Source organism: Medicago sativa, chromosome 2, assembly GCF_051527215.1.
Source record: "Medicago sativa cultivar Bolivia chromosome 2, Bolivia_mono, whole genome shotgun sequence".
NCBI lineage: Eukaryota > Viridiplantae > Streptophyta > Magnoliopsida > Fabales > Fabaceae > Medicago > Medicago sativa.
The window spans coordinates 72,345,013-72,489,191 of NC_140750.1; the positions used below are offsets into that span (position 1 = coordinate 72,345,013).

A 144,179-nucleotide genomic window follows, 5' to 3' on the forward strand; every position below is an offset into this window, starting at 1 on the left:
CATAACGACTATAGTATCCTATAGGAACCGTCTTTAATTTCTACGCGCGCGCTTTACTTTTAAATGCTATTTTGAAAGATGATATTAGACCTAAGAGTTTCTAAGTGAAGAATTTGGAGGGAGAAGAATGTTTTTGGATTTTTATTTTAGTTGAATTGAAGGAATTTTGTTCCTTGCCTACGTACCCGATTAAGGGATCAAATCCACCGTAGTTCTCTCTCAAAAAATGTTTTTGTTTTTGTTGGTTGATTTTAAGTTTGAAAATGGATTTTGAAGAATAGAAAGAGGCCTCGAAGGCATGAGATTTAGGAAAGAGTGGGGTTTGATTAGTTATTTGCAAAAGAAGTCAAAGTATGATTATTTTCATTGGATTTTTGATTAAGAAAATAAAAGGAAAATTCAATGGGGGTTTTGGACCCCAAGGTTTATTAAGAAAATAGTTTGAGTGATATTGTTCAAGTTTTTTTGGAAATTGGCTTTTTCTAAGTATGAGTCCTAGGCGTTCATCTAAACATACAATCCTAAACATACATCTAAACATGCATATTCTAACTATATAGTGATGTGTGTGCATGTGTCGGTGCTTGTGTCGGTGTACATCATTAGAGTCCATTGTCCTTTACATCATACCCTAGATACATTCTATGGCCTCTTTGCCAAGAAATTAAAATGACATGACGGTAAAATATTACAAGAATTCCTAAATCTTTACATTCTAACTTTGGTACAAATTAAGTTGCAAGAAAGAAATAGAGATGAATATGGGATGAGCTTATGGGATACATGACATGAAACAAGAAACAAAAGGGTTAGTAGCACATGACAATATCAAGAAGTAAAATCAAGTAAAAAAATTTCTATAACAAAAGCAAAGAAATTACCACAAAAAAAACATAGCAAAAATGATGCAAAATAGAGCTAAAATCCTACTACAAAATGCAAGGTTCACATGACTTATAATCCTCACATTTTAACACATTTTAAAGACATGAACTCAGATTGTAAAATGGGGATCAAAGGGATGTGATAGACCATGCATTTTAATAGTGAATTTAAGCATATTTTACATTATTTATTCGCAAACGAATCTTGCAAAGCAAGCAACTAGGCACAAGACACAAATTCAACGAAAGACATACCCACAGTAGCAAAAAACCCTCACAACATCATATATCATGAATTACCAACATCTATCAAGCAATGGAATTGAAACTAGGCAAGAAAAACCACAAGTTTTTAGCATAAAATCTTACAATTAAAGCAAGAAAAAAAAAAATCCACACTATTTTCTATCAATTTTCAACACAACACATATCATAACAAGACTACAAAAAAAAAAGAAAGTACATATGAATTAATTTGGAATTTTTTAAAAGGTTTTAGGCAAACAGGGGGTGCAGAAAGCAATTTTTACAGCAAGAGATGCAGAAACAGGGGGTGTAAATAATAGCATACTGCAGAAACACAACACAAGGGAAAGTGGGCCTAAGGAGGGGAATGGATATGGAGCAAAAACGGGTTAGGCTTGGATCCATGGATCATGGTTGGAGCGGGTTATGGACAAGATCCATGGGTCGAAGATTTGGACCCTTTCTTCTTCATCTTTCACGTAAAACACCCCTTTCTTCCCCATTGTTCCATTCATTCCTTTCCAATCCCAACCAAAACAATCTCCTCCTCATAACAACAACACCCAAACAGACTCATGTAAACGCAATCATCCCCCAAATCGTCTTTCTTCTCCCTAAACGTCATTCTCCTAACCTTCATTAATCTTCCCTCATCTAGCGCAACACAGAGCAGGAATGGACGCAGGCACGCAATGAAAAGGACAAACACCAACGATTCCACTAAAAGCTTTAAATCCGACGCAAAAATGGAGAAACAACACGAGATCACACACGAACCAGGAACGAATTGGAACTACGACGTGATTACAGGGGAAGTTCAAAACGTAGAACAAATGAAAAAGGAAAACGGGGATACCTGAGGTATGATCGGAGAATCGAAGGATTTAACACGGAGAACCTCGACAAGATTTCGATCCAGAAAGCATCTTCAATGGTCTGAACGCTTCTTCTTCTTCTTAATCTTGGTGAATTCGACCCCTTTCCTCGAGCTTTGATGCGGTTTTGTTCTTGATTCCGTTTTGAGTCCGAATTGGTTGTGTCTGGACTTGTACAGTCTGAGTTCGTCGCCGATCGTCGAAGATTCTGCGTTTTACTTCTCGACACCGCCGTGATTTGTTGCCGCCGCTGATGATGTTGAACTTTCTTTTACTGTTGTTGTTGTTGATGGATTTGCGTGCAGTTTGCTTTGTACGTGCCATTGCTGAAAAAAAAAACGGTTTGTAATGAAAAATAGTTTGTTATTGTTACTGTGATTTGCGATTGAGAGTGATTGAAGGTTGGTGATGAATTTCGTGGTGGTTTTGCGGCGGTTTTGTGATGAAAACGGTGGTGAATGTGGTGGTTTTGTGATGAAAACGGTGGTGAATGTGGTGGTTTTGTGGAGGTGGAAAGTTGGTTAGGGGAGAGGAAGTGGTGGTTGATGGTGGAGAAAAGTTGTTATGGTGGTTGAAGGTGGAGGAGAAAGTTAGTTAGGGTGGTGGAAAGTTGTTAGAAGAGAGGGAAAATTGAGAGAAAATAAATTATGAAGTTTGTGATTTTTTTGTGGAGTTTTTGTGAAAATGATTGAATTGAAAAATTTTGACTATGGGTTTGACTTATATAGGTGATGAAAGGGATGCTTGGACCAATGAGGAAATGCCACATGGACTTGACTTGTAACAAACTTTTAAGGACCAATAACATTTGGACACATGACACTTGGACTCTAACAAACTTAAAAGGGATTAAAATGTAAATAACAAAAGTGCGCGGACTAAAACGAAAATTAAAACTAAAATTGAATTGAAAAAAGTAAATTGAAAATTAACGTAAAGCGAGACGATTAAAAACAACAAAGCAGATTAAAATGAAACAGAGATATTATGTGAAATGACCAAAATGCCCCTGGAGACTTAAAACGACTAAAAATGACTCAGATGAAATTTTAAAATGGATTTTTAACAAGGGATTAAAGCAAGAGTTTATACAAGCGAATTAAAAGACTCAGAGACAATTTTTAGAATTTAAACAGGGCTTTAACACGTGAAAAGACTAAAATGCCCCTAGGGGCAAAATTGACTCGAAATGACTTTAAATGCAATTTTTGAAATGGATTTTGACATAGAATGAAACAGAGACTCATTCAAATCAAATGAAAAGACTCAAACAATTTTTTAAAGGACTGAAAGAAATTTTAGCATAGGAAATGACTAAAATGCCCCTAAGGGCTAAACTGACTAAAAAATGACTTAACTGATATTTTTGAAGTGAATTTTGACATGAGATTGAAACAAGGACTTATACAAACCAATTTAAAAGACCCAAACAATTTTCAAAGATTAAAATGAGTTGAATGCAGGAAATGACTAAAATACCCTTTTATATGAATTTTGCAAATAATATTGAAATAAAACGCAGAGAAAGATGCAATTGATCAGAGCCATATCAGATGACTTATAATGCAAGAAAAGAAGAATTGGACAAGTATTTTTAGGTCCAAAATTAGGGTATAACATTCATCATTCATGTTATATTGTTTTTTTAAGTTTTAACTTTTTCTTGAATTATTAATAAAAATAAAATAAAAATGTTCGTTTTTTTAATAATTTATAATTAAATTATTTCAATATTTTAAAATTATATACTCCCTCTGTTTCAAAATACATGTCCAAGTCAACCACTTCACATATGCCAATGCACAATTTTGACCGTTAATATATTTAATTATCTAAAGTAAAAAATTATAAAAATTTAATATTTTGAAAATATTTGTCGAGACAAATCAAACAACATCTTACATGCTAATATTTGTATTTGTACATTAGTAAAAAAGTATGGTCAAAGTAAATCAAGTGAATAGTGCACATTGCAAAAATTGGACATGTATTTTGAAACGGAGGGAGTAATTATGAATGAGTATAAAAATTATTGTTAAAATGTAATGATATAGAGTTATTGCTGGGACCCAATTAATAATTATTTTGAGGTGTTGGGTTGGAGAGATTGAATGCTTATTACGTACTCCCTCCGGTCCTTATTATAAGAAAAAGTTGACTTTTTAGGTTCATTGTGTAAGTGATGTATCTAGTCTATATTTATAACAAGATACATTAATTATTCTATGAACCAAAAAAGTCAATTGTTTCTTATAATAAGGACCGGAGGGAGTATTAATTATAAAACGAATGACGTGTACAGTCGGGACCCATTTAAGCACCCAAATAGGGTGATGCATTGTGGATGGTCTAAGAGAGTTAAATCTTAAAAACTAATGTGTTAGATGGGAGAGTCTCATAATTTAAATACTATATTGAACATTTTAATCTACTTAATGCGAGACTCCTAGTAATTATGATGTTATTTTGTTATGTTTGTTTCTAAAAATATATTTGCAAGCACTATACAGTAAAGTATGCTTAAAATACATGTGTAAAAAGTTTTACAATGACATTACATATAAACATACCTCTCAAAAAATAAAAACTTACGCAGCAGTGCATTCTCTCTAATCTCAAATATTTTAAATAAAAAAAAATCGAATTTGATAGTTAAAACTCAAAAGTATAATAAGCAAATCCTAATTGATTCTTTTTATTTTTGGTTTCAAACTTAATTAACTCTCATATATATTCCATTATATCATTTCATTTCTAGAATATCTTTCAATAACTTTAATTAGATTTAATTTTTTAATAGTTAAATTTTTTTTTGTTGCTAAATTAATTTTATTCGTCCTCGTGAGCTTAGCTCAGTTGGTATGGACAATGCATAAAATATGTAAGGTCCGGGGTTCGAACATCGGCCACCACCAAAAAAAATTAATTTTATTCTCGTAAGACCATAAGAAAAGATATAATTAAGAGAATGTAGCTAATTTTTTATTACATAGCTAACTTAATGTGAATGAGTAGTTATTTCCTTATATTATCTTGAGTATAAAAGTACATGGATAAAAAATATGCTACTTTAGAGTATGTTTGGATTAGAGAAGTTTTTAACTTATGATTCTTATTTACACAATAATTCTTATTTATTTTTTAAATATTGCAAATTGAACCATATATTTTTTTAAATTTTGCATTTTATAATTGGTGTGGGGCACTAGCCTTTTATTTTTAACACACCAATTTTTGTGGAGTGCCATTATTTCCTATGCTTCTCAATTTTGTTTTCATGAAAAGGAGCCCGGGATAACAAACATCAAGTCCCACACTCTACCCTGCAGAGCAATAAAGATCGTATAGTCATTGTTAGGGCCTTAGTGGGGGAAATGACGCAACTTATTATATATGTTTCTTCAATCAAATGCCCTAACTTAATGAGAAACCAATTCATTGAAGAACTTTGTATGTCACTTTAGGGTCTGACCTGAAACCCACATGGAGGCACGCAGTTCCTTTTATTTACTCTCTGAGTGTAAGAGAGACAACAATATATATACAAAGATAAAAGTTAAAACTGATTTAGCTTTATTCCTATATAGCCAGTTTTGAATCAGCAAGAGACAATATTGAAAGCTGAAACATATCTACCACCATAAAATAAAATTATAGTATCCACAATATTTGTGTTTCCGCATGACTAATTTGTATTTAATAAGAACTCAATGACTCAAATCTAACATCTAAAAAAATAGTATTAAATAGATCTCACTAATAACTTTGCATATTCACATTTTAAAATTAATTAATTTCCTAACTAAAAATATTACATGTAGGCATAGAAATATTACATGTAGAAAAATAATAATAAATACACTCAATAATTTAAATAATGACTTATATAAGGACACGCTTTTTTCTCTCAAATAATGTTTATAAATAGAGACCTAGGGAGTAAAAAGATACATGTATGATAATATTTACATGTACACACTCCGGTCACGCAAAATTTCATTTTTAGGTTCATTCAATAAATGATGTATGTGGTCTATTTAATGGACCACATACATTATTTATTGAATGAACCTAAAAAGTAGATTTTTGCTTATAATAATGACCGGAGGGTGTATGGTTCATGACCAGTTTACTGGTCAAAGGAACATGCAATTGATTAAGGTTAATTTTCGGTTGTGTAGCCTGTGGGACATGATGTCATTAACATATGTGGAAAAAAGGTAGCATGGAGACTTTCGGATCTTGTCTGACTTGGTTTAAGTCAAGGTGAAAAAAGAATACTAATAATGAGGGCGAGAAAAAAAATTCAGATTGTTGAAATAAAACTATGTGCGTAGTCTAGAAGTCCTAGCTCAACTGTTAAATATCGAAATTATAAGGCAGAACGTTATGACCTGAGTTCAAATCTGGGTCTTCACAGTTGTATGTGAGTTTAATTTTAGTGGATTCTACTTCATCTAAGACTGAAAAAAAAAACTATATGTGTCATTTTGAGACTAAATTTTGAGGCTAAAAGGACCAAGTGACTGCCTTAAGTAATTGCTGATTTTTTTATAATGAATTCTTTAGAAGAATTCGAGTTCTATTCTCCGTAGAAATAATTTTTAATCAAGTTTTACTTATTTTCCAGTGGATTACTACTTCATCTAAGACCAAAAAAAACACTATGTGTGTCATTTTGAGACTAAATTTTGAGGCTAAAAGGACCAAGTGATTGCCTTAAGTAATTGCTGATTTTTTTTAGAATGAATTCTTTAGAAGAATTCGAGTTCTATTCTCAGTAAAAATAATTTTTAATCAAGTTTTACTTATTTTTCAATCGAGCTTTAAATTATTAGAACTCATTTTTCTTAGAGTTTGATTGCCATGTATTTCAAAAAAGGTTTATCGTTTTTTTATTGGAGGAACTTATATTGAATTCAAGACCACCAATAAACTTGAAAGAGATTAATTAATGACATCTCATTTAAATGTTATTGGATTTATTCTTGACAGTATAATTTTTTTTTTTGTTGAAAAAGAATATGATAGAAACTGTCACACAAACAAATATAGATGTGTTATATATTATGCATTGCCTTAAGAAGCTCTTATAAGAATATATCATAATCAATTAGGCATAGAAATACGAGGAAAGTAGGCATATCCTCATTGTGCGTGAGGGATCATTGGCTCTCCCAAAAATGTTTCAAATGTAAATTCTGCATATAATTTAAAATAAACAAAAATGTATTTTGGCCTCTGTCCAACCAATTCGTCTTGCATAGGTCAACCCTTAGGATGTAATAATTCATCTGCTAATTAAGTTGTGAGACAAAAAGATGTGGAACATTGCAAAATGTCCTTTCATATGTTTCATCACTTCCAAACAACTTTAAAGAACGTTCTATTTCTTTGGGGATGCTTCAATCCTACTACTCTCTTTTTTGAGAAGAGCTTACTTTTTTTTACTATACAAAAGTTTTAGCATAGTCCTTTTGCTTTCTTTGTTAGGTGTTACCTTCTTTGACCAAAATTATAGATTCTGTTTCCCTGCTTGCCTTGATTAAAGATAAAGTATAAAGAGAGAGACCCATTATTTGTTTCTCTTTTATTTGAAGACAATTGCTCTTTCTTTTTTTCTCTTTCCCTTTTCTCACGTTCTCTAAATTAAGTATGTATATGATCATCACGATTATGCATCCATAAATTTTGGAGATTGCAGGAAATTAATTAACAAAGAAAAGAGCTTGCACGCTTAAAACCATGAACTTTTTTTAATTTTGGGTGAAGAACAAACTATTAATACTTTAACCAAACAATAAAGCAAATAGTAAAAACAAACACATCTCTAACCGATTTGAGGAATCAACTTTTGCAGTGTGTTAGAACAAAAAACTAGTATAGAAGTATAAAAGAAACGAAAAAATCGTAAAACAATGAGACATGATCTTTGTTCGCGTAATTCAGTCAATGATGTTTAACTATATGACTATAGAACATCTATAGTTCCTTTTTAATTTTGTGATGAATTAGGGTTTACAATGTTACGATTAATATATATAGTTTTGCTGCTAGTTTATAATAATACCCCTGAAGTGTTTCTCGAGGGCTACCACCTCCCACACCCTCATTCGCCTCCAACAACAGCTAACACACGTTTGGGCCAAAGGCAAGGGTAGGGGCGAAGGAAACTTTGCAACACCCAGCTATCTTAGCTCCTTCTTAGCCCCTTGCCCCTCTTTTGCATATATATGAGCCATACTCAACAAGCTGCATGTGAAAAGTATATAAAAAAAAGGTCAAATGCATCTAAATGTCCTTTAAGTTTTTCGTTTTTCTCAAAGTGGTCCTTTAAGTTTCAAAAGTCTCAAACAAGTCCTTTAAGTTTCAAAAGTTCCAAACAAGTCCTTTTAGTTTTTGAATCGTTTCAAACAAGTCCTTTTAGAGGATGATGATGATGATTCACATGATAGCAACAAAGAGCATTATCCACCATTTGACATGCCTAAAAAGATGACTAATTTTAAGTGGGTGTTAGGAGCCAAATTTGGTACCAAAGATGAGTTCAAGGAAGCAATTACCAACTATGCTATCTACAATAGGACTTGTTTGAAATGATTCAAAAACTAAAAGGACTTGTTTGAGACTTTTGAAACTTAAAGGACCACTTTGGGAAAAACGAAAAACTTAAAGGATCTTTAGATACATAGCAACATATATAGTGTGGTAGACAAAGGTGGAGAATCGCATGATGATTTGATGAGTACATGTGCCACGCCATACCTCCCATGCAGATAACAGCATCATTCTATGCTTATGATGTTTGTAATTTGCAGTAGAGGGTGTATACAAGGAAGTGGACCTCTACCTAGCTACATGGGACAAAATAAAACACATACTCCAATAATTTATGTTTTAGTGGAATAAATGTCAGTGTCAATACATATCGTACATGGGATCAAAATAATATGTAGCCATAGATTTGATCTTTTCTTTTTCCCCTTTAGTTTATCACTCATGACTGTACTGAAAAAAAGTTATGGAAGTTCCTGTTGTTTTGTATTCCTTTTCTTTAAGTAGAAAAAGTGTATTTCATGTTTTTCGTTAATCACGGTAAAAGGCAACGTACATGAGCATAAGACACACAAGTGTAGTTCCTTAGAAAGTTCAATTAGAGGCATTGGTAATGTGATTAGTATATCCTAAAACACAAATTGCACCTAATTATTGGGAAAAATCCACCCCGTAAAACATAAAATTAAGGCTCTCGTCTTGGACAACAACACGTTTTGGAGGGCTATGTCTCCGATTTTATTAGTGTAGTATCATGAGATGTACTTTGAACATATATCATATATAGTCCTCACAATTTTTTTTTTTTTTTTCTTTTCTAGATTAGTGTATAGAATACTATTTTCACTTCTCTAAAAAGATTGGTGTTTGCCTCAACTCTCTCTAATTATTTCTCAACTCTCTCATAATCAATTCCGACAAATTTGATAACTAATAGGCTGAATGATGTTCATTCTTGATATATACTCTTTTAATGACTAGGTTTTAGCCAATGTGGGAATTTTATTTTCTCATTACATGCTCTCCACCAAGCATTGTTGAAATGTGGCGTAGATAATATAAGTGGGTGGCACAATAAATGTAGGATAGCAGGGTGTTACATTTGTGGTAATATACCTCAAGAAGTATACTTTTTGCATGAGTTTATTTTAGTCCGAATAACACAACAATTTAAATGGGTTGTTCAGAAGTATTCATTTAGAGGACTCTGGATACGTTTATTTTAGGCCAAATTGCACAAAGGGGATTTTAAGCGAGATATTCGAAAATATACTTTGGAATAAATCCCATTTAGGAGTATAGTTTAGGAGAAGAGTAATTGTGTCCGAAAAAATGGTTTTGAAGAACATTGAGGGTGAGAAAAGAAACTCACTAACTCTTGTACCATCTTATACAGTAGAAACTCTTTAAATTAATACTCGGTAAATTAATAAATTCTCTAAAATAATAAATTTGTCCGGTCCCGACTTGGGCCAATGTAAAAAATTGAAAAACTCGATAAAATAATAAGATAATAATTTTTCGGGAGATCCCTTTATAATTTCCAGTCCCAAGAAAATCATAAATTAATAATTCATAGAAACTGAAAAAAAATATATATTAAGAATACATTAAACACATTTGTTCATCTTGTTTACATTTACTGTACTTCAAAAGTCATTATTGATTTCCAATGCATATGAACATAGTAGTTACTAATTTACGTTGAGTCCCAAGGTTCGCTGCAACGTAATTCTAAGAGGCATAGACTAATTTGCCTTTTTGTTTGGTATGTACAGTATAATTACTTAAAAACTCTTTAAATTAATAATTATTAATTTATCGATAAATTAATAACTCTCTAAATTAATAAATTTCTCCGGTCCGGACATTATTAATTTATAGAGTTTTAACTGTATTTAGGTTCGTGTCAAAAAAAAAATCTTATATTTGGGTCTAGTTAGTTAGAATCGGTATGTATCTTTTGTATACTCTTTATTGTGGCAAGTATGAGGTGAGATAGAAGTTCCACTTTTTTTGAAAAAGTTGGAGGTTGAACAATGCATAAGTGAGAGGACTGATGAACCCAATATCTTAAGGTTTTGGGTAAGGATGTTGTGTCCAACTCATTGATTTCTGCTCTTCACCCTGCACAACCATGCCAAAAATACTCTTACGCAAGTTAATTAACGCAAGTGTAAAATTATGCGTTACTTAACTAACGCAGCGTGACTTAAGTCACGTATGTGTAAAAACCGTTTTTTACACTTGCGTGAGTTAACTCACGCACCCCGCGTGAGTTAACTCACGCTGGGTTTCGTCTGCACAATAAGCTTTGTGCTTTTGTAAAGTAACAGTTTATGTATGTATGTATGTATGGGTCAATGAGAGAGAGGATCATCATGTAAAGTGGAGTAACAGTGAATGCATGTGGCTTACTGTCAACCATAGTTATATATAGAAGCTTAGAAACTTTTTTCTGTCAACAATATTTATATATGCAGTAAGCCACACTTAACTGATCAAACTCATTTCTAAGTAACAACACATTAATAATGCTTTTCTCCACCATATACGTGTACTCTCATACATGTAGAAGCAGCATGCATATATGGCCAAAATAGTGACAATATATAACAGACATGTGTAAACTCACATACATGTACTCTCAAGCATGATAATGCTTTAAAAATTTCTCATGCTTTTGAAATTGTTAACTAGCGTGAGTTAACATGCGCAAGGGCAATTTTGGCATGGATGCAGGGTGCGAGCAAAATGTGCTGGGTGGAGAGCAAAATTCCAACTCATTTGTGTGTTTGCTCTTGGTCTAATAGTGGTGATCTGATCCATCGAGCTCCTCTCGTGATCTAACCCAACATAATATTCTTCTAGCATGGTTGCTCTTACGGCCCCATGTTGCTCAAAACAGACAAAATAGCCTATTGGAATGCACCTTTCAATAGAAACTGAGGGGCTTCAAAGTAACATGGGGGATCTAAAGAGCATTTTCCTCTTCTAGATCTTAGTAATGTGAAACTTACGTTTCTTTTAGTATAGTATCCTATCCAAAAGAAAATGGGCTAGGGATTTGTGTCTGACTTACAAACCCAAAATAAAATATCGACAATTTCTTTTTAGGCCCCTTAAAATTCTGTTTTTACCTCTAATATATATGTCTAGTAGATACATACTAGAGGGTTAGGGAGTAGTGTTTTATATGACAGAATAGTGAGCAAAATTGTCAATTACAACCTATACTACCATTCTCACCTATAAATACCCCTCATACTTCCCTAATTCCTCGCACCATATCACTTTCTCCCCCTCCTCACTCTCTCCCTCAATTTCTCTTCTTTCTTTTTTTTTCAATATTCTCTTTGGGGGCAAAAGTGATCAAATTTCTTCGGGGTAAAATAGTGAGTAGCCGACTTGGGGAAGTGATCGACCCTTGGGATAAGTTTAAATCTGCTTTTTTTAACCCCAGAAACTTTTTACCGTGGGTAAAAAGAATTTCTTGGGGTAAAAAAAGAACCAGATTTAAATTTAGCCCAAGGGTTGATGATGTATTTTCCCCAAGAAGGCTGCTCACTATTTTACCCCAAGAAGGTTGCTCACATTTTTACCCCAAGAAGGAGAAAATAAGTAGTGAATTTGAATAAATTATTGTATGAATTATTGTATTGTATGAATTATTAATAAAATGAGATATTGTTATATGCCTCAATTTTGTTCATTCCTTTTTATTTTATATTTGCTTTTATTTTCTAATGTTGTAAATAAAATATCGAATCAATATTATATTGTATGAATAATATCGAATCAATATTTATTTTAAGTGCATAAATAAATTTGAATATAGTAAATAAAATAATTTAGATTAATGTAAACAAAATAATATAGAATAAAGTTAATAAAATAATTTAGAATAAAGTTAATAAAATAGTTTAGAATAAAGGCCTTAAATGTAACCAAAAAAATAATAAAATAAAGGCCTAATTGAAAATTATTTAGTGCATAGGTTTTATATGCACTGAATGCAGTCAAAAAACAGTAAAAAGAGTGTAAAACTCAATAAAACCATGGTTGAATAACCAACCAAAGTCCAAAAAACGTGTTCTTGAGTTGTGACCATCGGCCAAACTAGCGTGAGTTAACTCACGCTAGTGTCGACCTGGGCGTGAGTTAACTCACGCTAGTGTTAATCCTGGGCTCAAGAACACACGTTTTTTTGACTTTGTTCAATGCATTTTAATTGATTTTACACGTTTTTGTTAAGTTTTTACACGTTTTTTGACCCTATTTATGGTAGATATAACCTATGTTACAATCTCCCCCTATAAATACACCTCTAAACTTCTCCATTTCCTCACACCATCTCCCATTCTCACTCTCCTCCTCACTCTCTCCCCCTATGAATCTTCTTTCTTTCCTTCTTTTTTTCCTTCTTTATTTTGGTGTAAAAAGAGAAAGAATGATAAGTAGTGGGAATGCTGGGGAAAAGATAAGTAGGGAGCAATTTTCTTGGGAAAAGAACCAGATTGGGTAAAACTAAATGTGCAGATTTAGTTTTACCTCAGGAAGGTCGGTTTTCTGGTGGTTTTTATTTATTCGCAGATTTAGTTTTACCCTTGTAAATGTAATAAGAATTATATTAATAAAATGATATTTTATATCTATTATTTTTGTTTCTTTATTTTTGTTAATTGTTGCATTTATTTTACGATTGCATATTGAATAAATTCGAATAAAGGTTACGTTACATTACATAAACAACATGTATGTCAACTATATATGTTCATAAATATGTCATATAATTACATTACATTCGGGAATGCACATTCCAACTACAACAATTGTTTTGCCCCTGAATGGGGCAAATTCAAACTGGCTAAGCAGCAAGACTCCAACATGTGATCAGCATTTTAAATGATGGTATTCAAGTGTCAAAAGAATGAGGTCCATTCCTTGACACTTGAATACCATCATTCAGAGTAAGACAATTGTTGTAGTTGGAATGTGCATTCCAACTACAACAATTGTCTTACCTTTGAATGGGGTAAATTCAAACTCGCCAAACAACAGGTCATCAGCATTCGCCCGACATTCATGTTTTTCCTTTGAAAAGAATAAATTTTTGTTAGGCTTGCTTCAGATGATGGTATTCAAGTGCCAACGAAATGAGGTTCATTCCTTGACACTTCAATACCTTCATCTAAACCAGCCTAACAACAATTTAATCTTTTCAAAGGAAAAACATGAATGATGGGCGAATGCTGAGGACCTGGCGTTTGGCGAGTTTGAATTACCCCATTCAAAGGTAAGACAGTTGTTGTAGTTGGAAGGTGCATTCCCTACCCAATCACGGTCTTCTGGCGGAATCAGACTCTTGATAATATCTTCAGTTGATCTCAGCAACGTCACCCGCATATCGATCCACTGGAACATGCTGTGCTCCCAAAACATGCTCGTCACGTTTTCGTCGTTCTTTAACTCCACCCAAGTGAATGATACCCTCCCCTCGTCGAGCGTTGGACGTTTATACCGGACGTATTCCACCCTCCTTGTGTTTCTAGGGTTGAGTGCTTGGTTGAATTCATTCAGTTGATCCTTGAGACCTCTTAACGTTACATCAAGGTACCGAACCTTCAATCTCTGAGGTTCTCCGCCGTTAAATTCTGCATGAACGTCGATCCACCCGGCCATTGCTTCAAATCTACACAATTAGAAATTAAACACAATCAATGAAAAACTCATTCAAACATTTCATCAAACACTTGGAGTGCAAATTATACATAAACCCTAAAAATGATAACTACAACATAAACATGCAAACATCTCAATAATTAAGCAATATTACTCATTTGCATATAACATTGTATCATATCTTCCACACAAAAAAAAAAAATTAATCAAACCCTATATCTAAAAAAATCTAATCCAAGTGTAAAAAATCTAACATAATCATGCAAACATCTAAACATCATAACAATTAAGCATTATAAGTCATTTGCATGTAACATTTTATCATTTCTTGCAAAAAAAATTTTTTTAACAAAACACTAAACCTAAAAAATTCTAGATTAAGTGAAAAAATCTATCATACCAACATAATTTAAGTGAAAGCTTACTTGTTCTTGTTGTTAGAGTGTTGTTTGATTTGAAGTTGAAGGAATTTTGGAGTTGGGTAATTTGAGAGAGAATTGAGATTTGAGTGTATGTTGTTTGAAAATGAGGCAGAATGAGGTTCTGCCTGGACTAATAACAGCACGCAGCGTGAGTTAACCCACGTTGCATGATTTAAGTCACGCTACTATTATAACTGGCGTAAATTAACTTACGCTACGTATGCGTAAGGGCATTTTAGACTTTTACTTTGGGAATGAGGGAAACCATTTGGGTAAAGAGCAGCACTCTAAACAAAAAACAGAAACGTAATCTAAATTTGAGGTTGATGGTTGTGATTGGCTAAAGAATTTGTGGCACCTACATGGCCTTAGCGCCTTATCCATGACAATTGTGGTGGTCGTTTTAAGATTTTAAAAAAACCAAACATAATCATCTTATTATTACATTCACCTTTCATTCTCAAGCCAACCAAAATCTTCCTCATCAACCATGTCTTCCACCACTCTATCTCCTGCAACCCCTTCTCAGGTATCATTGCAAAAACAACAAAGATTTTATCTTTTGTAATATCTAATCTAAAGGGTCATTTTTATTTATTTATTTATTTTTGGTTTCAGCTATGTTCTGGAAAGAGTGGAATTTCATGTCCTTCAATAGGACTACTTGTGAAGCCAACAAGAACTCAGATGATTGGTAAAGGTAAGGGGATGAGCATCACTTGCCAGGCTACAGGCATTCCTGCTGATCGTGTACCTGACATGAGTAAGAGAGAGACCTTGAATCTTCTTCTTCTTGGTGCTCTTTCACTTCCTACTGCTGGAATGCTTGTTCCTTATGGATCCTTCCTTGTTCCACCAGGGTTAGTTATTTTATTTATTATTTATTATTTGTTTTTGTATTCTTTTCAATAATTGAATGGGTAATGTTATTGTTATTAGTAGTACTGACATGTTTTTAGCTCAAATTAAGGTTTTATTCTATATTTGGTGTGAATTGTTGATGTTGCATTGAGTTGTACAATTGTGTGAATTTGTGTTTAGTTTTAATTAAATCAAGTGTATGTTTAGGATTTATCAGTTAACTATTGTATTTCTAGTTCATGTATGTAATGTTGTGTAGTATAGGAAGCACTAACACTGACATAGACAATATACATGCACCGATACTGACATGTAAACACAAGAAATAATTTAAGAAAGTGAAAATGATTGTATGTAACCACATGTATCGAAGTTATGTCGATGTTAGACATCAACACCTATCGAGCCCTTGAACACGATTTCAAATTGAAGAATCCATACTAGTCTGCTAGATAATGTATACTAACATTTTAAATAGCAAGTGTATAGCAAATAACCATCATCTTTCGATTGTACTATACCTTGCACCTAATTCATGTAGTCATGTATCTTCACTTCGCTATCTTGTCTCATTAGCATCAAAGGCTGTAATAAAGAAGAAAACTATTAATAGTCTTACCATATTGCTAATTATATGTTGCATTTGCTATCCAAAAGTTTTATGATGCTTTAAACTCAGTTTCTTCGCCTATCAAATCATTAACCAGTCTCGGAAAACAATTACAGCTCAGGTTCTTCCACTGGTGGTACTGTAGCAAAGGATGCCGTTGGCAATGATGTAGTTGCAGCGGAATGGCTAAAGTCACATGGACCCGGTGACCGTACTCTTACACAAGGATTAAAGGCAAGTGTACAATTGCAAACTGGTTAGAGCGTCTCCATTATAAGTCGTTTTCATAAGCTATTCTAAAGAGTTTAAGAAAATGACTTATAGATAGACACTTATATGATAAGCTTTTATGCTATAAGCACTTAAGATACTGTTTGGAAGAGTGAAATAAATTCCTTCTCAAGCTTCCACCATAATAACTACTTTGATAAATTCAATAACAGGGTGATCCTACCTACCTTGTGGTAGAGAGTGACAGAACACTTGCAACATTTGCAATTAATGCCGTATGCACTCACCTCGGGTGTGTCGTGCCATTTAATCAAGCTGAGAAGAAGTTCATCTGCCCCTGCCATGGATCTCAGTACAATGACCAAGGAAGAGTTGTGAGAGGACCTGCTCCTTTGGTAAGCAAATTGGAAAACCTTATCACTTGACAAACTAGTTTAGCTGCAGGTTTTTTGACTAAGAAGCATAATCATCATTCATGCTTTTTATGATTTGTTTCTTGGGCCTGTTTGGATTGAACTTATATACGCTTATCTACTTACATAGACACACTGTTTGAGGAAGTTTATGAAAATAATATCTCATGACATGTCCATAAACTATTTTCATCTTATTTCTATATGCTCTCTAGGACAGCTTATAGCTTATGGAAACAAGCTCGACATTATTTAATATTTTATTATAAAAATAGCTTATAAATAAGAACTTATATGATAAACATTTACGCTATAAGTGCTTAATTAAATTGTTTAGTGATAGGTCCCCTTGAGCCTAACTCAGTTGGTAGGGACGTTGCATAATATATGCAGGGCCCCGCACACCCCACTTATTCACCTTAAGAGGTTAATTTATAGCTACTAGGTTACTTGACCAGAAAAATAAATAAATTTGTTTAGTGATAGGATAGCTTAGGGTTGTTCAATTTTATCTTTGATTATCTATGCATCATGTAGTTGTTCCTGGAATATTAATGAACATTATTGGTCTTTATGTTGGACAGTCTCTTGCGTTGGCACATTGTGATGTTAGTGTGGATGATGGGAAGGTTGTGTTTGTTCCATGGGTTGAAACAGATTTCAGAACAGGTGATGCTCCATGGTGGTCTTAGACTTCTTAAAGCTGTCTCTATATTGTAATATATATTCAAACCTGAAATTCAAACATTTCTGTTTTGTATTAATGCATAAACACATTTTGTAATCAAATTAATATGATGTCAATTGAAGCTGGTATAAGGTGAAAAGGAACATGGACATTACTTACTTTTCCCCATAAATTTGCACTTTTTGCGTGAATCGACTCACATTTGTTGATATATGACTTGAACAAGTGTTTATAACTGAAAGACATTTTTCACCTTATAAGTTGGTTTTGAAAGGTTTATTTTCCTTTTCAATCTCTGCTCTTTTTTTTCTTTTTTCTTTTTTTAAAGCAAATCATAGTTTTCTCTCCTTATATTTGTAATGCTGAAGGTATTTTATACTTGCTATAGTGTGGTAATTGTAAGTTAAAATAGGAATTCTGTTAAATATAAAATATGTAAATTTCGTTTATTTTTACCATACTAAATCAAAGTCTGCTTTTACAAGCGGTTGTTGTGGATTATGCATTATAGCAAACAAAATAAATTTCATTAAAAAACTGAACCAAAAATTGCATTTAAACAATAACCAAAAAATGAACTACAACTATTACATTATATTCATGGCTCAAAATTGCATCTAAACACATTAAAAAGAGTACTACATCAACCTAGAACTGAATGCTTCGGGACCATCAAGTTTTTATGACAACAGTTGTTTTTATTTTTAAGTTTAAATGTAGTTTTGGCCCCCCAATTTATAATTACGCAATTTTGATTCCAATTTTAGAAATTTGATCAACAAATTATTTTAACTACTCAGTTTGAGGACGTTGCAATATATTAGATGACCTAGCGTGAAAATGAATGTCCTAATTGCTATGAGTCTTAAAAAATAGGCAAATTTTATGCTACACTTAAAAATTTGAGTGTACTGGTACACCAAACTGTTAAATTAATAATTAAATGAGTTGTTTTTTTTTTGAAGAAAAATCATTATTATTTTCTATCATTGATAATTATAATAACTAAATCCTTTTTACCAAAAGTTTTGACGAAATAAAATTTACTTTTTTTTGAATTTTTATTACTCAATAAAGAATATTGCTAATTTTTTATGAGAAAATGTTGAAAATTTAATATGAATCTTATAAACAATGAAATTATGTTTTTTCTAATGAAACGATGTTTTCTAAAATATAAATATTGACAAATAGTAGCTTTTTATTTCATAAAATGATTGTTAATTATAAATTTATGGAGGAAGAGTACCGGTACATCTCAATTTGTGAGGTGTACCGTAGAAGTTCCCTAAAAAATATGGCATTAAATTAAGTTGCAATCAAGCAAATAAATTCAAAAGAATATCAACATAATAATTGGTGGTTTTTGGATTTCCAAGTTATTTCTTTCGGATTTTCGAAGTATATTTTGAAAAGGAATTTTTATCTATCGAAGTTATTACAGCTGTCATTTGAGTAAGAACGAATTATAAGATGAAAAGACATATGATTTTTTAGTGGAGAGTATCACCTTCATCCCTCCGTTCACATTTCTCTCTTATAAGAACCTTCTTTGCACATTATCGTTCCTTCCTACTTTATCTCCCATCCTCGCCCTATCTCTCAGCAACGGACTGATGATGACCCTCCCTCTTATATCGCTTTCTTATTCCTCTTTTGCTTTTTGCCCCCCCCCCCCCCCCCTCCCCTCCCTCCCCTCCCTCCCTTCCCCTATGATTTTTTTTCTCATGTTTCCATTTGCTTGAGTAAACTTTTATTTTCCTTTTTCTATTTTACCATCAATTGTCTTTTTTTATGTGAATTAGCATAAACCTTTATCTCATATTAAATCGTTGAATCAACTTCATGACAAACAAACTAACCATTCTGACTCATGCTAACCATTATATTGTTTGTCCCTTTTTCATTTGCGCTAATATATGTTAAAAAAAATCATGGTAAAGTATACTTTAATACAATAGAAAAATGTGAGAGCGTCCGTTTACATGCTAGTACACAAAATGAATGTTTTAATGTCTCTTTTGTGCAACACAACACACTGAATCAACAAAATGTAAATTGTACATCTCCTACTTTCAATTAAAGTCATGGATGATCGTATTATAACAAAATGATAAATATAGTCTACTAAAATGGAAGTATCTTTTGCATGATCAACATATGATAGCACAATTGTTTTTTTTTTTACCAAAGGAACTACACATTTCTCAAATTATATATGCTTTGTGAAATACCCATATGTCCACGTATGATTGAGAAGCCAATATAGAGTTAGAATATATGTGATGAAGTGATGTAATTGTATAAGTCACATATATTGATTATTTTTTCGTATGAAAATAAAAAACAAAAACAAAAGGTTGCAATGCATACATGAGACACAACATTTATTTTATAAACTCAAGTGATGAGAATTGACAAATCGTATAATGTCTAGCATAAGAACCATACTTTTTTCTCTGAACCATGAAATGCTAAGAAATAATCTTTTAATATCCACTACCTTCAACACCTTTCTCAAAAGCTTGTTAATTAACCCAAATAACTTGTGTCACCAATGATACACAACAAAAATTACTCTTTCTCTAATAAACATGAAAACCCATCATCTCTCTATCATTCTTGTCTTCTCATGTTTCTTCTCTCTCTCTCTATGTCTCTCTTTCCGATGGATGGTTTCCTGATTTCCGCCATGGTAGTCGCGTTATTGCACGGAAGTGGTAGTCGAACTATTTCTGAAATTAATTTAAAAAACAGATAGAAGGAATGAACGTAGTGGTGAAAGTAAATGTTGTATCATGAATATTATTCATGAATGAATTTTGGAAGAGAAAGATATTAAAATTAAAATTTAGAAAGAAAGAAATAACAGGCTTTTTAATGACAAAGAATGCTCGATAAGTCAGATGGTCGATAAGATTAAGTCGCTCGCTTTTAGATGGTTGAAGGTGAAATTTGCTACTCCTCCCTTCAACTACCATGGTTGGTGGCTTAATCTGTTCACCATGTTGGACATAGGCTGATAGTTATTTCTTTTTGTTGTTTCTTGTACTGTTTTTCCTCTTGTAAATATTGTTTCGACATTGTTTGTCTTTCCTATGTACACCTTGTGCTAGGAAAGACTTTCTGATTTCGTAATATAATTCATTTTAGCCTTTTCAAAAAAAATTTTTAGAAATATACTTGGCAATGTCTTCTTTCCTCTTAAGTGATTTAACTTTTGTTCAATTGACCTATGTTTCCGTTAGATGACTTTTGTCCCTTCAATTAGAAATTGGCAAATGTAAACCATCAATGTTGAAGGTGTATCACCAACACATAATAGTGAAAGTGAAAATTCTTTATTGAAAGAAACCGGAAGGAAGTGGTCTTAAAAACCACAAAAAAGTTTGAGCAATCTTTCTCTCTTGTGAGACATCACAAGAACCCTAGGTTCTTCTCCTTCATCCACCAAAGAGGGGTGATTTAGGGTCAATTTTTGACCCAAAATCACCCCTCTAACTCGTTTTTCTATTTCCGTTTTATTGAAATAAGTGATTTACACATCTATTTCGTTTTATTTTGTGATTTTCTCGTCTTCGTGCGACGTTGGTTGTTCGTCGTCTTTGTGCGACGTTGTTTGTTTTTCTTGTTTCTCTCAGGTATTTGATCGCTTCAGATTTTCAGATCAGCTTCGATCCAGTGCAGATCCAATCAATGACTTTGGCGTCATCCACGTTGCAGATTCGGAACATGGTTATTCCGGAGATTTAAATATAGTCATATGTGTAGGCATTTGTACTTTGCCGTTTTATGCTATTAACATGGATGTTGTGAGCCTGTTCACAGATTCATCCTTTTTGTTTTTAGCGAATTTGCATTATATCGATGTACTCTTTCAATTTGAATGAATGAATATCTTTTATTTTGTCAAAAAAAAAGAAACCAGAAGGAAGTTAATATATATAGGGAACCAAAATTTATACTCATGAATGATGAATCTCTATTCCCTCTCCGATATCTCTATCAATAGTGCGGTTGTTTAATATCAAAGAGCAGTTACATTTTGATTTTAAATTTTGACAGCTTATTTCCTTTTTTATCCGTTGATTTTTTTTTTGGAATAATTGAGGGGTAAAATGGGAAAGAAAATAGGCTACACAAAAACCATGTTTTGCCTTTATTAATAGTTATAAGAAGAAAAAAAACACAAAAAAAAAGACTACACCCTTGGGAAATAGGTTCCCATGGCGTGGTTCCTTAACAACCCAAAGAGATCAGTTGGATGAGAGGAGTGAATGACAATGACCTCATTTGAAGCAGCCCCTAACTTTGCCATAAAATCCGGACATTGATTACCTTCTTTGAGAGTGTGATGAATTAAGTAATTATTGGTGGCCAGAAGATCTTTTATATCTTGAACGAGAACAGCATACACATGGTAATGCAAAGAAACACTATTTTTAAAGGGATAGTTATAGATTCACATGAATTTAAAAAAAAAAACATAAATACAAAGAAACACTATTTTTAGAGGAATAGTGATATTTGTACATCCATTTAAGTGTTCATTTAACTTTGATTTATGTACTACACACTCCATGTTAAGGAGTGTTTGATGTTTGATGTATGCAGTTATCTGACAAATGTAGGTCATATATACGATTACTTTCATTCAGTTTTATTTTGTTAAGAGAAAAGATTGATAGACACTCATCAACTTAATCTACGCATCTTATCTCTTTTGATTTATTGTTTTTTTGTGGGTTTATCTAAGGTGTAAAATTGACTCTCATTGTTTTGTGATTTATTTTAAGATAATGTTAATATGTACTGGATAATAGTTAAAGTATTAAAATAAGTAAGTTTACTTTAAAAAGTGGTTTAATTGTTACTAAATAAAGTTCCTATTAATTTTTTGTTCCTTAGTAAAATTCTTTATTTAAAGTGTAAAATTGATGGATAAGGTGTTTAAATATCACATTTTTCTTAAAAGGAAAATGTTAACGCGTGTCCAGAGCACTCTTTAAGAACTTTTAATAGTAAATTTTATGAAGATATGTATATTTAATGCATTTGGAGTTTGTAATATTTTACTTTTTACAAAAATAATTTTAAAATTTAAGATTCTTAAAGAGTGTTTCGAGCCACTATTGCTAATTAGTGCTTCCAAAGCTTGGTAAAAAAAAATTCAAAATTAGTAGAACTTTTATCTTTTTTTCTTTTGAAGGAAATAGAACTTTTATCTTAAAAACATAATAAAATTTTACTTTTAATTAAATAATTACACAACTTTTAATAAAGGGTCATGTTAACTTGTGCTCTAAGGGAATATGTTAAGAACCCAAAATGAGCAATTTTGCATTGGAAAACATGATAATTTAACTTTTAAGAAGTTGACTGCACGACTTTTGATACGTATACTTCTATAATAAGTTTCTTAACATGTCTTGAGGGCACAAGTTAACATTTGCCTTTAATAAAAACTTACCTCTTTAGTTGTTTATCTAATGCCATGTGTTATTGTCGATCTCCATGTGTTTAACATTCTCTTTTTTCTTAATTATCGTTGTCCATGTGTTTTTGTCCGTATTCCGACTTCTATGTGTAAATACCAATATTTAATTGTCTGTAATTATTTCATTGATTCCCTAAAAATATTCATTGTTGGCCGTGAGTCAACTTTGAACATGGAGTTGCTTAATCATAATTTTGATAAAGATAAAATACAGCGCGCCCAGCATTCCATTGCTTGCAGAGTTGCGCTGGTGCTATGCCCCTGAAATGTTACTAATATTGGTAAAAACAACATTTAATTTTGCATTAAACTTTAAAAATGACAATTAAAAAGGAACAAAAAATTTCTCCAAAAAAGACATTTAAAAAGGAAAGGAACAAAGAGAAAAAAAAAAACCTTATTTTTTTTGGTGGTGGCCAAGGTATGAACCCCAGACCTTGCATATATTATGCATTGTCCTTACCAACTGAGCTAAGCTCACGAGGACAAAAAAAAAAACTTATGAATATATGTATTTAATGCATTGAAAACTAAAATATTCAACTATTTAAATAATTCTATTATTGATGTGTGGTCCTCTACGAGTTTTACAAATGTCCTAATCATCTCAGGGAGGGTCATTCTTACTGGTGAAGAGGTTGTTATTATTAATGTATATGCGACTTGTGATTTTTTGGCTAAAAGAAGTTTGTGGGAGCGGCTTACCTCCTTTGTTGTTAGTAAGGCCGAGCTGCGTACATGCCTCTGTGGGGATTTTACTTCTGTTCGTTGTATGGAGGAGCGGAAGGGGAGGGGCACAATCTTCAGACAGACGGATGCAGACATGTTTAATACCTTTATTGTAGATACTTCTTTGATTAGGGATGACAATTGGACCCAAGCCCAATGGGTACCCGCAAAAATACCCACGATGGACGGGTAAATACCCACATTGTTGGGTATGGGTCTGGGCACGGGTAATTACCCGCAAATTTGAACGGGTATGAGTACGGGTACGGGCACTCTAGTGTCCACCCCGCCTCATGCCCACATGATGACATGCTGTCATTACGTAATTTTTAGGACTTATTTTGACATTTTGATAGAGTTCTAAGCAACATTAAGTGTCCAGGAGCAGTTAAAAGCATCAAATATGGAAGAACTGGAAGAAGCCAATCGTACTGCGATTTGCTAATCGCAATACGATTTCTTGAAGTCAGAGAGCATGTTTTTTGAGGAGTTGGATCGCAATACGATCCATACCATCGTGATACGATTTCAAGAAGGGCTTTAAAGGAAATTAGGGTTCAAAGAGGCCATCGTGGTACGATTTCTAAATCGTGGTGCGATTTTGGGCGATCCAGAAGTTGCCTATTTAAGCTGAAGTCACTCTCAAACATAGGGATTACGATTTTGGAGAGCTAAAGTGCGATTTTAACACCCAGAAGGCTGCAACGGAGAGGATTTCATCATCTCTAACCCAGTTTATGTATGTTTTAATTCTTTCATTGATTATGCTATTTGTAAACTCAATTATGAGTAGCTAAATCTCTTAGAGATTAGGTCGGAGATGAACCTATGTAACCCTAATTGATATTATGTTGCTGTGAAACTCTATTGTTTATTAATGAATTTCTAGTCTTTATTCAATTCAATTGTTCTTAATGCTTTTTATATCCTGATCAAATATAAACATGATTTTGTGAGATCGAATGACTACTGACCATAGCTTTCGACTTAGACCTAATTGAATTGTTCTAATAAACATGGTTAGTCTAGGAATGGATAATCGTTTGTTAGTGATATTAGGTTAACGTTCATAAAACCTTCAAGGATTATTAGACCACCTAAGGAATTAGGGGCTGTAGTTTAAGAAGAGGGTCCTAACTCAAGGGATTGATTAGGGCTAATTTGTTAACTATCGTGAAACTAGAAAATCATTAGTAACAATAGGTGCAGTAACCAATTAGGGGAAACATAGAGGATTCGAAGACCTGATCTCATCTCTCTCCATAATTTCTTAATCAAATCTTATTCTTTTATTTGATTTCATAAAATCAAACCCAATCTGCTGCCTAGTGGCAAACAAAAATAAACTTTTATACATCCTATTTTTATAACGCGATTGAATTATTGAAGTTAAAAACAGTCCTCGTGGGATCGATATTTTTACTACTTCGATAGTATTTGGTGCACTTGCCAGAGATCTATCAAGTTTTTGGCGCCGTTGCCAGGGACTGTTGAATTATTTCAACAAGGCAATTACGTTATAATTTAGGTTTTTTTTTGCAATTTAATTTTCTGTTTTTAATTTTTATTTTTCTGTTTTCATATTCACTTGATTACTTTGCGTTGTGCAGTGCTACTAAGGTATTTTGCTGTTTATGCGAGGTAAACAGAGCTCAGACGACTTAGAGTACGATCCGGAAATTGAAAGGACTGCTAGAGCACTTCGGAAAGCTGTCCGGTCACAAAGGTTAGCTCAGTCCGTTCCACCGGGTGTTCGAGAACAAATACCGGAACAACTCTCAAGTGAATCTGAAACAGTCTCTTCTCCTAAATCTGCAACTATGGAAGGAGAAGGAGTTGTACCACCGAGACCTAAGCTAGGAGACTACGGGTTAGCCACTCATCGCGGTCAACTGACCCACACTTTTCAACCAGCTAATCCCGTAGCTTTCGACATCAAGACAACTGTCCTCAACGGTTTGAGGGACAAGCAATTCGATGGGACTGAAGCTATGAGTCCTCATGAACACTTGAGCCGTTTTGCTGAAACCTGCGAGTTTTGTGTGCAACCAGCCACCGTGACTGAAGCACAAAAGAAGCTAAGGCTATTTCCTTTCACCTTGACGGGAAGAGCAAAAGATTGGTTGCTAACAATACCAAACGGGACTGTCCAAACATGGGAAGAGTTAGAGCTGAAGTTCTTGGAGAAATATTTCCCTATGTCTAAATATTGGGAAAAGAAGATGGAGATCTCTAACTTCAAGCAAGGAGAAGGTGAATCATTGTATGATGCTTGGGAGCGATTCAATTTGCTTCTTAAGAGGTGCCCTAATCATGAGTTCACCGAGAAACAATACCTCCAAATCTTCACTGAGGGGGTAACACCAAACACAAGAATGTTCTTAGATGCTTCCGCGGGAGGTAGTCTCAAGAGCAAAACTGATCATGAAGTTCAAGCTCTAATTGAAAACATGGCTGGCAATGAGTATCGTGATCAAGCTAAAAAGAAAGAAAGAGGAGTGTTTGGGGTGAGTGAACAAACTGCTATCCTTGCTAACCAAGCAGCTATGAACAAACAAATCGAAGCTCTAACCAAGGAGTTTCAAGGCTTCACTTTGGCTCATAAGCAACAACAAGTAGCTGCAATCAAGTGTGACTTATGTGGTGAAGAACATCCCAATGGTGAATGTGTTCCAGAAGGGTCAAATGAAGAAGCTAACTTCATGGGGGGTTATCAAAGGCAAAATCAATACTACAATTCAGGCATTAATAAGCATCCAAATCTAAGCTACTCAAATAACAATGCTTTGAACTCTCAGATGCTCACTCCTCCTCAACAACAACAAAGGAAGCCATCAGCTCTTGAGGAAACCATGATGAACTTCGTGAAGATGACTCAAGGCAACTTTGAAGAGATGAAGAAGAGTCAAGAAGCTGAAAGAAAGAACAATGAAGCTTCTAGGAAGATGCTTGAAACTCAACTGGGGCAATTAGCTAAGCAATTGGCTGAACAAAGTAAAGGCGGATTCTCAGGTAACACTAAAGATAACCCTAAGAATGAGTCTTGTAATGCTATTGAATTGAGGAGCAAAAAGGTTTTGACACCTTTAGTTCCAAAAGCTCCAAAGAAGGTTGATGCAGTAGTTGAGGTAGAGGAGGATGATGTAGTTGAAAAAAGTGATGAGGGCGTAGTTGAAAAAGAAAATGATCAGGGAGTAGTTGAAAATGAAAGGAAGAAAAAAATAGAGGGAGAAAAAAGTGAGAAGTTAATTGATGAAGATTCGATCTTGAGGAAGTCGAAGAGTCAAATATTGAAGGATGGAGACAAACCACAAGTTATTCCATCATATGTGAAGCTTCCATACCCTCACCTTTCAAAGAAGAAAGAAAAGGATGAAGGGCAATTCAAGAAGTTCATGCAACTTTTCTCACAACTACAGGTGAACATTCCTTTCGGTGAAGCTCTTGATCAAATGCCGTTGTATGCTAAGTTCATGAAAGACTTGTTAACCAAACGAAGGAAGCCTAAGGATGATGAGAACATAGCACTTTCTGAAAATTGTAGTGCTATTCTTCAAAAGAAGCTGCCACCTAAGCTGAAGGATCCTGGTGCTTTTACTATCCCTTGTTCAATTGGACCTGTAGACATTGGAAGAGCTTTATGTGACTTGGGAGCAAGTATAAATCTGATGCCTCTTTCAATGATGAAGAAGCTTAAGTGTGGGGAACCAAAACCAACGAGAATGACCATTACTTTAGCTGATCGGTCAATCTCTTATCCCTTCGGTATACTTGAAGATGTGCTAGTCAAGGTTAATGACTTGGTGTTCCCAGCAGATTTTGTGATCTTAGATATGGCTGAAGATGAAGATATGCCACTCATTCTAGGAAGACCTTTCCTTGCAACTGGGCGTGCTTTGATTGATATTGAGAAAGGAGAGCTAATGTTGAGATTCCATAAGGAGCAAGTAGTGTTTAATATATTTGAGGCCATGAAGCACAAAGATGAAAATCCCAAGTGTTACCGGATTGACATTGTTGAAGAAATAGTTAAAGATGACTCTTGTGAACATCAACCAACACACCCTCTTGAACGTGCAATTGTGAATTCTATAGCAAAAGGTGAAGATGATGAAGATCTTAAAGTATGTGATTGTGTGAAGCAACTAGCAGCAAGCAAGCAAGAGTTGGGTCCGGTAAAAATAGAAGAATTAATGGGTAAGCACTCTATGGATGCTCCTGTTTTGAATGGAGAAGGAGAGAAAAATCCAGAATTAAAAGAACTCCCTTCTCACTTGAAATATGTTTTTCTCACTAAGGATGCCTCTAAACCAGTAATCATCAGCAATACCTTGACACCTTTGGAAGAAGAAAAATTAATGAGGGTGTTAAGAGACAATCAAGGAGCTTTGGGGTGGAACATTTCTGATTTAAAGGGTATTAGTCCAGCTTATTGCATGCATAAAATACACATGGAGGCTGAATACAAACCGGTGGTTCAACCTCAAAGGAGACTTAACCCAACAATGAAGGAAGTGGTAAAGAAAGAGGTGCTGAAGTTACTAGATGCAGGTATGATCTACCCTATCTCAGATAGCTCATGGGTAAGTCCAGTTCATGTGGTACCCAAGAAAGGAGGAATGACGGTGGTAGCAAATGAAAAAAATGAATTGATACCTACCCGCACCGTCACTGGTTGGAGAATGTGTATAGACTACCGGAGGTTGAATACCGCAACAAGAAAGGACTACTTTCCATTACCATTCATGGATCAAATGATTGAGAGATTGGCTGGCCAAGCTTTCTATTGCTTCTTGGATGGGTATTCAGGGTATAATCAAATTGCAGTAGCTCCGGAGGATCAAGAAAAGACTGCCTTCACTTGTCCATTTGGAGTGTTTGCTTATCGAAGGATGCCCTTTGGGCTGTGTAATGCGCCGGCAACCTTTCAAAGGTGTATGCTTTCCATCTTCTCTGATATGATAGAGAAGAACATTGAGGTATTTATGGACGACTTTTCTGTTTTTGGTAAGTCTTTTGATCAATGCTTGTTCCATTTAAATGATGTACTTAAAAGATGCACCGAAACTAACCTTGTTTTGAATTGGGAAAAATGTCACTTTATGGTAACTGAAGGTATAGTTTTGGGACATAAAATAAGTGCTAAAGGCATTGAGGTGGACCAAGCCAAGATAGAGGTTATAGAGAAACTTCCTCCACCCGTCAACGTTAAAGGAGTGAGGAGTTTCTTGGGACATGCCGGTTTCTATCAGCGGTTCATAAAAGACTTTTCTAAAATTTTAAAACCCCTCTGTAACCTCTTGATCAAAGAACACGAGTTTAATTTTGATTCTGAATGTCTAAATGCTTTTTCTTTGATTAAAAACAAGTTGGTAACTGCACCAATAATCATTGCACCCGATTGGGATTTACCTTTTGAACTTATGTGTGATGCAAGTGATTATGCTGTTGGTGCAGTCCTAGGCCAACGCAAGAAAAAAAATTTTCATGCAATTTACTATGCAAGCAAGGTTTTAAATGAAAATCAAGTTAACTATTCCACAACTGAAAAGGAATTGCTTGCGGTAATCTTTGCATTGGAAAAATTTCGTTCTTATCTAATAGGCTCCAAAGTCATCGTTTTTACAGATCATGCAGCTCTCAAATATCTCTTAACTAAAGGGGATTCAAAGCCTCGACTGTTGAGGTGGATCCTATTATTGCAAGAATTTGATCTTGAAATTCGTGACAGGAAGGGAGTCGAGAACGTGGTAGCTGACCACCTCTCAAGGCTGGAAAATGATGAGGTAACAAAGAAGGAGAAAGCCATCAAGGCCGAGTTCCCTGATGAACAGCTGTTTGCTATTGGAGAAAGACCTTGGTTTGCTGACATGGCAAACTTTAAGGCCGGCAACATAGTTCCTGATGATCTGACCTACCCTCAGAGGAAAAAGTTCTTCAAAGATGCAAACCACTACTTGTGGGATGACCCATATCTGTTTAAGGTAGGTACTGACGGTTTGATTAGACGTTGTGTTGCAGGTGAGGAAGCACATAGTATCATGTGGCACTGCCATAGCTCAGCTTATGGAGGCCACCACAGTGGAGAAAGAACAGCTGCAAAAATTTTGCAAAGTGGATTCTGGTGGCCCACCCTTTTCAAAGATTGCCACGACTTTGTCACAAGATGTGACAGATGCCAAAGGACAGGTAACATATCAAAGAGGAATGAAATGCCCCTAAAAGGAACCATTGAAGTTGAACCATTTGATTGTTGGGGTATTGATTTTATGGGACCATTCCCTTCCTCTTACTCTTATCTCCATATTCTAGTCTGTGTTGATTATGTCACCAAGTGGGTTGAAGCGATACCATGTGTTGCTAATGATGCCAAAACGGTTGTCAACTTCCTTCAAAAGAATATTTTCACTAGGTTTGGAACCCCTAGAGTATTGATTAGTGATGGGGGGAAGCATTTTTGCAATAATTTTCTTGAAAATGTGCTCAAAAAGTATAACATTAAGCACAAAGTTGCAACTCCCTATCACCCACAAACTAGTGGTCAAGCAGAGGTTTCAAACCGACAGCTGAAACAGATTCTGGAGAAGACAGTTGCGTCAAATAGGAAAGATTGGTCTAGGAAGTTAGATGACGCACTGTGGGCATATAGGACAGCCTTTAAGACCCATCTTGGGTTCTCACCCTATCAGTTAGTATATGGGAAGGCATGTCATCTTCCAGTCGAGCTAGAACATAAAGCTTATTGGGCCATTAAGGCCTTAAATTTTGATCAAGTAGCCGCTGGTAAGAAAAGAATTTTGAAACTTAATGAACTTGAGGAGATGAGGCTTAGAGCATATGAAAATGCACTCATCTATAAAGCCAGGACAAAAAGGTATCATGACAAAAACTTAGTGCCTAGGGATATTAACTGTGGACAACTAGTTTTGTTGTATAATTCCAGGTTGAAGTTGTTTCCTGGGAAGCTCAAGTCAAAATGGTCTGGACCATTCTTGGTCAAAAGTGTGTCACCATATGGAGCTGTTGAACTAGTGACACCTGAAGGAGATCGAAGTTTCAAAGTAAATGGACAAAGAGTTAAACCATACCTAGGTGGCGACCTACCTAAAGGAAGGGTGGCACTCATTTTGAAGGACCTCTGAGGATCCTTAGCAGTCAAGCTAGTGACGATAAAGAAGCGCTGGGTGGGAGGCAACCCACTAGATTTACTTTGTTTTTTTCAATACATTCAGTTTTTATTTTCTTGTATTGTCAAAAGTCCGTTGAACTAATTTCCCCTTTTGTGATAAATTTGCACTTGTTTATTATTAACGAATTTGTTTGTTATGTGACCTATTCCAGTTTAGTAACAGTTGTTTGATGAAACGGTATTCCAAAAGTTCTAAAGGAGGGGTGACTTGATTCAAAGGCGAAGTGTACGGCGTTGCTAGATAGTCACATACTCCCAGAAATCTCAGCCATAAGGTTCATTGCCAAATTTGTTTTTCAATTTACTTATATTTAGATTAGTTTTCCATGCAACTACATTTCTAGAACTTGCATTGTTTCTCTATTATTGATTGGTCTTTGTCATATACACACTGAGGCAAAAGTGCTTGGTCCTGTGAGCCTTTTTGAAGCCTACCCTGTTTTAATTTGTTGAATTTATCCTTTCTTAACCAATTGTGAGCCGGTAGGATTAGAACTTTTTGTTCGGTGACAAACTACATTACAAGCCTAGAGACTTTTAGGACTTGTCCCTTAATGTATTTTCTGAGTTAAGGCATTGTAGAATGTTGCTAAAGATTAAGTTTGGGGTTGCTATTTGAATTTGCAACCAACTAAGTTTGGGGTGGGGGTACTAGAGAATAAGAGAACAAAAATGAAAGAAATATGAAATTGTCATGCAAAATACACACAAAAATGGTGTATCAAAAAAAAAAAAAAGAAATTGAATGATGAAAAAGGGACAAAACATTGAAAATCCGAGTAACTTCAAACTCGAGTGTCCCTAAATGTTGAAAACATTCTCTAGTACCTTTGCATTGATTGTTATTCCACAAGGTGAATGAAGGAAGGATTGAATTTTGTACTTTAACTTTCGTAGGAATGCCTAACTCAAATTTTGTGTAGCCTACTTATCCAAATATATCCCACCTTTCACCTAAGCCCCGTTATAACCCTAAAGACCTCAAAAGTGTGTAATGATATTGACTTTGATTGATATTTAGAAACTTTTCAAGCGTATGGTAATATGTAGACCTGCATGTCGACTGGTAGAACCCTATTTCATATTGATGCGTGGAGTTGTGAATTGGTGGATGCGAACAAGTCAAACTAGCTCATCTTTAGCTAGAAGGAGAATGAACTTTTGGGTACTATCGTTTTGTTAGGTAACTGTTATTTTACTGTCGTTTGTCACTGTTGCAAGCAAATTCCTTGAGGACAAGGAATGGTTTAAGTTTGGGGTTGTGATGACATGCTGTCATTACGTAATTTTTAGGACTTATTTTGACATTTTGATAGAGTTCTAAGCAACATTAAGTGTCCAGGAGCAGTTAAAAGCATCAAATATGGAAGAACTGGAAGAAGCCAATCGTACTGCGATTTGCTAATTGCAATACGATTTCTTGAAGTCAGAGAGCATGTTTTTTGAGGAGTTGGAACGCAATACGATCCATACCATCGTGATACGATTTCAAGAAGGGCTTTAAAGGAAATTAGGGTTCAAAGAGGCCATCGTGGTACGATTTCTAAATCGTGGTGCGATTTTGGGCGATCCAGAAGTTGCCTATTTAAGCTGAAGTCACTCTCAAACATAGGGATTACGATTTTGGAGAGCTAAAGTGCGATTTTAACACCCAGAAGGCTGCAGCGGAGAGGATTTCATCATCTCTAACCCAGTTTATGTATGTTTTAATTCTTTCATTGATTATGCTATTTGTAAACTCAATTATGAGTAGCTAAATCTCTTAGAGATTAGGTCGGAGATGAACCTATGTAACCCTAATTGATATTATGTTGCTGTGAAACTCTATTGTTTATTAATGAATTTCTAGTCTTTATTCAATTCAATTGTTCTTAATGCTTTTTATATCCTGATCAAATATAAACATGATTTTGTGAGATCGAATGACTACTGACCATAGCTTTCGACTTAGACCTAATTGAATTGTTCTAATAAACATGGTTAGTCTAGGAATGGATAATCGTTTGTTAGTGATATTAGGTTAACGTTCATAAAACCTTCAAGGATTATTAGACCACCTAAGGAATTAGGGGCTGTAGTTTAAGAAGAGGGTCCTAACTCAAGGGATTGATTAGGGCTAATTTGTTAACTATCGTGAAACTAGAAAATCATTAGTAACAATAGGTGCAGTAACCAATTAGGGGAAACATAGAGGATTCGAAGACCTGATCTCATCTCTCTCCATAATTTCTTAATCAAATCTTATTCTTTTATTTGATTTCATAAAATCAAACCCAATCTGCTGCCTAGTGGCAAACAAAAATAAACTTTTATACATCCTATTTTTATAACGCGATTGAATTATTGAAGTTAAAAACAGTCCTCGTGGGATCGATATTTTTACTACTTCGATAGTATTTGGTGCACTTGCCAGAGATCTATCAAGTTTTTGGCGCCGTTGCCAGGGACTGTTGAATTATTTCAACAAGGCAATTACGTTATAATTTAGGTTTTTTTTTGCAATTTAATTTTCTGTTTTTAATTTTTATTTTTCTGTTTTCATATTCACTTGATTACTTTGCGTTGTGCAGTGCTACTAAGGTATTTTGCTGTTTATGCGAGGTAAACAGAGCTCAGACGACTTAGAGTACGATCCGGAAATTGAAAGGACTGCTAGAGCACTTCGGAAAGCTGTCCGGTCACAAAGGTTAGCTCAGTCCGTTCCACCGGGTGTTCGAGAACAAATACCGGAACAACTCTCAAGTGAATCTGAAACAGTCTCTTCTCCTAAATCTGCAACTATGGAAGGAGAAGGAGTTGTACCACCGAGACCTAAGCTAGGAGACTACGGGTTAGCCACTCATCGCGGTCAACTGACCCACACTTTTCAACCAGCTAATCCCGTAGCTTTCGACATCAAGACAACTGTCCTCAACGGTTTGAGGGACAAGCAATTCGATGGGACTGAAGCTATGAGTCCTCATGAACACTTGAGCCGTTTTGCTGAAACCTGCGAGTTTTGTGTGCAACCAGCCACCGTGACTGAAGCACAAAAGAAGCTAAGGCTATTTCCTTTCACCTTGACGGGAAGAGCAAAAGATTGGTTGCTAACAATACCAAACGGGACTGTCCAAACATGGGAAGAGTTAGAGCTGAAGTTCTTGGAGAAATATTTCCCTATGTCTAAATATTGGGAAAAGAAGATGGAGATCTCTAACTTCAAGCAAGGAGAAGGTGAATCATTGTATGATGCTTGGGAGCGATTCAATTTGCTTCTTAAGAGGTGCCCTAATCATGAGTTCACCGAGAAACAATACCTCCAAATCTTCACTGAGGGGGTAACACCAAACACAAGAATGTTCTTAGATGCTTCCGCGGGAGGTAGTCTCAAGAGCAAAACTGATCATGAAGTTCAAGCTCTAATTGAAAACATGGCTGGCAATGAGTATCGTGATCAAGCTAAAAAGAAAGAAAGAGGAGTGTTTGGGGTGAGTGAACAAACTGCTATCCTTGCTAACCAAGCAGCTATGAACAAACAAATCGAAGCTCTAACCAAGGAGTTTCAAGGCTTCACTTTGGCTCATAAGCAACAACAAGTAGCTGCAATCAAGTGTGACTTATGTGGTGAAGAACATCCCAATGGTGAATGTGTTCCAGAAGGGTCAAATGAAGAAGCTAACTTCATGGGGGGTTATCAAAGGCAAAATCAATACTACAATTCAGGCATTAATAAGCATCCAAATCTAAGCTACTCAAATAACAATGCTTTGAACTCTCAGATGCTCACTCCTCCTCAACAACAACAAAGGAAGCCATCAGCTCTTGAGGAAACCATGATGAACTTCGTGAAGATGACTCAAGGCAACTTTGAAGAGATGAAGAAGAGTCAAGAAGCTGAAAGAAAGAACAATGAAGCTTCTAGGAAGATGCTTGAAACTCAACTGGGGCAATTAGCTAAGCAATTGGCTGAACAAAGTAAAGGCGGATTCTCAGGTAACACTAAAGATAACCCTAAGAATGAGTCTTGTAATGCTATTGAATTGAGGAGCAAAAAGGTTTTGACACCTTTAGTTCCAAAAGCTCCAAAGAAGGTTGATGCAGTAGTTGAGGTAGAGGAGGATGATGTAGTTGAAAAAAGTGATGAGGGCGTAGTTGAAAAAGAAAATGATCAGGGAGTAGTTGAAAATGAAAGGAAGAAAAAAATAGAGGGAGAAAAAAGTGAGAAGTTAATTGATGAAGATTCGATCTTGAGGAAGTCGAAGAGTCAAATATTGAAGGATGGAGACAAACCACAAGTTATTCCATCATATGTGAAGCTTCCATACCCTCACCTTTCAAAGAAGAAAGAAAAGGATGAAGGGCAATTCAAGAAGTTCATGCAACTTTTCTCACAACTACAGGTGAACATTCCTTTCGGTGAAGCTCTTGATCAAATGCCGTTGTATGCTAAGTTCATGAAAGACTTGTTAACCAAACGAAGGAAGCCTAAGGATGATGAGAACATAGCACTTTCTGAAAATTGTAGTGCTATTCTTCAAAAGAAGCTGCCACCTAAGCTGAAGGATCCTGGTGCTTTTACTATCCCTTGTTCAATTGGACCTGTAGACATTGGAAGAGCTTTATGTGACTTGGGAGCAAGTATAAATCTGATGCCTCTTTCAATGATGAAGAAGCTTAAGTGTGGGGAACCAAAACCAACGAGAATGACCATTACTTTAGCTGATCGGTCAATCTCTTATCCCTTCGGTATACTTGAAGATGTGCTAGTCAAGGTTAATGACTTGGTGTTCCCAGCAGATTTTGTGATCTTAGATATGGCTGAAGATGAAGATATGCCACTCATTCTAGGAAGACCTTTCCTTGCAACTGGGCGTGCTTTGATTGATATTGAGAAAGGAGAGCTAATGTTGAGATTCCATAAGGAGCAAGTAGTGTTTAATATATTTGAGGCCATGAAGCACAAAGATGAAAATCCCAAGTGTTACCGGATTGACATTGTTGAAGAAATAGTTAAAGATGACTCTTGTGAACATCAACCAACACACCCTCTTGAACGTGCAATTGTGAATTCTATAGCAAAAGGTGAAGATGATGAAGATCTTAAAGTAAGTGATTGTGTGAAGCAACTAGCAGCAAGCAAGCAAGAGTTGGGTCCGGTAAAAATAGAAGAATTAATGGGTAAGCACTCTATGGATGCTCCTGTTTTGAATGGAGAAGGAGAGAAAAATCCAGAATTAAAAGAACTCCCTTCTCACTTGAAATATGTTTTTCTCACTAAGGATGCCTCTAAACCAGTAATCATCAGCAATACCTTGACACCTTTGGAAGAAGAAAAATTAATGAGGGTGTTAAGAGACAATCAAGGAGCTTTGGGGTGGAACATTTCTGATTTAAAGGGTATTAGTCCAGCTTATTGCATGCATAAAATACACATGGAGGCTGAATACAAACCGGTGGTTCAACCTCAAAGGAGACTTAACCCAACAATGAAGGAAGTGGTAAAGAAAGAGGTGCTGAAGTTACTAGATGCAGGTATGATCTACCCTATCTCAGATAGCTCATGGGTAAGTCCAGTTCATGTGGTACCCAAGAAAGGAGGAATGACGGTGGTAGCAAATGAAAAAAATGAATTGATACCTACCCGCACCGTCACTGGTTGGAGAATGTGTATAGACTACCGGAGGTTGAATACCGCAACAAGAAAGGACTACTTTCCATTACCATTCATGGATCAAATGATTGAGAGATTGGCTGGCCAAGCTTTCTATTGCTTCTTGGATGGGTATTCAGGGTATAATCAAATTGCAGTAGCTCCGGAGGATCAAGAAAAGACTGCCTTCACTTGTCCATTTGGAGTGTTTGCTTATCGAAGGATGCCCTTTGGGCTGTGTAATGCGCCGGCAACCTTTCAAAGGTGTATGCTTTCCATCTTCTCTGATATGATAGAGAAGAACATTGAGGTATTTATGGACGACTTTTCTGTTTTTGGTAAGTCTTTTGATCAATGCTTGTTCCATTTAAATGATGTACTTAAAAGATGCACCGAAACTAACCTTGTTTTGAATTGGGAAAAATGTCACTTTATGGTAACTGAAGGTATAGTTTTGGGACATAAAATAAGTGCTAAAGGCATTGAGGTGGACCAAGCCAAGATAGAGGTTATAGAGAAACTTCCTCCACCCGTCAACGTTAAAGGAGTGAGGAGTTTCTTGGGACATGCCGGTTTCTATCAGCGGTTCATAAAAGACTTTTCTAAAATTTTAAAACCCCTCTGTAACCTCTTGATCAAAGAACACGAGTTTAATTTTGATTCTGAATGTCTAAATGCTTTTTCTTTGATTAAAAACAAGTTGGTAACTGCACCAATAATCATTGCACCCGATTGGGATTTACCTTTTGAACTTATGTGTGATGCAAGTGATTATGCTGTTGGTGCAGTCCTAGGCCAACGCAAGAAAAAAATTTTTCATGCAATTTACTATGCAAGCAAGGTTTTAAATGAAAATCAAGTTAACTATTCCACAACTGAAAAGGAATTGCTTGCGGTAATCTTTGCATTGGAAAAATTTCGTTCTTATCTAATAGGCTCCAAAGTCATCGTTTTTACAGATCATGCAGCTCTCAAATATCTCTTAACTAAAGGGGATTCAAAGCCTCGACTGTTGAGGTGGATCCTATTATTGCAAGAATTTGATCTTGAAATTCGTGACAGGAAGGGAGTCGAGAACGTGGTAGCTGACCACCTCTCAAGGCTGGAAAATGATGAGGTAACAAAGAAGGAGAAAGCCATCAAGGCCGAGTTCCCTGATGAACAGCTGTTTGCTATTGGAGAAAGACCTTGGTTTGCTGACATGGCAAACTTTAAGGCCGGCAACATAGTTCCTGATGATCTGACCTACCCTCAGAGGAAAAAGTTCTTCAAAGATGCAAACCACTACTTGTGGGATGACCCATATCTGTTTAAGGTAGGTACTGACGGTTTGATTAGACGTTGTGTTGCAGGTGAGGAAGCACATAGTATCATGTGGCACTGCCATAGCTCAGCTTATGGAGGCCACCACAGTGGAGAAAGAACAGCTGCAAAAATTTTGCAAAGTGGATTCTGGTGGCCCACCCTTTTCAAAGATTGCCACGACTTTGTCACAAGATGTGACAGATGCCAAAGGACAGGTAACATATCAAAGAGGAATGAAATGCCCCTAAAAGGAACCATTGAAGTTGAACCATTTGATTGTTGGGGTATTGATTTTATGGGACCATTCCCTTCCTCTTACTCTTATCTCCATATTCTAGTCTGTGTTGATTATGTCACCAAGTGGGTTGAAGCGATACCATGTGTTGCTAATGATGCCAAAACGGTTGTCAACTTCCTTCAAAAGAATATTTTCACTAGGTTTGGAACCCCTAGAGTATTGATTAGTGATGGGGGGAAGCATTTTTGCAATAATTTTCTTGAAAATGTGCTCAAAAAGTATAACATTAAGCACAAAGTTGCAACTCCCTATCACCCACAAACTAGTGGTCAAGCAGAGGTTTCAAACCGACAGCTGAAACAGATTCTGGAGAAGACAGTTGCGTCAAATAGGAAAGATTGGTCTAGGAAGTTAGATGACGCACTGTGGGCATATATGACAGCCTTTAAGACCCATCTTGGGTTCTCACCCTATCAGTTAGTATATGGGAAGGCATGTCATCTTCCAGTCGAGCTAGAACATAAAGCTTATTGGGCCATTAAGGCCTTAAATTTTGATCAAGTAGCCGCTGGTAAGAAAAGAATTTTGAAACTTAATGAACTTGAGGAGATGAGGCTTAGAGCATATGAAAATGCACTCATCTATAAAGCCAGGACAAAAAGGTATCATGACAAAAACTTAGTGCCTAGGGATATTAACTGTGGACAACTAGTTTTGTTGTATAATTCCAGGTTGAAGTTGTTTCCTGGGAAGCTCAAGTCAAAATGGTCTGGACCATTCTTGGTCAAAAGTGTGTCACCATATGGAGCTGTTGAACTAGTGACACCTGAAGGAGATCGAAGTTTCAAAGTAAATGGACAAAGAGTTAAACCATACCTAGGTGGCGACCTACCTAAAGGAAGGGTGGCACTCATTTTGAAGGACCTCTGAGGATCCTTAGCAGTCAAGCTAGTGACGATAAAGAAGCGCTGGGTGGGAGGCAACCCACTAGATTTACTTTGTTTTTTTCAATACATTCAGTTTTTATTTTCTTGTATTGTCAAAAGTCCGTTGAACTAATTTCCCCTTTTGTGATAAATTTGCACTTGTTTATTATTAACGAATTTGTTTGTTATGTGACCTATTCCAGTTTAGTAACAGTTGTTTGATGAAACGGTATTCCAAAAGTTCTAAAGGAGGGGTGACTTGATTCAAAGGCGAAGTGTACGGCGTTGCTAGATAGTCACATACTCCCAGAAATCTCAGCCATAAGGTTCATTGCCAAATTTGTTTTTCAATTTACTTATATTTAGATTAGTTTTCCATGCAACTACATTTCTAGAACTTGCATTGTTTCTCTATTATTGATTGGTCTTTGTCATATACACACTGAGGCAAAAGTGCTTGGTCCTGTGAGCCTTTTTGAAGCCTACCCTGTTTTAATTTGTTGAATTTATCCTTTCTTAACCAATTGTGAGCCGGTAGGATTAGAACTTTTTGTTCGGTGACAAACTACATTACAAGCCTAGAGACTTTTAGGACTTGTCCCTTAATGTATTTTCTGAGTTAAGGCATTGTAGAATGTTGCTAAAGATTAAGTTTGGGGTTGCTATTTGAATTTGCAACCAACTAAGTTTGGGGTGGGGGTACTAGAGAATAAGAGAACAAAAATGAAAGAAATATGAAATTGTCATGCAAAATACACACAAAAATGGTGTATCAAAAAAAAAAAAAGAAATTGAATGATGAAAAAGGGACAAAACATTGAAAATCCGAGTAACTTCAAACTCGAGTGTCCCTAAATGTTGAAAACATTCTCTAGTACCTTTGCATTGATTGTTATTCCACAAGGTGAATGAAGGAAGGATTGAATTTTGTACTTTAACTTTCGTAGGAATGCCTAACTCAAATTTTGTGTAGCCTACTTATCCAAATATATCCCACCTTTCACCTAAGCCCCGTTATAACCCTAAAGACCTCAAAAGTGTGTAATGATATTGACTTTGATTGATATTTAGAAACTTTTCAAGCGTATGGTAATATGTAGACCTGCATGTCGACTGGTAGAACCCTATTTCATATTGATGCGTGGAGTTGTGAATTGGTGGATGCGAACAAGTCAAACTAGCTCATCTTTAGCTAGAAGGAGAATGAACTTTTGGGTACTATCGTTTTGTTAGGTAACTGTTATTTTACTGTCGTTTGTCACTGTTGCAAGCAAATTCCTTGAGGACAAGGAATGGTTTAAGTTTGGGGTTGTGATGACATGCTGTCATTACGTAATTTTTAGGACTTATTTTGACATTTTGATAGAGTTCTAAGCAACATTAAGTGTCCAGGAGCAGTTAAAAGCATCAAATATGGAAGAACTGGAAGAAGCCAATCGTACTGCGATTTGCTAATTGCAATACGATTTCTTGAAGTCAGAGAGCATGTTTTTTGAGGAGTTGGAACGCAATACGATCCATACCATCGTGATACGATTTCAAGAAGGGCTTTAAAGGAAATTAGGGTTCAAAGAGGCCATCGTGGTACGATTTCTAAATCGTGGTGCGATTTTGGGCGATCCAGAAGTTGCCTATTTAAGCTGAAGTCACTCTCAAACATAGGGATTACGATTTTGGAGAGCTAAAGTGCGATTTTAACACCCAGAAGGCTGCAGCGGAGAGGATTTCATCATCTCTAACCCAGTTTATGTATGTTTTAATTCTTTCATTGATTATGCTATTTGTAAACTCAATTATGAGTAGCTAAATCTCTTAGAGATTAGGTCGGAGATGAACCTATGTAACCCTAATTGATATTATGTTGCTGTGAAACTCTATTGTTTATTAATGAATTTCTAGTCTTTATTCAATTCAATTGTTCTTAATGCTTTTTATATCCTGATCAAATATAAACATGATTTTGTGAGATCGAATGACTACTGACCATAGCTTTCGACTTAGACCTAATTGAATTGTTCTAATAAACATGGTTAGTCTAGGAATGGATAATCGTTTGTTAGTGATATTAGGTTAACGTTCATAAAACCTTCAAGGATTATTAGACCACCTAAGGAATTAGGGGCTGTAGTTTAAGAAGAGGGTCCTAACTCAAGGGATTGATTAGGGCTAATTTGTTAACTATCGTGAAACTAGAAAATCATTAGTAACAATAGGTGCAGTAACCAATTAGGGGAAACATAGAGGATTCGAAGACCTGATCTCATCTCTCTCCATAATTTCTTAATCAAATCTTATTCTTTTATTTGATTTCATAAAATCAAACCCAATCTGCTGCCTAGTGGCAAACAAAAATAAACTTTTATACATCCTATTTTTATAACGCGATTGAATTATTGAAGTTAAAAACAGTCCTCGTGGGATCGATATTTTTACTACTTCGATAGTATTTGGTGCACTTGCCAGAGATCTATCACCACACATTATATAGACTATACAAATAATTTTATTTATAATAAATTTAGTTAATTAATCTTAAGTCTTTGATTTTTTTTTTTGACAAGAATCTTAAGTCTTTGATATTAATTGTAATATGCATTTGTTTTTTATATTTTAGATGTTTTTTTTTTGGTCAAGTTATTTTAGATGTTTTTTATTTAGCTAAATAATATGATGCGTAATATTTTATATGTTGATTTAACAGATTTCATAGCATATTTTAATTATATTGTGATATTTTTTTTTGCTATTTATTATCTTTTTGTTGTGAAAGCGCGGGTAATGGGTGCGGGTACGGGCACTTAGATACCCATAGGGTATGGGGACGGGTATCAAACTTATTGCCCATGAGGGTATGGGCTCGGGTATGGGGATTTTTTTTAAAACGCGGGTATGGGGATGGGGACTATGGTACCCTGCCCAATGGGTACCTATTGCCATCCCTATCTTTGATTGATTTGCCTATTTGTGGACGCCTATTCACTTGGTATCATGGTGATGGTATCTCTATGAGTAGATTGGATTGATTTTTGCTGTCTGAGAAGTGGTGTGAGGTGTGGCCAAATTGTATTCAGGTAGTGTATCAACGGGGTCTATCTGATCATGTTCCTTTGGTTTTACATGTTGATGATGCCAATTGGGGACCTCGACCCTTGAGGATGCTTAAATGTTGGGCAAATTATGCTGGTTATGATGATTTTGTGCGTGAAAAATGGGCTTCCTTTACTGTTACTGGATGGGGTGGATTTGTGTTGAAACAGAAGTTGAAAATGATTAAAACTTGTTTAAAAGAGTGGCATCAACAACATTCTAAGAACATGGAGGGAAAGATAACGAAAGCTAAAAATCGAATGGAATATTTGGATTCCAAAGGAGCGTTATCAGAGCTTGCAGAAGAGGAAGTAAAAGAAATTCATGATTTGTCTGTAAATTTACACTCACAGTGTCGAATTCTGAATACCATTAACTGGCAAAAATCACGGTTGAAATGGTTACAGGAAGGGGATGAAAATTCTAAATTCTTTCACGAAATTATGTCAACACGTCGGCGACGTAACAATATTCATGTGGTGACTGTAAATGGCATCAGTGTCGAAGGGGTACAAAATGTCAGAGCTGCGGTCCTTAACCATTATTCTAATCATTTTAAACATCAAGATGCAGCTCGGCCAGGTGTGAATGCCCTCCCATTTCGTAAATTATCTTATGTTGACGCCGCTATGTTGACAAAACCTTTTTGTTTGGAAGAAGTGAAGAAAGCGGTATGGGATTGTGATAGTTTTAAGAGTCCGGGGACGGATGGTGTTAGTTTTGGATTCCTTAAACAATTTTGGGACATGCTGAAAGATGATTTTATGAGGTTTATGGTGGAATTTCATAGAAACGGGAAATTGACAAAAGGTGTGAATTCAACTTTTATTGCTTTAATTCCCAAGGTGCCTAGTCCCCAACAACTCAACGACTTTCGACCCATATCTTTGGTTGGGTGTATGTATAAGGTCCTTGCGAAAGTGTTGGCAAACAAACTTCGAGTTGTCATTGGCAGTGTTATATCTGACTCTCAGTCGGCTTTTGTTAAAGGGAAGCAAATATTAGACGGAATTCTTATTGCCAATGAAATTGTTGACGAAGCTAGACGTATGAACAAGGAACTTCTCATGTTCAAAGTAGACTTCGAAAAGGCGTATGATTCTGTGGATTTAAATTACCTTGATTCTGTGATGTGCAATATGAATTTTCCAACTTTGTGGAGGAAGTGGATATCTGAGTGCGTGGGAACGGCTTGTCAATGGATGTCCCACAGATGAGTTTAAGATTGAGAGGGCCTTCGTCAAGGGGATCCTCTTTTGCCGTTTTTATTTTTACTGGCTGCTAAAGGTTTTAATATAATGATGAATGCTACAGTGGAGGCGCAAATCTTCAGAGGATATGGTGTGGGCTGTGATGGGGGGTGCTGTTGACTCACCTTCAGTTTGCCGACGACACTTTCATCATATGAGAAAAAAGCTGGATGAATGTACGTTCTATGCGCGCGATGTTACTTTTGTTTGAGGAAGTTTCGGGGTTGAAGGTCAACTTTCACAAGAGTATGCTCACTGGTGTGAACGTAGATGATTCTAATTGGTTGATGGAGGCGGCGTTGGTTATGAATTGTCGAAGGGGGTCTATCTCGTTTGTGTATTTGGGCCTTCCTATTGGGGGGATTATAGAAAATTGAGTTTTTGGAAACCCGTTCTTGATCGTATAGTGGCTCGCTTGACTTCTTGGAACAACAAATTTTTGTCTTTTGGTGGTCGTCTGATACTGTTGAAATCTGTTATGTCCTCACTTCCGGTTTACTTTCTTTCCTTTTTCAAGGCTCCCGCAGGTATAATTTCTTCTATCAAATTTGTGTTTAAAAGATTTTTTTTTTGGGGGGGGGGGGGGGGGGAGTGAGGATAGTACGAAAATAGCATGAATAAAATGGGACTCCATTTGTGTTCCAAAGGAGGACGGAGGGTTGGGGGTTAGGAGGTTGGGTGAGTTTAACTTGTCGTTATTGGGGAGATGGTGTTGGCGGATGCTGGTGGAGAAGGACGGGTTATGGTATTGCGTGTTAAAAGCGCGTTACGGAGAGGAGGGGGCGGTTGAAGGAGAGGGGTTAGACTCGGTTCGCCTTGGTGGCGGATGTTATGTAATGTCCGTGAGGGGATTGGTGAGGGTATGGGGAATTGGTTTGAAGGGAACATCCGACGGGTGGTGGGAGATGGTGTTAATACCTTATTTTGGTTTGATCATTGGGTCGGGGATTCGCCTTTGCGAATTAAATTTCCTAGACTTTTTGATTTGGCTGTAAATAAGGAATGTTTGGTGGCGAAGATGGAGAGGGAGGGATGGGAAGAAGGTGGGAGGGCTTGGTTGTGGAGACGTCGATCGTTAGCCTGGGAGGAGGATAGTGTGAGGGAGTGCATTGTATTATTCAATAACGTTGTTTTGCAGGTAACTGTTTCTGACACATGGCGGTGGACACTTGATACCATTCATGGATACTTCGTGAGGGAGGCTTATCGTTTTATTACTACTAACGGTGATCAGGTGGATAGGAGTCTGGTTGACAATGTTTGGCATAGGCATATCCCTTCAAAGGTGTCATTGTTTGTCTGGCGACTGCTCCGAAATCGACTTCCAACGCGTGATAATCTTTTGCGTAGGAACATACTTCATGCGACAACTTCTATGTGTGTGGCTGGTTGTGACGTCTTGGAAACAGCAAGCCATCTGTTTTTAGCATGCGGTATATCTCTTACTTTATGGTTTGCTGTTAGGTCCTGGTTAGGAGTATTTTCGGTGCTTCCTAATGATATACGTGATTATCATCTTCATTTTTGTTATATGGCGGGACTCCCGCGGTGCACACATTCTTTCTTGCAAGGCATTTGGTACGCATGTGTGGGTTTTATGGAAGAATCGGAACAATTGCATTTTCAAGAATGAGGCTTCACAGGCTTGTGTTCTCCTTGAGAAAGTTAAGCGTCATTCTTTTCTATGGTTAAAAGCTAAGCATTCATCTTTTAATTATAGTTCTTATGATTGGTGGACACAACCACTCCTATGTATGGGTGCTCACAATTGATTCATTATGTTGTGGTTAGGGGGTGTCTGAATTCTGACATCTTGTACCTGTAAATATTTTCTGGTGTCTCGCTTTTTGCACGTCTTGTGCAGGGTGTTATACCGGTGTTATTAATATATTTCATTTTAGCTTGTGAAAAAAAAAACTATTTAAATAAATGCATTGTAATAACTTATGTGACTTTGTACCAAAAAAAAAAAACTTATGTGGCTTTTTTGGCAATATATAGTATACTAGTAATAGAACTTACTTAAATGTGCCCCAAATTATTATATAGGCTTAAATGTGTAATCGTTCCCTGCACTTTGAGTAGATTTTGACTTTAGTCCCTGCACTTTTTTTTGTTTGACTTTAGTCCTTACACTTTGTAAAAAAAATTGCATTTAGTCCTTACCGTTAGTCAACTGTTAAAAAAAAAGGAAAGATAACAGAGTGCCACATGTCATGTAATTATTGGGCCACGTAAGTGTTTGCAGAATTCATTAAATGGTTACCTATTTTCTTGTATTTTTAATTATAATTATAACTGTTATAAATTAATAATAATATTAATTGATTAATTTTCTTCTAAAACAATTATTAATTAATTCTGAAAAATTATTCTCCAGCGTCCTTCTTCCGGAACAAGTTCACTCATACCTCTATCACCCACTGCTTCCTTATGCATAACACAAAATTAATGAAGATTGGATGATGGTGGATTCACGTAATGAAGGAGAAGAAGTTGGATGGTAATTTCTTAATTAATAAAATGATATTAAAACAATTTTTTTTTGAAAGAGGAGAAATGATATTAAAACAAATTAAAAACTTCTGTTTATTTTATTTTTAATGAATTCTGGAAAACACCACATGACCCAATAATTGCATGCCACGTGTCACTCTGGCACACATCCTTCCTTTTTTTTAACAGTTGAATGACGGTAGGGACTAAATGCAATATTTTTAGAAAGTGTAAGGACTAAAGTCAAACAAAAAAAAGTGCAGGGACTAAAGCCAAAATCTAGTAAATGTGCAGGGACCGATTACACATTTAAGCCTATTATATATTATAGAAAGCCAACTTCCATTCTAATAGCTTTTGTCGGGAAAAAAAAAAAACTTCTGATAGCTATCAATATTTTTTTCTAACATTTTCTCTCACTTGCCCTTTTGTTGAGTGAAACGGATGTGTGTCTACACTTTGTAAAGAGTAGTGAAACTCACATAGATTTCAATTAACAAACTTTTTTTTTTAAGGGGGACTTATCAAACTTTTGATAATTATTATTTTTAATAAATATTTACTATTTGTTAAAACTTTAACATATATCCTTAGAACACGTGTTAGCATGACTCTATTTTATCTTATTATTCTATCATTAGTTGTATACTCCCTCTATCCTTTAATATATGAGTATTTTATAAAAAAATCATTGGTATTAAGAAAAATTGTTAGAATAATATTATTAACTTATCATTTGTGTATAAATGGATTTAATATTGATTTTTCCTATTCTAAGACAATTGATAGTATTAATAAAATTTATACTTTAAAAAAGAATAATGAACGTATCTCAAAATTTATAGATGATGTTATATTTATGGGTAAACTATTTTTTATAAATAATCTTATAATTAAAGAAGGAGAGAGTATTTTAAATTTAGAGATGTGAATTCAATGTTGCATGATTTTGTTTTCATACACTTTGCTGGAGCGTTCACACTGCCGTCACGGGCAAACTACTCCAATCTTAAAGTCGGCTAGCTTACTTACATTTATTTAAATTTTATTTTTTTTCAATGAACATTATTTTGAGAGGTTGTTGCAAAGTACTTAAACTTGTCAACAAATTTTTTTTTACTTAAACTTTACTAAAATATGAGCCATTTTCATGTGCAAGAGATTCTTTTCCTTTTTTTTAATGAAGGAGATTCTTTTCCTATTCATCCACTTGCAACTCCCTTCTGATTGGGTGATTTTCTCAAAAATCAAAATTAATTTTTATTTGGAGTTTTAAAAGTTTCAAAAATCAAAATCAGATTTTCTTTTGAGTTATTAAATTTTCAAAAATCAAAATCAGTTTCAAATATAAAAATAAACATTTATCATAAATATATCTTAATCCAAACAATTTATATCATTAGATTTGCAAAAGATTAAAATATTACATATATTTAATGTATTTAGTTAGTAGTAATTTTAACAATAGTGGTGGTGTTGGCAGACATCAGACATTTGTTGGAGTGGTGATCAATGGTGGATATAGTGGCTAGTGGTGGTAAAAGTGGTGGGTTTCGATGGTCAGAGAGTTGTAGTTGTTGGTGGTTGGATAGTGATTGGGGATGGATGGGGTAGTGACTAGCGAAGGTCAAAGTGATGATTGGTAGAAGTCGAAGCGGTCAAGTGGTGGTTGGCGATGGTTTGAGTGATGGTTTGTGGAAGTCGAAGTGGTGGTTAATAGTAGTCAAAGTGGTAATCAATGGTGGTTGGTGTGATAATCAAGGGTGGTCAAGTGGATGATCAAATGTTTATAAAGTGGTGATTGACGGTGGACAAAGTGATGGTCGAAATGGTTGTCATATTGGTAGTTCTTTTTTGTCAAAACTTATACCGTTTCTAACATACACAAAAAAAATAAATTGTGATGTCCTTATTGTTTTTGTTCAAACATTACTTCTCTTACGTCAAAAACAAAATATATTTCTCCTAAGATTTTTTTTTTACGAGTACAGTATATATTTTATTATATATGTCTTAATTATAATTTCAATATTTTTCAAGAAACCCCTAAAAAACGTGTTTTGAGAAGAAAATAGAAATTCTTATGGTCTGTTTGAGAGGCGGAGCTACGTCAAAAACAAAATATATTTCTCCTAAGATTTTTTTTTTACGAGTACAGTATATATTTTATTATATATGTCTTAATTATAATTTCAATATTTTTCAAGAAACCCCTATAAAACGTGTTTTGAGAAGAAAATAGAAATTCTAACTTATGGTCTGTTTGAGAGGCGGAGCTTTGAGAAAAAGGACGTTGAAATGAACTAAATTGAGGGGGTTTGTAAAGGATCGACTTTGGAGAGATTTTTTTCTTCATAATATATATATATATATATATATATATATATATATATATATATATATATATATAGACGAACTACTTTTTTTTTTATTGGAATAGAATTTTGGAGGATTTGATAAATTTCTCAAATCCAATCTACTTTGTTATAATACTCTTAAAATTAAAACATATTAATCATAACCATTTATAAACGCCTCTCTCTTTCTCTAAAAAAAAAAAAAACACTCAAATAAAGTGAATAAGTTCTCTCTTATTTTCCTCATCATCACTCCTCTAACCACTTAAATTTGAGTTTTTGACACTTCAATGGTTCTATGGACTATCTCCTCAATCTTTAATTCTTTGGACCGTCAATGATGATAATATCCCATTTTACTTTGATCGTAACTTAAATTTTTTTTTTTGGGTGATCATAACTTAAAATTCTTCACCCCTCCTCTCTAAGAAGAATATATTGTGCGGGGATCGAGCGAACATGAGAAAATTAATTACGTGTCTCCATGGTGGGGACAATTTACCATGAAACCAGGGTCGTTCCTATGAAATAGGAGGCTCGGCTTTCTTTTTAAAATATGCCCCCAGTAAAATAAAAACGTAATTTTTTTTGTATAGCTAAGCTTCGTTAAAAAATCAGAATCAGAAGAACTTTTAAACATGAAACGAAATAAAAAAATTAAGTGAATGAGAGGTGAAATTTACCTTACGGTGTCGTTTGGATTTGTCACTCCTCCGTTGTGGGAAAGGGGAAAATGAATGGTTTATACAGAAAAAAATGATTGTTGTGATTCTTACAATGAAGTAGCTTTCCAAATTGACTGATTAAGTGATTATACAAATTAGGGTGGTTTGATAGCATCAGATTTATGTTCAGAAAGGAGAACTAGAGTCTAGAAAAAAACTGAAACGTGTACTGAAGAATGAAAAAGAAGTAACATATATATATTTTTATTTAAGTGGGGAGTAGATATTAGACTTAATTTTCTTTTTAGGCCCATAACTTTTGAAACCCCGGCTTAGTTGAGCACTTTGCACTCCCCAAAAGTCGGGCCTGCATGAAACCATAAGACATCATAGAATATCCTATACTCTTATATTGCTACTAAAGAAAGGCTCCATGCATCCAATGGAAACTAGGCAGAAGACATGCTACGTATTTATAAATATTGCATCATTAATAAGGTTAAGGAGTGAAATATGTTTGAGACGTAAAGATAACGATGTTGAAGATTAAACACCAAGTCATGAGTTTTTGGATTAATGTTGTGTGAATTGAAAAATTGAGTGTTAAAATCCCATTTAAAATAGAACATGTTAGTACATTAGTCATGTTTATATTGTGGTAAGATTGAGTATTCAACCGACTTTTCCATCTTTCCTCTATTCTCATCCAATCAGTTTATTTCCTCCACTTTTGTGGGTTAGTTTATTTTTTATCTTATTCACAAGAGTCCTTGAACTAATCAAATTTTTCACACAATTTTAGCTAGATTTAGTTATGAAGTCTCTATATAAATATAGGATTTCACTCCACTCAAACACACAACAAAAAGTTTTATTGAGTTATCGAGAACTCTTTATCTCTTCTTCCTATATCTGCTCGACGCATTTCTGAGCCGCTTCTCCCCTTTCTTTTATGTTCCACTGAATTAAGAGTATTCTTAAGATCATAGTCCTTTTTGAGGAATAATGTCCCATCAGAGCTAAGAATGGTCTTAAGAGTATTGTCCCTTCGGCAATTTATGTCCGTTTAAAGAGTAATATTAAGATCATAGTCTCATTTGAAGAATAATGTTCTTTCGGAATTAAGAATGATCTTGAAATCCTTTTCGTTATTTTCTGCCCTCGAAGAAGTTAAAAGTTAAAATGATGGTAGCATCATATTTGAGTGGTCGTCGTATCATAGTAGAGTGAGCATAGTACCACATTTAAGTGGTTTCAATATCAAATTTGGGTGGTCTTAGTAACATATTGAAGATATAATTCTAGAACAGATCATATAGTGTAGTAAGACTCTGAGATAGTTGTAGCTGACATGTTTTATCATTGAGGCTGCGTGGTTGATAGCCTGCTTACACAATTCTTAGGCATTATCACGAAACGTCTTAAAGAGAGCGGCATTACATTTTCTTTTCAAAATATGTAGTTTTAAATTCATATTGTTTATAGAAGTAATGATTTTTTTTGTTGTTCGATGTGTAGATATTTGGATTTGGTGTTGCTACATTGTCAATTTCCTAGAATGAATAACACCATACCATTTGATGGTTGAATGAATAACAATTTAATCATGCCACTAAATATGGTCTTAAAAAGGAGGCCTCTTTATATATAGTAGAAAACAAGCATGACTCCATTCCATTTGTGATTTTATTTGGTGTAAGCAATGCATTATGATAGAGGAATAATACATGTATATGCATTATGTGACAACTTTCCTTTTTCATATTGACATTGTATTTTTACTCTATCCCACTCTCTTCCGCTCTTTATTATTTTTGTCTCAAAAGAAGAGGGAATAAATGGTTGTCCCAATTCATAAATAAAGTTGCGGATGAAAAATTGAGAATAATATTTTTACACGTTAGCGCAGTAAAAAAAGCAGACTGACGGGCTCGAGAGTGCTCGTCTGAATGCTAGTTCTATATAATGGAATATTCTTGTTTTTTCCCTGAAAAGTGTTTAAATAACAGACTAACAGTATACAACAGTACATAAATTACGTATATAAATAAGACTCTTCCCTCTTCCTTCTTGGCGTGTTCATGTTTGTCTTTCTCAGCACTTCTGTGGTACCTTGAACTAATCTCTATTATACTAATACAGTAAGCTCTATCTTCCTCTTCTTCTCTAATTATCTTTATCCTTTACGTAATTTAATTGTTATGCTTGGTATCTTTATTCATTTAGATTTCTTCAGTACACTCGTGTGTCATAAAAGGAAGAAAGATATTGGCTAATTTTATGTCTCTTCTACTTCTACATATATATACAATTTATATTCACTTTTTTTTCCCAGAAGTTTTAATTTCTATTAATGGTTATTTTCCTTCCTAAAGTCTTTGCTCTTCTATCTTCCTTTTTGTGTATGGTCTATCACCATACTTGATTTGCAAGATGTAGCCATCAAGATTTTGAATCAAAGTCAAACAACTTTCGTCCACAATTTTTTGATATCATATAGATAGATACATGCTTTGACTTGTAAGCCATTTTTGTTGATTTATAAGTATTTTTCTTATCTTTATCTTTATATGCATAAAAAATTATTTAATTATATATAACTGCGAAAAAGATTTGTCACGTAATATAATGAATACACCAAATTATTATAAATGCATGTATAAAATATATTTTTTATCAACTGTGTACGTAAATTTAATGGCTAGTTATATATTTCTAGTTATCCCTCAAAAAGAAAAAATATATATATTTCTAGTTATGTTGGAGTACATTACAAAATAAAATAACATGTACAGATTGAAGCCTTAAATTGAGGTTATATACTTTCTTGTAGAACTTGGATTGAAAAAGAATAATTCAAGGCAGAGCCATGGTCAACATTGAGCCTCCAACACGTCTAGAGGTTTATGCTTAATTGGATCTCTTACTACTTTTGTTTGCTTAAGAATGCAAAGTGAACTTTTTCTTAATTTCAATTTTTTGTTGTTATTGGTATTCATAGGGAAAATATGCTGCAATATTGGTATGCTTCCTTCTTGGCAATGGATGTCTTTTCTCTTGGAACAGTATGCTCACAATAGAAGATTACTACATTTACTTGTTTCCGGTATGTAATTGATTTATGAGAGTAACAATTCTTGACCATACTTTACTTACTTCTTGATCGAACTCTAGATTACCAGACTTTTATTTTAAAAATATTTCTTACAAACCAAGGAATTTGACTCAAGTGGTTAATGAACTCCACTAAATGACAAATTGTTCAAAAGAATCTGAGTTTGATTTCTGAGTGGAACAATTTATAGTCAAACTTTACTTACTCCCGATTGAACTCCAGATTACTGGGACTCATTTTCCAGAGAACCAGAGGTTCACAAAAAATATTTCTTAGACTTAGTTATGTGCTTCTCCTTGTATGTTGGTGTAATTCAATGTTGAAAACTAAAATCATCTTGTAAAGAAATAATTCAATTGATTCATTTTTCTCCGTGTGCAGAATTATCATCCCTCCAGGGTGCTTACACTTGTATACCAGCCATTTGCAGTTGGAACACTTGCTATATTGTCTTATAATGAGGCAAAAGTCAATACTAGATTCAGGAACCTGTTTGGATATACTCTTTTTTTCATAACCACTTTTTTGGTGTTAATAGTAAGTCCTTTATCTATTCAACTAATTGTGAACTTTGATTCCTTTACCTTTAGGATGATTTTGATTTTCCAATAAATTTAATGTAGTTGGATTTAGCAACATCTGGTAAAGGAGGACTTGGAACTTTTATTGGTATATGTGCAATTAGTGGTGCCTTTGGAGTTGCAGATGCTCATGTTCAAGGTGGAATGATTGGAGACTTGTCCTACATGAAGCCAGAATTCATTCAGGTCAGCTATACCGATTATAGTTCTAAATTGCCATTCATAATTGCAATTGTGTTACAACAGCTGCATTTTACGCGATATCAAGGTTTGCAGCGCAATTGTAAGTTGTAACCATAATTTCGTTTATGTTTGATTCTATCTTTGGACTTAGTCAAACGTGATTTGACCATAAATTGTTATGTTTGGTTTTTGACTTTATGATTGAATTTAGACTCAATATCAATTTTACCTAAAAAGCTAATAATTTTAATTTCTATGGTGGCGTGATTCAATTTCGACAGATGTATGGATACAAAAACAATTATGATCTAAACTATCCTAACATAAATCGATAAAAATCATATTTATGTGAATGTATTCTAACATTAATCATTTTACGTTCAATTAATTCAGGCAAAATCAAATTGTCACCGCATAATCAAACTCACGCTTATCTATGATACTTACATCTATGGTTTTTAATGTTACAGTCTTTCCTATGTGGTTTGGCAGCATCTGGTGCATTAACCTCTGCTTTAAGGTTAATTACAAAAGCAGCATTTGATAATTCTAAGGATGGTCTTAGAAAAGGAGCTAGTAAGTTCAACTTTTCTTTTTCTATTGTTACAGACACCATAATCAAAATTTCATCTAATTCATTTAGATTCTGTGATGATGTTCCAATTCTTATTTGTTGCTATTGAAATATTCATGATATAATCATGACCATTACTCTATATACTATTTAGTTACGTTGCTAATATATATATACTTTCATTGCAGTTCTATTCTTTGCCATATCAACATTCTTTGAGCTTCTATGTGTTCTTCTCTATGCATTTGTTTTTCCTAAAATACCAATTGTGAAATACTACCGTACAAAAGCAGCATCAGAAGGATCCAAAACGGTTTCAGCTGATCTTGCAGCTGGTGGCATCCAAACAATACCTAAAGAAGTACTATTTCTTTCTTCTGTTTTAGTTTCAAACTTTCTCATTGTTTATGACTCACCTTATAATGTGATAATAATTTCCCTTTTTCAGGATGAGGATCATGCACACAAACAAGAGAGGAAGGGAAACAAGGAATTGTTTTTTGAAAACATTGATTATTTACTTGATATGTTCCTAATTTATGCATTGACACTATCTATTTTCCCAGGATTTCTGTCTGAAGATACCGGAGCACATAGTTTAGGAACATGGTATGTTCATTGCTACCTGCCTTTTAAATCTTTGGTAATTTTGCCATTTTATTTTAATTTCAAATTTTTACGAATCGAAACGACAAGGACCAACGCCTAATGGATTGCTGTAGATAAAGATGTGTATTCTGTAGTTATATGTATCATTGAGAAAGTTGTGCTTATAATTTTTTAGGTATGCTCTTGTGTTAATTGCAATGTACAATGTGTGGGATCTAATAGGAAGATACATCCCACTCTTGAAATTCTTGAAATTGGAGTCAAGAAAGATGATCACAGTAGCAATACTATGTCGTTTCTTACTTGTTCCAGCATTTTATTTCACTGCAAAGTATGGTGATCAAGGTTGGATGATAATGTTGACATCATTCTTGGGGCTATCCAATGGTTACCTCACTGTTTGTGTTATGACATCAGCACCCAAAGGTTATAAGGTAAGACCTTGAGAGTATATTATAGTAGTGTTTAATTTGGAACCGGCTCCCTGGGGATTTCCCGCATTCACGCATTCGAGATATCGATGGCTGTTTGATCAAAATCGGATAGTCTGGACCGTTCGGTTTTGATTGAACGACCACCAATATCCTTAAAGCATAAATACCAGATCCCTATACTATATGAAATCCAAATTCTCATTAATATTTATGTTTTAATTTATTGTAGGGTCCAGAACAAAATGCTTTGGGAAACTTGTTGGTGTTGTTTCTACTTGGAGGTATTTTTGCAGGGGTTACACTAGACTGGTTGTGGTTGATAGGCAAAGGTTGGTGAGATCTCAATAAGCACAAACTACAGGAATAGTTGTGATTGAGGCTATGATTGTAAAAACGAAAAATAGAAATTGGTGTTATCTTTCTATTTTTAGAGATATGATATGGTTAAATGGCACAACAAAAAGGTGTATGTGTCATTTACACAAGGAAGGGGATGTATGTGCAATTTTTTTAACAAATAAAAGGGTCTGTTTCTCCATGGTAGATTTATAGGAGGTAGATTCACTACCATGTCCAAGCGTAATAATAAAAAAAAAGGAAAGCAATCACTTCTAGTCCAAGCAAATTAACACAAAATGCATTGAAGTATGGTGAGGATATTTCAATTTCTATGTAATTTCAAAATGGCTGTATTGGTTTTTGTGTTGAATTTTCTGCGCTTTAGTGGTTCATCGGTTCATTAATAAATAATCTAATATTGACACGTTTTGTGTTTAGATTAATATTCAAAGGATCATGCATAACAATGTTGTCTGAATTTGGTCTTGTGTTTAAGAGAATTGATATTGCTATAAAAAAGAGTTAACCACGCAGCTTGTTATCACTTGTCATCTATTCCTATGTAATTTTCCGTGAATAAGTATTATTGCGGTTTCATTAGAGTTTCAATATAATTCTTCCATCAAACGAACACAAAGACATAGTGATTTCAATCATGCGTATATGAATATTTTGTTATAACAAGCAAATATACACTGGTGCTAAAAAGTATATACGAAAAGACACTTAAAAAGAGAGGCTCGTGACAAAAATGGACAAAACTCAAACAGACATATTTGTCTCTTTGCATATACTTGTTCTGTTGTCCAATAATAATAGTTTCACGTGACTGACACAAACAACCCATGTAGTTGACCCTTCAGACACAAACCAAAATGATTTTGGTCCCAATCATAATAACAATCATACTCCAAAAGAATTTAATCAAGGGTGAAGATGGTGCCTCACTACTACTTGTGTGATCAAATTGCATTGAATCAACGGCTAAGGGCATGTTCTCTTGGTCTGGACTACACTTTATATTGTGTGGATGAGCACTGTACATTACAGCACGTAACACTGCTGATACTGTTGGTATATACAATGTCTTGTTCTTCCCTAACAGCCATGTTAGTGCCATCAATTGACAATCCCGGTCGTACATTTTTCTTTCTCGGTCACTCTCTTTGGTATCCTTCTTGTGCACTTTTAACTGCACCACTCAACAATCAAAATCGGACATTAACTAAATGTATGTTTGGTATCAAGTATCGCAATGGAATTGTACAAAATCACAGCGTTTCACCGTAATTTTAGCACGCCTAGAGTAATACCAAAAATGTGGTGCCACATTTTGATTTTCACAATTCTAGTGTCAATTCAAACATGTACTAAAATAATGACAAAAAATATATGTTACCCGATGAGACTTTCGATCATGTTCAATTGATTTACTCAGTTGAACCACAATTGAAATGTATAACAAATAAGTAAAAAAATATTTAAAAGAAAAGAGAGATTGGTCCAACCAAACTGCAATGTAATCGAAATTAAACCAACGGACAAACTACTATGTCCCATAGTCACATAATTCGCGGTTCGTTCCGGTACGCGGTACGGTTACGGGTTCGCGGTACGCGACAGGAGAAGAATTCGGTACGTATAGGGGTATACAGCTTCGGTACGCTCCGGTTCGTAGTAGTAATAATACCTAAATAAATATAGTGAGCTATAAAAAAAAAGTATTTTTTTTACCTAATTTCTTCTACCAAGTTTCTCACTCTCCACTCTTTGTTCATGTTCTTCTCACTCAGTCCTCAACTCATGGTGATTCATTTTATATTTATTTGTAGTCTAAACCTTTTTTTCAACCAATCAGCGGTAACCATGCTTTGGTACGCTTGGTTCGCTGGTTTGTGCGTACCAATACGCCGAAGTACCCGAATTCGGTACTCACGTACCAATTCGCAATTCTCCCTTGATTACACGAATTATGTGACTATGCTATGTCCATGTTCAACCGATTGAAGCAGCTAACTCGGTCCAATTTTTAAAATATTGGTTTATATACATAATGTGTAATTAATTAATTTACCTTTTGTAATGCAACAAGACAATTGGTGCAACCAGCATATGAAGAGTTACGACAATTCTTCTCCAAGTCACGAACCGCAGCAGTAGGAGTAGCTTTATGAGAACCAGATACATTATGAACCGTAGTAGAAACAGAAACATTAAAAGCGGTTGGACAATTTAGTGAGCTTATTTGATGAAGCCTGATTCCACAGAAGCATAATATGGCATCACAACTAGCATTTGGTGTCGGGATTATAATGTTCCGGCCGCGAAGCGAGTCTTGAAGGGAGTTAACACACTTCTGAGAATCATCCGGCATCATTGGAAGATCGACTGAATTTACCGGTGGTGGAGGAGAAATCTCTAATGCTCTTCGCGCGTGAGCCGCGAAGAGCCAGGCTGCAAGTACGGGACAACAGCGGCTTCGGTCAAGGTTGTTTCCGCATGCATCGTTGACGCCGCCAAAGAGTTCATTGGAGAGGTCTAGTTTGCATATTTGGGATTCTGTTGGAGTGGGAAATGAAGGGAGTGTATTTGAATGTGAAATGTGTGAAATTGATGTAAAAAATACAAAGAAAGCTAAAAGGAAAGTTAATGATTGCATTTTTTGGTATTATGTTGAGTTTGAATATTGAGTTGAGTTTGGACTTTGGAGTAGTGGGTGAGATGCTGGGAAATTTGTTTGGTGTTGGTACATAACTTGGATTGGGTAATAATAGCATACGGATGAAATGAGAGTTGATATGGTTCACAAGGTTTTGAAAGCTTTGAAAGAAAAGTGTGTCAGAGAATTTGACAGTTTGTGGTGTCCTTTTCACTTTTTTTTCACTTGTTTTTTTCTTTGCTGTGTGTCATTGTTACTTCTTTTCATCACATTTTGTTGTATTTTACTATTTTACCTTGTTTGATTTTGATTGCAAGTGGCATTTCCTTTTTAACCCTTTGTATTTATAGTTTTCGTTTGAAATTTTATATGAATCAGAACTTTGATACATCTGTGAATCAAAGTCTGTCTTCAAGTCTTTGTTTTTATATTCTTTTTGGATAATGATATATAATTTGATTGGTTAACTTAGTCCTAAACAACACTACACCACCAAAAAAATAAACACATGTCGTATTCGTTGTGAGTAATGAATGAAGCTCAGCCGATGGATCAATAAGAGTCACATACCACTATTCGACTGTGCTCCAAGCTTGGAGAAATAATCAGTAAAACATATTATCTTCCTTAAGAGTGTGATGCATTAGGAAACTCAATGATTATCGATATAATTTTTTATCACCGCTATCTCATTGCCATAATGGTGCTTCGAAACATCCGCATGCTGCATCGGGTGGATAGTTGCAAAGAGTCAATGTAACTGATAATATTCCTTAAACTTGCCTCCAAACACATTCAAATCCCGTGCATCAGAGCCATGATCTCGGCATGGAGGTATCACCAAGATCATGGCTCTTGGTGATACCAAGCTACATCAGTTTACAAGCAAACATAGAATGAAACAAAATTTCAGATTTAATTTCACAAATTGGACAGACAGTGTCCAAGAGAATACCTATGTGATTTAAGATGTATCTAGTGGGAATTGCAAGATGCATCACTTGCCAAAGAAAGAACTGAATGTTGGATGGGATTTTAAGATTCCATAGCCATGTCCAAGAAACCATAGTTGAGGTTAGGGTGCCTCCTCATGATTTAACCAAGAATATCCATATATAGGTTAGAGCTATTTTTTCTCGGACTTCTAGAGGCAAAGTGATATAGATTCTCTACAAATTTACGCCTTCACTTGTAAGTATGTATTTGATTTGAAGAACAACATCGTGTATTTGGACAAAAGTTACACGGTAGCATAAGGCTTCTTTCAGGAATCATGGATCATACTACACATTGGTTGAGCCAATACCAATATTGAATTGGATTCCACCATGATACTTCACGCCTTCATGATATCATCCAAATGCAGAGGATTTACTACTTATATGCGATTAAGGATCTCATATTGATAGAATTAATTAAGAAAATAAATTGTTTTTGATTAGGCCTGAGGTCAATCTATTAAGGAATAGGTTACTATGGACTATGTTATGAAGACACCTTTGAGGTACATACAAGCTAGCCCGAAGACGTCATCGAGAGAACATGATGATCAATCAGGGCGCATATGTGAACAACTTGTCTCCTAATACAACTAGTCATTTCATATGGGAAATCTAGATCAGTTCATCTTATAAATACTAGCTCATGACTCATGACTCAGGTTAAGGTACACATTCTTTAAACCCTAAGAACCTCACACCCTCGATCACATGTTGACTCGATCGCCAAAGTATTTTCAGATGTGGAGTCTTCATCTCATTTGTATGACCACTTCTTTGGTTGTCAATCTAGGTCCACCTTGAATCATAAATTAACCACAAAAGTTGAATCTAGCAAAAGAGGATAGACTCTCACAACGTTGTGAACTTAAGATTTGAATCTCAGTTGTGAGAGGGGCTCACAATTAGTGTATGTTCAAAAATAAAAACAAAACTACAGGATTGAGTTATCAATAGATAAAAAAATTGAAGAAATTAATTATGGTTCGCCTGCATTATAGAGAGTGATATAGACTTATTGTTCTAAATTGTAGTGGATGTTGCAATATATGAAGCATAGGGGCGGATCTAGACGTGATGGTTAGGTGTGGCAACATTATAAAAGAAATTTTTTAGTGTACATTTGATTTATAATGCGATATATATTAGTAATGCGAAAATTAAACAGAAAAAGCACTATAGCGAAGTGGCTAAAGCAAGTTTGTTACATCTCTATGTCTTCAATTTGGACATCTATCACGACATACACATGTCGACATTGCTAATGTTTAATTTAAAGGACATTGAGTTTGAGTTTGCCAACATTTGTGTATAAAGTCAAATTTTGAGTTTGTAAACAGATTTGTATTCCGACAACCTCAAACATTTTTTTAAAATGTTGGAACACATTTTCATTTTTCGGCATCAACATTCTCAAACTTTGAGTTTGCCAAAACCTATGAAGCACAAATAGTTGATACGATACGACATCGATACGACGATACAGAAAAATTCCAAATTCAAGATACAATACGGTCGAAATACTTTAATGAAAAGTTAAATTTAAAATTAAATATACAAATACACAATATATAATTTTTTTTTGAACAAGTACAGAATATATAAATATAAGTTATATTGATAATAAAATGACAATTAGTCAATTAAATATATCTAAAAAAGAGAACATCACTCTTAGTCAAGTACATATATTCCAAAAAGAGAACATCATTATTGTTATACTATATCTCAAAAAGAACATCAATACTTACTGTGTCTATAAAGAGAATACCTTTCAACAAATTTGTCTATAAAAATGGTATATCGTTGTTGGTCCTTCAAAAAATGTATAGTTTGTTATATTATAATAAAAATGGAAAAAGAATATATACTCATAATTTTTAATCAAAATAAAAAATGTACGCAGTATCGCAATAAAAAGAATGAATAGTGCCCGTCTGAACGCTAGTTATGAATAATAGTTTTTCTAAAATTTTAATTTTGATTAAAATTATAGGTATAGTCGTATATGTATTTTGCACCTTCATATTGTAACACACACATAATTATTAATGGTGTGGTTTAGTTGATGAGTGATTTCTTCTAGGTGACGTTGGTCAGTGGTGGGTAACGCAACAGTGGATAGATCAGATAGGTGGAAACTAGAGGGAACAAGGAGAAAAGGGAGAACAATGGATTAGTGATTCTCTTTTGACTTATGCACGGGTTGCTTTGTCTATTATTGCAATGTTGTATGGTTACTGGTTAGATACCGTGTGACTCAACTTTGTTGTTGCTGCTCGGTGGGGGTGAAGGAATAAAACTGATGACAATTTTCAAAATTGATTCGTTATTGTTGTGAGTTTTGTTAATAATAATACTTTATGTTGACGTTGTGATACTTGCAAGGTGCAACAAATCTGAAGAGAAATTGCATGTCACAAACGATGGAAAATGGAAATAGAGAAAAAAAATTAATAGAATAATAATGGTGTTAACTTATAAAGGGATCGATGTTTGTCAATTATAGAAGAACTTAGTGAAGGTTAGTGTCTAGTACAAAACTAGAGAGGGTGTTTGTGTTATTTTGGGGAGGTGAGTCTAATTTTCCGTTTTTTATTTGATATAGGTACAATCAATCGAACGTAATCTTATTCAAGATGTTTCAGATACTAAATATTGGTACCTCACAGTCGTATCTAGTTGCATATTATATTAGTTCTATTTTTTTAGTTTTAAGATAGTTTATTATTAAGTGGCTCATGTCATTGATGGATTAAAATTGCTAAAATAGATATACATGTTTAAAAGATAATACATCATGGATCAAAATTGCACAAGAAAAATTGTTTATCACATGAACCAATTTGCTTGATTTTTGCCAATTTTAAAGGGCATTTTACATATAAGTGTAAAATTTGAGGTGTGAATGTTACCGTTAACGGTTAACAATCACGTCATATTGAATAACAACGGAAACCAACGGAAGGGAGAAACTGACAAATATTTAACAATTTTCAAGAGAGTGTTTGCTATTTATAAATTGTGTAACCAAAACATTATAAAATTAATAATATATGGACAATTTAATTATATTTTAAATTATAAAAGTAAATTCAATTATAAAAAACTTTATTCCAAAACAACCCCATTTTAAGAAGGAAAATGTGAAATTTACTTAACAAATTTTTAGAACATAAAATATTATATAATATAATGAGTTGCACAAATACAAGGAAAGTAAATGAAATTGGTTCTTTTGGCGCTAATAATACTACCTATTTCATTTGACGTTATTTAGATAGATTGATCTTCTTTTGTAACGACAGGTGTGTATATGAGCATAAAGGCATGCGAGCGAGGAAGGGATAAGTGGTTTCTCAAATAGTGAGTGTAATATAATTACAATTCCAGATGATTCAGTAAGTCTGCTTTATAAATTTGATTATACTCCAGATTACCTAACTTATTTTCGTAACCTAAGTTACTGAGTTCCAATAAACGTCTTTGTCAAGCTATGCTTTGCTGACATTGAAATTATCAGTTCATGCAAGGTTGTTGCGACACTGTCATATGAACCGTTAATGCTACTGATATGACTTTTTTAAACCTTGACACACGTAAAGAAAGAGTTTTCGCTTTTGACAAAACTTGAGACGAGGACTTCGAGTTTGATATGTTTGGCGATTACAAATTGGTCAGAATTTGTTTGTTCTTTAATCTATCGGTAAAACCTCTTGAGTTTACAATCTTCAGTTCTAAAACTATTTCTTGGAATTGAATTGATAATATCTCATACCCTTTGTTTTTTCTATTCCAATGAGAGGAAAACTCGTTGTGAATTCTCTTCATCGGACAATAAGTGGTACGGTGCAATGGTTTCAACCATGTTTGATGGCATTTGATCTAACCCTGTATATTCTCAATGAAGTTTTTTCTCCTTGAAATAATTAATTAGATTTCCAACTAAAAAGTTACTTTATATTATCTTTATGATAAATCTCAATTTACTTATAATTTATTTGGAATAAGGGTAAATTGATGCCTTATTCTATTTTAAAGGGTTAAATAAGTTTTTTGTCCCTAAAAATATAGAAAATTTTAATTTTAGTCTCTAAAAATAAAATGGGACGATCTCATTCTCACATATTTTTTCACTTTGTTTTTAGTCCCTAATGGATATAATTGTGACATGTTTTTGACATTTTTTTTAACATAACATGAACATACAATGGTTGAACATAATAGATGAACATAACATAGACACATCTACATTAACATAAAAGTGTGTTAATCTTAACATTAATATGAACATAAATTGGCCATTAGGGATCAAAAGCAATTTTTTTTTTGTGAGGATAAAAACATCCTACATTATTTATTAGGGACTAAAAATAAAAAATTGTTATATTTTTAGGGACGAAAAATGTATTTAACTATACTTTATATTATGCTCTTTTATTTTTTTTAAATTTAAAATATTCACAAGGGTAGTCATTGGTGGCCATAAGCACAGTCAAAGTGGATGATAGCCTAGGAGCTCATTCATAAGTCACCAATTTTTGTTTAATAATACATACATACATTTAAATATTTAGATGTGAACTAATTATTTTTAATATTATATATCAAATAATTAGAGGGTGACAATTTTTGAGCTCGTGTGTTCACAAAACTGTTTTTTATTTTACACATTTGTGAAAAAAATAAAAATAAATATCATAGAATAGATGACAAGAAATGAGAAAACAAATAAATAATTGACTTTATTGACATTTCCAGTCTAATTTCATAGTCGTAAATGATTTAATTTATAATTTATTCATAAAATAATAGAATGTTACTAAATTTTATGTGATTATTTATAAATAAATAAAAACTAATTCAATTATTGGACAAAAAATAGAAACATAATACATAAATATAATAAGATTTAAATTTGAGAATCTCTTTTGTATTTCTAACATATAATATTAATTCTCACATGACATGCATACCTCATAAAGACTTATTTAATACTTGAAGAATGAGTAACATATGTATTCTTTGAATGATATATTGTTGGTTGATGAATATAGTTGATGTTGTTGTTTGTGATCGAAATATATGATTCGAAAATTCATATTTAATATGCAAAGAAAGTGATAGGTATGTATTTTTATTAAATCTTTTGGTAATTTGTGCATGTAGTTGTTGATGGAAATGCATTATGTGTGATTTATATAACATTCAAATTTTGTTTTTAAAATTTAAATTTAATCAAATAATTTTTTATTTAATTAAAAAGCATCAAATCACCAAGGTTCTATAGGGTTCTAAAATTATTCTCTTTAATAATAATTGATTCAATTAAGGTGATATCAACTCACAACAACATTAAATGTTGTCATGGTTGTTTTCTTAGTAGGATTTGAGTTGTTTAATATTTAGTTCATTCCTTATCAACAAAAAGAATAAATTTAATAGTTCATATAGACTAAGGCTTTATGTTTTGAGAAAAATAGTTGGTATGTTATTTAATGTGTTTCTTGGGATGTTTCTTAAACTAATTTGTATTTTATTCATTGATATATCTATCTTTACTTTGACTGATTGTGTATTTATCAATTATTTTATATTTATATTTATATATAAATGGAATACATGATTTTTGACTAACTTTTTCACTTATAATTATACCCTTAAATAAATTTACTTAAAAAATATTATATTGTTGGGGTCATTCAAAAATATAAGAATTTTATATCACATTTGCTATATTATTGATATCATTGTAAAATATAAGTATAATGTGTTACAATATGGAAGTTCAAAATATATGTACCTTTAGTTTTAGTCAAAATCAAAACATAATTTCTTAAAAATTACTGTTCATAATTTATATGCATTATCGCATAAAAATAGTGGACAGACGGTCACTCCCCGTATGAATGCTAGTATATTATAATATATATTTTTTTTTCGTTTTTCTTATACTTTTAAAGAAAAAAAAGGATATTTCAAAAAAAGAAAAAAAAAGAATTAGAAATATCATTTTTCCTATTTTCATTTTAAAGAAAAAACAAAAATCAAAATAAAATAAAAAATCAGTATCCACGTGTATCGGTTTCCACCTTTGTATTCCAAGTGTATCTGAAATTTACCTGACAATTGTTATTTTTTTAAATAAAATTTAATCATTGGATACTCTTTTGATACGTATCGTGGCGTATCGATGCAAAATATGTAGCAAATATCGGTATTTCATCAATTTTAAAGTATTTGGGCTTCAAAAAAAAATGTTGACACTGTATTTTGGCAATCTGAAAATTTGACTTTGCCGAAATACATTAGAAATGTGTTCTAGCAAACTTTAGCTTATTGAAACACATCAAAAATATATTTTGAAAATAAATTTTGGATGAAGAGGAAGTATAATGCAAGGGGTAGGAGGTAAAATATTAGATTGTTTCTTTTTTCACCCTACTAGTTTCTCATATGTCATACACATTTTGAATTATACAATTCAAAAAGCTTAAAACACCCTCCAAAACCCTCTAATACACATTAAAACCCCACCAAAACACTTTATTGTTTTGTATTTAATAATTTGAATAGGGTGTACGAGAACGTCGGAGGGTGGAAAAAGAAGCAATCAAAATATTATTTGAGAATCCCTAAAAAAAATTATTTGAGAAGGAGATATCGATGCCCAAATTGGAACAACATGGGTTTATTGCAAATTGCAACTATAAAGCCCATTTTACCTCTTTTTTGTAGAAGAATAGGTGACGTTATTCTATCGTATTTTGAGCGTCATGAGCAATATATGGAGAAAAGCTTGAGCAGCACAATTTTTCTTGAAGTCCAACAAAACAAGTACTTTACGCCATGGTTGACACACAAAAAAAAAAAAAAACATTAAGTCAAGAAAGTTAGACACGTCAAAGCTTAGAAATTCAATTATGCATTTAGTGCCAGTTCCTCAAGCTATCATCATTTGGTCATGGAGTTCAAAGAAAAAAATGAAAGAGGAAATTATCCATTCTGCATGCACCTTTAAGGTCACTAGTCTTATTAATTGCAATTGATTTGATTGGTATGTGGGTGACTTATGACTTTGTATGTTCTTATTGTCAATTTTATCAACAAAAAAGTTGTTATTGTCAATATGTAGTGATTAACTTTATACAGTGTCATGTATGATGCGTCCTCTATAGTTTCTAGAAAAATAATCCAAATTGAAGTGATTATACTTGATTCATGTTTCGTCTGCTTATTGCCTCCACTCTTATCTAATTGGAAGATTCTTTTCTTTCCGTGATTTAAATGTCTCCGACAATGACAACAAAGGAAAATATTTGTAATATTGTTACTAATTTCAACTCCGTAAAGACGATGTTTCTGTAGTGCGTAAGGATCCAATCAACCTTATGTCTCATAAAAATACGAAAGTTAGTCAAATTGTGTGGGAAGTGAAATGGAAGATTATGAGATTTAAGAGGCTTGAGAAAGAGAGAGATGGAGAGAAGAGAAAGAAAATATAGGTAAAATAGATAGAAGATATGATGAGTGCTATTATGAAAATAATAGTGAAATATAAAAACATGGACACATATCCAAAGTGAGTTGTAGTATATATGGACACAAATGTGCCAACAAAAAAGAAAGTAGAAATGTTCTTTTTAGACAAATATTTCTACGGGGAAATACTTGTGTGACATTAATGTCACGGTGACATTAAATCTGGGCCACACATTGGGTGACATTAGATGTGTTGTGTGACCCAGATGCAATGACAATGACAATGTGTGGCCCAGATGCAATGGCACGGTGACATTAATGTCACCAAAGTGCCACCCATTTCTACACACGTGTTATCTTTTGGACATAATTGAGCATGTAACGACAAGGATGCACTTTTTAGCACCATTGCATAATGCATAATGTCAAAGATAAACTTTAAATGAGATACGACAGCTCTCTATTGCTATATTTTGGAATAAATGTGACTTCAAGTTCAAAGTTCATACCATCTTTGTGTGGGCGGTAGAGGGGAATAGAAACAAAGAAGAACAAGGATAAGCCGAAGATTATGACTAGCAATCATGATTCATGAAATAAATTTGATTAAACACGATGGAAAAGGTGCATGATTGCTTTCAATCTTGTATGATTATAATTTTGTTGGTCCATTTGTCATGTTCTTACTAGTATGTACAGCTTGAAGGTTGAACTTCACCTTTTAGCAATTTGGCACGAGCATATATGGACAATATGACATTTAGTGGAGAAGAACTACAACTACACAACAAATTATGTGTCTTTGTTGAGCATGCAATTCTTTCTTCTTTTTTTTTTCTCTTATGCCTGTTTCATGTTATAATATTCTATAAGTATTTTCTTTTTTTCTTTATCTTTCTATTGTTTTTGACCAATAAAATAAGAGAAAAAGAAAGTTGTAACAAAATTTGTCATCAAATTGTCGTATAATTACCATTACTCTATAATATAAAGAGGGTCTATCTAACATGGTCAAATAACTCTTTTCAAAATGAAGTAAGGAAAGAGAAAGAAAATATAGTGTTTTTACAAAGAGAAAGAAAATCTAGTTAAAAAATGCATTTTCCATTGTTTATATTTCTTAACGATATGAAAGGAAAGAGTCCTTACAATTTTTTATTTTGATAACCTTCAAATTACTTTAACAATAAAATTATGAAATATATAAAAAAAAAAAAAAGGATCATCTTCACCTTCATGAACCATTGGAACAATAATTATTACTCCATCCGTTTTAAAATGAGTGTCACTTTAGCCAAAAAAATTTGTTTCAAAATGAATGTCGCTTTACATTTCCAATACAACCTTAATTTTTTTCTTTCAACTTTACCCTCTCAAACTTTTCTCTCACACAATTTTCAATGCAACTTTAAGTTTGTCTTTTTCTAATAAAGTAAGGACAATTTAGTAAAAGCGTTATATCCAATGATTATTTCATTCCATTTCTTAATCTGTGTGCCAAAGCCTAAAGCGACACTCATTTTGAAACGGAAGGAGTACAATTTTCAATATGACTCATTGATGAAAGAAAAGTATATTGATCAATGAGAGGGTTCTTATAGAATTGTTGTTACATGAAAATGTACGGTTAAACTTACGAGTAATGCTAACAACTCTCTCTTTTGGACATTCTTTATAATACTTTCTCTTATTGGTTTAAATGATTATTAGTCTACACTTTGAAAATAGAACAAACACAACGTGATGGGACATGTGTTGGTTTCATTCAATAAGAGAGTGAGTGCTAGAGAGAGTGTTCAAAAGTGAGTGTTACTAGCATTTATCAAAACTTATATAGTAAATGAGAACAACTAACTAGTCTAATTAACTAGTTAGTCTAACTAAAACTAATATTTTATCTAAGAATCATGTTATCAACACTCATTTAATCACACTCTTTATACCATTTACTATCTTATTAAATAAAATACACGTGAGTCACGTAACCACTTTGAAAATATATTCCACATAAAATGGTGTGGCTCATGTATTTGAAGTTAAATAATAAAATAATTTATTTCTATTGAACTTTCGTTTTTAAAGTTCAAAGATATAATGTCTGCAAGTCCTAGCTCAACTGGTAAAATGCCGAAATTGTTAGGCCGGACGTCATGACCGGGGTTCGAATCCCGGCACCTCCACTTGTGTGTGTGTGAGTTTATAATGGCTTTGCCATTTCGTCTATCTACCAAAAAAAAAAGTTCAAAGATACATTACTTTTCTTTTGAAATTTCTTTTGAAAGACAAAGATACATTACTTAATAGTTAAAATTCGATAACCAATAGGGTTATTTGTTATTTTTTTTCTTCTAAATTCATATTTCCTCGTGAACAATGGAAAATGTGTAGCTCTTAAATCTTATATATTGTTTAATGAACTTAATTTCACTCTCAAAGATTATCTTTGTAAGATGAGATGATGTCGAAACACATATATGCATTCACATCACTTTGTGAAACCTGACAATGTGGGAGTTCAAGACTCATACTTCATTCAACATCCACACAATGTCTCCATGGTGATAGCAAAAGACTAATCTCCTCTCACCTTGGAACCAAGTAAAAACTGGCCAACACATGTTTTAACTCTGCGAATCAAATAGATATGGCAACAAAACTCGCCTCTGCCTAGACCCGGCCTCCCCGCCCCAAATTTAACGGGGGAAAACCGATTTAACTGGATGCGAGTGCGTGTGTGGGAGAAATATGGGTTTCTAATACGGGGGCGGGGCCGGGCCCGAGGGATGCTTATAATCTTATTTTCATAAGGACAACCCTATTTTAATATATTATTACTCTTTAGAAACATGTTGATTATAATTATTTTTCTCTTTTGAAAAAAGTTTATTAGATCTTTAATTATTAATTTCTTTTTGTTGCTATAAAAAAAATGAAAAAATATGCATTTTTAAAATATTTTATAAAAAATAGAGTTTTCAGGGGTGGGGCCGGGGCCAGGTGACCCGTCCACATTGGAGGCGGGATTGTGTGTTTAATTTTTAAACCCAATATGGTTTGGGTACGGGGCAGGGGCCGGAAGCGGGGGCGGTAATGCTTAAACCCACCCCCACCTCGCTGCCATGCCTAAAATCAAACCTTGGAGAACTAGGTCAACCTCCCGAGTCAAGCATTTCTTGATTATTTAACTATTGAGGTGGTAAAATTTGTTGGATTCATGTTCTTTGGAGAGACAAATCAAGTTACGAATGCTATGGCAAAGTGTGATTTTTCATTAGACTTTTTTTATGCAAGATTTATCATTAGACTTAGACATAAAAGTTTTTGAATTTAGTACTTCTTTTGTTTTTAATGCCTTATTATTAGATGTTTCCTCAGTTAATTTTACTATAAATTTTTAGTTTATTTTTCCTTGAGGCATAGCCTTTTTTATTGAACAAGAAGAAGAAAAAAAATCAACCAACGATTTAGGACACACAAATGCGAATAGAGGAAGGAAACATTCACATGAAATATGTGATCACTGGTGATGTAATACAACAAATCGTATATTTATTATCAACAGCAAAAAATTGACAACTAATTTAAAGCAAAAAAAAAATCAACATCACGACAACAAATTATTCCTAATGACCCCAAAATACCAAGAATAAAGAATGCAAACTAAAAGTTTACATACATCTAATTCTACAATGCGCAAGTGACATACGTCTTCCATCATGCACAAATTAACTTTCGCTATTTGATCAATAAAACATACTATTAGACTTATTGATCCAATAATGAAAAATAAACTTGTACATAATACAAAACTATTTTACTTGTGCATATTAAACAAAGCTCGCAATCGTATATACACACATTTACAAGAAATCATTTATGTCCAAAGTACTCTCTGGAATTTCGAACTTGAATATGTCACTGCAATATGTATCCCTCTCTTCCTCTGTGCAGCTATTCACATATGTTGATGATGGTGTTGGTGTTGTCGATAAAGGAGTAGTCGATATAACCGATTCATATCCCATACTGTTTTTGTTTCCATCATTATTTAGGCAATGAAACAATTCTGAATATTGTTTAGAAATCAAATCCTCTCCAAAATAACAAGGATTTGTATTTTCAGCTGAACTTGAGCAACTCATGTTTCCTAATAAGCCATTATTCACATTGTGAGTTTGAGTTGGTATTTGAAATTGATCTTGATTGTAAACTTGATTTTGCACTTGTTGTTGAGTACCATTAGCAACATTATTGATTTGTTGTTGATTCTGTGAACCCAAATTTATGTTGTTGTTTAATAATGTCGCCGTTGCAGCTAGCTTTAACAATTCAGGGTTCATCAAAGCTTGAGCACCACCTAATAAGTTCAGAAATGATGGGTTCATTGGGTTGGTTCCTCCTAATAAAGCTGATCTGAGAATATTAATGGAGGACATGTCAAATAGATGATCGAGACGTGGAGTATGCGTAACAGGATCAATTCCACTTCGAAGTAGTCTTTTCCTAATGTGTGTGTTCCAGTAGTTCTTTATTTCATTGTCTGTTCTTCCGGGTAATCTAGCAGCTATAGCAGACCACCTATAATGTTCATGTTCATGGTAAACAATAAAAGCACTTAGCATAAAGTCTTTAAACAACAAAAACAACAAGTTAAAACTTTTTCACACTAGAAAATTGGTTAAATATATGGATATAAGAAGTTAATCATGTATTTTTATTTTACATAAAGAAATTTAGGACAAGTGAGACACATTCTACACAATAGACTAAGGAAAATTATTAACCTCTACAAGGTTAATGATAAAATTATCGTACTGATCACCTATAGCGGCCGCAGGTGATCAGTACAAATGGATATATTGGTACCAACATCATGCAGCCGCTGAAGAGAATCCAAATCGATATATTTTTCTACTATTAGAAAAATTTAGGACGCTTTCATTCCAATTAAAATTTGATGGACACACGTACTTGTTTCCCAAGACACTGTGGAGCTGAATAATACTCTCTTCTTCTTCAAAGGAGAACCTTCCTCTCTTGATATCAGGTCTCAAATAGTTTGTCCATCGAAGGCGACAACTCTTGCCACACCTTTGAAGACCTGTAATAATATTCAAGCAAAACAAGTTCATTAGAAACTAATTACAGTACATTAAAGAAGAAGTAAGTAATTAAATTAAATTGATATAATTCGTACCAGCATTTTTGGGGAGGTTGCGCCAATTTCCAGGTCCATGAGTATTAATGTAGTTGATAAGCATGAGATCTTCTTCTTGTGTCCATGGACCTTTTTTGAGTCCACTTTTATCACAACAAGGTGTTCTTCCCATATTTCACAAAGCTAGAAGATGAATATATTTTTATGAATTTCAATAGGTATAGTTGAAAAGTGCACTCTAAGAAACCAAAAATAGAAAGAGGAAAGTAAACTTTTTGTTTGTTCTAAAGTAAAGTAAGATGACCTTGTTTTTATAGACAGAAGAAATGAAGGCTATATGTTTGAAGTCAAAAGGATTTGGTGCCGTCCATATGCAACGTATTTCAACCATGGATACAGAATATGATCTTGTACTTTACATTATCAATGATGCACATTTTTGTATTTATTTGATAATATATGCATGGTATATACGTATGCAATACTTGCATACAGTATATTGAACAATATGGACCCCCCAGCACACATTTAACGATGGGATACAGCATCAAAACTGAATAATAGTGTTTTTTTTTTTTTTTTTAAATTCAAAAGTGGGTAATATAATTTTAATTATTTTTTATGTCCCGGAAAGAAGAATATTTCATGTGATAATTCCAAGAGCCTCGAATTATTTAAAACCACAAAAAGGGCCTTTTCACTTACTCTGTTGAAACATAATTAATTTACACTAGCTACATGGAAAAAAAGTTAGTTAATATAATTATTGTGGTGCATCATGGCTTACATATGATAATGGCACATTTTGAAAGCCACCAATATATGAAAAATCCATAAAATAAAATCTTTACAAAGCAATAGCACAACCACAAATATATATATATATATAACTAAAAAATTTCGTGGTTCGACACTTCATACACAATCTCAACAAAAATATTTTATATTATTATGCACGGACAAAATTGCAAACCCTGAACTCTTCATACAATCACAACTTTTATAAGGACAAAATTGCAAACCTCTCGATTACAATTTTTGCATGGAAAAATTGCAAACCCTCATATGACACAAACCCTCATACATCCAAGATATTAGAGATGTTATGGTGAAGAAAACTTAAACTAACTCTTCATATTTATTATAATAACACTTTACCTCTTTTTTCTTTACACCAATAAATACGAAACTTGGATGAGTATCCACTTTAACCCAACACATTGGTCATGGAAATCTTAATAAAATCGATAACAAATTATAAGATTGGGAAGGGTATAGAAAGAAATTGAGAAAATCATGAATTAATTGATGAAATCATGAAAAGTGGTTCTTTCAAAAAAATTGAGAGAGTGACCCAATTAAGAAAAATTGACAATTAGATTGGTTTTAGAGGTGTCTTTCAACTCAGCCACATAAGTTTCTCCCACAACTCAGACATGTCTTGCTAGCTGATGCTTTAGAGGGTGATTGTCATGAAAATTTTCTCAAGTTTTCTCCATTTTTAATTTTCACCATTAAAACCCACTAACCATTTTTCTTTATAATTTAACACTCATTTTCTCTCTCATATTTGATGGTTGAGATTTCAATGGAGAAAACTTGAGAAAAATTTCAATGGAGAGAATCCAAATCCGATTGGCATCCATCAAATTTGCTTTTCTTATGTTACCTTTAATAAAGAGAACTTATAAAAAAATTGCTTGTTTGTCAATATGTGATTCGATGTATCTCACCCAATACGAATCATAAAGTAGAAGGAAAATGATGTTAGAAGTTTTGTAACTTCCTTCACAATAACTAAGAGTTTTGGTAATAATTGTCCTAAAACATTTTTTAAGGAAACAAAAATCGAAACTTCATATTGAAAACCATAACTTTTAAACATTTAAAAAGTTGAATACATATTTTCTTACCATTTTTTAAAAGAATATAATTCTATGTTAGTTTTTTTTTTTTGAAGAAATAATTCTATGTTAGTTTTCTTAACAAGTACTCTAGATGTACTCCCTCCGGTCCTTATTATAAGAAACAATTGACTTTTTTGGTTCATAGAATAATTAATGTATCTTGTTACAAATATAGACTAGATACATCACTTATACAATGAACCTAAAAAGTCAACTTTTTCTTATATTAAGGACTGGAGGGAGTACTTTTTAGTATTTCCTAACTAAAAATTATTTTTCTAACAAAAATGTTTGCTTTTTAAAAAAGAAAAACTAGTAGTAAAATGTTTGAGTTCGTAGTCAATAAATTGCATCCGAGTTGTAGAGGGGTTGACCTTTTTCATCGAAAAACTAAAAATGATAAGGTTGACCATGTAAGTTTTACATATGTCTCACGGCAAGGATGGACGGTAATGGTTGTTCGGTTCCCATATCAAACATTTGGAAAAAATGGGCTATGCACTTGTTTTTTGATAGTAACAATTAGGATGGTTCAATTTTTATCCATTGTTAATTTGGATAGCATTTAAAAAAAGTCTTCTTCAAAATAGAAATGTATATTTCTAATTTTAAAAATAATATAATTTTCATTTGTTAAACTTGAGAATAAATTTTTTAGAAAAAAATAAGATTAAGCGATTTTTTTTTGTTTTGAAGGATGATTAAGCGATTTTATTCACTTAAATTAAAGATTTTTCAACTTTAATTTCAATCATTTTTTCCAAAATTTTTAGTCTCTATCTTTTATAAAAATAATATTTTTTAATCTCAATTGAGGGACCAAAAACGTTCATTTTTATGAAAAGATAGGACTAAAAATAAAAGGGTATGTTTATATGAAAGCGCTCAATGTTAGATTGCACATGTTTAAAATCTCTGGAAACTCATGAAATAAAATTTCAACTTTTATATTTGGACACTTTTAAATTTAATCCCTCACTAAATATCTTTTTTATCCTCTTATTTTCTTTAGGCCCAGCAATGTGCAAGTGCAACAAGGCCTTTGGCATATGGCTTCGAACTTAGAGGGGTTCCAAAATTTGAAGGAAAAAAAAAATGTATCTATGAACAAAATCCATCACTAAATGTCATTTTTCAGTAGGTAAAAGTTCGGAAGACAACGATTTTACTGTCAATTATGCATTGTCCATAGGGAAATGTTTATTTGTCTTTAGGTAAAAAACATTTTTGAACCAATTGCTCACATGTTTAACTATAAATTAGTTCTTTGTCACTAAATGCGGTGTTAAATTTTTTCCCAATTATTTTAAAATGAAAATTGTCAAAACTATAACAGGACCTCTGAATTGTCGAAGACTCTCTTTCTATTACATCACCAATGTATTACATATATCACATCACTCTTTCTATTTATTTATATCTCATGGTGTCGTTGACGTGTTTGCATGTCCACCAAATATTTTTTTTTCATAAAACTTTGTTCGTGAAAGTTAACATCAAAAATAAAAATTTAGAGTTATCCCTTTTGTAGAGTTTTAGTAGTAATTACTTACCTATCACCTTTGTTTTGTGAAAATCATGCTACATCCATTGCTATTAATGGAAATATATACTTCATTTGTCCTAAAATATATGACGGAAAATTTCTATAAAAATAGTAGGAAGAAGATTATTTTTACCGCACTATCATTATTCGTTATCGTGTTCACTTTTACCATAAATACAAAGTAGAAAATGATATTGAATTAGAAGTGTTGTAATTAATGTTGCATTTAAAATTGATTTTGATAATGATTAGTCATTTTGGGATTATTTTTTAAAACGAGTCATTTATTTTAGGACGGAGAGAGTGTCATTTAAATTGGTATTTTTCTATAAAAAGGGTTCTTTTTATATTTTCTATAAAGAGTTTTTCTAAGGGCTCTTGTTAGAGTGTAAACATATACTATATGCAAATAACCTTATATGTGAACACTCTAACAGTGTATATGGAATTAGTAATAGTGTTTTGAAGTTTTTTTAAAAGTGAAACTCATATACGATATATTTTTAGACCAGGGCTGTCTCAGTTGTAATTTCGAAAATTTTCATTTAAAAAATATTGGAAAAAATTGAACACCGCTTATAATTACAAACATCTATGTTGCAGTTAAATATATAAGAAATGGTTCAAACATGACTTTTACCTACAGACAAATAGATATTTACTTATGGATAACGTATAACCGACAATAAAATTATTGTATTTCAAACTTTTACCTACGGAAAAACACATTTAGTGACGGATTTTGTCCGTGGGTACAAGTGTTTTTTCCTTTTGTTTTTTAAATTTTGACACCCCCTAAGTTTGAGGCTCTGTGAGAAGGGCCTTGTTGCGCTTGCACAAGACCGGCCAGTCATGGTTTAAAAGTGAGAAATTGTAGATTCAAGTTCATGTCAAAATATATCAAATACAGGGATGGCCCTGAGGGTGGGCGGAAGGGACAACAATCCAGTGTACCATTATTTTAAGGGCATCAAAATTATTATTTTTACTTAGTAGTTAGGGTTATATAGATATATTTCTTTTAATTCGGTTTGATTAATTATATTGTAAATATATTTTTAGAGAACTTTGATTATGCATGATTCTTTTGCAAATGAAGAAGAAAAATATTGAAATATTTAAAAGGGGACATTTTATTGTTTTGCCCAAAGTACTATCAGAGCTATATTTATATTTACATGTTGCATTGAATTTTAAAAACAACAAATAAATAACAACATGTTTTTCAACATTGAAAAATGAATGAACAAAGGAGTATATGCTTCACAAAAAAAGAAATAATACAAACTCACGTCCAAGAAGATTGGGGTTTATGATGTGTCAACCCGCTACGTATGTTCGCGTTTCTGGACACATGTCCATTTTTAAGCGGACAAATTTTTTTGAAATGAAACTTTAAAACTAGGGTATATGATTTGTAAAAAAAAAAAAAAAAAAACTAGGGCATATGACATGTGTTACATTCTTATTCCACATATGAAGTCAACGATTCCCTTTACACTGTTCAAGTGTTCACATATAAGCTTTTGCATCAAACAATTTTCAGGTTGCTTCTTCTATTTTAGCATCCGCAGCAATATATTCAAAAGCCATTGAAAATCAGGTGGCAAATTTCATCAACTCTTTATCTAACACTGTGTGATATATAAGTCAAATGCTTTTTTAAGTTCATTATCACTTCTTAGCTTTTGTTTTTTTCTTCAAAAAATAAGTATTATATTACCTTTGAGATCTCAAACGATTGTTGTTCATGTTTTGTAAGTTACAACAAAGCACAATTCACTCTGATGTCATCACTTTCAAGTTGTTGCTTGCTAAATGTGAAGTCCTTGTAGTAACTCACTGTAGACAAGCTGGACTTTTTGCCACGTATATATGCAAAGAGAATAGTCCAGAAGAGGAATATATAATATTATTTCTTTAATTTGTTGAGCTTAATAGTCTTTCACTCTTTCTGTGTAACAGTTTTGTACTGCCAACAATTTTGTCTAACATTCAATAAATGATCAATTTTATTTTTATTTTTTAGGGTTTGTCTAACATGTGCAATACGTTAAAGCAACTAAAAGTAGCATGCTTTATTGAAAACAATAATTATTTATCAAAAAGTTATATATTTAATACAAAACATATAAGTTTTTTTTTTTGAGAAATACAAAACTTAATGCAAAGTTATTATTTTAAACTTTTTAACATTTATAAATTTGCACATGATAGAAAACCATTTTTTGTATCATAACATCAATTTTAAAATATCATTATAAGAGTGGGGTCATCTGACAAAATATTATAATAGTCCTTTTCGTCAATGAATTTGTAACGATTAGCCATAATAATCTCTAAATATAATATAGCAAAACAACAAAATAGTCTCTTATTGTGTATTCCGTTAAACAAAATAGTCTCTAATGTTAAAATGATTTCTTTAACGCCATGGCCTTATAGCTCTTGGAGGGTTGAACTGTGGTCGGTTAACGCATGGAGAGTTGAAACGGGCGAACATGCATGCAAGATGTAAATATTTCTTGATAAAAAAACAGGAGCACTTGTTCTCTACAGAGACTATTTTGACTAACGTAGTACACATGTCAGAGACTATTATAATTAATTTAGCTATATTGAGAGACTATTGTGATTACTCGTTAAACATTTAGATATAAAAATAACTATTTGGCTAATTTTATTGTTTGTTAGGGTAAAATAGTTTTTTAGTGACATTGCATACTTTCACTAATTAGTTTGTGGTGTTGAACAATATAAATATTTTGCAATTATTTATAATATAATTTATTTAATTGACCTCCTTTTTATCCCATCAATTAATTTTTGGTTTTTTATTTTTCCCTCTTCTCGGTCTCTTTTATGTAAATAGAAGTAATTTTTCATTTGTTCGTAGTTCATAAAAAAAATAATTATAAGGTGGTTGTCCTTTTTTTTTTTTTCTTTCCAAGGGCTACTAAAAAATTTCTAAATAATTAAAAATCCAATCTTTTTAGGATATTGGTAAAATTACATATGTGATTTCTTAACTTAATTTCAGATAACCAGTCATTTATCTTTTCTTCATGTGTCATTTTTCTCCTTTTAGTCCATCGTGTGATGAGTTTTCAAGTTACAAATTTTAGATTTATATGCAAATTTGAGTGAAGGACCGTATATTTGAAGACCAACATCTCATAGGGAAATTAAACAATGAAATTGAATTTTGAAAATTCACATGCATCCAGATCAAATGGAGAAAAATGTTGTGGAAAAAAGATAAAGGATCAAATCAACATCTCAAATTAAGTTAAGCGATTACAAATGTAATTTTTCATTGAATTATAATGTTCAACTTGAAGTTTAAAATAGAATATATTGAAAAGTTAATATTGAATTAAAAAAGATTAAACAAAACAAATTAGAATATTAATGTTCTTTTTTTATGTATTAACCCTCCGGTTTAAATGGAAAAGGGTTTCAGTTATTAATCCATTGTTTAGCCGAGAAATAAGTAAAGTTTGATCAATAATTGTTTATAAATCAAGTCAAATTCTTTTGAACAATTTGTCCTTTGGTGAACTATATTAACCACTTGTGCTCAATTATTTGTTTAGGTTACGAAACTCTATTTGTTCTACGAAAAGCTCGTTGAGGAAAATATTTAGGCAGAAGTGGGTGAGGGATGAAGATTAATTTGAATATAAAATTTTATCATGGAGATATGCAGGTTCGAGTATGAAAAATCAACTTATTGCGCTAAAAAATGAGATGAGTGGGTTGAGGGAGTGGATACCATAAGGGGTGAGGTTTAGAATTATTTCGAACCATATTTTGCAATTAATACTAGGCAGCTCTTTCATGAAGATGATGATTTATTGCTTAGTAGAGTCATCCATGGAAGAAGATGTTGGGGATAATCTTATGTGATTGCAAGAAAACTAAAAATAAACAAATGTGTGCAATTGATGTACATGATAAGTGCCATTCTTATGATTAGTTTCCTTATTTTGTTTATTATCAAAATTAGTTTCTCTGTTTAACTGCACTCTCCTTACACTGTTTCTCTGTTATTATCCTTGCCAGTTCTGTCCTTAAATATTTTGTTATTATTTGAACAGGAGGAGTATGACCGGCAGCTTGCCGAGGCTATTTCTAATGGGTCTACTGTTGATTATTCTTTGACCTTCAACACTTGGAAAAAAGTTGCTGGAGACAAGAAGAAGGGAAAGCTATACGGTCTTGGTAACTTGGCTGCTAACTACCGGAAGGGTAGTGTTGCATCAACCCTAAGACTAACCCTCAATCATGGTGAAGGGTCCTCCCAGCAGCCTGAGCTGACGCCAGAGATGCGGGAGCTTATTCACCGTTTGACGCAAGAGCAATTAACGCAACAGATGGCAAGTCAAGCGGCTGTTATACAAGATTTGCTTAACCGTCAAAGGTCATATGAGGAGCAGCTGGCACAGTTTAGGCAAGCCCAGGCTCAAGGTCCCTCCCACACTAGTGCGCCGCTTTTAAGTCCCAATGTTGAGCCTTATCCGGTAGATGAGGAGGATGATGAGGATCATGATGAGGATTGAAGTTTATTGGCTTTATCTAATTCATTTCTAGGTCTGTAATTTGGGGAAGTTTCTTATACTTCCCAGCACAATTCCTACTCTTGTGATACTTATGTAGTATTTGCACAATTTTAATTTCAATGTTGCTAGACAATATTTTATATTTTATGTGTGCTATTACTTTAATTGCCAATAATTTTTATTACTAAAACAATTTTTAAAAAAAGCAATTTAAAAACGTTTATTTTAAATATTTTAATAATTAAATTGAATTAATTTTCGAAAAAAATTTAAATTCTGTTTAAAAATTATTTTAATTATTAAATTTTAATATTTTGAATTTTATAACAAATAAAAACGTTCTTTTTTTTATAAAATTCGTACACAATTTGCCAGGGGTTAACCCCTGGCAAAGCGCCTGACATCTTTCTGAAAATGATTGACATGACGCAGACTGTGTTCTGAAAAGGTCTGCAAATGACTGCTTTGGACAGAAAAGTCTGTGTTCTTTTTGACGCATTTTGCCAGGAGTTGTGCCAGGGTCTTTGCCAGGAGCGACTTTTGCCAGGAGCTAAAGCCCTGGCATGTCCATTTGCGATGGGCATATTTGCTTGGGATTCTGCTCCTGGCAAAGCTCCTGGCAAACGTCCTTTTGCCAAGGCTTTTTGCATTTTGACAGGGCTTCTGCCCCTGGCAAAATGCAACATTTCTTGTAGTGTCAATTGGTAAAGAGTTGAATCATTCGTTAGCTTGTGTGTTCAACTTTCGTTGTCAATGTGAGATCTTCTTTGTGCGTGATCTTTAAGTTCATTTGTATAAGTGTTTTTTAGCCTTGAGGTCTATCCTAGTCCCGGTGAGCTTCCAGAGTTTTACATGAGTTTTCAAAGAAGCTCGATACTGCTAAATGCCATATTTCTCTTTTTGACCATTTAATTAGAAGGTTTGACAAGTTTACTCCGAATGGTAGTAGAAATTGACATTTTCAAAAGATTCAAGGTATGTTAGGATTAACAGTTACATTTCAACATATTACAATTTGCAGACGACTCCATTCTCTAGGAAGAAGTGACATGGGAAAATTTGTAGAGCATAAAAGAAATTGAGGAGATTTTGAAATGGTTTTGTGATTTTTTTTCCCTATAACCTAGTTTCAGGCTTATTTTTATGACGTATATTTATTCATCATTGATATGAACTTGTTAATTTGGATCGAAAAACCATGTTAACAAATATTATTTTTTTCAATTTCATTGATCAAATGTAAATATATTCTTTCAAAATTCATTATTTATGATCTAAATCAACAATTCACATACTCACAACGTCACATGCAGGTTGGTAAAGTGGGTTGAGTTTGACGGATCAAATTGTTTAACCCTCCATTTTAGATGGGATTAGTGAAAATTTTAAACTCAACCACTCAAGTTTATCTACCATGTTTGAGCCGCAAAGAAAGTGGATTGGTGAAGGGCCGAGGCGATTTGGCTCAGGGTCACTTAAAATAAATTGTTATATTTTTTAGTTTATTTTGTTGGTGGATTCGTTTTATTTGAGAAAGATTAACCTATCTTGTATTAAAGTATCTTATAGAACTTAGATTCAACTATACTTCATTCGATTAAAGGGGATTAAAGTGATCCTAAATTCGACTGTTTGTTGTTCTTGACTTTCAACTTAATTATTTTGAAGTGTAAACAATTAGTAACATGTAACAACTCTTTGTGCTATGCTTTTTTAACGTAACAACTTTATTTTTAAATTTTCAATTAGAATTTTTATGTTAGCAAATGTTCTATTATATGTAAGTTGTTTTGTTTGTTTATTCATTTTTCAATTTTCCATAGGACCTTACAAGTCTAGGAGTCTAGTCAAGAGACCCTACACGTGTTTACACAGATCATCAATCCTTATAGGTCCATGTTGCTAAGAGGGGGGACCACTCTCTTTACATATCTAGTCTAGTGATTATAGCTTAACCCTGTAATTTAATTCGAAGAGTTTATCCTTGTGAACTATCATAATTTTCCTTTTAAAAAATAACCATACGTTGAAATAATATATGCATGAAATAATATATGCATGCATGGTTTTCGTTGCGTTTCGTACATGGTTATCGTCCGTATCTAGTTCACAAACCGAATCCCAGTGTTGCGGGAGGCCTGAATAACAGTCATGCGTCACCATATCTTATTAATATGTATTTTAATTTTTAATTTATGGATTTAATTATTTTAAAGTACACATCATACACATTGATCATCACATAGTGCCTGTTTTTGGTAATCACTTTGAGCAAAATTGGAAGCTTGGTAGCGACTCGCATAATATTAATTAATCTACCCATCTCTTAATTAAATAGTTGAATAAGATATATGTTTACAATGTGAATGTTGTTATATATGTTATTGTTGTGTGGTTATCAAAACTCCAACAAACTTTGAATCTTTGCATGGCTTTGTTTCGTTATTATTTTTTGTTGTGTTAATGGTTGAGTAGAGTTGCATGGCTGAGCTACACGTAAGACGAAGCTGCTCTCAATATATATACCTTGAAAGTCTACATGATGATGACGCACTAATGTTTACCAATAGGGAACTTAATTAACAAATGTTTACCAATAGGAAACTTAATTAACAAAAGATTGCAATGTTGGCACTTCAACAATTGCACACGCGTTAACATTAACTAATACATACACACAAAATATAATCAGTGTTTTTGGCAACAATTCGTTAATTTTTTTAATGAACAGTATCGTATATACGTTAATTATCATTTTTATTTAATTTTCTAATATACGAATTTAAATTGTGGAAGGAAAATCCTAGTGAAAAGACAAGGAAATAGCTTGGAAAATGCCAATAACGTACTGGAGTTTTCAACTATGTTTTTTGAAATGAGCTATGCTATTTATCCCGACAAAAGACATCCCGGATTTATCACAAATTATTTCCAGCCTTTGAATTGTCCGCTGCATACAAATCATGGGTGCTATAATATTAAAAAGTGGAGCAGGTGTATTAAGGAAATACCATCGTGATGCGTGTCGCGATAAACTTTGTCGCTATAAGTATTTCCCTTTTGAAATTGCAATATTTTTCACTATTTTTCCTTCCAATTTGTGATTCTTAAAAGACAATCTCATCATTTTCAACAACAAAAATTAAAAAAAAGACACTCTCATCATACTTAAGGATTTCTTCATTCGGACGTTAGAAAAAACGGTATTTTTTCATTGTCTAGATTGGTAAATTTAGAGGGGGTGTAGTTCTTAAGAAATCTGTTGAGAGTAGAAGTAGTTGCTCACGTTTTATTCAACTCATTAAAACTTGAAGATGGGCCGAAGCCCAAATAAGACAAGGAAGATAAGATAATGAATTCTGCTCTTCTCCCATAATAAATTACTCGTTCCCAACCAAATTTTCGAAAATACCCCTGTGTGACTTAAGTCACGCTGCGTGAGTTAACTCACGCTAGTTATAAATCATGTGTGAGTTAACTCACGTAGGTTGCGTGACTTAAGTCACACAGGGGTATTTTTGGAAGTTTGGTTGGCACGAGCAATTTTTTTATGGGAGAAGAGCATAATTCTAGTTTCTCAACCCACTTCCTCATATTATCGTCGGAAGCATATATTCGATAGAATATTTTTGACTGGGTACAGATTGAGAAGTTATCTCGACATAATGTCTAGAACATTGCTCTTTAAGCTTTCAATTTAGCTCACAGGGACCTCGGATATATGACAATTCCCCCCACCGTACTTAAGTGTCGTTCGGTACTCTCAATGGTAGTTAACTATTGTTGATTGTACGGAAACAACAGTTAACTGTCTTTCTTGACATTTTTCATGTGTAGTTAACTATTGTTGATTGTACGGCAACAACAGTTAACTGTCTTTCCTACATTTTTCATGTATAAGGCAACTTTCTTCCACCTCACTATTCATTCACTAACCTTTCTCTCTTTTCCATCTAAAAACACCAAATTTCAATTTTTTTATTTTTTAATTTTTTTTTTGCAAAATTTTGGTCTCAATCATTGAGTTAGTATTGCTAGAAGGTTTCCACACTCAAAAACATGTATTGCATCTTTGAATATGTTTCCATTGTTTGATTTTTCTACCATATTTGTGCAATTATAACATGAACTCGTAATGGCAGTTAGCTACTGTTGGGGTCAATGACATTTAACTGTCGATGGTAGCAACGATAGATAAGTGTCGTTGTTGCCCAATATTATTTTTGCACTTTTTTCCATCTGTTTGCTTTGAATGATTGAAATAATTATTGATACTTTTTTTTTTGCAATATTTTGTGGTTGACAATACAGTTGATAAAGTTGTTGAGTAAAAACCAAATAACGTCGAGTCTTCTGTGATTTGAAATCGTCTAAGGTTGAAGCTTCATTTTATGTGAAACTAAATATTGGGAAAGATTTTGTTGAAGTGAAACTTTCTATTGAAGCTTTCGTTGATGTGAAACCTTCTCCTGTTGTTGATTCTAGTGTTTCCAAACTTCATGATAATGAAGTGGGCACAATGCCATTTTTTTCATTAGAGATATAGATGGAAAGCCTAAGGTGATATGATTAATTGGGTTCATCGACAAGCAATAAATGCGGGATTTACAATGATTATAGAAAAATCCAATTACCAAAAATCAATGTTAGTGTTGGCTTGTGAAAGGAGTGGTGAATGCAGAGCACCCAAGAAGAAGAAATTGAAGCTTGAGACACGGGCACAAGGAAATGTGGATGTTTGTTTAGGTTGTGTCGTTATTTAAAGAAGGAATATAATCAACGATGGTTGATTTTTCTTAATAGAGTTCACAACTATAAAATGGAGTCAAAGTTAGATGGTCACCTTCTTGTGGATTAATTAAATGAGAATGACAAGATGGTTATTGCTGACCAAACAAAGATTTTGGTGCAGACTAAGCATATTCTCATCAATTTGAAGGGTAAGAAAATAATTTTTGACAAAATTAAAGCAAGTATACAATGCGCGTCAAAGATTTAGAAAGTCAATCAGAGATCACAAATCAATTAAAGATACAACATCTGGTCATAAAGTTGGAGGAGTACAAATATATTTATTTCATTATAACTAAATGTGAGTCTACTACTGTTCAGGACATATTTTGAGCTCGTTCTGAATCTATAAAGTTTCTTAACACTTTTATGACAGTTTTAATCATGGATTCCAGTTATAAAACCAACTTGTACAAAATGTAATTCTTTGATATAGTTAGGGTTACCACGACCGAGAAGACATATTATGTTGCTTTTGCTTTTACGGTGTCATACAAAGAGTAAAACTTCAATTGGGTTCTACAAATTTTGATTGATCTTTTACACTCAAAATAAATATCCAAAAGGTGATTGTGACTGAGAGGGATACCGCTTCTCATAACCGGCCTTTAGGAGAATTCTTGGAGTATGATGAAAAGAACATCGAGTGAGACTGAAAGATGATACACGAGGATACATATTTTGATCGATGTTTGAAATCCTATGAAAGTAGCTTAGGAAAAAGAAAACGAGAGGTGAAGCGAAGGATGTCATCTAAGTACAAATGCAGAACCCACCTGGATTGGCCTGGTGGTATTGACTTGTGATCTGGGAGTGTGCTCCTCCTCGAGGTCTCAGGTTCGCTTCTCTCCAGTGCCAATTTAGGTGGGCTAGTTTAGCTTCTTCAAAAAAAAAGTACAAATGCGGAACGACATTGAACTTATTGCTATTTATGCAAATATGATGTGCCCTAAGCTGTTCGAGTTACATGGACATGAATCATGATGACAGAAGAGAGTGATATTTGCAATCCCCCCTTTCTTGTCATTAAAATGATATTTTCCTTGGCGAAATTTTCTTTTGATATACTTCATGTCAGAAGTGGAAACAACAAAATGAACATTGCGAGATTTACCCTTCTTGAGAGAATCCTCCTATTGAGTTACTCTAGAAATCCTCCCCAGTAGTAGGGATGAGAATAGGCCAGGCCGGCTTACAGGGGCCTATGGCCTAGCCTACGACAGGCCAAACCAGGCTTTTTTCTTAAATAGAGAAGGCCTAGGCTTTTTTTAAAGCCTATTTAGCTTAAAAGGCCAGACCACAAGCCTCTCAAAAAGCCTCCTAGGCCTATTAGGCCGGCCTATTTAAGTAATAAGAATAATATTATTTATTATTATATTATATTTTGTACTTTGAATTAAAATATAAATTTGTAAACTTTTTCAATAATTTAAGCTTTATTAGTATATATTAATTTTTTTTGCATATATAAATGTATTATTATAAGAGCAATGCTATTTATCAAGAAAGATTTTATCAAGAAATTGTCCCGAAATTAATGTTAGCCAATAAAATCTCAGCCTGGCCGGAAATCATGGTGTGGTGGGTGTTATATATATTTTTTTTATGAAACTTTAATAAATAAGATTAAAATCTAAAGGTGATTATTCTGCCATGTCATTCTTGAATTCATCAAGAAAATCCATTCTTGATATCTAGCATTTTCCTTATTATAAACTAGAATAGAAATATGATACAATATATAGTTGAATTCCCTAAAACCTTGTGTTGATTATGAAAAGAGAGTTTAATATAATTGAACTATTAGTTCGCCAATCCATTTAAACTTAGATCACATTGCTTATTTAAAGATGTTCATAATAGACTTTTAAACAGGCAGGTAGGCCGTATCAGACTTTCAGAAGGTCAGACTCAGGCCTAAAAAGTAGGTCTGTGACAGGACGCAGGCCAGACTTTAAAAAAATATGGCAGGCCAGACTTAGGTCTTGCAAAGCCTAGCTCGGCCTAGCCTATTCTCATCCCTACCCAGTAGGGTGTTATAGAGAATTGCATAGAAAAATAAAAGAGATCTTTGAACACTAGAAAAAAAATGACCAATCGAGGTGGTCACTTTATATTCTACGCAAGGTGGGGAAACAAAAATATTAAAAAACAGAAAGTAAGTTGTAGTTTTATACATTGTCGATTGTTTAAAAAAGTGTTCCAAAAGCATTTCTCAAAGTAAAAAAATGCATAAACTAATTAAAAGACAATGGTAGCACCATTGTTAGCATTTCAAAGCTTCAAGTTCTTGTTCAACAATAGAACAAAAATATTCAAATTCCCCACTTTTAAACACCAACCCAACCTCAAGTCCACCTTCTTTGTCTCCACTTTCAGCAATAGACATACACTTAAACGAATGCACCATTTCAACTTTAACAGCTTTCCCAAATCCAAAATCAGTCTCATAAACATTAAACTTAGGTGATCCTGTTACCAACAATACACTTCCCAACTCATACATCTTTTTAAATGTATCCCTCCATTCACCAACATCTTTAAAAGGTTCATTCTTCATTTCACTTACTGCCCTTTCAATTACCTTAACAGCATTCACAAAACCATCTCCCCCCTTCATATCCTTTCTTTTCACCGTTGCATGACATAATGTTAGACAATTCCCAAAATACCCCTCTGGTATTTTGTACCCAAGTCTATCTCTACAATCACCTGCAAAACGAAAATACTCCTCTTTTTCATCATCATCGTTATCATTTTCATTTCTATATCTTGTTTTAACCAAACTAGCCCAAATGAAACCACAAGTTACAACAAATTTAGATAACAATTGTGGCGCTTGAACTTCATGATCATTTTTCTTCCATTGATCAAGTGCCCATATTTTCATTCTCTCAATTTCTTCTTTTGCAAAAACAATAGTTGCTTTTACATACTCTTCTTCACTAGTTTGACTTTGAGTTTGACCAATGAGTTTATCCTTCCATGTTTTTCTTTCTTCAAAATAGTCTCTTAAGAAAACATTCTCAAGCCCTTTTGGGTCCCTCAAATTTTTTCTATCAAAACAAGGTGTTAACTTCAAGTCAGCTACTTCACAATTTCTATGTATAAAAGACCAAGATTTCATGAAATGATTACAACAACTATCATCCATTACATGACAATATGTGATTGCAATGCAAAGACCATGGTTAGGGAAAACAGAAGCTTGCAAAGACAACAAAGGGAAAATGAATGTGTTATTCTCAATGTCATTATCATCATAGGTTGTTTTGTGTGTTAATTTTGGAACAAGATGATTATAGTCTTTAAGATTTTTGGGGTGGTGATTGACTGAAAGATGGTTGAAATTCGCCAAGGTTTCGATGACGGTAAAGGTGACAGAATCTTTTTGAGTGCAAAGGATAAAGGGTTTCTGGGGTGGTGGTGGAGAGATGAGATTTCCAGCAAGAGGGAAGAAATGTTGAAGAGTAAGAGAAAGAGAGTGTTTGAGAGATGGAAGTGTTGTTTTGCAAAAATGGTTGGTTGAATGAGGAAAGTGATAGAAGAATTGGCGTCTAACATAGATTGGACCAGCTAAAGGCAAGTCAAGGAATGTGAGAGGAAGAGAAGTTGTTGTTGATGATGGAATAATTTGAGTTTGTTCAATAAGTTTATGATATTGTTGTGTAGGATATGCCATTTGTGAAAATTGAAGGATGTGATGCAAGCTATATAGGAGTAGCAACTTTTTCAAGAAATGTAATGCATGTATAAAGTATAATATAAAGGAAATTGCTGAATAGCTCAAATGAAATTCAAACGAAAAGAAACATGTAATTATGGTACTTTTTAACTTTTTTTATATGAGATATGTTATTTGCAACTACTTAAATAGACACATACAAGGCAAGAGCACTAGGATGAGTTTGTTTGGGTCTCTTCCAATTTAACAAGAGGTTCTAGATTCGAATCAAGCGAAATAGTTTGAGAGAAATTTTTGTCGTTAATTAATTGTTATCTTGTTCTACACGACTTGACAGATTAGTCTATATAAACAGTTTCACACGAAAGATACTTAAGCCACACAAACATTTTTGTCTAAAAGTATGAACCCTTGTATAATTTATTTGTTCTTTTTCCGGTTGTGAATGAGTCAAGTTCTTCGCAAGGGGTGGGAGCAAACATGGAAATTTCGGAAATATTAGTGAAAGACTCAAGTCGTCGTTTCGGTGTTTTTTGCTGTTTTTTTTTTTTTTTTCTTTTTCCCATGGCAAAAGTCATGGAATTTGTCCTATAGTTAAGACGTGCAGTGTAGCAAGGGATAGCACTTGGTTTACATAATTTTTGGTGATATTGACAACATTGTTTTTATCTTTTTCTTAATGAATCATTCTCCTCCATTTAAATAATTTATTTTAACCATTCATCTATCACTCTTTTCAATTTAAAATACACTAATATCACACATATCACCAAAAAACCATGTCACCCAACTAATCTGGGTAGTAAGAAACTCAAGATTTAATTGAAATATACTCTCCTATTTAATTACAAGCCATATCCTATCCTTTTATTGTTTTGTTTCCTCTATTTCCATTCATTCACAACATTAGTCTCCTTTTTTAAAATCATCTAATTTTGGTTATTCTATCAAATTTTTGTACTAATGGTGAAACTGAAGTTAAAATAGTACTCCATCCGTCCCTATATGTAAGTCCCTTTGCATTTTTCACATTTTTTAAGAAAAGTTGATGTAATTAATGTGTTTGTTTTTTGTGTTAATATTACCAAATTATCATTTGTTTGTATGTGTATTAAATTTGATTTTTTATATTTCAAGACAAGTTAGTAGTATTAATTAGAGGTATGTTTATGAAAAAAAATATGCATTTAGTAATTTAAAAAGAGGTTTACATTTAGGGACAAAAATAGAGTTAAATGGATGTTTAAATATAGGAACGGAGAGAGTAGTTTTTAATGGGTTTTGTAGTAATTTCATGATTGTTGATCACTTTACATCATTTAGATGTAACACCTCATTTAAAATATGGGAAATGCTAACAAATATCCAAGTGCACTTAGAGCATTTGTTAAGAAGTTTAAAATAGAAACTTTAACTTGGAAATTGTGCATTCAACACATTGAAACAACAAAAAATAATTTTTTATACCTAAATTTCATCAATCATTTCTAATTTTGAATTTTTAACAAGTGCCCTAATGACACTTGTTAACATGACCCTTAAAATATGTCAAATAATCATCATTTTCAAGTCAAAAATCTGATGAATAATGAATCAAAATTGGGTGATTTTAAAATATAGGGATCAACCTCATGATTTAGTAGTAATAGGGGGACAAAAACTGTAATTAAATCTTTTAATTATAATTTTCATCAAACTAGAGATTTAGTCGAGGTATCAATTGATATTGATAGTCATCAACTGTGATTCTATTTCTTCAAATGACGACACTCATAAACGAGTTATGTCCCTTAACTACAAGTTTCATAACTACTCAAGTAGATCGTTAAGTACGTTGTTTTTGGAATTTTAGTTACTAAAATAAGAAATACATGTGAAAAAAAAGATAAAGCCAAAATGGTAAAGGGATAAAATTGTGTACTAAAATTGTACAAGATGAATATTTATAGGCAAAACTATTCCTAATGGTCAAACGGCATGACCTAAAGTGTTTAGTTTTAATTGACTATGTACGCGAATGGTGCGTAAGTTTTCCATTGTTAATGGGGTGTGTAGTTGTGTGTTTTTACTCATTGCTCTTTGCGGTTAGTGACATTTTCCTTATAATAAAATGGGTTATATAATTCGTTCGTCCCTAAAAAGATATGTTTGTTTGATTATAATGGAAACACACGTTCTTGCTCATCGCTCCTAAAATAAAATGCGAAATAATTTTTCCATCTTTTGCATCCTCCGATCACATTAAATACATTTTTGTAGTTGACGAAGTTGTGAAATTGGCTAGTTACACAACTCAAATTTTGTGTTACAAAAATCATCCTATGTACACAGTGAAGAATGTAGGTCTTCCATATTGTTTTTTCTTTTTTGAGGAGAGGTCATACTGTTGTCAAAATAGTTTGTCACATAAAATTTTTCATCGGTAAACACCTATGAAACCCCGATACTTCAAAATGGATGACGTATCGTATCCCCTGCGTATCCTGCACTGCACTGATACCTGCCTGATACTTTCCGATACGTATCAGGAGAGTATCCGAAAATTAAATTTTATTTTTAAAAAAAATAATTATCCGATACTTTCCGATACGTATCAGGAGAGTATTCAATAATTATCCTGCACTGATACCTGCCCAAATATTTTCCAATTAATGTTAACTAAAATAACTTAACTCTTGAGTACCGATGTGTTCTTTTTTGGATCGATATAGAATAACACTAACAATGTTCTTTTTGGATATAGTATAACACTGATGGTGCTCTTTTTGGGTTATATTGTGTATGTAATTGACTAATTATCACTCTCTTAATCATCAATATTATTTATATTTATGTTTATGTGCTACGAGCCTATGACTTTCATAGTTTCTTTTGTTTGTTAATATATTTGCATATTAAAAAAAATGGTTATAATTATATTGTACATTTAATTATATAATTTTTTTATTAACGTATCCAAGCCGTATCGTATCTTGATTTTTGAAATTTTTCCGTATGGACGTATCGGTGCAGTATCGTATCCGTATCGTATCTCGTATCGGGGCTTCACAGGTAAACACGGAAGGGTAGAAGGAAAAAAATTAGATATTGTATCCCAATAATTGAGAGTGCGTCGAAAGAAGTGTAACAAGGAATGTGTCTCTAATAATCTTCTTAACTAAATTTAGCATTTTACAAAAGAACATATAAAATAAAGGCCCAAACCAATCCTTAGAAAAAAGCATGAAGAATTATTTCGTCCTAAATATTTAAAAGCAATAATTTGGCTATAATAAAATAAAAGAAAAAAATTATTATATAGACCAAATTTGTTAAAATAATAATTAGGTCTATAATAAAATAATTTATTATAATAATACTTTGGTCTATACTTCTAAAAAAAAAAATTGGTCTATAATAAAATCTCAATAGTTAGTCAAATTTGTCATTTTACCGAATTTCTTCATTAGATACTAATTTTATTTTGCAAATATTTAATTTTAGGAAAATGTTAGATATCAAGAATGATTTTATCAAGAAAAATTCAAGAATGACATGGCAGAATAATCACCATTAGATTTCAGTCCCACCACCCCATGATTTCCGCACCACCCCATGATTTCCGGTCAAGCTGAGATTTTATTGGCTAACATTAATTTCAGAACAATTTCTTGATAAAATCTAAGGGTGATTATTCTGCCATGTCATTCTTAAATCTTTCTTGATAAAATCTTTCTTGATATATAGCATTGCTATTAATTTTATTTATAAAAACTGATATTTTTCCTTTTTTCTTAGTTTATATTTTTTTTATCGATGATTAGTTTGAACCTTTACGAAAAAAATACTATAAGCTTATATGATAAAGAAGATTAATATAATTTAGAGTTAAACCAGATTTTGGTATACATCTTTTGAATTGGATACGAGGATGTCGAAGTTTGGCAAGGATTCGAATATGGTGACGGAGATAGAGTGGGTGTCAAGGTTAAGTATATGTAAAGCGGGTAATTTTGGAAATTTTGAGGACGATGAGGTTGGATAAAAAAAGGGAAGATGTGTTGGAAGGTTAAGGAAAGAGAAGGTTTGAGAATGAGAAGTGTTGTTTGGAGGAAGTCTTAAAACTAACAAAAATGTCTTTTACATCCGTTAATCAAACAACAAATGTAAAAGAAGATGCAATGCCATTTTTGAAATTTTAATTTTTTTGAAGAATACGTTAAAAATTTATTTACTTTTCACATTTGGCAAACCTTTTACTTGATAGAAAAAGTCTGAGGAATACGGTTCTTACCTTTTTGAATTCGGAATATGTTCTATCTCTCTTCCTTTTTCCAATGGGGATCCCATTCTCCTTCGGTCTCATCTCCTCTCTTCTTGCTTTAGTGATAGAAAACCGTCTTATTCCTCGATGATTTTTTTTTTCTCTCTTTGTTGGGCTCTATTATACTTCTCAAGTAAACCTTTCACAAACTGCATGAAAATATATTAAATGATAATTATATTTGAACACAAATACTCTTCATTAAGTGTAATAAATATGATATGTTGGTGATGCGACAAAAACAAAGAGAAAGAAAAAAAAATGTTGAACTAGCATTGAGAATTTAAAGATGTTCAAATATAACCACTCTCTTGTATTAAAAAGATGAGTTATGCTAATATGTGTACATATCAAGGATTCTATAAATAGGAAATATTTATTGGAATTTTTTTTTTTAACTTTTTATAAAATAATTTGGCACAATTTTCAATATAAAATTTACACATTGAGTTTCTTAATATGTGTCTGAGGGCCTATATTAACATTTCCCTAAAAAGATAATAAACAAGACAAAAATTTGAACGATACCTTCTCCATAGTTCTTTTTATTTATGGGTCATAACTGATGTCTCTAAAAGATTATTTGAACTTGTATAATCAAACTTTTAAATGCATAAAAAAAATACTTTTTTCAATGTAAAATTTTACACGTTTGTTTTCCTTAACCAATGCATTGGGACACTAGTTAACATTTCATTTACCAAATATTGTGTGCTGGTGGGACAAGTGGAGAACAAATTCCAAATTGTGTTCTCTTTCTCCAGTTATATTTTTTTTTTCTCTTGACAAAATAATAGTACACAACATGAGCAACCTATGAAGCCCCGATACGGATACGGATACGGGTACGATACGATACGGGTACGCGAATACGTCAAAAATTTCAAATTTAGGATACGATACGGCTTGGATACGTTTACAATTTTTTTTAATATATATATATATATATATATATATATATATTAGACATAAACGCACAAAAAATAAATAGCGTGAAATCTTAAAACTAATTACACCAAGTCAAAATACAATGGATCATTCACCAACTAAGATATCCTTTAAAACAAAATACAATGGATCATTCACCAACCTGCACTATGATGATACCAAGGTAGTATGAAGATAGTCACCCTTTTCAAGTAATGGCCAATATAATGATCCCAATTTACAAAAATTAATACTTGTGATCAAAATACAAATAAAAATTTTAAATAAAAATTAAATTAAATCATTCGAATACTTCTGGGATACGTATCCGGGAGTATCCTTAACGTATCCTTAAGGTATCCAATATATTTTTAAATAAAAATTAAATTAAATCATTCTGATACTTCTGGGATACGTATCCGCGGAGTATCGGTATCCGATACGTATCCGACACGGGTACAGCACCATTTTGGAGTATCCGGGCTTCATAGTGAGCAACACACATGCCTCATCTAGTTTTACGTGGGACCAATAATTGGCAGCAAATTCCAAATTGAGTAGTCTTTCTCCAATTCTCTTTCTATTTTCAACAACACAAAACATGAACATAACTCACGAGACCAAATTTAATCACAACAACACAGTTATGTTGAAGGTAATTGAACATAGCCAAGTTGCACCACCACCCAATTCACTTCCATCACCAACCACTCTCCCTCTCACTTTCTTCGACATTTCATGGCTTTACTGTCAATCCGCTGTTAAACGTATCTTCTTCTACCATTTTCCTCATCCAACTCATCACTTCCTACAAACAACACTTCCCATTCTCAAACACTCACTTTCCTTAACCCTCCAACACTTCTTCCCTTTTTCCTCCAACCTCATCATCCCTCCAAATTCCCATAACACCCCTCCTTATATACGTTACCTTGATGAAGACTCTATCTCCTTCACCGTTGCCGAATCTTCAGCAGACTTCAACATCCTCGTATCTGATTCACAAGATACTCTAAATTGGCACCATCTTGTTCCTAACTTGCCTTCACCTCATACAGAACAAAACGGTACATGTATCGTTCCTCTCATGGCCATTCAAATCACCATTCTACCAAACTCTGGCTTCTCTATCTGCCTCACTTACAACCATGTCGCTGCAGACGGTAAATCACTTCATCATTTCATGAAATTTTGGGCCTCTCTTTCAAAAGCCATAGCAAAAAACAATAACAACAATAATTTGTCTCTTGAATACTCTCCGCCTCTTGATCTTCCTTCCCATGAAAGAGATGGAGTGCTTAAACACCCAACGGCTCCTAAACTCACCAACTTACAAGAAATACAAGATTTTGTTTTGGAAGTCATGGAATCCACAAGTCTCGTTCGAGATGCAGCTTACGCTAACAAGGTACGAACTAGTTTAGTATTGAGTCGTGAAGAAGTTCAGAAACTAAAGAGATGGGTTGTTGGTAAAAGTAAAGAAACAACACCGCACATGTCAACTTTTGTTGTAACATGTTCCTTGATTTGGTTTTGTATGGTAAAATCAGAGCAAAGTAAACGTGATTGCACTGGTGATGATCTAGTCTACTTCATATATTCTTGGCAGATTGTCGTGATCGTTCTGAATTTTCATTACCAAAAACTTATTTTGGAAATTGTCTTGCATCTTATGCTGTGGCTATAAAGAGAGATGAGTTAGTTGGAAAAAATGGGATTGTTGTGGCTTCAAACGGTATTGAAAAGAAGATAAGAGATTTTAAGAGTGATGATTTGTTAGGAGTTGAAACGTTGATACCTGATTATAGTGAATCATTAAAACCAGGTAACTCGTTTGTAGTGGTTGCTGGGTCACCTAAACTTGATGTTTATGAGACTGATTTTGGATGGGGAAAACCAAAGAAATCTGATGCAGTGCATATTGATTCGTTCGGTTCGATTTCTCTTTCTGATTGTAGAGATGGTGGAGGTGGAATTGAGGTTGGTTTGGTTCTTGAGAGGTCTCAAATGACTAATTTCCTCAATATCTATAAAGAACAACTTAGTGATATTTGTAGCATCTGAATGAAAGAAATTTCTACTAACGTCTCCAGCAGATACATGGTGCAACACTACCATAGAACTATAAGATTAAGAGAGAGAAATCTAAATCATTATCTTCTACTTCTACATCTAAAACAAATGAAGTCATTTAACAACTTGTAATTTTTTTAGTTTTTTTGTTCTATACACTAAGTGAAAAACACCACCTAAAAACTTACATGAAAAAGTGTGATCCCTTAATGATTTTGTCCTTTATTTTTTGTTTTTCTAAGTCATTCCTTCTTTTTGTCAATTTTTTTCATGTTTCAAATCTGTGCTTTTATTTCCAAATTTTTCTACGTATTTGCAAATGAATTATACTTTTGATGTAGTTTTTCTACATGTCATATAACTATGTACACGTGAGTATATATATGATCGTTTTCCACAGGGAGTATATATATCATTTATAAAATGTTTGTTTGTAACACTATATCCATAGATGACAATAAAGTAAACACGAGAAGAGATCGAACTATTTCGCTTGCGGTATAAGATAACGAGCAAGCATAACAGCAGCAATCTCTCGATCGATTAACAGACTCTAGCTTTATAACCAATATTATTACAATCATTTCTACAACATCCTTCGTGTCCAAAGCGACATCGTTATTTCTAAGTTAGCGTTTAAACATTCGTGTCCAAATCCCTTAAACGATAACAAAGTCGATCGGATAACTTAATCGACCGTGTCCAGCCTGATTAAGTATCCGAAAGCATTAAAATCTTGATTAAAAGTAATTATCAAAGGTTTACAAACTTGTCAAGAGTGATATAACATAAGATAGATTGTTATTCTAGTTCTAGATTCAAGAGTTAGTGTCCAAATCATCTTGAATCTCTTTGAAAGCATTAAAAACAAGAATAACAACAATATTGAATCATTAAGCTAGAACCTTATGTATTAAAAGATCAAAAGATTACATAATAGCTTGATTGTTACCTCAACACTACAAAGAAGGTGATAGTTACACATAGACATGTAAACTAATGCAAGGAATGAAGGAAAGATGAAGATTCCATGCCAAGATCCTTGATGTCTCAATGAATCTAGGGTTGAATCTACTCCTTAATCACTTGCTTTGTGTTTCTCTCTTGGAAATAGCTCTGACCTCTCTCTTAGAATGTATAAAAATATCAATGGAATAGTGAATGACCTAAAAGAGAGGTAAGAATTCTATTTATATGGGCCTGTGTTTTTGTACCTGCGCTAATAGCGCCTGCCACGCTAATAGCGTGGTAAGTCGGCCTATAATCTGGCCAATGGGCTGCTGCCACGTTGGTCTTGCCCTGCTTCTACGCTCCAGCCACGCTAATGGCGTAGCTTTCTGGACTCATTACGCTAATAACGTCTCTCACGCTAATGGCGTGGTTCTTCATGGCCTGCTACGCTCCAGGTACGCTATTAGCGTACCTTTCTGGAGTGATTACGCTAATAGCGTAGCTTACGCTAATGGCGTGTTCTTCACAAGTGCTCCAGATTCACGCTCCAGGTGCGCCATTGGCGTACCCTTCTGACCTTGGGCTTTTCTTCCTCACGCTAATAGCGTAGGACACGCTAATGGCGTGGCTTCCTTGAATTTTGACTTTTCTTGCTCCTTGCTTGTATTTTCCTGCACAAAAAGGGTAGAATAAGGCTCAAAAGCATAAATGACATATTAACAGAATATTTGGAGTTTTCCATAGAGAATCTTGCAAAACAAGTCACTAAAATGCCTAAACTCCTATATGAAATATATCACTTTTAAACACTTATCAAACTCTCCCCAACTTGGCTTTTTGTTTGTCCTCAAACAAATCAATTGAAAAGGAAACTAACAAGGCTTTGGACAAGGTTTTCAACATGGTTTCAAACAATTCAAAACAAAAATAAACAAATGGTGATTCAAATAAGATCGCGTGGACAAGCATGAAGTCCTCCGCTACTCTAGATTCAAACTGAATGCGAAAAATGTCCTAAGCACAAACTATACATCATAAACTTCAAAACATAAACATATCTATCTATGAACCACACCTAACACACTTCTTTAAAAGTAAATGCAATGATATGATAACAATAAGTGAGGTAATGAACACACATCCAACAATCATGCTAACATCCTATTTAAGTTAGGTGTCCATCCAAATATCGTCTCAAAAAGCATAAAAGCATGGATCAAAAGGTCTTGCAAGGGTTATAACTTGGCCGGGCTACAAAAGAAATGTCATATGTGGGGCAATTGATCAGAAAGCCTATCAAAGAGGAACATTTTTTTGTATCACAACTTGAAATCCATATACTTCCCTACCAAGAATTACAACCTTTGGTGGTTAACAATCAAACTTATAACCTTGACAACTTATTCTATTTTTGATTTTTCTCCATCTTTTTCTTTTCTTTTCTTTTTCAAATGTACAATTTTTTCTTTGATTCAATGTTGTCAGGTTATTTTAACAATTTCACCATAAACTTGACATATAATGCCTCCTTTTCTCCCCAACTTGAATACAACAAAACTCTAATTGAATGTTCCCCTATCCTAAGGCAAGGGACAAAGTACAAAGAGGTTAAGGGTTCAACAAATTAAAAATTATCAAAGTCCTTTCAGAGACAAGCATGAACTGGATTTATGAAAAATTTCAGACAAATTCACTAAGCATTGTGCTTATGAATATTGACAATTCATGTTTGAGGACTTGATTCATTAGGCTCAGATTGGGGTATCAAATACCCGCTCTTCTCACAGGTAGGCTTTATGTGGTCAAGTAGGTTACTCTCAATTCAAAAAGTGCCTTGATCCTTTCCATGCTTTCAAACAATTCAAAATGATTATCAGATTTAACATAACTAAAACAAGTTAGACGGTGATTATCGGTATCCAGCATAAATACAACAGATTGAAGCTACCTCACATTTATGTTAAGTACTAAGTGGTTCAAAAATATTTATGTTTATGAAAAGAATTAAATGATATATGTTTTGTGCAAAGTACAAGTTTCAAATTCTTATTAAAAACCTAGAATAACAGGAAACCAATACCTTGGCCTTACGCTTTCTCACAAGTAATATCATTATCACTCATCTGCTTTTGCTCAAACATGACTCCATGGAGCACTTTAAAATTTATTGTTCATGAGCAATTTTCTTTTGAGAGACACAAGCAAGATGTAAACAAAAAATTCATCCAAAACATAAGTTAAAATCCACAAGCTAAGTTATTAAACCATAATAATATAAAGTACTAAAGTATCAGGTCGAGCACTAAAAACCACAGTGCTCGAAGAGTACAAAATATAACCAAAGTGCAAAATACAACCAATTAAATAAGTTCCAACATGAAATAAGGAAAGCAAAAGTTCGAAAGCGAAAAGAAAAAACATCACTAAAAAGCCATGATCACATCACTGATCATCATCAGCATCAGCATCATCCATCTCTAGATCCTCCTCCACATCATCATCTTCACCTCCAGCATTTTCAGGCTCAGGTGTAGCCTCATCATCAACAGCATCTGCCACCCCCACATAAGGACCTGGCCTACCCTCAGGCCAATGAACATAGCTCTGGTACTGGTCAGGTGTCATGACCGGGTAATCAGCATTTCCCGGATACATGTGAGCATTGTAGAGGTCCTGGTGTATGCCCATGTTGCTCCTCCAAATTGCCTCATTCTGATCCATTAGGAAGCTATTTTGGTCCCTCACGTACTGGTTATGCATCTGCTGCTCCAGCATGAAAGTCTGCAAACCTGAAAAATCAAAGGAACCAGGGCCCTCAGATGGGCCACCCTCATTATCATCAAAGTGGCTTTGGGAACATCGCTGCTCTCTCTTCTCCCAGGTGCGGATAGAAGTATCAGTAATGGTCCCCTCAATGTCTTCATCAAAGGGTCCAGTAATGGGTACTCCATGGGCCTTAAGCAAGGCCATGATAAGTCCGGGATAGAACAGTGCAACCTTCTTAGCACCGGTGGCAACCTTTAACGCCACAGCCTTCAGCTCATTGGCTATTATGCGAGCAATATCAACCTTGACTTTGTTCATAATACACCAGATGAGTGGTAGGACAGCTTTTGGGGCATCGGATGTATGGGCTCGGGGTAAAGCATTGTGGACAAGAAATTGGAACACTAAGCAGGCCTTAGCATTCATCTCTTTTGTGAGAGCATGCCTGATCTCTCCCTTATCATTCTTCACAAAGAACCTACCCTTGTTCATGATGTCCCGCTCAATTTGCTCATAGGTCCATTTTCCTTGAGCATTTCTCTTAGCATAAGTACACAAAGGAGGGACAGTTGGATCTTCTGAAGGTGGAAGGTCTAAGGGATTGCCTAGGAATTCATTGATTGAATCCCTATTAAAAGGGATTTGCTTCCCTCTCACATATGAAGTCCAAGAAAAGGCATCAGCCAGGGTAGTGGGTGAAGCATCAGGTGTAGCATTGCAATAGAACTCCTTTACTAAATCAGTGTTAATCTCAGTTGTAGGAAAAAGGAGTTTATGCCACTTACGATCAGTGAAAATGTAAAGGAGGTCACAATGTTCACCTCGGGGTGAATGTCAAAAGTTTTCTCGTGCCAGGTTTTGTATTGAGCCATCTTCTTAAACCTGGCAGAGTGGACAGGGGTGGGTGTTATACCCTAATTTTGGACCTAAAAATACTTATCCAATTCTTCTTTCTTGCATTTTAAGTCATTTGAACTGTCTCTGATCAATTGCATCTTTCTCTGCATTTTATTTCAATGTTATTTGCAAAATTTACATGCAAGGGTATTTTAGTCATTTCCTATGTCAAATTTCTCTCAGTCTTTCAAAACTTTGTTTGAGTCCTTTCAAATAGGTTGAATAAGTCTTTGTTTCATTCTATGTCAAAATCCATTCCAAAACTTGCATTTGAAGTCATTTTGAGTCAGTTTTGCCCCTAGGGGCATTTTGGTCATTTCAAGTGCCAAGTCACTGTTTAAATCCTAAAAATTGTCTCTGAGTCTTTTAATTTTGCTTGTATGAGTCTTTGATTCAATTTCTGTTAAAAATCCATTTTTCAACTGCATCTGAGTCTTTTTTTAAGTCGTTTTCAGCCCCAGGGGCATTTTGGTCATTTCACACGAAATTTCGGCAGAGAGGTACTTTAAAGTACCTCATTTAGGCCATTGGTTCGTTTTAGTCCGTTTTGTCAGTTTTAATTGTTTCACTTTACGTTTAGTCAAGTTTACCAATTTTAAATTCAATTTTTTTTTTTTTTTTTTTTGCACTTTAGTCCTCTAGTTCCTAAAATTGCATATTGGTCCTTCTCACTTTTATTTTTTTTTTTATTTAAGTCCTTTAAATTTTTAATTGCATCACAGTCCTTGAAGTCTTTTTGTTTGTAATTTTGGTCTTTTCTTTTTTTTTTTTTTTTTCGGTCCTTTTTAAACATTTTTAACATCACAATTAAGTCTTTTGTCCAATTTGCAGTCTGGTCCTTTTCTTAAATTTCAGGGCAGTCCTCAAGAGTTTCGAAATTACGCAAAAGGCCCAAGTCCAAAATGCAGCAAGGAACGAGTTAGTTACAGTTCAGGACACATGGCACTTTCTCAATGGACTTCAAACACACATGGCAGGATATAAATAGCACACAGTGTCAGAGAGAGCCACAGATCTTACGCCACATCACAAACACATTTACATATTCTCTCTCTCAGATTTTTCGATCAAAAATTCTCAAGAAATCCAGAAATAACCAAGAACATGAAGAACATTCATCAAACCCTAGCTTTACCAGAATCCAATTAAGCTCGAATTGAAGTAATTTCTTCAAAAGTTCTCAGTGATTCATCACTGAATCATCATCATCGAACTTCAGAGACTGCAATTCAAGCACGAATTTGAAAATTCGTACGATCACAGTTCGAAGAGGAGAGAAGAAGTGAAATTGAAGCAAAATCAAACTAGTTCGAAGAAGAAGAAGATCAAACACCGATTTATTTTCGGTTTCGAAGCTTACCAGAAGAATCAAAGGCTCGCAAGGATCTATTTGCTCGAACCTCCAAACAAATTCAGGTAAACACGCAAGACCTTCTCGTTTTGGATTATATTCATCATCGAAGGTTCCAATCGAAGGATTAAACGGTGAATTGAAGTGGAAACTCGAAAAGATTCGAAAAATAGAAACGAAACCCTAATCTCAAAAATCATGGAAATTCACCGTTTATTCTTCGATTTGAAGCATAGATTCATCATCAGTATGAAAAGTGAGTCAAGATAGGGTTTAATTTCAAAGAAATCAGGAGAAATCTTCGAAACCCTAACATGTAGATCTAGGATGATTCACCGTTCATGTCGTAAAATCAAGTTCAGATTCATAATCAGTGTGAAAAATAACACAAGTTAGGGTTTAGATCCAAACAGATCGGAGAAATTTGAGTGTCGCCGGAATCTGGAATTCACGGCGGTGACAATGAAGATTCCGACGAATCTTCATCGTCTCCAGCCGTTTCATTCCAGAAACCGGCGGTGGAGGATGAACATTGAAGAAGAGAGAAGTGAGAGCTTCTCTCACTAGAAGAGAGAAGAGAGAGAAGTACGAGTGAAAAGTGAGCTGGACCGGTCTCCAGGCACTTATATAAGCCTGTGAACCGGTCTGGTTCACTTGGTTTATTCCCCTGACCGTTGGATCTAGGTTTGATCCATCTGGATCAATCCAACGGTCCCTGAGTCGTCCTCTGATCCGTTTCCTGCTGGTGTTTGGGCCTTAGGCCTTTGGTTCGTTTTCTGGATTTTTCCTTGCTATTTGTCTCACTGCCTATGCTTTTCACACTCCCATTCATACTAAAATTACTTGGCAAAATTCTATAAAAATTGTGTATGTTTCTTGTTAATTTTGTGATACATCTATGCATTTAGTTCACTGAAAATTTTGCCAAGAGGTGTTAACACATTTTCTTGCATTATTCCTTGTTTTTTTTTATGTGAAAAACCTCTAAAAATTAGTTCAATTCTATGCCATGTTCTTGATGACCATTTGATATACTTGATATGTGTTTCTATGAATCTCTAGTCACTGTTTGAACATAACTTTGCTGCATGTATGGGAATCTTGATTAGTTACTTAGCTTACAAGTTAATTGTGTAGTTAAAGAATGTAAATATGCTTAAAATTTGTTCTAAAATGCCAAGTAACTCATGTTGCCTTAATTCCCATTCCAAGACTTGTTTCTAAACCTTTAAAAATGCATTGGAATGTGAGAATTATAGGTCATATGGTTCTTGCATTTTATGAACAAATTTTAGCCATGTGTGCACTCATTTTCTATCCTTTATATTCTAGTATTTCTCTTACTTCATTTCCTTCGATATTGTCATGTGCTACTAACTCCTTTCACTTCATGTTTCATCATTTCATAAGCATCTTCATTTCATCCCATATTCATCTCTATTTCTTTCTTGCAACTTAATTTGTACTAAAGTTAGAATGTAAACACTTAGGAGCTTTGTAATATTTTTCCTTTATGCACTTTTAATTTTCTTGGCAAAAGGGCCATAGAATGTATCTAGGGTATGATGTAAAGGACAATGGACTCTAATAATGTACACCGACACAAGCACCGACACATGCACACACATCACCATATAGCTAGAATATGCATGTTTAGATGTATGCTTAGGATTGTATGTTTAGATGAATGCCTAGGACTTATGCTTAGAAAAAAACCATTTTTCAAACAAATATGAACAACTTCACTCAAACATTTTTCATAATAAACCTTGGGGTCAAAACCCCATTGAATTTTCCTTTTATTTTCTTAATCAAATTTCAACACATTTTAATCATACTTTGACTTGTTTTTGCAATCCACTAATTCAACCTCACCTTTTCTTAAATTCTCATGCCCTTGAGGCCTCTGTCTATTCTTCAAATCCCATTTTCGAACTTAAAATCAACCAACAAAAAACAAAAACATTTTTGGAAGAGAACTACGGTGGATTTGATCCCTTAAACGGGTACGTAGGCAAGGAACAAAATTCCTTCAATTCAACTAAAATAAAAATCCAAAAACATTCTTCTCCCTCCAATTCTTCACTTAGAAAATTCTTAGGTCTAATATCATCTTTCAAAATAGCATTTAAAAATAAAGCGCGCGCGTAGAAGTTAAAGACGGTTCCTATAGGTTACTATAGTCGTTATGGGTGCCTAACACCTTCCCGTAGCGAAAACAACTCCCGGACCTCGATTCTCAAGGGTTTTGCTTACTTTTTCCCTTCCCAAGAAAAAATAAGATATCACCGGTTTAAAAGGTTCAAACGTAATCAATGTTTGACACCCGAAAAACCAAGATAAAACAGCTGGCGACTTCACTGGGGAGATTCGAGAGTTACGCCTAGTCTTTATTTCCACGCTTGCGCTTGTATTTTTACTTGTTCTTTTACTTGCTTTCCTATGTGAATAAATGTTTAATTTCTTGCAAACGTGTGGGGTGAGAATATCAAAAGTCCTGCACCCGGGCTGAGTGAACTTAGGATTTAGGGGGGATATAATCGACAATTCATTCCGGGGGTTGCCTCGTGTTTTGGATTATGCGATCAATCCCACATAGCTGAGGCATTTTGGGGGTGATGTTGTCGGCGCGTGTTGTCGCGTTTAGGCACTTTACTTCTAATTGTTCTATGACGCTATGAACCGTAGATAACCAAACCCATCCATGGCCATTTCCTAGGATGTAGTGCGGAGGCTAAACCGAGTGTTGTCTCGAGTTTTAGTTGTCACGCGATACTACACTCAAGTTAGACCTTCCACGTATAATCATGGAGCGAGTGTTGTCTCGTGACACCGTGATATACGTCGGAGAGGTTGCAACTTGGGAACCTTTTTAGAACCCGGTTACTATTATCCTAAAGCCCTAGATTCACCGGACGCCGTGTCCACCCATGACTTCTCGACTTTGAACTTCACCCACCATGTTTTCCCCGAACTTGAACATAATCATGCATTCATGCATACATGCATTCATGCATAAACTTTTTTCCATGCATTGTTATCGAAGGGCTTAGACAAGTTGAATTTGTAAACATTTTAGGAATGAAGAGGACTAATTCCTACAAGTTCAAGGAAGTGGATTTGGCTAGTTTGAGAGATTTGGCACTCATGATTGAGGATCCGACCGGTTTCCGACACCGTTATGGGGCTTTACTTCCTATTCTCCATGCTAATGTGGATGAGAAGCTTGTGCACACTCTAGTGCAATTCTATGATCCGAAGTATCGGTGCTTTACTTTCCCCGACTTTCAGTTGGTGCCTACTCTAGAGGCTTATTCTTCTTTGATGGATCTGTCTATTGCTAAGGGGATACCTTTCTCAGGACTTGAGCCTCCTCTTACTCCATTGGTTATTGCTAAGGATCTCTATCTCAGGACCACCGATGTCTCCAAGAATCTTGTCACTAAGGCACGCATCCGAGGGTTCACTTCAGAGTATCTTCTTGGGAAAGCCAATCTCAATACCACTTGTCAGGACACTCTCGAGGCTATTCTTGCACTTCTCATCTATGGGCTTATTCTCTTTCCGAATCTTGATGGCTTCGTGGACATGAATGCTATTATGATCTTCCACTCCAAGAATCCGGTTCCTACTCTGCTAGCTGACACATACCATGCTATTCATGATCGTACTGGCAAGGGTCGTGGATATATTCTTTGTTGTGTGCCTCTCCTCTATAGGTGGTTTATTTCGCACCTTCCGGAGTCTTTCCATGACAATCCGGAGAATTGGTCTATTTCACAGAGGATTATGGCTCTCACTCCTAAGGAAGTGGTTTGGCTCACTCCAGCTTCTAGGGTCAAGGAAATTATCTTTGGTGGTGGAAAGTTTCTTAATGTACCTCTTCTTGGTACCCGGGGTGGAATCAACTATAACCCGGAGCTTGCTTTGCGACAATTTGGTTTCCCGATGAAAGATAAACCCATCAATCTTGCTACAGCTCCTTACTTCTTTCACTACTCCAATGCTCCCACAGGCATAAGAGAGGATTTCATGGAAGCTTGGACTAAGCTTCGGAAGAAAGAGGTGAAGCATATGGGTGTAAGGTCCGGTATTGCTCATGAGGCCTATACACAGTGGGTGATAAACCAAGCTGAGGAGATTGGTATGCCTTACCCCCCTATGAGATATGTGTCTGCATCTGTTCCTACCATGCCTTTGCCTCTACTCCCACCTACCCAGGAGATGTATCAGGAGCATCTAGCTATGGAGAGTCGGGAGAAACATCAGTGGAGAGCTAGATACTATGAGGCTGAGAACTTGATCATGACTTTGGATGGAAAGGATGAGCAGCAGACTCATGAAGTCTTGACACTAAAGAAAGAGCTAGCTAAGGCTAAGAGAGAGATTGAGGAGAAGGATAGACTGCTTATGAGGGACTCCAAGAGGGCTAGGAGTGCCCATGACTTCTATGCACGATACTGCAGCTATGAGTCTGAGTCTGAGGATGATGCTTCCACTTCCTATGCTTGAGGATTTCTTTTTCCTGTTGTTATTTCCGTTTGTTTATGTTGAAATGGTCTTGTAAAACCATATGTTGTTTGTTTGTTTCCCGTTTATGATAATTGTTGTCCAATAATGTTTACAAGTTTTTAATTTGTCTAAAACCCTTCGATAACATAAAAAGAGTCTTTTTTGCATATGCATTTACACATTTCATGCATCATATGCATCCATTGGTCACAAAAAACTTCTCTCGTGCTCATTGCCTCCTGGTTTTGTCCGCCGCAGTCTGAAAAGTGGCTCGTGTTCGCAAAGTCTACCAACCAGACAGAATTCATCAAACAAGATTTCACAAGAGAAGGATGATGGCTAACTTTGAAGAAGAAAATGCTCAGCTCCGTGCCGAATTGGCCGCTATGAAAGAAGACTTGGCCAAGGCTCATGACGCTATGTCCGCTATGATGGCTTCACAAGAACAACCAGCCACTTCTGTTCCAGTTACCGCTGAGGTGATTCCCTCTATCCCACTGTCTACTGTGGCTACTGATGCTCGTTTTGTTATGCCCAATGGCCGTCCTTATGGCCTCTCAGCTTACTACTCTCCTAATACTGCTGCTGGTGTCTCTGGTGTTGCTGGTCAAGGACAGATTCCCGTGTCTACTGCTATGCCTCAAGTGACTACCGTTGTTACCGACCCTATTGTACACACTGTGCAACAGGTGATTGATGTTGATACTCCGCGTGGACAAGATCCCGCAATAGAAGCTATGAAGAGACAGTTAAGGGAGTTGGCTGGAGAACTCCGTGAAGTCAAGGCTAGCCGAGGAAACAATGGTGCTCCTGCTAAAGCTCGTGATCTATGCTTGGTATCCCGATTCGAGGTTCCTAAGAAATTCAAAGAGCCAGAGTTTGACAAGTACAATGGGACTTCTTGCCCACATAACCATGTTATCCGGTACGTCCGAAAGATGGCTAACTACGCCGACAATGACGCACTAATGATCCATTGCTTCCAGAGTAGCTTGACAGATGATGCAGCAGATTGGTACACTAGTTTGAGCAAAGATAACATCCATACTTTTGAGGAACTCGCTGCTGCTTTTGAAGGTCAATATGAGTTCAATACTCGTCTGAAGCCAAATAGGGACTCCCTTAAAGCCCTATCTCAGAAATCAGATGAAACCTTCCGTGAGTACGCTCAAAGATGGAGAGGGGCAGCTGCCCGTGTTTCTCCTCGACTCGATGAGGAGGAGTTAACACAGACATTCCTGAAGACTCTGAAGAAGGAATATAAGGAGAGAATGATAGTCTCTGCCCCAAACAACTTCTCTGATATGGTTACAATGGGAACGCGCCTAGAAGAGGCTGTCCGAGATGGTATTATTGTCCTTGAGAAGGGAGAATCTTCAAGCAGCGCACCAAAGAAGTATGGAAATGGTCACCACAAGAGGAAAGAATCTGACGTAGGAATGGTGTCGGGTAACCCGTCTGCAGCTGCTACACAATTACCTCTGCCTTATCACTACATGCAATACTCTCAACATCCTTTCTTCCCACCATTCTACCAGCAATATCCTCTACCACCGGGTCAACCACCAATGCCCGTCAATGCCATCCCCCAGCAAGTACAACAACAGCCTCCTGCTCAACAGCAACGGCAGCAACAACAGGGTCCCCGACCCAAGCCTTCTTTTCCAACAATACCAATGCGGTATGGTGAGCTGCTCCCAACTCTACTCGCTAAAGGACACTGTGTCACTAGACCAGGCAAGCCTCCGCCTAATCCATTGCCTCCCAGGTTCCGACAGGATCTGACATGTGAGTTCCATCAGGGTGCTCAAGGCCATGATGTCGAAGGTTGCTTTGCTCTGAAATATATTGTGAAAGATCTGATAGAAAAAGGACGTTTGACTTTTGAGAACAGTGTTCCTCATGTCCTTGACAATCCGCTTCCAAACCATGCTGCTGTTAACATGATTGAGGCCTTTGAAAGGGTTCCCGTTCCTCAAGAGGATCCCATATTGGATGTCCGCAATGTCGTTACTCCTTTGGTGCCATTACATGTCAAACTTTGCCAGGCTTCTCTGTTCAAACATGATCATGATTCTTGTCCGGAATGTCTGCAGAATCCTATGGGCTGTTGTGTGGTGCAAAATGATATCCAGAGCCTGATGGATGACAAGTACTTGATTGCCAGTGATGTATGTGTGATTGTGCCAGTGTTCCATGACTCTCCTGTTGAAACTGCATCTCATACAAGAAATGTTGAACCTTTGGTGATCAGGTTACCTGGTCCGGTATCATATACTTCTACAAAAGCAATTCCTTACAAATACAATGCAACCATGGTCGAGAACGGAGTGGAGGTGCCTCTGGTATCCCCAGCTACAGTTGACAATGTTGCCGGTGAAATCACAACTCTGAGAAGCGGAAAAGTCCGTCCACCCTTGTTTCAAAAGAAGGTGGTGACACCTATTGCCACGATAGCACCACCAGTTGCTCCTCCTGTTGACAAGAACACCGGCCCAGCAGGCCAATCTATTGAAGAGTCCAATCTGGACGAAATCCTGAGGCTTATCAAGAAAAGCGACTATAAGATTGTTGACCAGCTGCTACAAACCCCATCAAAGATATCCATCTTGTCTCTGCTCATGAGCTCAGAAGCTCACAGGAAGGTGTTGATGAAGATACTTGAGCAAGCTTACGTTGATCATGAAGTCTCTGTGGAGCAATTCGATGGGATAGTGAGTAATATTACTGCCTGCAACAACTTGGGGTTCGGTGACGATGAGCTCCCCGAAGCAGGGAAACGCCACAACTTGGCTCTACATATCTCGGTGCACTGTGGGTCTGATATGATATCCAACGTATTGGTGGACACTGGATCGTCTCTGAATGTAATGCCTGAATCCACACTAAGGCAATTGAGCCATCATGGAATTTCTCTGAGGGGTAGCAGCTATCTGGTTAAAGCTTTTGATGGATCCCGCAAGGATGTTCTCGGGGAAGTGGACTTGCCAATCACCGTTGGTCCCGAGACATTTCAAATAACTTTCCAAGTCATGGATATCAATGCCTCTTACAGCTGTCTCCTCGGAAGACCGTGGATCCACGACGCTGGAGCAGTCACTTCCACTTTGCATCAGAAGCTCAAGTTCATGAGGAATGGTAAGATTGTCACTGTGCATGGTGAGGAAGCATATCTAGTTAGCCAGGTATCATCGTTCTCTTGTGTTGAAGCAGGGTCCGCTGAAGGGACGTCGTTTCAAGGATTGACTGTTGAGGGTGCAGAGCCCCGGAGGGCTGGTGTTAGCATGGCCTCACTGAAAGACGCCCAGAAGGCTGTTCAAGCAGGGCAAGCTGCTGGCTGGGGCAAAGTGATTCAGATTCTGGAAAACAAGCGTAAAGAAGGCCTTGGATTCTCCCCGACATCTGCTGTTTCAAAGGGAACTTTCCACAGTGCTGGGTACATCAATGCTATTACTGAAGATGTTGCTGGAGGTGGTTACATGCCTACCTTTGTTATACCAGGAGGCACTGTGAGAAATTGGGAAGCCATTGATGTTCCTTTAGTCATGCATGCTTCCATGTAATGTGTTTCGTTGCTCATGTTTTTGTTTTCAAAATAACAATCCTTTCGCTCTGCCCAAGGCGAAAGTGATATCTTTGTAAGGGCGTGTTTGTTTCGGCATTGCCGTTATCAATAAAAGTTGTCGTTTTTCTCACGACTCTTGTTTTTACTTTTTAGTGCTTTTTCCTTGGAAATAATGGTAATGCCAGAAAAAACCAAAACATCTGTATTTTCTTATTAATTTCAAAAATCTGCATAGAAAACATTTTTCTAAAATCATCCCAATCATATTATGCAGATTGAACCACAATAAACCCGTTGAACACAGTGACCCTATGGTTCCTCCAAATTTTGAATGCCCTGTATATGAAGCTGAAGATGAGGATGATGACGAAGAGATACCGTATGAGATCACTCGACTGCTTGAGCAAGAAAGGAGAGCCATTCAGCCTCACCAGGAAGAGATTGAACTCATCAACCTGGGTACTGAAGAAAACAAGCGAGAGATCAAGATTGGTGCTGCACTTGAGCCAGAGGTGAAAAAGAAGATCATTCAGCTTCTCCATGATTATCCAGATGTCTTTGCATGGTCCTATGAAGATATGCCGGGTCTAGATCCCAAGATTGTGGAACATCGGATTCCGACAAGACCTGAATGTCCTCCTGTCAAACAGAAATTGAGAAGGTCTCGTCCAGACATGGCTCTTAAGATCAAAGCTGAGGTGCAAAAGCAAATTGATGCGGGTTTCCTCATGACAGCTGAATATCCTGAGTGGATTGCCAACATCGTACCAGTACCAAAGAAAGATGGGAAAGTTCGAATGTGTGTTGATTACAGAGATCTGAATAAAGCCAGTCCAAAGGATAACTTCCCATTGCCTCACATTGATGTGCTTGTTGACAGTACTGCTCAATCCAAAGTGTTCTCTTTCATGGATGGTTTCTCTGGTTATAACCAGATACGGATGTCACCTGAAGATAGAGAAAAGACGTCCTTCATCACTCCGCGGGGAACATTCTGTTATAAAGTGATGCCGTTTGGCTTGATAAATGCTGGTGCTACCTATCAAAGGGGTATGACAACTCTGTTTCATGATATGATTCACAAAGAGATCGAAGTATATGTTGATGATATGATTGTGAAGTCAAGTGATGAAGAGCAGCATGTTGTGTATTTGAAAAAGATGTTTGAAAGATTAAGAAAATACAAGCTGCGGTTGAATCCTAATAAATGCACATTCGGTGTACGATCTGGAAAGTTGCTTGGCTTCATTGTCAGCCAAAGAGGCATTGAAGTTGATCCTGACAAAGTCCGAGCCATCAGAGAAATGCCGGCCCCTCAAACTGAGAAGCAAGTCAGAGGTTTCCTCGGACGTCTAAACTACATTTCAAGATTCATATCTCACATGACCACTACTTGTGGACCAATTTTCAAATTGCTCAGAAAGAATCAGCCCGTTGTATGGAATGATGAATGCCAGGAAGCTTTTGATAGCATTAAAGAATACCTGTTGGAACCACCTATCCTTGTCCTGCCAGTGGAAGGAAGGCCATTGATTATGTATCTGTCAGTGTTAGATGATTCAGTGGGTTGTGTTCTCGGTCAACAGGACGAGACTGGTAAGAAAGAGCATGCCATCTACTATCTGAGCAAGAAATTCACCGACTGTGAGACTCGGTATACTATGCTTGAAAAGACTTGTTGTGCTTTAGCTTGGGCTGCCAAACGCCTGCGTCATTATATGGTGAATCATACAACTTGGTTGATATCCCGAATGGATCCAATCAAGTACATTTTTGAAAAGCCTGCTGTTACTGGAAAGATTGCGCGTTGGCAAATGTTGTTGTCTGAATATGATATTGTGTACAAAGCTCAGAAAGCAATCAAAGGAAGTGTCCTTGCTGAGCATCTTGCTTGTCAACCTCTTGATGATTACCAGCCAATTAAATTTGATTTCCCTGATGAAGAGATTATGTATTTGAAAGCGAAAGACTGTGAAGAGCCACTGATCAATGAAGGGCCGGATCCCAATAGCAAATGGGGATTGGTGTTTGATGGTGCTGTTAATGCTTATGGTAAAGGAATTGGGGCCATCATTGTAACTCCGCAGGGGCACCACATTCCTTTCACCGCTCGAATAACTTTTGAATGCACAAACAACATAGCGGAATATGAAGCATGCATCTTGGGCATTGAAGTAGCCCTTGACCTGAGAATCAAACACCTTGACATCTATGGAGATTCTGCACTTGTTATTAATCAGATAAAGGGTGAATGGGAGACTCATCATGAGAAGCTGATCCCATACCGTGACTATGCAAGGCGTCTGTTGACATACTTTACAAAGGTTGAGTTGCACCACATCCCTCGAGATAAAAACCAGATGGCTGACGCTCTTGCTACTTTGTCTTCCATGTTTCGTGTCAATCACTGGAATGATGTGCCTGTAATCAAAGTGCAGCGTCTTGATAGACCCGCTCATGTGTTCACTATTGAAAATATGCCAGATCAAGCTGATAGAGATGTGAATGAGAAAAAGCCTTGGTATTATAACATCAAACAATTCTTGCAAATCGTGAATATCCACCTGGTGCTTCCAACAGGGATAAAAAGACTTTGAGACGATGGGCTAGTAGATTCCTTCTGGACGGAGAAGTCCTATACAAAAGGAACTATGATATGGTCTTGCTGAGATGTGTTGACAAACAAGAAGCTGAGAAGTTGATGCATGATGTACATGATGGTACTTTCGGGACCCATGCTTCGGGCCACACCATGTCAAGGAAACTGCTAAGAGCCGGCTATTACTGGATAACTATGGAACGTGACTGCAACAGACATGCCAAAAGATGCCACAAGTGTCAAATTTATGCTGACAAGATTCATGTGCCTCCACATGCTCTCAATGTTATCTCTTCCCCATGGCCTTTCTCTATGTGGGGCATTGACATGATCGGAAGAATTGAACCAAAAGCTTCCAATGGACACCGTTTCATCCTAGTGGCAATTGACTACTTCACCAAGTGGGTTGAAGCTGCCTCCTATGCCAATGTGACCAAGCAAGTGGTTGTCAAGTTTATCAAGAATAACATCATCTGTCGATATGGTGTTCCCAACAAGATCATCACTGACAATGGTTCCAATCTGAACAACAGCATGATGCAAGCTTTATGTGAAGAATTCAAGATTGAACATCACAACTCTTCTCCTTATAGACCTCAGATGAATGGTGCAGTCGAGGCTGCTAACAAGAACATCAAGAAAATTGTTCAGAAGATGGTCACTACTTAGAAAGACTGGCATGAAATGCTACCGTTTGCCTTGCATGGTTACCGTACTACGGTGCGCAGTTCAACCGGGGCAACTCCTTTCTCTTTGGTATATGGTATGGAAGCAGTTCTCCCTCTGGAAGTGGAGATTCCATCTCTTCGAGTAATCATGGAAGCAAAATTAACTGAGGCTGAATGGTGTCAAAGTCGGTACGATCAATTGAATCTGATTGAAGAGAAACGTATGGATGCTATGGCTCATGGACAGTTGTATCAAGTGCGAATGAAGAATGCTTTTGACAAGAAAGTCCGACCTCGAGAATTCAAGGAAGGCGAACTTGTATTGAAAAGAAGAATAAGTCAGCAACCTGACCCAAGGGGCAAGTGGACACCTAACTATGAGGGTCCTTATGTTGTCAAGAAGGCTTTCTCTGGTGGTGCTTTGATTCTTACACACATGGATGGTGTTGAACTCCCAAATCCTGTTAATGCCGATATAGTCAAGAAATACTTTGTCTAGAAAGAAAAGAACAGCGTGGTAGGTCGAAAACCCGAAAGGGCGGCCTAGGCAAAAATGCGCTTCCCGGTGGATCGAAAACCCGAAAGGGCGATCCAGGCAAAAGTTAGGGACAAAAAAAATGAATATGAAAAAGCTCGCTGAGATTGTACGCAACTCAGGCAAGAATGAGCGCCTCGATGAGCCGAAAACCCGAAAGGGCGGTTCATGCAAAAATGAGGTTGACAATAAAAGACAAGTAACTATATCTGGCAAATCACCATCACCCCTTGGGGCATCTGCAACTGTCAACGGTCGTCTTCATCAGAGGCTTCTGTACTTGTGGATTCAAAATTTCTATGAAATGTAGCGGTCATCGTGTTCAATGTATCACCAACCAATAAAATTACCATTTTCCAAGCTTTGTAAATCCGTGAAGTCATGCCTTTGGCTGACTTTCACTCTTCTACATCAATTTGAGCCTTTCTACTGTTTGAAATTCTGTTTTCTTTCTACTTTCAATGCTTTATACAAAATATTCCTTTTCCATTTGATAATGACAATATCTGAAACAAACATTTTTGAAAAATTGAAAAATCTTTTCCTGTCTATTTTTGAAAGCAAACCTGAGCAACAGGGTACATTTCAATGAAACATGCATGAATGAATGAGTGTCAATGTCTATTTCAATACATGTTACAAGCAGGTTACTCCCCGGGATGATCTGTGGTCAATGGCAAGAATGAAAAAACAGAATGAAAATGAAAAAAATTGAAAAAAATGAAAATGAAAAGCTCGCTAAGTTGAAAACCCGAAAGGGCGGCTTAGGCAAAAATGAGCACCCCGCTGATTGACAACCTATGAAGGCAATTCAGGCAAAAATGGGGCAATGAAAAGAACTTTATTCCCCGGTGAATCGAAAACCCGAAAGGGCGGTTCAGGCAAAAATGGGATTGAAAGAATGAAAAATGAAAAATAAAATGTTGAAAAGCGTTGACCACAGATGCGAATGTCCAATGTTTACCCAGCACTGACACGCCTAGCAACGGCGACCTGTATCCAAGAACCTTCCAAGGGTCCCTTCTTTACAAGTTTTATTGCCCTCAGCCATGGTTTCGATACGTCTCTCAACGACGGTCTCTCCAAAGAGGTTTCCCCCTGTGAATATGTCGCAGCACGAGCCACTACGTGCCCAATCTTCCAATGTCTTGTCTGCCTTTGTGAAATTTTCTTGTCAAGTTACAAACCAATCATGCATTTCAAGCATTCATACATGCATAATCATGCATTTTATGTGCTCATACATCCAATAATCTTGCTATACCATACATACATGCTGCATTTCCAATTTCAACTTTCAATTCAACTCAATTTCCAATTTCAATTCAATCCAAATTGCAACTGTCAAACTCAATTCCAATCATGTCAATTGTCAAATTCGGTGCAATCTCAACTCTCAATTTCCAGTCATGTCAACTGTCAAATTCGATGCAATCTCAACTTTCCAATCTCAATTCCAATCATGTCAACTGTCAAATTCGAAACAATCTCAACTTTCCAATTTCAATTCCAATTTCAATGTCAATCTCCAATTTCAATTCCAATTTCAATGTCAATTCCCAATGTCAATCTCCAATGTCAATCTCCAATGACAATCTCCAATGTCAATTTCAATGGCAATTTCAATATCCAATGTCAATTTCAATGTCAATTTCAATATCCAATGTCAATGTCAATATCAATGCCAATGTCAATGTCAATTTCAATTTCCAAGTCAATGTCAATATCCAATGTCAATGTCAATGTCAATATCCAATCTCAATGTCAATTGCAACTCTCCAATCCAATGTCTATGTCTCTGTTCAATTTCAACTTTCAATCTCTCTTTCAATGTCAACTTTCAATTCAAATCAATGTCAATTTACTCTCAATTTGCTCTTGGGCCAACAAAAATGGTCATGTCTATTTTCAAATCAGGTCAATGACAATTTACCCTCAATCGGTATTTTGTTAAACCAGACTTTCAATTTGTATCTTGTTACTGGTCAAGTGCCAGGTTCGATCCAAAAAGAACCACTTGTACCTGCTTATATGCCTATGCTTCCGGACAAACGGCAAGTTCAATCTAAAAAGAACAGTTTGTACCCAGCTCATGCTTTGATTCAGTCAGACGGCAAGTTCAATCTGAAGAACAGTTTGTACCCAGCTTATACTTTGTTATCGGTCAAACGACAAGTTCGATCTAAGAGAATAGTCTGCACTCCCCCACATGATGTGGTGATAATCCAACAAGCAAGTTCGATCCAAAGAAACAGCTTGTATCAACCCTTTTGTCTATGTCTCCAGCCAAACGGCCAGTTCAATCCAAAGAACAGTTTGTGTCTGCCTATCTGTTTGTATTTTCAACCAAGTGTCAAGTTCGATCCAAAGAACAGCTCGTATCTGCCTATATGTCTATGTTTCCGGTCAAGTGCCAAGTTCAATCCCAAGAACAGCTTGCACCTATCTCTTGTTTTGTATTCCTTGGTCAAGTGGCTAGTTCGACCCAGAGAACAGCTTGTACCTTATTTTCTATCCCTGGTTTGTCTACCCTCTCAAGTGTCTGTCTGAATCCCCAGTGACATGACAGGTTCCATAGACTCCAGTTGTTTGTCGTACATTCATAATCAAAGTGTTGCATGACATTCATGTTTTGACAATCTGAAAACGTATTTTTATGTCCAAAAGCAGTGCAAATGTTAATATTTAAGTATCTTCGTCCTGTCAACGCTAAGACTTCGTCTTCTGACTCTCCGGACAAAGAAACTTAAATAGGGGCAGCTGTTATACCCTAATTTTGGACCTAAAAATACTTATCCAATTCTTCTTTCTTGCATTTTAAGTCATTTGAACTGTCTCTGATCAATTGCATCTTTCTCTGCATTTTATTTCAATGTTATTTGCAAAATTTACATGCAAGGGTATTTTAGTCATTTCCTATGTCAAATTTCTCTCAGTCTTTCAAAACTTTGTTTGAGTCCTTTCAAATAGGTTGAATAAGTCTTTGTTTCATTCTATGTCAAAATCCATTCCAAAACTTGCATTTGAAGTCATTTTGAGTCAGTTTTGCCCCTAGGGGCATTTTGGTCATTTCAAGTGCCAAGTCACTGTTTAAATCCTAAAAATTGTCTCTGAGTCTTTTAATTTTGCTTGTATGAGTCTTTGATTCAATTTCTGTTAAAAATCCATTTTTCAACTGCATCTGAGTCTTTTTTTAAGTCGTTTTCAGCCCCAGGGGCATTTTGGTCATTTCACACGAAATTTCGGCAGAGAGGTACTTTAAAGTACCTCATTTAGGCCATTGGTTCGTTTTAGTCCGTTTTGTCAGTTTTAATTGTTTCACTTTACGTTTAGTCAAGTTTACCAATTTTAAATTCAATTTTTTTTTTTTTTTTTTTTGCACTTTAGTCCTCTAGTTCCTAAAATTGCATATTGGTCCTTCTCACTTTTATTTTTTTTTTTATTTAAGTCCTTTAAATTTTTAATTGCATCACAGTCCTTGAAGTCTTTTTGTTTGTAATTTTGGTCTTTTCTTTTTTTTTTTTTTCGGTCCTTTTTAAACATTTTTAACATCACAATTAAGTCTTTTGTCCAATTTGCAGTCTGGTCCTTTTCTTAAATTTCAGGGCAGTCCTCAAGAGTTTCGAAATTACGCAAAAGGCCCAAGTCCAAAATGCAGCAAGGAACGAGTTAGTTACAGTTCAGGACACATGGCACTTTCTCAATGGACTTCAAACACACATGGCAGGATATAAATAGCACACAGTGTCAGAGAGAGCCACAGATCTTACGCCACATCACAAACACATTTACATATTCTCTCTCTCAGATTTTTCGATCAAAAATTCTCAAGAAATCCAGAAATAACCAAGAACATGAAGAACATTCATCAAACCCTAGCTTTACCAGAATCCAATTAAGCTCGAATTGAAGTAATTTCTTCAAAAGTTCTCAGTGATTCATCACTGAATCATCATCATCGAACTTCAGAGACTGCAATTCAAGCACGAATTTGAAAATTCGTACGATCACAGTTCGAAGAGGAGAGAAGAAGTGAAATTGAAGCAAAATCAAACTAGTTCGAAGAAGAAGAAGATCAAACACCGATTTATTTTCGGTTTCGAAGCTTACCAGAAGAATCAAAGGCTCGCAAGGATCTATTTGCTCGAACCTCCAAACAAATTCAGGTAAACACGCAAGACCTTCTCGTTTTGGATTATATTCATCATCGAAGGTTCCAATCGAAGGATTAAACGGTGAATTGAAGTGGAAACTCGAAAAGATTCGAAAAATAGAAACGAAACCCTAATCTCAAAAATCATGGAAATTCACCGTTTATTCTTCGATTTGAAGCATAGATTCATCATCAGTATGAAAAGTGAGTCAAGATAGGGTTTAATTTCAAAGAAATCAGGAGAAATCTTCGAAACCCTAACATGTAGATCTAGGATGATTCACCGTTCATGTCGTAAAATCAAGTTCAGATTCATAATCAGTGTGAAAAATAACACAAGTTAGGGTTTAGATCCAAACAGATCGGAGAAATTTGAGTGTCGCCGGAATCTGGAATTCACGGCGGTGACAATGAAGATTCCGACGAATCTTCATCGTCTCCAGCCGTTTCATTCCAGAAACCGGCGGTGGAGGATGAACATTGAAGAAGAGAGAAGTGAGAGCTTCTCTCACTAGAAGAGAGAAGAGAGAGAAGGACGAGTGAAAAGTGAGCTGGACCGGTCTCCAGGCACTTATATAAGCCTGTGAACCGGTCTGGTTCACTTGGTTTATTCCCCTGACCGTTGGATCTAGGTTTGATCCATCTGGATCAATCCAACGGTCCCTGAGTCGTCCTCTGATCCGTTTCCTGCTGGTGTTTGGGCCTTAGGCCTTTGGTTCGTTTTCTGGATTTTTCCTTGCTATTTGTCTCACTGCCTATGCTTTTCACACTCCCATTCATACTAAAATTACTTGGCAAAATTCTATAAAAATTGTGTATGTTTCTTGTTAATTTTGTGATACATCTATGCATTTAGTTCACTGAAAATTTTGCCAAGAGGTGTTAACACATTTTCTTGCATTATTCCTTGTTTTTTTTATGTGAAAAACCTCTAAAAATTAGTTCAATTCTATGCCATGTTCTTGATGACCATTTGATATACTTGATATGTGTTTCTATGAATCTCTAGTCACTGTTTGAACATAACTTTGCTGCATGTATGGGAATCTTGATTAGTTACTTAGCTTACAAGTTAATTGTGTAGTTAAAGAATGTAAATATGCTTAAAATTTGTTCTAAAATGCCAAGTAACTCATGTTGCCTTAATTCCCATTCCAAGACTTGTTTCTAAACCTTTAAAAATGCATTGGAATGTGAGAATTATAGGTCATATGGTTCTTGCATTTTATGAACAAATTTTAGCCATGTGTGCACTCATTTTCTATCCTTTATATTCTAGTATTTCTCTTACTTCATTTCCTTCGATATTGTCATGTGCTACTAACTCCTTTCACTTCATGTTTCATCATTTCATAAGCATCTTCATTTCATCCCATATTCATCTCTATTTCTTTCTTGCAACTTAATTTGTACTAAAGTTAGAATGTAAACACTTAGGAGCTTTGTAATATTTTTCCTTTATGCACTTTTAATTTTCTTGGCAAAAGGGCCATAGAATGTATCTAGGGTATGATGTAAAGGACAATGGACTCTAATAATGTACACCGACACAAGCACCGACACATGCACACACATCACCATATAGCTAGAATATGCATGTTTAGATGTATGCTTAGGATTCTATGTTTAGATGAATGCCTAGGACTTATGCTTAGAAAAAAACCATTTTTCAAACTAATATGAACAACTTCACTCAAAGATTTTTCATAATAAACCTTGGGGTCAAAACCCCATTGAATTTTCCTTTTATTTTCTTAATCAAATTTCAACACATTTTAATCATACTTTGACTTGTTTTTGCAATCCACTAATTCAACCTCACCTTTTCTTAAATTCTCATGCCCTTGAGGCCTCTGTCTATTCTTCAAATCCCATTTTCGAACTTAAAATCAACCAACAAAAAACAAAAACATTTTTGGAAGAGAACTACGGTGGATTTGATCCCTTAAACGGGTACGTAGGCAAGGAACAAAATTCCTTCAATTCAACTAAAATAAAAATCCAAAAACATTCTTCTCCCTCCAATTCTTCACTTAGAAAATTCTTAGGTCTAATATCATCTTTCAAAATAGCATTTAAAAATAAAGCGCGCGCGTAGAAGTTAAAGACGGTTCCTATAGGTTACTATAGTCGTTATGGGTGCCTAACACCTTCCCGTAGCGAAAACAACTCCCGGACCTCGATTCTCAAGGGTTTTGCTTACTTTTTCCCTTCCCAAGAAAAAATAAGATATCACCGGTTTAAAAGGTTCAAACGTAATCAATGTTTGACACCCGAAAAACCAAGATAAAACAGTGGGAAAATGGTTTGGGGTTACAGGTGTGGCTGAGGTCGAGGCAGCTTTGCCTCTTGGACGTTTGGTCCCGGTAGTTTTCTCAACATTTTTAGGTGCCATCTGCAACAAAACCAGGAAAAACCAACATATTGCATAGAAAATATTAGCACAAACTAGAATTGGTCATTTAAAAACATCAAAAATTTTGAAAATCTGGGCAAGTATGAAGAACCACGCTAATAGCGCCTGCCACGCTAATAGCGAAATTTTCTGGAAAAATTTCGCTATTAGCGTAAATTTCGCTATTAGCGTATTTCTTCGTACCTGCAATTTTCAAATTTTCAAAATTCTTGTTGCTGCAATTTCACAGCACATACCAGCAATTTTCAACCCTAGGTTTCATCCTATGTCTCTATAACACAATATAATCTTGAAAAGGAATCAGAATCACAACATTGGCACACAAATCATTCAAAACCCTTATTTTTCAATTTTTACAAAATGGGTCAAAATCAAAAGATGAATGTTTGTTGCATGTGGGTTATGATTCTTGTTCCTTTTCAAACTATAATCAATGAATAACAGTCTCTAATCACAAAGCAAAATTCTAACCCTAACCTAACCATTGCTAATCATGCCAAAACATGGATTTTTTTCAATTGAAGGACAAGGAAAGGAAAGGAAAATCAAACCTGTTTATGTAGTGAGCAGCAACACAAATGCTAGAAAGAATGATGTAAAATGGATGCTTGACTTGAATTGAAAAGTGGGTTTGAGTTTTAGGGTTAGTGTGTGTGAGAGAAAAGTTTTTGTGTGTGTTTGTGAGAAAATGAGAGAATGAAACCGTAAAAAGGGAAGAGGAGTGGGTTGTGGGGAGTTAAGGGGAGTTAATCCCCTGGGCCCACCAAAATTTTTTCTCCTACGCCAAACCTACGCTATTAGCGTAGCTTTCTGTAGCTCCCACGCTAATAGCGAAATTTACGCTATTAGCATGATGCTTCAGGATCAGTTTTTTTTTCTTTGTTGTTTCAATTCAGCTTTCAATGCTTATGTACTACTACTATATGCAATAAACATAAAAAATACTTACAAAACTGGGTGTGCCTCCCAACAAGAGCTTGTTTTACGTCCTGAGCTTGACGCATTTTGAAGAAATCATGGCTCGATTAGTGAAATCGTCGACAAACACCGATCAATTTCACCACCGAAGTAGGGCTTAAGTATCTGCCCATTCACAGTCCAGTTGGCTTTTGTGACTGGATCCTCAAGTTCAACAGCTCCATATGGTTTGACCTCTTTAACCATGAAAGGTCCGGACCACTTAGACTTCAATTTGCCCGAAAACAGTCTTAGTCTTGAATTGAAAAGTAACACCATTTGCCCCGGCATGAATTGTCTCAGAATGATCTTCTTGTCATGATACTTCTTGGTCTTTTCTTTGTAGAGCTTTGAAGATTCATAAGCTTGATTTCTCAATTCTTCAAGCTCATGCATTTGAACTTTTCTTCTTTCACCGGCCTTCTCTTGATCAAAGTTTAGGAACTTCAATGCCCAAAATGCTTTATGTTCGAGCTCGACCGGTAAGTGACAAGATTTGCCATAGACCATTTGGAAAGGAGTGAGGCCTATAGGAGACTTGTATGCAGTCCTATATGCCCACAAAGCTTCATCAAGTTCAGCCGACCAATCCTTCCGAGATGTAGAGACCGTCTTCTCAAGTATTCGTTTGACCTACCGGTTGGAAACTTCGGCTTGTCCATTCGTTTGCGGATGATACGGTGATGCTACTTGTGCTTGACTCCATAATGATCTAGGGCCTTGGCAAGTTGTGTGTTGCAAAAGTGTGACCCTCCATCACTAATAAGAACTCTTGGTGTACCAAACCGGGTGAAAATATTCTTCTTTAGGAACTTCACTACCGTCTTGCTATCGGCTTTAGGCGATGCTACGGCTTCCGCCCACTTTGAAACATAATCAACAGCTACCAAGATGTACTCATTTGAATATGATGAAGGAAAAGGGCCAACAAAATCTATACCCCAACAATCAAACACTTCCACTTCAAGGATGAGTTGTAGAGGCATCTCATTTCTCTTTGACATTGATCCGGTTCTTTGGCATTCATCACAATGCTTGCAATGTAAATTGGCATCTTTGAAAAGAGTTGGCCAATAGAACCCGGATTGAAGTACCTTTGCGGCTGTTCTCTCCCCGTTGAAGTGACCTCCATAGGGCGAATTATGACATTGCCATAGGATCTTCTTTGCCTCTTCATCATCCACACACCTACGCAAGAGATTGTCCGCTCCAATTTTGAACAAATAAGGCTCATCCCACACATAGTGGTTAGCATCATGGAGGAACTTCTTGCGTTGTTGCCATTCAAAATCTTCCGGAATGAACCCGATTGCTTTGTAGTTCACCATGTCGGCAAACCACGGTCTCACATTGATTGCAAGCAACCTTTCGTCGGAAAATTTTTCACGAACTTTCGGTTCATTCTTGGTTACCTCATTGTTTGTCAACCTTGAAAGGTGATCAGCTACAAGATTCTCCGTGCCTTTCTTATCTTTGATCTCTAAGTCAAACTCTTGAAGCAACAACATCTAACGGATGAGCCTTGGCTTTGAGTCGGACTTAGTAAGGAGATACTTGATAGCTGCATGGTCAGTATAAACAACAATTTTGGAACCTACAAGGTAAGAACGAAATTTTTCCATTGCATAAACTATTGCAAGTAACTCTTTTTCAGTTGTGGCATAATTGATTTGTGCCTCATTTAAAACCTTACTTGCATAGTGAATAGCATGAAAAATTTTATCCTTACGTTGACCCAAGACCGCACCAACAGCGTAATCACTTGCATCACACATTAATTCAAAATTTAAATTCCAATTAGGAGCAATGATTATTGGTGCAGTGGTCAATCTTTCTTTCAAAGTTTCAAATGCTAAAAGACATTCATTATCAAAAATAAAAGACTTATCTTTGTTGAGCAAGTTGCTCATAGGCTTTGCTATCTTTGAGAAGTCTTTAATGAATCTCCGGTAAAATCCGGCATGACCAAGAAAACTCCGAACATCTTTGACATTCACCGGTGGTGGAAGCTTTCCAATAACATCGACCTTTGCTTGGTCTACCTCAATACCCTTCGCAGAAATCTTATGACCAAGGACAATACCCTCGGTAACCATGAAGTGACATTTCTCCCAATTGAGCACCAAGCTAGTTTCAATACACCGCTTCAACACGGTATCCAAGCTATTCAAACACATATCAAATGACGAACCGAAAACTGAGAAATCATCCATGAACACCTCCATGCATTTACCAATAAAGTTGGAGAAGATTGCTTGAACACACCGTTGAAAAGTTGCGGGTGCATTACACAAGCCAAATGGCATTCTTCGATAAGCAAAAATACCAAAGGGGCAAGTGAAAGCCGTCTTCTCGTGATCATCTGGGTTCACGACGATTTGATTGTAACCGGAGTAACCATCTAGGAAGCAATAAAAGGATTGACCGGAGAGTCTTTCAAGCATTTGATCCATGAAGGGCAAGGGGAAATGATCCTTCCTTGTTGCTTGATTGAGTCTTCTATAATCTATACACATCCTCCATCCGGTGACGGTTCTAGTTGGGATCAACTCATCTTTATCATTAGTGATCACCGTCATTCCTCCTTTCTTGGGAACTACTTGAACCGGGCTTACCCAAGCACTATCCGAGATAGGATAGATCATGCCGGCTTCAAGCAACTTCACTACTTCCTTTCGCACCACCTCTTTCATGTTTGGATTTAAGCGGCGTTGTGGTTGTGCTACCGGCTTGTAGTTTTCTTCCATCATAATCTTGTGTATACAATAAGATGGACTTATCCCTTTCAAGTCCGATAATTTCCACCCTATCGCTTCCTTGTTGGCCTTAAGGACCTTTACTAACTTTGTTTCTTCATCGATGGACTAGGAGCTACTAATGATCACCGGTTTTGTACCATCTTTCTCAAGAAAAACATATTTCAAATTAGATGGTAAAACATTTAATTCTACCTTGGTGTCATCAACTTTTGCTTCTTCCTTGGATTCTTCTTTCAAATCTTCAAGTATGGCTTGATTAGGAAGAACCTCCTTCAAGGAATCTAGCTCCTTCAAACACTCTTCAATGGCACTTGCTTCGTCTTCATTAATAGCATTGAGTGCGTCCACCAAAGCACTCTCAAGGGGTGTTCTATTATGCAATTGCTTCCGAGTAGTCAAGATGACTTCTTCGGTTGCATCCATTTTGAAACATGCACCCTTGTCTTTCGAGTACTTCAAGGCTTCTCGGATGTTGAAAGTAACCTCTTCATCATTTACCTTGACCTTCATGATATTATCATCAAGATCAATCATCATCCGAGCCGTTTGCATGAAATTCCTTCCCATTAAGATAGGCACATCCTCATCTTCTTCGACATCCATAACCACAAAGTCAGCCGGAAAAATAAATTTGTCCACTTTTACAAGAACATCTTCGGCCATACCTAGTGGTTTTGCAAAGGATTTATTGGCCAATTGCAACATCATCCTAGTCCGCTTTATACAAAGGTCACCAACTCTTTTGGCAACGGACAAAGGCATGAGATTGATGCTTGATCCAAGATCAAGTAGTGCTTTACCTACATGTGTTGTGCCAATAGCTACCGGTAGAGTGACTCTTCCCGGATCTTGCTCTTTCTTAGGCAACGTTCTTTGAATAATAGCACTACAATTGGCATCAATTTGGATTGTCTCTTCATCGTTGACTCTTCTTTTCTTGGAAAGGATATCTTTCATGAATTTTGCATAGACCGGCATTTGCTCCAAGGCTTCTGAGAATGGTATATCAATTTGCAACTTCTTGAAGAGTTCAAGAAACCTTGCATATTGCCGCTCTTTGTCTTTCTTCGATGGAGCATGTGGGTATGGTAAGTGTTGAGCCACCACTTGCTTCTCAACTTCTTGTTTCTTCCCTTTATCTTTCCCCACATCTTTGTTCTTCCTCTCCATCTCCTCTTGTTCCACTAGTTCTCTTTTTTGATTTTTTTCTTTTTCAACTAATTCTTCATTATTCTTTATATACACTTCCTTCTCTATCTCTACAACATCCTCCTCGAACTTCTCTTTTACCTCCTCATTGACAACTTCATCATCCTTCTCTTCAACAACAATATCTACACCTACCCCTTTACCTACTACTCTACCACTCCTTGTAGCAATAGCTTTTGACTGCTATGCCTTGTGATGCTCCTTAGGATTTGGTTGAGTGTTAGCGGTGAAAGTTCCCACTTGCAGAGGACCTTGAGCCATTTGTTGTGCTAACTGACCAACTTGCGTCTCAAGGCCTTTGATGGACGCGTCAGTGTTTTTCTGGTTAGCCATGGACATTTGCATGAATTGCTTCAAGGTTTCTTCGGTGCTTTGGGAATTGTTAGGTTGTTGGGGGTTATTTGGTGGTGGAAATTGGTATTGATTATTGAATGGTTGTTGGAATTGAGGGTAAGGTTGTTGGTAGAAGTTTGATGGTGGATATTGATAGTTATTGTTGTAAGGTGTTCTCTAAGGTCTTTGTTGGTTTTGATTGGCCGGATATCTTCCTTGGAAATTGGAAGTACCCAGATTTTGAGCTTGTTGTGAAGTTCCGGCTTGTTGTGGTTGGTTAGGTCTTTGTTGGTTTCCCACATAATTTACCTCTTCTTCGAAAGAACCGGGTGTGGGACAAAAGCCGGTGGGACGATCTCCCGTGCACAGCTCACAAGCATTTACCTGAGATGTTCCTCCTTCTTGCTTGAGAGATTCAAGAATTTGTTTTGGCATAGCTCTCATCTCCTTTTGCATGGCTTCTATTTGTTGAGTGAGAAGCTTATTTTGAGCCAAAACTGCATCGTTTGCTTCTAGTTCAAGGATACCGGCTTTCCTTTGATTATGATTCCGGTTGTGAGAAGATTTTCTTGTGTTGAGAGCCATTTGGTTAATGATTTTGACAGCATCAGCTGGACTTTTCAAAGCAATAGATCCTCCAGCACTTGCATCTAGCATCGTCTTGGACATATCTTGAAGCCCTTGACGAAATAGGTAGATTTGCATCTGGCTATCATAACCATGCTTAGGACAGCTCCTAAGCAAAGATTTGTATCGCTCCCAAGCATCACATAGAGACTCACTTTGACCTTGAGAAAAAGTTGTGAGTGATTGTTATACCCTAATTTTGGACCTAAAAATACTAATCAATCTTTCCTTTCTTGCATTTCAAGTCATTTGATATGTCTCTAATCAATTGCATTGTTCTCTGCATTTTATTTCAATGTTATTTGCAAAATTCACATACAAGGGTATTTTAGTCATTTCCAATGTCAAAGTTTCTTTCAGTCTTTCAAAATTTTGTTTAAGTCCTTTCAAGTAGTTTGAATAAGTCTTTGTCTCATTCTATGTCAAAACCCTTTCCAAAAATTGCATTTGAAGTCATTTTGAGTCAGTTTTGCCCCTAGGGGCATTTTAGTCATTTCAAGTGTCAAAACTCTGTTTAAACCCTCAAAATTGTCTCTGAGTCTGTTAATTTTGCTTATATGAGTCTTTGATTCAATCTCTGTCAAAAATCTATTTTTTCAATTGCACCTGAGTCATTTTTTCAATTGTTTTAGCCCTAGGGGCATTTTGGTCATTTCACACGAAATTTCGGCAGAGAGGTACTTTAAAGTACCTCATTTAGGCCATTGGTTCGTTTTAGTCCGTTTTGTCAATTTTAATCGTCTCACTTTACGTTATTATCCGGTTACCAATTTTAATTCAATTTTAATTTTTATTTTAGTCCTAAAGTTTCTAATAATTGCAGTTTGGTCCTTTAAGTTTAGTTAATTGCATATTGGTCCTTTTGTCCAAGTCTTTAGTCCTGTCCACGTGTTAACTGTGCATTGGTCCAGTCAGTTACAAGTCTGTCCATGTGTCACCATTCTATTGGCCCAGCCTGTCCAAGTGTCAGTCTATAAAAGGGGCCAAATCATCACAGAGCCACAGAATCGTTGCCACATCACAAAGAAAATCAGAAACACAATCACGTTTCTCTCTCCTTCCAAAACAGATCAAACGCAGCAAAAAAATGAAGAACACATTGAAGTTCATCAAGAACTTCATCATCCAAAAACCCTAACCGAATTCAGTTATCACAAAATTCATCGATCCTCATCAAATTCAAGCCATAATCGAATCCAACACATCACACAACACAGAATTCCGCATCAATTTCACAAAAACCAGACGAATTTGCAAGGAAGAGGAAGAAGCTTTCAGAGATTCTGAAGAATCATCATCATCAAGCTCACCTTCGCAATTCCAACGAAGATTCGTCAATAACGACGAACTCTTCGTGATCACGAAGGATTTGAAGAAGAAGAGGGAAAAAGTTCGAATTCGAAGACATAGCAGAAGAAGAAAAAGGTTACGAAGTTCACCAGAGGAAGGACAATTGAAGGATTCAAAGTCTTCTTCGTTCGTCACTCACCAGTCCAAGAACACAGGTATCAAACTCTCAATCTTTTCCTCTTCGCGTTTTTTTTCGAAATCATGAACAATTAGCTTCATACATGTGTTGTGGCTACGAATCAAAGTAGATCGGAGCGTTTTAAGAGTTTTTCTTGCAAGAACCTTTCGAATAAGAGAAGAAGAAGAAGAGTCAACAAAAAGAAGCATTAAAACCGAAAAGTAAAAGTCCGATCTACTCTGATTCGTAAGTTTCTTTGAGAAACAAGCCTCAGAATCGAAGAGAGGGGGTCATGAGCGTCAAGAACATGTAGTTAGGTTTCCGTTTAGGGTTCCGACGCGGCGGCGCCACCGTCGGCCGCCGCGTCGGCAAGTTGGAGAAGACGACCGGTGCTAGGTCGGAGAAGAGAGAGTCTGCAGACTCTCTCTCTCTAAGAACATTGTAGAGAGAGAAAGGAGTGAGGATTGTGAGGTTCCCCTTTGGATTTTGCTTATATATCATGCCTTTGATCCCACGCGCGCGCGTGTTGTGTTCTCTCTGTGCTCCTTCATGTTTAGATCGTTAGATCTGTCTTTGTTATGAGTTGTATGGTCCTGATGCATGCCTGATTTGATCTACTTTGCCTTGTGCGTTTTCAGCCCTTGGATCTTGGTCAAAATTGGACCTGGATCAATCCAATGGCTGTATAGCTGATGGATGATCCAGATCCATGCATGACCTTGGGCCTGGGCGTGTTTTTCTGCAAATTTTTCTATCTCTTCTTATTTTTGCTATTTTCTAACACTGTTTTGCTTTTTACACCTCTGTTCATGATCAAAATTACTTGAAAAGTTCTACAAATTTTTGTACATGTTTTTGTCAATTTTTGTGATGTTTTTATGCATTTTGTTTACTTAAAATCTTGATGAAAAATGTTAGTGTATATTCTTGCTTCATTTCTTGTTTTTTATGCAAAATTCATGGAAAATTGTTTAGTTCTACTTCAAGTTCTTGATAATTGTTGGTGATACATGTCACTTGAATTTTTATGCATTTATTGCTACTGTTTGTATTTGGTTTTGACTGCATGTGTGGGAATTTTTCTTAATTGCTTGGTTTACAAGTCATGTTTGTAAATAAATAGTGTAAATATGCCTAAATTCACCTCAAAATGCAAAGCTTATCATATTGCTTCGATTCTCCTTCTAAAACCTGAATTTGTGCCTTTGGAAAATATGTTGAATTGTGAGAATTATAAGCCATATGATTCTTGTATTTTGTTTGTTTGAACTTTGGCTATATTTTGCATTGTTTTGGTTTTGTCTTGTGTTGATTTCTATTGCACTTGTTATGGTATCTTACTTGCTTTATCTTTACCATATTGTCATGTCCTACTAACCCCTTTCACTTCATGTTCCATCATTTCATAAGCATCTTCATTCCATCCCATATTCATCTCTATCTTTTCTTGCAATTTAATTTGTACCAAAGTTAGAATGTAAACACTTAGGAAATTTTGTAATATTCTTCTTATGCTTTTAATTTCTTGGCAAAGAGGCCATAGAATGTATCTAGGGTATGATGTAAAGGACTATGGACTCTAATAATGTACACCGACACAAACACCGACACATGCACACACTTCACTTTAGATAAATAGCTAGAATATGCATGTTTAGATGTATGTTTAGGATTGTATGTTTAGATGTATGCCTAGGACTCATACTTAGAAAAACCAATTTTCCAAAAAAAATATGAACAAGCTTCACACAAACCTTTTCCAAATAAACCTTGGGATCCAACATCCCATTGTATTTTCTTTTCCATTTTCTTAATCAAATTTCAATGAAAATAATCAAACTTTGACTCCTTTTGCAAATCACCAATCCAACCTCACAATTTCCTAATCTCATGCCCTTGAGGCCTCTTTCTATTCTTCAAAATCCATTTTCAAACTTAAAATCAACCAACAAAAACAAAAACATTTTTTGGAAGAGAACTACGGTGGATTTGATCCCTTAAACGGGTACGTAGGCAAGGAACAAAATTCCTTCAATTCAACTAAAATAAAAATCCAAAAACATTCTTCTCCCTCCAATTCTTCACTTAGCAAATTTTAGGGGTAAATAACATTTTCAAATAGCATTTAAAAATGAAGCGCGCGCGTAGAAATTAAAGACGGTTCCTATAGGATACTATAGTCGTTATGGGTGCCTAACACCTTCCCGTAGCGAAAACAACTCCCGGACGTCGATTCTCAAGGGTTTTGCTTACTTTTTCCCTTCCCAAGAAAAAATAAGATATCACCGGTTTAAAAGGTTCAAACGTAATCAATGTTTGACACCCGAAAACCAAGATAAAACAGCTGGCGACTTCACTGGGGAGATTCGAGAGTTACGCCTAGTCTTTATTTCCACGCTTGCGCTTGTATTTTTACTTGCTTCTTTTACTTGCTTTCCTATGTGAATAAATGTTTAAATTCTTGCAAACGTGTGGGGTGAGAATATCAAAAGTCCTGCACCCGGGCTGAGTGAACTTAGGATTTAGGAGGGATATAATCGACAATTCATTCCGGGGGTTGCCTCGTGTTTTGGATTATGCGATCAATCCCACATAGCTGAGGCATTTTGGGGGTGATGTTGTCGGCGCGTGTTGTCGCGTTTAGGCACTTTACTTCTAATTGTTCTATGACGCTATGAACCGTAGATAACCAAACCCATCCATGGCCATTTTCTAGGATGTAGTGCGGAGGCTAAACCGAGTGTTGTCTCGAGTTTTAGTCGTCACGCGATACTACACTCAAGTTAGACCTTCCACGTATAATCATGGAGCGAGTGTTGTCTCGTGACACCATGATATACGTCGGAGAGGTTGCAACTTGGGAACCTTTTTAGAACCCGGTTACTATTATCCTAAAGCCCTAGTTTCACCGGACACCGTGTCCACCCATGACTCCTCGACTTTGAACTTTAACCCACCATGTTTTCTCCGAACTTGAACATAATCATGCATTCATGCATACATGCATACATGCATAAACTTTTTCCATGCATTGTTATCGAAGGGCTTAGACAAGTTGACTTTGTAAACATTGTAGGAATGAAGAGGACTAATTCCTACAAGTTCAAGGAAGTGGATTTGGCTAGTTTGAGAGATTTGGCACTCAAGATTGAGGATCCGACTGGTTTCCGACACCGTTACGGGGCCTTACTTCCTATTCTCCATACTAATGTGGATGAGAAGCTTGTGCACACTCTAGTGCAATTCTATGATCCGAAGTATCGGTGCTTTACTTTTCCAGATTTTCAGTTGGTGCCTACTCTAGAGGCTTATTCTTCCTTGATGGGTTTATCTATTGCTAAGGGGATACCTTTCTCAGGACCTGAAAATCCTCCTCCTCCATTGGTTATTGCTAAGGATCTCTATCTCAAGACCACCGATGTCTCCAAGAATCTTATCACTAAGGCACGCATCCGAGGGTTCACTTCAGAGTATCTTCTTGGGAAAGCCAACCTCAACACCACTTGTCAGGACACTCTCGAGGCTATTCTTGCACTTCTCATCTATGGGCTTATTCTCTTTCCGAACCTTGATGGCTTCGTGGACATGAATGCTATTATGATCTTCCACTCCAAGAATCCGGTTCCTACTTTGCTAGCTGACACATACCATGCTATTCATGATCGTTCCGGCAAGGGTCGTGGTTACATTCTTTGTTGTGTGCCTCTCCTCTATAGGTGGTTTATTTCGCACCTTCCGCAGTCTTTCCACGACAATCCGAGGAATTGGTCTATTTCACAGAGGATTATGGCTCTCACTCCTAATGAAGTGGTTTGGCTCACTCCGGCTTCTAGGGTTAAGGAAATTATCTTTGGTGGTGGTAAGTTTCTTAATGTACCTCTTCTTGGTACCCGAGGTGGAATCAACTATAACCCGGAGCTTGCTTTGCGACAATTTGGTTTCCCGATGAAAGATAAACCCATCAATCTTGCTACGGCTCCTTATTTCTTTCACTACTCTAATGCTCCCACCGGAATTAGAGAAGATTTCATGCAAGCTTGGACTAAGCTTCGGAAGAAAGAGGTGAAGCATATGGGTGTAAGGTCTGGTATTGCTCATGAGGCCTATACACAGTGGGTGATAAACCAAGCTGAGGAGATTGGTATGCCTTACCCCTCCATGAGATATGTGTCTGCAACTGTTCCTACCATGCCTTTGCCTCTACTCCCACCTACCCAGGAGATGTATCAGGAGCATCTAGCTATGGAGAGTCGGGAGAAGCATCAGTGGAGGGCTAGATACTATGAGGCTGAGAACTTGATCATGACTTTGGATGGAAAAGGTGAGCAGCAGACTCATGAGGTCTTGACACTGAAGAAAGAGTTAGCTAAGGCTAAGAGAGAGATTGAGGAGAAAGATAGGCTGCTTATGAGGGACTCCAAGAGAGCTAGGGGTGCCCGTGACTTCTACGCACGATACTGCGACTATGAGTCCGACTCTGAGGACGACGCTTCCACTTCCTATGCTTGAGGATTTCCATTTCCTGTTGTTATTTCCTTTTGTTTATGTTAAAATTGTCTTGTAAAACTACATGTTGGTGTTTGTTTCCCGCTTATGTTAATTGTTGTTTAGTAATGTTTACGAGTTTATAATTTGTCTAAAACCCTTCGATAACATAAAAAGAGTCTTTTTGCATATGCATTTACACATTTCATGCATCATATGCATCCATTGGTCACAAAAAAAAACTTCTCTCGTGCTCATTGCCTCCTGGTTTTGTCTGCCGCAGTCTGAAAAGTGGCTCGTGTTCGCAAAGTCTACCAACCAGATAGAATTCATCAGACAAGATTTCACAAGAGAAGGATAATGGCTAACTTTGAAGAAGAAAATGCTCAGCTCCGTGCCGAATTGGCTGCTATGAAAGAAGACTTGGCTAAGGCTCATGACGCTATGTCCGCTATGATGGCTTCACAAGAACAGCCAGCCACTTCTATTCCAGTCACTGCTGAGGTGATTCCCTCTATCCCACTGTCTACTGTGGCTACTGATGCTCGTTTTGTTATGCCCAACGGCCGTCCTTATGGCCTCTCAGCTTACTACTCTCCTAATACTGCTGCTGGTGTTTCTGGTGTTGCCGGTCAAGGACAGATTCCTGTGTCTACTGCTATGCCTCAAGTAACTACTGTTGTTACCGACCCTGTTGTACACACTGTGCAACAGGTAATTGATGTCGATACTCCGCGTGGACAAGATCCCGCAATGGAAGCTATGAAGAGACAGTTGAGGGAGTTGGCTGGAGAACTCCGTGAGGTCAAGGCTAGCCGAGGAAACAATGGTGCTCCTGCTAAAGCTCGTGATCTATGCTTGGTGTCCCGATTTGAGGTTCCTAAGAAATTCAAAGAGCCAGAATTTGACAAGTACAATGGGACTTCTTGCCCACATAACCATGTTATCCGGTATGTCCGAAAGATGGCTAACTATGCCGACAATGATGCACTGATGATCCACTGCTTTCAGAGTAGCTTGACAGATGATGCAGCAGATTGGTACACTAGTCTGAGCAAAGATAACATCCATACTTTTGAGGAACTCGCTGCTGCTTTCGAAGGTCAATATGAGTTCAACACCCGTCTGAAACCAAATAGGGACTCTCTTAAAGCCCTATCTCAGAAATCAGATGAGACCTTCCGTGAATATGCTCAAAGGTGGAGAGGGGCAGCTGCCCGTGTTTCTCCTCGACTTGATGAGGAAGAGTTAACACAAACATTCCTGAAGACTCTGAAGAAGGAATATAAGGAGAGAATGATAGTCTCTGCTCCGAACAACTTCTCTGATATGGTTACAATGGGAACCCGTCTAGAAGAGGCTGTCCGAGATGGTATTATTGTCCTTGAGAAGGGTGAATCTTCAAACAGTGCACCAAAGAAGTACGGTAACGGACATCACAAGAGGAAAGAATCTGACGTAGGGATGGTATCTGGTAACCCATCTGCAGCTGCTACACAATTACCTCTGCCTTATCACTATATGCAATACTCTCAACACCCTTTCTTCCCACCATTTTATCAGCAATATCCTCTACCACCGGGTCAACCACCAATGCCCGTCAATGCCATCCCTCAGCAAGTGCAACAACAGCCTCCTGCTCAACAGCAACGGCAGCAACAACAGGGTCCCCGACCCAAACCTTCTTTTCCAACAATACCAATGCGGTATGGTGAGCTGCTCCCAACTCTATTGGCTAAGGGACACTGTGTCACTAGACCAGGCAAGCCTCCGCCTAATCCATTGCCTCCTAGGTTCCGTCAGGACCTAACATGTGAATTCCATCAGGGTGCTCAAGGCCATGATGTCGAAGGTTGCTTTGCTCTGAAATATATTGTGAAAGATCTGATAGAAAAAGGACGGTTGACTTTTGAGAACAGTGTTCCTCATGTCCTTGATAATCCGCTTCCGAACCATGCTGCTGTTAATATGATTGAGGCCTTTGAAAGGGTTCCCGTTCCTCAAGAGGATCCCATGTTGGATGTCCGCAATGTCGTTACTCCCTTGGTGCCATTACATGTCAAGCTTTGCCAGGCTTCTCTGTTCAAACATGATCATGATTCTTGTTCAGAATGTCTGCAGAATCCTATGGGCTGTTGTGTTGTGCAAAATGATATCCAGGGCCTGATGGATGACAAGCACTTGATTGCCAGTGATGTATGTGTGATTGTGCCAGTGTTCCATGACTCTCCTGTTGAAAGTGTATCTCAGGTAAAGAATGTTGAGCCTTTGGTAATCAGGCTACCTGGTCCGGTATCTTATACCTCTACCAAAGCAATTCCCTACAAATACAATGCAACCATGATTGAGAACGGAGTGGAGGTGCCTCTCGTATCCCCAGCTACAGTTGATAATGTTGCTAGTGAAGTTACAACTCTGAGAAGTGGAAAAGTCCGTCCACCCTTGTTTCAAAAGAAGGTGGTGACACCTATTGCCACGGTAACTCCACCAGTTGCTCCCCCTGTTGACAAGAACACCGGCCCAGCAGGCCAATCTATTGAAGAGTCCAATCTGGACGAAATCCTGAGACTTATCAAGAAAAGTGACTATAAGATTGTTGACCAGCTGCTACAGACTCCTTCAAAGATATCCATCCTGTCTCTGCTCATGAGCTCTGAGGCTCATAGGAAAGTGTTAATGAAGATACTCGAGCAAGCTTATGTTGACCACGAGGTCTCTGTGGATCAGTTTGATGGGATAGTGAGTAATATTACTGCCTGCAACAACTTGGGGTTCGGTGACGATGAGCTCCCCGAAGCAGGGAAACGCCACAACTTGGCTCTACATATCTCAGTACATTGTGGATCTGACCTGATATCCAACGTATTGGTAGACACTGGATCATCTCTAAATGTAATGCCCGAATCCACGCTAAGACAATTGAGCCATCATGGAATTTCCCTGAGGGGTAGCAGCTATCTGGTTAAAGCTTTTGATGGATCCCGCAAGGATGTTCTCGGGGAAGTGGACCTACCAATCACCGTTGGTCCCGAGACATTTCAAATAACTTTCCAAGTCATGGATATCAATGCCTCTTACAGCTGTCTCCTCGGAAGACCGTGGATCCACGACGCTGGAGCGGTAACTTCCACTTTGCATCAGAAGCTCAAGTTCATGAGGAATGGTAAGATTGTCACTGTGCATGGTGAGGAAGCATATCTAGTTAGCCAGGTATCATCGTTCTCTTGTGTTGAAGCAGGGTCCGCTGAAGGGACGTCGTTTCAAGGATTGACTGTTGAGGGTGCAGAGCCCCGGAGGGCTGGTGCTAGCATGGCTTCACTAAAGGACGCCCAGAAGGCTGTTCAAGCAGGGCAAGCTGCTGGCTGGGGCAAAGTGATTCAGATTCTGGAAAACAAGCGTAAAGAGGGCCTTGGGTTCTCCCCGACATCTGCTGTTTCAAAGGGAACTTTCTACAGTGCTGGGTTCATCAATGCTATTACTGAAGATGCTGCTGAAGGTGGTCACGTGCCTGCATTTGTTATACCAGGAGGCACTGTGAGAAATTGGGAAGCCATTGATGTTCCTTTAGTCATGCATGCTTCCATGTAATGTGTTTTGTTGCTCATGTCTTTTGTTTTCAAAATAACAATCCTTTCGCTCTGCCCAAGGCGAAAGTGATATCATTGTAAGGGCGTGTTTGTTTCGGCATTGCCGTTATCAATAAAAGTTGTCGTTTTTCTCACGACTCTTTGTTTTTTTACTTTTTAGTGCCTTTTTCTTGGAAATAATGGTAATGCCAGAAAAAACCAAAACATCTGTATTTTTCTTATTAATTTCAAAAATCTGCATGAAAAACTTTTTCTAAAATCATCCCAATCATATTATGCAGATTGAACCATAATAAACCCGTTGAACACAGTGACCCTATGGTTCCTCCAAATTTTGAATTCCCTGTATATGAAGCCGAAGATGAGGATGATGATGATGAAGGGATACCGTATGAGATCACTCGACTGCTTGAGCAAGAAAGAAGAGCCATTCAGCCTCATCAGGAAGAGATTGAGCTTATCAACCTGGGTACTGAGGAGAACAAACGAGAGATCAAGATCGGTGCTGCACTTGAGCCAGAAGTGAAAAAGAAGATCACTCAGCTTCTCCATGATTATCCAGATGTCTTTGCATGGTCTTATGAAGATATGCCGGGCCTAGATCCCCAGATTGTGGAACATCGGATACCGACAAGACCTGAATGTCCTCCTGTCAAGCAGAAATTGAGAAGGTCTCGTCCAGACATGGCTCTTAAGATCAAGGCTGAAGTACAGAAGCAAATTGATGCGGGTTTCCTCATGACAGCTGAATACCCTGAGTGGATTGCCAACATCGTACCAGTACCAAAGAAAGATGGGAAAGTTCGAATGTGTGTTGATTACAGAGATCTGAATAAAGCCAGTCCAAAGGATAACTTCCCATTGCCTCATATAGATGTGCTTGTTGACAGTACTGCTCAATCCAAAGTATTCTCCTTCATGGATGGTTTCTCTGGTTATAATCAGATACGGATGTCCCCTGAAGATAGAGAAAAGACGTCCTTCATCACTCCATGGGGAACGTTCTGTTATAAAGTAATGCCGTTTGGCTTGATAAATGCTGGTGCTACCTATTGTTTTATCTTGGTTTTTCGGGTGTCAAACATTGATTACGTTTGAACCTTTTAAACCGGTGATATCTTATTTTTTCTTGGGAAGGGAAAAAGTAAGCAAAACCCTTGAGAATCGAGGTCCGGGAGTTGTTTTCGCTATGGGAAGGTGTTAGGCACCCATAACGACTATAGTAACCTATAGGAACCGTCTTTAATTTCTACGTGCGCGCTTTATTTTTAAATGCTATTTGAAAATGTTATTTATACCTAAATTTTGCTAAGTGAAGAATTGGAGGGAGAAGAAAGTGTTTGAATTTTTATTTTATTTGAATTGAAGGAATTTTGTTCCTTGCCTACGTACCCGTTTAAGGGATCAAATCCACCGTAGTTCTCTTTCAAAAATGTTTTTGTTTTTGTTGGTTGATTTTAAGTTTGAAAATTGGAGTTTGAAGAATAGAAAGAGGCCTCAAGGGCATGAGATTGGGAAATTGTGAGGTTTGATTAGTGATTTGCAAAAGAAGTCAAAGTTTGATTATTTTCATTGAAATTTGATTAAGAAAATGGAAAAGAAAATACAATGGGATGTTGGATCCCAAGATTTATTTGGAAAAGGTTTGAGTGAAGTTGTTCACATTTGTTTGGAAAATTGGTTTTTTCTAAGTATAAGTCCTAGGCATTCATCTAAACATACAATCCTAAACATACATCTAAACATGCATATTCTAGCTATATAGTGATGTGTGTGCATGTGTCGGTGCTTGTGTCGGTGTACATCATTAGAGTCCATTGTCCTTTACATCATACCCTAGATACATTCTACGGCCTCTTTGCCAAGAAAAAAAAAATGAAGGTAAAAATATTACAAAACTCCTAAGTGTTTACATTCTAACTCTTGTATGGAATTCAAAGTGCAAGAAAAATCAAAACCAAGGATATAAGATGGAGAATGAGATGAAGATGATGAAAGATGCTCACGAAACATGGAACAAGGTGGTTAGTAATATAAGGCATAGGGGAAATGAAAATAAAAGCAAGTAGAAAATGCATGAGATTATACTAGAAATAAAGCAATGTAGTGGGATAATAAGAAACCCAAAAGCATCACATCAAGACATAAAGTGGAAATCGAAATATTAAAGCAAAATTAAATGCAAGATATTGTGGAGCGAAGAAAGTTTAAAATGCATGGAACTAGAGTTAAGTTTTTAAGCTAGGTTGTAAGAATGTTTGATGAGACCATAACCAAAAGATGCATACAATGATTTTAAGACCCAAATTAACAATAATGCATGCCGTAAAAAAAATGATTCTCGAATTAAGATGCAAGAAAATGTAATCAAACATATGATAGAGATGCATGATATAAAAGATGTTTTGAATCAAAATGTATGAACAAGTTTAAAACAACTAAGAAACTAAAAAAAGATGCATGATGTTAGACACAATTTAAATGCTAGAAAGGTGCATATGAAGTTAAAAAACGAAACTAAAAAAAGGTGCAAGAATTTCAAAAGAAATGAGATATGGGGGGGGTGTATGAGCAGCGCAGGAGGGCACAAAAAGCAAGGCTGTAGAAACAGCAACAGACAACTGCTGGGCCCATAAGCTTGTGGTGAATTGGTTAATAGAGCCATGGATTAACAGGTATGGTATGCTACACAAAACTAGACTACAAGGAGAAGCAAAACGCAACTTCTCCTTCTTCCTATCGATTTCCTTTCTTCTGAACAGCAGGGTGCGCTATTCCCCTTTCTTTGTTCTAAATAATTAACCACCAATTAACAGAAAACAGTCCTAATCTTCATCTATTTGCGCAAAGCCGTACGAACAAAGACTCCGATTCATCTTCTTCGCAAGCATCTTCTTCGCAAGCAAGAAAAAAGAAACCAGAATCCGGTGAAGCTTCGTAACTCCGGCACGGTGGTGGCCGCAGGCACCGCCGCGACAGAGCTTTCGAAAACTCCCTCCGAACCTGAATCCTCCTTCGTTTTCAACAAAATTTTCACGCTAAAGATGAATCGAGTTTTTTTGGAATTTTCAGAACGGCAATCATGAATACGTGAATACATATATCTGGATTCGAAATTCTAGGGAAGGAGAAGACACGAAATACCTTCTGAAGCCTCAGATTCTTCTCTCTCGAACGTGCTCCGGTGTGTTGGATTCGGGATCGCCCTCCGCCGAACTTGAATTCGCCACCGCCGTATTGTTGTTGAGTTCTTTGCTCACGTTCACGCTTCTCTCCTCTCTTTGATTTCGATTCTGGCCTTGCTTGAAGTGTTGCTTACGTTTGTTGATGCTGTCGATGGATGATGACGATGATTGTTGAAGCGTAAACCAAACCTCGTCGTCGTTGTTACTCCGTTTGCGTGAGAATCAGTTTTCTGCGGAATCCGAATTCGTTGCAGTTATCAATGGCGTTGGTGATTTGGCGCGTTTGCGAAGCCTCTGGCGACGGTGATGGTGATAGAAGCAGTTTAAAAGCAGTGGTTTGAGGTTTGGTTTATGGAGTTTGCGGTGGTTTTTTGATGAAGGTTGGAAGTGGTTGTGGTGGTTTTGATGAAGGTTGGAAGTGGTTGTGGTGGAAGAGTGGTGGTGAAAAAAAGTTGTTAGGGTGGTGATAATTGGTTATGGAGGAAGAGTGGTGGTGAAAGTGGTGGTTAAAGAGTTAGTTATGGTGGAGAGGGTAGTTACGTGAATGAAGAAGAAGGAGAAAAAAAGAAAAGAGTTTTTTTGTGATTTTTGTGGAATTGTAAAGAAATGATTGGTGAATGAATGAATTGACCCTAGTTTGACTTATATAGGTGATGTGGGAAAGCTTGGACCAATTGGAAAGAGACATGTGGCACTAGACTTGTAACAAACTCTTAAGGACCAATAGCATTTGGACACATGGCACTTGGACTCTAACAAACTTAAAAGGGATTAAAATGTAAATAACGAAAGTGCGCGGACTAAAATGAAAATTAACACTAAAATTGAATCGAAAAAGTAAATTGAAAATTAACGTAAAATGAGACGATTAAAAACAACAAAGCAGATTAAAACGAATCAGAAATATTATGTGAAATGACCAAAACGCCCCTAGGGACTAAAACGACTAAAAACGACTCAAATGCAATTTTAAAATGATTTTTTTGACAAGGGATTAAAGCAAGAGCTTATTCAAACAAATTAAAAGACTCAGAGACAAATTTTAGAATTTAAACAGGGTTTTAACACATGAAAAGACTAAAATGCCCCTAGGGGCAAAACTGACTCGAAATGACTTCAAATGCAATTTTAAAATGGATTTTGACATAGAATTGAAATGAAGACTTATTCAAACTATTTGAAAGGACTCAACCAAATTTTTAAAAGACTGAAAGAAATTTTAACACAGGAAATGACTAAAATGCCCCTAGGGGCTAAACTGACTAAAAAATGACTTAACTGATATATTTTTTTAAATGAATTTTGACATGAGATTGAAACAAGGACTTATACAAACCAATTTAAAAGACTCAAACAATTTTCAAGGATTAAAATGAGTTGAATGCAGGAAATGACTAAAATACCCTTTTATGTGAATTTTGCAAATAACATTGAAATAAAATGCAGAGAAAGATGCAATTGATTAGAGACAGTTCAAATGACTTATAATGCAAGAAAAGAAGAATTGGACAAGTATTTTTAGGTCCAAAATTAGGGTATAACAGCTGCCCCTATTTAAGTTTCTTTGTCCGGGGAGTCAAGAGACGAAGTCTTAGAATTGACGGGACGAAGATACTTAAATATTAACATTTGCACTGTTTTTGGACATAAAAATACGTTTTCAGATTTTCAAACAAACACGAATGCCATGCAACATTTCATTTATGAATGCAAGAGAATCGAACCGGAATCTACGGGCTGTGTCACACCACCAAGGGATTTATAGACATCAAGGTAGAAAGAACGGGCAACAAATAGACAGGTACAAGCTGCTCTTGGGATCGAACTTGGCACTTGACCGGAAACATAGACATATAGGCAGATACAAGCTGTTCTTTGGATCGAACTTGACACTTGATCGGAAGCATAAACATATAGGCAGATACAAGCTGTTCTTTGGATCGAACTTGACACTTGGTTGAAGATACAAACAGATAGGCAGACACAAACTGTTCTTTTGGATTGAACTGGCTGTTTGGCTGGAGACATAGACAAAAGGGTTGATACAAGCTGTTTCTTTGGATCGAACTTGCTTGTTGGATTATCACCACATCATGTGGGAGAGTGCAGACTGTTCTCTTAGATCGAACTTGTCGTTTGACCGATAACAAAGCATAAGCTGGGTACAAACTGTTCTTCAGATTGAACTTGCCGTCTGACTGATAACAAAGCATAAGCTGGGTACAAACTGTTCTATCGAACTTGCCGTTTGACCGATAATAGAACATAAGCTGGGTACAAACTGTTCTATCGAACTTGCTGTTTGTCCGGAAGCATAGGTATATAAGCAGGTACAAGTGGTTCTTTTTTGGATCGAACCTGGCGCTTGACCAGTAACAAGATACAAATTGAAAGTCTGGTTTAACAAGATACCAATTGAGGGTAAATTGTCATTGACTTAATTTGAAAGTAGACATGACCATTTTTGTTGGCCCAAGAGTAAATTGACATTGATTTGAATTGAGAATTGACATCGACATTGACATTGACATTGACATTGACATTGGCTTGGCAATTGAAATTGACATTGACATTGACATTGACATTGGCATTTTGACATTGACATTTGACATTGACATTGACATTTGACATTTGACATTGGATATTTGACATTGACATTTGACATTGACATTGGATATTGACATTTGACATTTGACATTGACATTGACATTGGATATTGTCATTGGAATTGGAATTGACATTGGATATTGACATTGGAATTTGTCATTGAAATTGGAATTGAAATTGGAGATTGATATTGACATTGGAGGTTGTCATTAGAATTGGCATTGGAATTGGAATTGGAATTTGGAGATTGGAAATTGTTTCGAATTTGACAGTTGAAATTGAAATTGAGATTGGAAATTGCTTCGAATTTGACAGTTGACATGATTGGAATTGAAGTTGGAGAGTGGAAACTTGCATTGAATTTGGCAGTTGAAAGTTGGATATGCAACATGTATGTATGGTATAGCAAGACTATTGGATGTATGAGCACATAAAATGCATGATTATGCATGTATAAATGCTTGAAATGCATGATTGATTGGCAGTTTGACAGAGAAGTTTCACAATGGCAGACGAAACATTGGAAGATTGGGCACGTAGTGGCTCGTGCTGCAACATATTCACAGGGGAAAAACCTCTTTTGGAGAGACCGTCGTTGGGAGACGTATCGAAACCATGGCTGAGGGCAATAAAACTTGTAAAGGAGGGGCCCTTGGAAAGTCCTTGGATACAGGTCGCCGTTGCTAGGCGTGTCAGTGCTGGGTAAATATTGGATGTTCGCATCTGTGGTCAATGCTTTTCAATTTTTCATTCTTTCACTTTTCATTTTCAAACCCCATTTTTGCCTGAACCGCCCTTTCGGGTTTTCGATTCACCGGGGAGTAAGATTCTTTTCATTGCCCCATTTTTGCCTGAATTGCCTTTATAGGTTGTCAATCAGCGGGGTGCTCATTTTTGCCTAAGCCGCCCTTTCGGGTTTTCAACTTAGCGAGCTTTTCATTTGTATTTCTTTTCAATTTTTCATTTTCATTCTGTTTTTCATTCTTGCCATTGACCACAGATCATCCTGGGGAGTAACCTGCTTGTAGTATGTATTGAAATAGACATTGACACTCATTCATTCATGCATGTTTCATTGAAATGTACCCTATTGCTCAGGTTTGCTCTCAAAATAGACAGAAAAAGATTTTTTTCAATTTTCAAAGATGTTTGTTTCAGACGTTGACATTATCAAATAGAAAGAAGACATTTGTATAGAGCATTGAAAGTAGGAAGAAAAATAGAGTTTCAAACAATAGAAAGGCTCAAATTGATGTAGAAGAGTGAGGGTCAGCCAAAGGCATGACCTCACAGATTTACAAAGCTTGGAAAATGGTAATTTTATTGGTTGGTGATACATTGAACACGATGACCGCTACATTTCATAGAAATTTTGAATTCACAAGTACAGAAGCTTCTGATGAAGAAAATCATTGACAGTTGCAGATGCCCCAAGGGGTGATGGTGATTTGCCAGATATAGTTACTTGTCTTTTATTGTCAACCTCATTTTTGCATGAACCGCCCTTTCGGGTTTTCGGCTCATCGAGGCGCTCATTCTTGCCTGAGTTGCATACAATCTCAGCGAGCTCTTTCATATTCATTTTTTTTGTCCCTAACTTTTGCCTGGATCGCCCTTTCGGGTTTTCGATCCACCGGGAAGCGCATTTTTGCCTAGGCCGCCCTTTCGGGTTTTCGACCTACCACGCTGTTCTTTTCTTTCTAGACAAAGTATTTCTTGACTATATCGGCATTGACAGGATTTGGGAGTTCAACACCATCCATGTGTGTAAGAATCAAAGCACCACCAGAGAAAGCCTTCTTGACAATATAAGGACCTTCATAATTAGGTGTCCACTTGCCCCTTGGGTCGGGTTGTTGACTTATCCTTCTTTTCAATACAAGTTCGCCTTCCTTGAATTCTCGAGGTCGGACTTTCTTGTCAAAAGAATTCTTCATTCGTACTTGATACAACTGTCCATGAGCCATGGCATCCATACGTTTCTCTTCAATCAGATTCAACTGGTCATACCGACTTTGACACCATTCAGCCTCGGTTAGTTTTGCTTCCATGATCACTCGAAGAGATGGAATCTCCACTTCCAGAGGGACAACTACTTCCATGCCATACACCAGAGAGAAAGGAGTTGCCCCGGTTGAACTGCGCACTGTAGTACGGTAACCATGCAGGGCAAACGGTAGCATCTCATGCCAGTTTTTGTAAGTAGTGACCATCTTCTGAACAATCTTCTTGATGTTCTTGTTAGCGGCCTCAACTGCACCATTCATCTGAGGTCTATAAGGAGAAGAGTTGTGATGTTCAATCTTGAATTCTTCACATAAAGCTTGCATCATACTATTGTTCAGATTGGAACCATTGTCAGTGATAATTTTGTTGGGAACACCATATCGACAGATGATGTTATTCTTGATAAACTTGACAACCACTTGCTTGGTCACATTGGCATAGGAGGCAGCTTCAACCCACTTGGTGAAATAGTCAATTGCCACTAGAATGAAACGATGTCCATTGGAAGCCTTCGGTTCAATTCTTCCGATCATGTCAATGGCCCACATAGAGAAAGGCCATGGGGAAGATATGACATTGAGGGCATGGGGAGGCACATGAATCTTGTCAGCATAAATTTGACATTTGTGGCATCTCTTAGCATGTTTGTGGCAATCACGCTCCATGGTTATCCAGTAATAGCCGGCTCTTAACAGTTTCCTCGACATAGCGTGACCCGGAGCATGGGTCCCAAAGGTACCATCATGTATTAACTTCTCAGCTTCTTGTTTGTAAACACATCTCAGCAAGACCATGTCATAGTTCCTCTTGTATAGGATTTCTCCGTCCAGAAAGAATTTGCCAGCCCATCGTCTCAAAGTCTTTTTATCCCTGTTGGAAGCACCGGATGGATATTCACGCTTTTGCAAGAATTGCTTGATGTTGTAGTACCAAGGCTTTTTATCATTCACATCTTTGCCAGTTTGATCTGGCATATTTTCAATGGTAACCACATGAGCGGGTCTATCAAGACGTTGCACTTTGATTACGGGCACATCATTCCAGTGATTGACACGAAACATAGAAGACAGAGTAGCAAGAGCGTCAGCCATTTGATTTTCATCCCGAGGGATGTGGTGCAGCTCAACCTTGGTAAAGTATGTCAACAGACGTCTTGCATAGTCACGGTAAGGGATCAGCTTCTCATGATGAGTCTCCCATTCACCCTTTATCTGATTAATAACAAGTGCAGAATCTCCATAGATGTCAAGGTGCTTAATTCTCAGATCGAGGGCTTCTTCAATGCCCAAGATGCATGCTTCATATTCAGCTATGTTGTTTGTGCATTCGAAAGTTATTCGGGCAGTGAAAGGAATGTGGTGCCCCTGTGGAGTTACAATGATGGCTCCAATTCCTTTACCGTAAGCATTAACAGCACCATCAAACACCAATCCCCACTTGCTATTGGGATCTGGCCCTTCATTGATCAGTGGCTCTTCACAGTCTTTTGCTTTCAGATACATAATCTCTTCATCAGGGAAATCAAACTTAATCGGCTGGTAATCATCAAGAGGTTGGCAAGCAAGATGCTCAGCGAGGACACTTCCTTTGATTGCTTTCTGAGCTTTGTATACAATGTCATATTCAGACAACAACATCTGCCAACGTGCGATCTTTCCAGTAACAGCAGGCTTTTCAAAGATGTACTTGATTGGATCCATTCGGGATATCAACCAAGTTGTATGATTCACCATATAATGACGCAGGCGTTTGGCGGCCCAGGCTAAAGCACAACAAGTCTT

General features: G+C 35.8%; 5 protein-coding genes and 2 pseudogenes across 7 annotated transcripts; 4 read left to right on the forward strand and 3 right to left on the reverse strand.

Moving 5' to 3' along the window:
* The first annotated feature begins 15,131 nt into the window (after nt 1-15,131).
* Nucleotides 15,132-17,610, forward strand: PETC (photosynthetic electron transfer C). 2 transcript variants are annotated; one of them, XR_015027536.1, is made up of 5 exons: nt 15,132-15,193; nt 15,283-15,524; nt 16,252-16,369; nt 16,579-17,122; nt 17,266-17,610. XR_015027536.1 is itself a non-coding variant. In XM_085746360.1 (5 exons), exons 1-5 carry the CDS (start codon nt 15,155-15,157, stop codon nt 17,469-17,471), a joined length of 690 nt encoding a protein of 229 aa, XP_085602486.1. In that variant the 5' UTR covers nt 15,132-15,154; the 3' UTR covers nt 17,472-17,610. The 2 variants fall into 2 exon arrangements, 1 of the variants encoding a protein (XP_085602486.1); XM_085746360.1 differs by having other exon boundaries at nt 16,579-16,761; nt 17,364-17,610.
* A 24,259-nt stretch (nt 17,611-41,869) lies between these two features.
* Nucleotides 41,870-108,801, forward strand: LOC146950433 (uncharacterized; annotated as a pseudogene).
* Nucleotides 50,911-54,869, forward strand: LOC146950434 (equilibrative nucleotide transporter 3-like). 2 transcript variants are annotated; one of them, XM_085746362.1, is made up of 10 exons: nt 50,911-50,976; nt 51,631-51,737; nt 51,837-51,941; nt 52,332-52,487; nt 52,574-52,717; nt 53,185-53,290; nt 53,477-53,649; nt 53,737-53,897; nt 54,073-54,331; nt 54,561-54,869. In XM_085746362.1, the coding sequence occupies exons 2-10, from the start codon at nt 51,705-51,707 to the stop codon at nt 54,666-54,668; spliced, it is 1,245 nt and encodes a 414-aa protein (XP_085602488.1). In that variant the 5' UTR covers nt 50,911-50,976; nt 51,631-51,704; the 3' UTR covers nt 54,669-54,869. The 2 variants fall into 2 exon arrangements, with proteins under 2 accessions (XP_085602488.1, XP_085602487.1); XM_085746361.1 differs by having other exon boundaries at nt 51,669-51,737.
* Nucleotides 55,312-57,642, reverse strand: LOC146950435 (putative GPI-anchored protein At4g28100). Its single transcript, XM_085746363.1, has 2 exons — nt 56,745-57,642; nt 55,312-55,862 (listed from the first exon to the last, which is right to left on the reverse strand). Exons 1-2 carry the CDS (start codon nt 57,327-57,329, stop codon nt 55,530-55,532), a joined length of 918 nt encoding a protein of 305 aa, XP_085602489.1. The 5' UTR covers nt 57,330-57,642; the 3' UTR covers nt 55,312-55,529.
* LOC146950436 (transcription factor MYB41-like) lies at nt 69,430-71,304 on the reverse strand. Its single transcript, XM_085746358.1, has 3 exons — nt 71,007-71,304; nt 70,781-70,910; nt 69,430-70,387 (listed from the first exon to the last, which is right to left on the reverse strand). Exons 1-3 carry the CDS (start codon nt 71,137-71,139, stop codon nt 69,670-69,672), a joined length of 981 nt encoding a protein of 326 aa, XP_085602484.1. The 5' UTR covers nt 71,140-71,304; the 3' UTR covers nt 69,430-69,669.
* On the reverse strand, nt 85,918-87,577 carry LOC146950437 (malonyl-coenzyme A:anthocyanin 3-O-glucoside-6''-O-malonyltransferase-like). Its single transcript, XM_085746359.1, has one exon. It carries the CDS (start codon nt 87,453-87,455, stop codon nt 86,040-86,042), a length of 1,416 nt encoding a protein of 471 aa, XP_085602485.1. The 5' UTR covers nt 87,456-87,577; the 3' UTR covers nt 85,918-86,039.
* Nucleotides 93,167-94,971, forward strand: LOC146950438 (coumaroyl-CoA:anthocyanidin 3-O-glucoside-6''-O-coumaroyltransferase 1 pseudogene; annotated as a pseudogene).
* Nucleotides 108,802-144,179: the final 35,378 nt, after the last annotated feature.

Coding starts and splice junctions, on each gene's coding strand:
- PETC (XM_085746360.1), top strand. CDS start 15,155: ATGTCTTCCACCACTCTATCTCCTGCAACCCCTTCTCAG. Junction 16,370..16,578: donor CTCTTACACAAGGATTAAAG/GCAAGTGTACAA, acceptor ATTCAATAACAG/GGTGATCCTACCTACCTTGT. Junction 16,762..17,363: donor TGAGAGGACCTGCTCCTTTG/GTAAGCAAATTG, acceptor TATGTTGGACAG/TCTCTTGCGTTGGCACATTG.
- LOC146950436 (XM_085746358.1), bottom strand. CDS start 71,139: ATGGGAAGAACACCTTGTTGTGATAAAAGTGGACTCAAAAAAGGTCCA. Junction 70,911..71,006: donor CAACCTCCCCAAAAATGCTG/GTACGAATTATA, acceptor ATATTATTACAG/GTCTTCAAAGGTGTGGCAAG. Junction 70,388..70,780: donor CACAGTGTCTTGGGAAACAA/GTACGTGTGTCC, acceptor TGAACATTATAG/GTGGTCTGCTATAGCTGCTA.
- LOC146950434 (XM_085746362.1), top strand. CDS start 51,705: ATGGTCAACATTGAGCCTCCAACACGTCTAGAG. Junction 51,942..52,331: donor ACTACATTTACTTGTTTCCG/GTATGTAATTGA, acceptor CTCCGTGTGCAG/AATTATCATCCCTCCAGGGT. Junction 53,291..53,476: donor TGGTCTTAGAAAAGGAGCTA/GTAAGTTCAACT, acceptor CTTTCATTGCAG/TTCTATTCTTTGCCATATCA.
- LOC146950437 (XM_085746359.1), bottom strand. CDS start 87,455: ATGGCATATCCTACACAACAATATCATAAACTTATTGAACAAACTCAA.
- LOC146950435 (XM_085746363.1), bottom strand. CDS start 57,329: ATGCAATCATTAACTTTCCTTTTAGCTTTCTTTGTATTTTTTACATCA. Junction 55,863..56,744: donor GTCTTGTTGCATTACAAAAG/GTAAATTAATTA, acceptor TGAGTGGTGCAG/TTAAAAGTGCACAAGAAGGA.